General features: G+C 42.9%; 1 protein-coding gene across 2 annotated transcripts; it reads right to left on the bottom strand.

The window, feature by feature from the left end:
- Positions 1-22,696: 22,696 nt before the first annotated feature.
- Positions 22,697-141,186, bottom strand: USP42 (ubiquitin specific peptidase 42). Of its 2 annotated transcripts, XM_073591018.1 has the most exons (16): positions 141,034-141,186; positions 124,069-124,297; positions 103,842-104,051; positions 77,965-78,075; positions 77,695-77,797; positions 75,661-75,728; positions 71,243-71,313; positions 67,548-67,630; positions 60,707-60,818; positions 51,301-51,441; positions 39,214-39,314; positions 38,964-39,096; positions 35,172-35,858; positions 33,831-33,925; positions 29,050-29,720; positions 22,697-24,007 (listed from the first exon to the last, which is right to left on the bottom strand). In XM_073591018.1, the coding sequence occupies exons 2-16, from the start codon at positions 124,286-124,288 to the stop codon at positions 24,000-24,002; spliced, it is 2,814 nt and encodes a 937-aa protein (XP_073447119.1). In that variant the 5' UTR covers positions 124,289-124,297; positions 141,034-141,186; the 3' UTR covers positions 22,697-23,999. The 2 variants fall into 2 exon arrangements, with proteins under 2 accessions (XP_073447119.1, XP_073447120.1); XM_073591019.1 differs by lacking the exons at positions 103,842-104,051; positions 124,069-124,297; positions 141,034-141,186 and adding an exon at positions 102,460-102,706.
- Between the last annotated feature and the right edge of the window lie 2,993 nt (positions 141,187-144,179).

The raw sequence follows: 144,179 nt of genomic DNA, 5'->3' as shown, positions 1-144,179 counted from the left end.
TTCTCAAAAGATCTAAAGAAACCGGCCTACGTATATCAGGTGTAAAAGTCTTTTTTCTATATTCTTTTAGTGCTTGACGGACAGAGAAAAAACTCCTACAAACTGGTAAGTTATAAAATTTCTAGAAAAAAGAAATTCCTGCTAAATTCTTATTGATATGGTGAAAAGATAGATTTTGTTGTATTAATGAACAAAGAAAAGCCAAAACCGTTTGTTCTGTAGGATCATAACCACAAAAACCCAGTTCATCGTTAAACAAAAGCCACCTATTCCATGCAATCGAATATTCGGTCCATGTTTTTGGCGCCACAGAATTTTTAATAGCTGAAAAAACCGTGGCTAGATCAAATACCACAGATGATTCGGGCAAGATTGACCGACTCAATCTGCTTCCGGAAAAAACTGTCTGAAACGGGCCATCTGAAAACGAGATAATGCATCAGCTACTACATTCTGTTTACCAGGAACATATTTTGCTTTAACCCAGATATTGAATCGTAAGCATAATAGGGCAAAATAACGCAGAAGTTTTATTACACAGATCGATTTTGAAGAGAGACAATTTAATGTGAAAAGCACTCCTTTATTGTCTGAGTGAACTAAAATCCTTCTGTTAGCAAAAAATTCACCCCATAACGCAAAAGCGACCACGATGGGAAACAATTCCAACAAAACAATATTTCTTGTCTTGTTGGAAACCTAAATTGGAGGCCAAGAGCCACAACACCAGTGAGTACGCCAAATAGCTGCAAAACCACGCGATCCCGCAGCATCTGTGCACAACTCCATATCTGCAGAAAAAACAAATGTACTACTGCTCTGTGTCTGTGCGCTGGCTGCAGCAGCAGTAGCTCTTGATGTCTGAGGAGCCATTGCAATGTCCAGCTGAGACAGCCCAGACACTTGCAATGCTGTCGTCTTGGCCACCGACGATGCTGAACCTGGAGTAACCTGTAAAGAGAAAGGAACACTTCTCTCTGTAGGCGCTCGCTCCCTCCCCTCTCGTACTCGAACAGGAGAAGGAGAGAAAGCCCTCTTCTTTCTTCTAGCGCGCTGCCCACTGCGCAGCTGCGCCGAACCGACATCAGCTACAGCGTCACATTCCCCTTGTTCGCGCAAGGCTCCGGGAGATCTCGGACGCTCTTGAGGTAAGCTGCGCTGTATCTTCCGGGGGTGAGAGGTCTGGCTGGGAGCGGGTAGAATAGGCAGCGTAGCGACTGGCTCACCATCCTTTCTGGTATCCGAAGGACATGCCAATGGATCCTCCGCACCAGCATCCGGCGCCGACTCTGCTTCCCATTCGGCCAGACATTTCTTCATCCACTCTTCCCCTCCTTCCGACGCTGCTCTTTCCATAACCCGTCTTAATAGAGTCTTCATGACCTCACGCGATAGGCGAGACCCGTATTATAGCTAGCCCGTAGAGCTCGCCAAATCACTCTGGGTCACACTTCTGACAGGAGCCTTACTGCGGGGGTCTTATATAACCCTTACTCACATGTACTATTTTCAAAAAACCCGTGTTTTTCCCATCCAAAGTCACGTTGTTCCCGCCCGCAAAACCCGTGTCCTGTCATGTCCACCTTAAAGGGACAGTAACAAAAAATTTTTTTAATTTTTTTTTTCATTTTATTCGCCACAATCCCATGCTGTGGGCATCTAATAAAATGCCCACTTTTTCATTCTCTGAGACGCTGTCCGCTCCCTTGATTACTGCACTTAATTTAATTACAGAAGGGAAGCCCTTTCCCATAGACACCCTAAAAGCATATATCTCTCTTGTTCCAAAAGAGGGCAAGGACCCCTTGAGATGCAGGAATTACCGCCCAATTGCGCTACTGAATAACAGACTTGAAATTGTTTTCCAAGATTTTGGCAAATGGGCTGCTCTCCCATATTTCCAGTCTCATTCATAGAGATCAGACAAGATTTGTACCCCTTTGCGAACCTTGGGACAATATTACAATTCGAGTGCTGAATCTGATCCACGCAGCCTGGTCCTGAAACCGGCCCCTTCTCCTGCTGTCCACGGACGCAGAGAAGGCTTTTGACCGGGTGAGCTGGGCCTTCATGTGGGCCACCCTAGAGCATATCAGTCTTAGGTCATCTATCCTGAGCTGGATTCTGTAACTTTACTCCAATCCTTTCACCGCAGTCAAGGTCAATGCGACCAGACCTCCCTTTTTTAACATCCATAATGGTACGCGACAGGGCTGTTCCCTTTCTCTCTTGATTTTCATTCTTTCCCTAAAACCCTTTCTATGCACAGTTTGGGCAGACCCGGGTGTCGTAGGTTATTGGAAAGCGGCCGGGCTGCACAAAGTGGCCGCATTTGCGGATGACCTGATCTTTTTCCAACGGATCCGCTAGTTTCGCTTCAAAAGCTACTTCAGTCACTACAGGAGTATGGTTCCCTCTCCTATTTCCAAATTAACTTTTCCAAGTCCTCATTTCTGAACATCATGGTTGACAGAGTTCTATGTTTAGAGAATTTATTTGGTCCTATCGGAGGCCATGACTCAAGCTTCAACTTCATCTTAGGACGTCTCAGGGTAGAGTGGGACTCCCAGACATGCAGGACTACTACAGAGCAGTACACCTTACCAGGGTAGTGGACTGGTACTCCCATGGGGCTGAGGAACAGTGGGTTGCCATGGAACTTGAGGACTCCAATGACACGGCAAAGAGCTGGCCATGGATCACCTCCTCCTTACCAAAGGCTCTTAGCGACCATCCTACCTTCGACAGCACATTGTTGGTGGCCAGGGATGCATTTCGACGCTCCTCATTGTCACCTATTCCCTCCCCCATGGTTCCTGTACTGGGCAATCCAGAATTCACACCTGGCCTCCAGAACCTTCACTTTCAGCCTTTGGCTGTCAGTGTGCAGCTTCATTTCTGTAAATTTCTAGGGCCTGATAGACAGCTCTCCCCCTCTGCATGTGAGACAGCCGCAGACCCCCCCTCGGCTTCTGGTGTGGTATACAGATGCGTAACTTTCTCCATCGATGCTCACACTCCCCAGGTATATCTCGACAGCTTACGAAACTGGAACATATTTGCCACAGGAAGGAACCGATCCGGCGCGGTCTTTCGTTGATCTATGGGTCCCTAAACCGACCGGCTTGGGTACCTTTCAAGATGGGAATGGGACCTTGACACCAAATTCACTGACACACAGAGGGAGAAGATTCTTCACTTTGCACAGAAGTCTTCCATAGCCACTAAAATCCAAGAGACTGGTTACAAGAGGTGATCGGTATCATCAAGCAATTAACTAACTTAGACCTAGAGGGGAGCCCCACTGATTGTCTGCTGCTCTCTCAAACCGTACAATCAAGAAGTATAAGACTTCTCTCACGGTCCAGTTACTGAATGCGGCTAAAGCATACATCCCCTTATTTGGATATCCAAAAGCCTGCCTTCAAAATCCTTGTGGTTTTCCAAGGTTAATAAACTCCGGGAAATGAGGATCTCCCTGTTACCTTGCATAACTGAGAGGCGACCTACTGAGACACTTGGAGACCGTGGCAACACTTTATTTCCACTGATGTCTACTTTCAAGGGGCCTTGCTTTTGGGCTGAACCCCTGAGGTCAGCCACGTTCCCTGGGCGAGGGGCCCTACCCCCCCCCCTCTCTCTCTCCACCTGAGTTTCTTTTCTCTCGCACCTGAGATATTCAAATTTTCTTTCTCCTTTTCCCCTGTTATCTCCTAATGCCTTCCTCCCCCTGTTCCCCCCCTGTGATCCCTACCCTTCTTGTTCTCTGGGCCCAGTTCCCATGAACATCGGTCCCTCTCTGTCAATTACTTTACAACTCATTGAGCAATTTGGAAAATTTTCTGGCCTGAAAATAAACTGGGAAAAATCTCATTCTCCCCATTGACAGATTCCCACCTCCCAGAGACCAGGTGAAATCTTCCACTACAAAGGGTTAACAAAATTAAATACTTGGTTATCCACGTCACTAACTCACCAGCAGAATATATCTCCACTAATGTAGAACCCCTCTGATCTAGTTAAATCTAAAACCCAGATCTGGACTTGCTTACCACTGGGAGTGATGGGGCGGATAAATCTAATTAAAATGGTGCTTCTCCCTAAAATACTAAAATGTTCTATGGCACTCACTGATCTATCTCCTTCTCAAATACTTAAAATCCATAGAAACTCAAACCACTTGTGTGGGGGAACAATAGACATACACTGCCTTGGTGTACACTAAAGAATCCCATAGACTTAGGGGAAACAGTCCTTCCAGACTTTAATCTATAAAGTCTGGAAGGTATAGGTTAAAGGACTGTTCAATTATCACAGCTATATTAAGTGGATAAAACAGATAGCTTAAGGTTTAATATTCTTTAATGCCCGTCTTGGTCACATCTATCCTCTTACTGCTTGAGTGCTATCTCCAGTGGTCTTAAGGGAGCAGAGGTTATAGGGAGTAAAAAAAACCCTAGTATATCACTATAGACGAATATGGGATCTGGCCCTGGAAAAAACAGGATTTTTATAACAGCTTACCTGTAAAAATAATTTTCTTGGAGTACATCATGGGACACAGAGCACCATAGTAATCACTATGTGGGTATATAGGCACCTTCAGGTGATGGACACTGGTATACCCAATACAGGAAGTTCACTCCCTATATAACCCCTCCTCCTACCAGGAGTACCTCAGTTTTTGTAGCAAAGCAATATACCTAAACCCCAAAAAGAAGGGAGGGACCTCTGTGTCCCATGATGTACTCCAAGTAAAGGATTTTACAGGTAAGCTGTTATAAAAATCCTATTTTCTTTATCGTACATCATGGGACACAGACCACCATAGTAATTACTATGTGGGATGTCCCATAGCAATGCTATTTGAGGGGGGGGAGAGACAACCCGTAGGGCGCCCCCAGACTTGAGGACCAATACTGCTGTACACTGCACCTGAAGGCGATATCCTCATGCCTCCTCACATCCACCTGATAAAATTTGGTGAATGTATGTATTGAAGACCAAGTTGCGGCCTTGCAGATCTGAGCCATGGAGGCTTGGTGACGCACTGCCCAAGAAGCACTAACCGCCCTGCTAGAGTGCACTTTGACTTGGAAAGGTGGAATCTTACCCCTTAAGTCTGAATTATAATTTGCAGAATCCACTTAGCGACAGTGGATTTTGATGCTGCCTGTCCTTTCTTAGGACCTTCTGGCAGTATAAATAAGACATTAGTCTTCCAGGTCTGAGCAGTCGTCTTTAAATAGACTTTGACCGCTCTCACTACATCAAGACAATGTAGTGACGTCTCTTCCCAGGAACATGGTTTTGGAAAAAACGATGGCAGGACAAAATTTTGGTTCAGGTGGAAACCTGAAACCACTTTTGGCAAAAAACCTGGACGAGGGCGCAATACCACTCTGTCCTCATGAATAATCAAGTATGGCTCTTTACAAGAAAGAGCAGCCAATTCCGAAACCCTCCTTGCTGAGGATATAGCAACCAAGAACACCAACTTCCTTGTCAGAAAGAATATGCTGTATTGGTTCAAATGGCTGTTTTTGTAACACTGACAAAACTAAGTTCAAGTCCCAAGGGTTCAAAGATGATCTAACTGGCGGATTAATCCGCATTACACTTTGCATAAAACGCCGGACTAAAGAATGTGTAGCAAGCAGTCTTTGAAATAAGACCGATAAAGCTGAGCCTTGGCCCTTAATCGTACTCAAGGCCAACTTCATCTCTACCCCTAATTGTAGAAAGGCAAGAATTCTGCCTATGATATATCTCCGGGGGTGCCAACCCTTGGATTCACACCAGGAAGCATAAGCCCTCCAGACTCAATAATATATAGTTCTGGAAGCTGGCTTCCTTGCATTAATCAAGGTAGAGGTAACTGACCCGGAAAGGCCACGTTTCTTCAGAATGTGGGTTTCAATAGCCAAGCCATTAAATTTAGCGTTCGTAAGGTAGGATGGAATATCATCCCCTGTGAGAGTAGGTCTGGCCGTGGTGGAAGGGACCATGGATCCTCCACCGCCATCTTTACGATTTCTGCATACCAGGACCTTCTGGGTCATGCTGGGGCTACCAGAATTACTGGCTTTCTTTCCAGCTTGATCCTGCAAAGAAGTCGTGGCAGCAACTGAATAGGGGGGAATGCATAAATCAGTGAGAACTGATCCCACGGGGTCACCAACGCATCTGTTCCGCATGCGAGTGGATCCCTTGTCCTAGACACAAAGTTGACTAACTTCATGTTGAATCTGGACACCAGAATATCTACATCCGGCGTCCCCCATTTTAGGCAAATAGCTCAAAAAATGTTGGGGGTGAAGGGACCATTCCCCCGGGAATAACTGCTGGTGACTCAGGTAGTCCGCCTGCCAATTCTCTACTCCCGGAATGAAGACTGCCGAGAGGCACGGAACATTCCTTTCTGCCCAAGTTAGAATATGGTTCACCTCTGTCTGCGCTGCGAGATTCTTGGTGCCCCCTTGGTGATTGATATAGGCCACAGCTGTGGCATTGTCGGATTGAATCCTGACAGGAAAATCTCGTAACCTGAAAGTCCAGGCCTTCAGAGCCAGACGTACTGCCTGAATCTCTAGGATGTTGATGGACAAGGCTCTTTATCGGTTCTTCACCACTGTCCCTAGACAGTTGTCTTCTCTACCACTGCTCCCCAGCCTGAAAGGCTGGCATCTGTCGTTACCACTTTCCAGATGACTGGTCTGAAGGTCCTTTCAGCAGATTCTGGGTTAGTGACCACCAACTGAGGCTTTGGGACACCTATGGGGACAGCCGCATTGGCAAGTCTAAAGCTTGAATCGTTTTGTTCCATGCAGACAGGATACTGTTTTGCAACAGTCTCGAATGGAACTGGGCATAGGGAACTGCTTTGAATGAAGCCACCATCTTTCCTAACAACCTCATGCAAAGGCGAATGGAGGGATCTCCTTTCGACCCGACCATCCGCACCAGCTCTCTTATGGAGTTGATTTTTGCCTGAGGCAAGACCACCTTTTTCTGGGCTGTGTCTATGATCAGACCCAAGTACTCCAGCCTTTTTAGCGGTTTTAAGGAAGACTTCTCTAGGTTGAGAATCCAACCCAGATTTTTCAGGTAACTGGTTATAATACGCACGCTTTGCTCCAAATGAGCCACCGACCAGTCTATTAGCAATAGATTGTCTAGGTACGCCAACACTGTTATACCCTGTACCCTTAACTTCGCTAGAGGTGGGGCCAGCACTTTTGTGAATACTCGGGGTGCTATAGCTAGCCCGAAGGGCAAGGCTATAAACTGAAAATGCTGCTGTTCTACTTGGAACCCACAGAAACCTTTGGTGAGTGGGAAATATAGGGACATGCAGATATGCATCCCTGATGTCGATAGACGCCAGAAGTTCTTCTCCTTGCAGGATAGAAACTACTGACCTGCTCGACTCGACATGCGAAAGGAGCGGATCTTCAGGAACTGATTTTGATTCTTTAGATCTAGAATTGGTCTAACATCTCCATTTGGTTTTGGTACCGTAAAGAGGTTTGAATAAAACCCCAAACCTTGCTCTTTTGTGGGGATTTGTATGATCACCCCCTGAGCCAGTAATCGGCCTAATGCCTGAACCAGAGATTGCCTTTTCCCTGGATCTTCGGGAATGTTTGATCTCAGAAAACAAGATGGTGGAAACTCCCGAAATTCTAGTTTGTATCCTAGAGACACCGTGGAGATGACCCATCTGTCCTGAATTTCCTCTTGCCAGACTTCTGAGTATTGCAGAAGTCTTCCCCCCACTCTGCCGAGGAGGGGGGCTTTACAATTCTGCTTTGCAGGTTTCTGGCCCCAGGTCTTCTTCTGTGCCTGGGCCTGACCCTGTGGCTTTCCTCTAGAGTCTGACGGCGGTGGCCGTCGCCACTGCGTAGAGGCGGATGCCCCTGGCGCAGGGGAAAGAGTCAGTTTAAATGAAGGACATTTATACTTTCTTTTGACTGGGAAAAGAGTACCCTTACCACTAGAAATCATTTGGATGTATTTGTCCAAATCATCCCCAAATAGTCGATCTCCATGAAAAGGGAAACTAGTCAGGAGCCTTTTGCAAGGTGCTTCGGCTGACCAACTTTTTAACCACAGAATCCTACGCATGTGTACTAGCACAAGCGCAAGGCGGGACACGCCTGGTGAATAGACTCTTTCATGGTGTCTATGGCAAAACATAATGCCTTTGGTAGTTCGGCCAAATCGTGGGCCTGTTGTGCAGGAACCTCCTTAAGGGCCTGTCTAAATTAGTCCTTTAGGGACTGACAGATGCCTATTGCAGCTACTGCAAGCTGAGTAATGGCCCCTGCCAAGGAAAAAGAGGATTTTAACAGGAATTCCAACCTTTTATCTGTTGGATCTTTAAGCATTTGTGCATTGTCTACTGGACAACTTAGACTTTTATTCACACTGGAAATCGCAGCGTTAACTGCTGGTACATTCCATTTTTTGGTGAATTCTCCTCCATGGGATAGAGCTGAGAATCTCCTTGGAGGGAGAAAATGCTTATCTGGGTGATCCCATTCAGCAGAAATACGGTTTTCTAGTAATGCATGTACAGGAAACGCATGAAAAGGCTGTGAAGGTTTTAAGGAACCTAAAGAAGAGACAGAACTTTCAGCTGACTCCGTTAGGGGTAGTTTGAAAGAGGAACAAACCACCTCTGTAAGAGATTTACCAGCAATTTCTCAGATTGCGAGGCTGAAAAAGGTTCATCTACCGTTGTGCTCCTCTGCAGAGGCGTAATCGGTTTGCCTTACCTCCTGATTGCCTGAGGGTAACACCTCATCCTGTACCCACTGTTCCCTTGGTAAGGGATCTGAGGTTGGGGAGCTAACACGCTTCCTATCCCTTTGGATGGAGGATGCGATTAAAGTTGCTAATCTTCCTTTTAGGCCCTGCAGGAAAATGCATCTTCAGTCACGTATACAGAGGCTAAGATATGAGAAGCAGCTGCACCACCAATTGATTCCAATGACTCACCCTGTCTTGCCACAATTGGTATTTCAGGAGAGGATGACAGTGTGGAGGCACGACTGGAGCTCCCAGCACCTGGGGGTGGAATTTTTGGTACCTTTTTTGTGATGTCTTTTTTGCAAGTCATAGTGCTAAGCACAAAAGCAGAGGCACTAAGTAAATGCACTATTTGCTGAGCAATAGTCTAGCAATATAATGCCGCTATATAAAGTTCAGCTTGGTGCTGAGTAACAATGTATTTCCTGTACTGGAAATGCCTGCACGCATCCCTTATGTGCCCCAGTGCTCCTGTGTGTCAGACTTCATCTGATAGAGATCTTCTGCTAATGAGAAGCGTCTTTTTAAAAGCCTGAGGTGCGAGCTGCGTCCCTGGCGCCTGCGCCGTGTGCTCCACGTGGATGCTATGTCCCACACACGGCGTTGCGCCTAAGCCATGCCCCTTCGCCATTGACACGCCCCCTTGTTTCAAATGAACAGCAGTCTGCAGCGCGCGCGGACGGACAGACGGCATTCGGATCTGCCAGAGCAGACCCGTAGAAGGGGAGGCTCTGTGATAGCCTGAACGTCAAAGAAAAAAGCAAGTATGACTAAATAGCTTGCCACAATTGGGGGGACACTCTCTTATGGAGTTCTTTATGGCAGGACAAAATCTAACTGACATGGCTATGTGGGGAATACTCCGTTTAGGCATGCAAAGCCGTAAGGTAAATCGACAAACGGAGCCGCCACCCCCCCCCCGGGAAGGGGGAGGGAGAGCGTACAAATTGTTGCTGTACCCCCAGCTCCTTAGTTCCCCCGGGGGGAGAGGAACATGCCAAACTTTGTTCAATTAAGAATCCCCCCTGGCTGCTGAGACCACACACATGCTGTTTTTAGCTGGACACTGCGCTGCCGAGAGAACGTACCAAGGTATGTGCATTTACTCCCTCTAGTGGAGACTTTAAGGCATACATTTTACTCATGGAAGAAAAAAAACATAGGTGGACTTTTTACAGTTCCTAGGCTTCTTCACTTACCTTATCCTAGCTGCAGGATACTGCTGTAACAGACAAATCCAAACTTCACCCATCACGGTGGGCTGCGTTAGCAAACCTTCAAGGACCGGGTCCCTTTATAGGGGTTCCACTCCCTTGGACCTGTATTAGCACCCCGCCAAGAAAAACTTTAGGTAATGTAGACATGACCAAAAAGTCCTGGGTCCCGGGGTCCAGCCTGCAAAGAGAGGCGTTACAGGCAAAACCTCGTGCTTCATATACAAGACCCGGGTACCATCCACCTTTGCCTCAGTGGCACTTTTGATGGATCCGGTCTTGGAGCTCTTCAGAGAACATCTTCACTCGTGGTAGTAGGAGGGGTTATAAAAGGGGGCGAACTTCCTGTATTGGGTATACCAGTGTCCATCACCTGAAGGTGCCTATATACCCACATAGTGATTACTATGGTGCTCTGTGTCCCATGATGTACGATAAAGAAACTAAAATTTTCCCAATTTTCAGCTTTCAGCGCTGACATGCTTTGAATGACAATTGCGCAGTCATACAACACTGTACCCATATGACATTTTGATCATTTTTTTTTTCCCACACAACTACAGGTTTCTTTTGGTGGTATTTGATCACTTCTGCGGTTTTTATTTTTTGCGCTATAAACAAAAAAGACTGACAATTTTGAAAAAAAACAATATTTTTTACTCTCTGCTATATCCTAATATTATTAAAAAAAAACAAACATTTTTCCTCAGTTTAGGCCGATATGTATTCTTCTACATATTTTTGGTTAAAAAAAAAAAAAAAAAATCGTAATAAGTGTATATTGATTGGTTTGCGCAAAAGTTATAGCACCTACAAAATGGGGGATAGATTTATGGCATTTCTTTTTACTGGTAATGGCGGCGATCTGCGATTTTTGTCAGGACTGCGATATTGCGGTGGACAGATCAGACAGTTTTGACACGGATTTGGAACCACATTTATACAGCATGTGACAATCTAAAGTGTAGCTCTAAATACAATAATATGACAGTCATAAACTGAAATAATAAATTGTGCCAAAACATATAAATGTGTGTTGTACTGTAAAATATGTAATGCAAAAGTCCAATGTTCACAGGTGTGAACAAGAGAATGTGAAAGTTTGAATATAAAAGGAACTACTAAAAAAACGCATCCATCTAATACGTGACTTGTGAGTCCTCAATAAAAATGGTGATGGTATAAACAATGTGTAACTGGCTGTGAAACCATTGAAACAAGGAAATCCTCTGTCAAAAAAAAGTATGAATGGGTACTCTTACCAGATAAGGTGGACCCACTTACCAGTGGTAGTGGGTCAATCAGGATTGTGTATGCCATATGCCTCAGGGTTAAGAGTTGGCAAAAAGAAGGTTACACCACATGGGATGTTCCCACTCGTTGGCAGTAGTGCTCCAGCCGAAGTTCCTGGATGTAAATGGCTCTCAAAAAAGCATGGAAGGTCCACCCAATAGGGGAGCTGTCTGGAGGTCAATGGTGTATACAATTAATCAAACCGAGGTGGAGATAGAAAAAAAAAAAAAAAAAATGGAGAAGCTCCATATGGTGCAGGTCAAAAATGGAGGTTTTATTTAAAAGTACAATACATCATGGCAGATGAGTACAAAAATACTGGTGATCACGAGTTAAAAAAAAAATTGTAAAAAACAATGTGGGGAGCAAGCGAAACTTCGCTTGCTCCCCACATTGCTTTTTACAACATTCGTTTAGTCCATTCGTTTTCTAAACTAATGGAATGTAACAAATTATTAAAAATAAATAATAAAAAACGTATTATTGTTTATTGTTAATTTGTTCCGTTCCATTTGTTTAGATGCGGCAGTCGTTATTTCAGATCATTCATAACCTCGGAAAATTTGTATTTGTTACGTTCAATAACAGCCAAATTTGAAAGGAAATTCCAATACCTACAATTTAATAGATAGTTATTCTTTCTTATTTTCAGATTTTTGAATTTACGAATTGCGATCATAAGGAATGACCTGAAAAACAAAAAAAAAAAATCCCCCCAAAAAAACGAATACGAACAAATTTTTTGGCAGTGCACATGTCTAATTAAGACAAGATGGGAGACAGATCTAGGTGTTTTGGATGATGAGGAATGGGGCAAAGCCTTAGACAACTGCAAGGCAGTAGCGCCTAAATTATCAGATCGTATCACTCAATTATATATATATATATATATATATATATATATATATATATATATATCATCATGCATATCTTACTCCCCCTTAAGCTAGCTCAATACAAAACAGGAGCAGAACACCAACTGTCCCATGTGCTCAACAGAAGTGGGTACGTTTTATCACTTAATATGGCAATGTCAGGTGATTCAGGGTTTCTGGTCTCAAATAATTCACTTTCTACATAAACTTTGTTTTCTGCTAGAAAAATTATAGCTAGGCAATGGATGAGGGCCAACCCGCATATCTTAGCAAAATGGATGCTTGACAAACAATACCCTTCCATATAAGAAGTTCCTATATATACACAGGGTATGCCTCTCCAAATATAATAAAATATGTCAGGCAGCCGAGACGTGTAGCTAATTCAGTTTTAACATTATAAACTACCACTTACCATAGATGCATAGTTTGATTTAAAGTGGTATTGTGAAGTATGAGATTACTACTCACTTTGTTGTAATGTACCTTGTTTTTGCCTGATTTATATGAGGGATGGTTTCAACCCCAACTTTCACTGTTTATTTTGTGTGTATATTTGTTACCTTGTACAATGTGTGCTATCTGTAATTCTACAATTGTGACTACCTTAATAAAAGTTATGGTTTTCGAAAGAAAGTCTCACGCATGTGGTATAGCCATATTCAGGACAAGTAGCAGAATGCATTTTGGAGTGCGTTTGCAAGTATGCCTATGCCTTGTGTGAGAAATAGCCTGTTAATATGACATTTTTGTGAAAAAAAAATTTTTTAAGTTATTAATTTTTCAAAGAATTGTGGGAAAAAAATTACAACTTCAAAAAACTTGCCATAAATGCAAGAGGAGAGATCTAGCGCACTAAAAGCTACAAGTCCCAAAAGATGACTAAGCTGATGAATGATAAAAACAAAACAGTCAAATGGAGGTGAGAGTCCAAAGTGCTAGCTTAGTGGCAGCCACTGTGGAAGAGCTAGAAGGTAGTCGGCAAGGAAAAATAAGAGAAGAAGCAGCGCAATCTAAGTGTAGCAGATGTAAACTTTAATGACAGGCCATTGTCACAGGCGGTGGGGCGTGGCACGCATTTGGAGCATGCATGCTCCTTCTTCAGAAGACATTAAAAACACGAGTACAGAAACACATCCGGAAGGGATCTGAAGGACATTTTTGTGGTGTGAATGGGCACTTAGATTTTTGAGGTCCAATAAAGTGGTTGTGCCTAAATTAATTGTCATGCTTAGTTCTCTTGATGTAATGTTTATACAGATTTCCTTTCTGGTGCAGGTAACATCATGGAGGGGCATTCACAAATTATACTATGCAGATTTTAATACAGTATATTAACACTTACTGTAAGTTTTGGTCAAACACACCCTTTTCTGTTCTAATTGTGTTTCTCTCTGGACCTACGCTCTATTGTCCACAAAAATAAAAAAAAAAATTCAAAAATCTGTCTCCAAGAACCAGTTTTTCTCTGTAGTTGTCACCTTTTACTTCTGTCTCCAGGGCATCTAGTACTGCCCTACCTCTAAAACGCTATCCTAAATTCCATTCATTGCCAACCTTCAGTTTAGTTTATTAAAAGTAATACATGCATATAGCTGTTGAACCACGTCAGCCCCGGAGGATTTGGCTGCTCAATGACCAGGCCATTTTTTGTGATATGGCACTGCATCGCTTTAACTGACAATTGTCATGCGACGATGTACCCAAACAAAATTGACGTCTTTTTTTTCCCCACAAATAGAGCTTTCTTTTGGTGGTATTTGAGATCACCTCTGCGGTTTTTATTTTTTGCGCTATAAACAAAAGAGCAACCATTTTGAAAAAAAAAACAAACACAAAAAAACCACAATAAGCGTATATTGATTGGTTTGCGCAAAAGTTATAGCGTCTACAAAATAGGGGATAGATTTATGGCATTGTTATTTTTTTAACTAGTAATGGCAGTGACAATGAGGAGGTAGCAAGCACCAGACCAGCCTTACAGATTAAAGCAACCATACACCAAGTGAATTCTGTATGGTTCCTGAAGATTTCTCATTCTTTGACAGCGCAAGGCCAACTTAACCATTTGCCAACCGGGCGATAGCCGAATGATGGCTACAGCCAGGTCAGCTTATTCTGGGAGGGCATACAGGGACGTCTTCCCAGAATTGCGCTTCACGCCTGCCCCATTGGGTGCGCACCCAGGAATGTCCGTGATCGCTGGGTCCTCTGGACCCAGTGCGTCACAGATCGGGGTAAAGAGCCAATGACCGCGGCCCTTTACCACGTGATCATTCCGTCCAATGACGGAGCAATCACTTGTCAACAAACCAGCGCATGTCCGGTTTAGCGCTCACTCCCCACTTCATGGTAGAGCGTGTGAGGAGGGAAAGGAGCCACTGCAGCAGTGCTGTGGGCTTTTCAGATCTGCACTCATCCGTGCCACATCAGTGCTCATTCTGATGGTGCTCCCTGCATGTTGAACCTCTGTATGTGACCAGGCTGTATAAAAGTCTCACACGTAGGGTATTGCCATACTCAAAAGGTGTAGGTGTAGAATGTATTTTGGGGTGTATTTACATGCTATGTGTTGGAAATATCTTATAAATTGTAAATAAAAATGCATTTTCATTTTCTTTCCACATTTTCCAAAAACTTGTGGAAAAAAAAAAAAGACGTTTCAAAGACTCATTATGCCCCCTAGGTTATGTGTTGGGGTGTTTGCTTTCCAAAATGGGGTCATTTTGTGGGCATTTGTCCTGGTGCTCTAGGGCCTTCAAAAGGTGTAATAGTCAATAAATTAAATGTGTAATTTATGCTCCTGGAACACCTGACGGTGCTCCCTATATGTTGGGCCTCTGTATGTGGCCAGGCTGTGAAAAAAGTCTCACATGTGGTAACACCATACTCAGGAGGAGCAGCAGAATGTGTTTTGGGGTTTAGTTGCAAGAATGCCTATTCCTTGTCAAAAGAAGTTTATTGAGTATACAATGTTATAAAGATACATAAAGATACATAAAGTAAGTTTACAAGGATCTATAAAGTAAGCTCATTGTTTTACAGTAGGGTTTATATAGGTAAATATCATGAAATTTCAAATATTAAACATTGGGTTCACGTAAACCTAAATTAAAGATATATATAATTTCCTTAGTTACTTTTGTAGGTATTTAAATGATTTATACCTACTATACATATTGTTTACAAGTAGAGTGTATATAAGTCAAATAAATTCTGATAATGAGCTTTAATCGTAAGGTGGAGAAAAGGAAAGAGAAAGAAGAAAAAGGGTTGAAAGGTAGAGGTATGGTCCACAAGGTTGTCCCGCTCGTCAGTTTATTATTCTTTTTAGTTCTCTTTGAAGCCTTAGAATGGGTGTCTCTGTAAGTCATTTAATCTGTTACCATGGCAACAGGACAGAGTCATTGAAATTTGACAGGAACTGTTGTTTTATCCAAGGATGCCAAAGTTTTTCAAATTTTGGAATTTGATTTTGATCGATGGCTACCATCTTAGCATGGGACATTGTATTATTAATTCTGTGAATTGTTTCTGCTAGTACCAATGTAGGAGATTTCCATGCCTTGGCCACTGTTTGTTTTGCAGCCGTTATTAGTTGGATCATAAGTTTGAATTGAGAGAGTGTTAACCATTCCGGTTTTAGATTAAGTAAAGTTAAATATGGATCTGGTTGTATTATTTTTTTAAATATTTTAGATGCAATCACGAAGACTTCCTTCCAGAAGGTTTGGATTACTGGGCACGTCCACCATATGTGTAAATATGTGCCTATTTCTGGGCATCCTCGAAAACAAAGAGCTGAGGTATTAGGTGAATATTTTGCCACTCTAGCGGGTACAAGGTACCAGCGAGTTAGGACTTTATAATTTGTCTCCAGTGCCAAGATGTTGGGTGAAGATGACTTAGATGTGAGCCATATATTAGACCAGTCCGTGTCTTCTAAAGTTCGTCCCAGGTCCTCCTCCCACCTCTGAACGTAAGAGGGTCTATTAAGATTTGCTACTCCATATAATTGATTATAAAGTGATGAAATTGTACCTTTAGCAAATGGATCTTTTGTACAGATTGATTCAAAAATGGATAATTGGGATAATGGTGTATCCCCCTTTAGGAATGGTGTATAGAAATTTTGGATTTGGAGATATCTAAATACCTCAGAGTTTGGTAGATCATATTTTTCTCTAAGCGATGGGAATGAAAGGAATGATTTAGATGCTATGAAGTCATTTAGTGTCTGAATGCCTGATGTTGTCCAAGCTTTAAAAGAATTTGGGTAGATCCATGCCGGATAAAAGGCCGGATTTCTGATAAAAGAAAGGAGAGGATTGTGTGGAGATTGTAACTGATATTTGGTTTTTAGTTTATCCCAGAGAGATAAGAAGTGTTTAGTTATGGGATTATGAATTTTAAAGCGGTCTTTAGGATCAAGCCATAATAAATTTGATATTAATAGAGGGTCATTTTCCGAAGCCTCTATAAATACCCATAATGGGATTTCCTGTTTTGCATGGTATTTGGACAGACTGGCCAAATGTGCTGCTCTGTAGTAGTTAGTAAAATTAGGGTATCCCAGGCCTCCTTTATTTTTGGGAAGATGTAGTGTGTGTATAGGTATACGTGGTTTAGAAGATCCCCATATAAACGAAGTTGCTCTTTTTTGTACTATTCTCAAAAAATAGGAAGGAATTGGAATAGGGAGGACTCTGAATAGATAAAGCAATTTGGGTAGAATAGTCATTTTGATTGCATTAATCTTCCCTATCCAGGATAAAGGAAGTTGCGACCATTGTTTTATTAGATTTGTGATCTGTCTTAATACAGGAGGATAATTGGTTGAGAATAAGTCAGAATGAGATGCTGTTAAATGAATTCCAAGATATGGGATTGATTTTTCTGCCCATGTGAATGGGAGTGCAGCCCTAGCCGGGATCAATTCCATGTTTGTGAGTGAAATATTAAGCACTAGGCATTTCTTAGGATTAATCATAAGGCCGGATAGGGCTGCAAATCCATCAAGAGCTGGTATTAAGTTAGGACCAGAGACCTGTGGTGATGATAGAAAAAGTAATATATCGTCTGCAAATATACATAATTTGTGTGTAATACCTCCTACTTCAATGCCAGTTATAGTTTGGTTTGTTCTGATGTATTGGGCCATGGGTTCGAGTATAAGGGCAAATAATAAGGGAGATAATGGGCAACCCTGTCGGGTACCTCTTTCGATATTAAAGGCTTCAGATTTGTATCCAGCATATTTTATATAGGATTTGGGTTTATTATATAATGCTTTGATCCATGTTAAAAAGTGGGGTCCAAAACCCCATTTTTGTAATGAATATTGCATATATTGCCAGGATACTGTGTGTGTCAAATGCCCTCTTAATATCGAGAGATAGAAAACATAAAGGGATTTTCCGTTTTTTAGCAATATGTGCCAATAACACTGCGTATATTATCGCCTGCCTGTCTATTTGGCATGAAGCCTACTTGATCTCTATGTATTAATTTTCCTATAATGCTATTGAGGCGTTTTGCTATTATTTTTGCTAATAATTTAATATCGAGGTTTAACAGAGAGATAGGCCGATAATTCACACAGGAAGTATCATCAGAAAGGGGTTTTGGGATCATACAAACAATTGCCATTAGTGTTTCTTGCCGAAAAGAATGTCCATCTAGAAGTTTGTTAAAAGTTTCAGTGAGAATGGGAGAGAGTATTTCTGAGAATGTTTTATAGTATAAAGCCGAGTAGCCGTCTGGGCCTGGTCTTTTGTTAAGTTTTAGGTCTTTTATGGCGTTAGCAACTTCATCTATAGTTATAGGCTCATCCAAACTGCTTTTTTGATTCTGAGATAACTCAGGTAAGGTTATTTTTGAGAAGAAGGATTCAGCTTCTGTAGGATTAAATTCATTGTTTGTCTTGTATAAAGTTGCGAGATGTGAGTGAAATTTATGGACTATTTTAACTGGATTACAAGTGTAAACATTTTTTGATAATTTCAAACGTATTGGTTTGAAAGATTTGTTAGTTGAATTTAATGCCCGAGCCAAATATGTACCTGGTTTGTTTGTATTCATGTAGAAATTGTGTTTGGAGCGTTTGAGGGATTTATCAACTGACTCAGTGAGAAATAGATCGTATTCCAATCTAGATTTTTCCAGATGAGATTTTGTACTCTGAGATGGATTATCTTGAAATGATATGTAGGCTGCATTAAAATTGAGCTCTAGTTTTTTTGCTAGATTTTTGCGTTTAAATAGTGCCATTTGTCTTTGTATTGTACCACGCAAGACAGGCTTATGAGCTTCCCACAGTGTTATTGGGGAGATGTCTGTTGTATTATTAATTGATATGTATTCCTTTAAAGCTTGTTCAATGGCCATCTGATGTAGTGGGTGTTTGAGCATTATGTCCGGTAAGTACCACGTTGGGTCATGCGCTTTTGGTATGGCTGAGGCTATAGTAGTGTATACTGCATTATGGTCAGACCACGGAATCGGAATTATATCTGATGCAATAATTTCTGGTATCATTCCTATTGTTAGAAAAATATGATCTATTCTGGTGAAGGTTTGATGAGGGTGCGAGAAATAAGTGAATTTTTTTTTCATTGGGTTACTTTCTCTCCATGAATCTACCAGATTGTATTTGGAAAGAAGTTGAGAAAAAGGTAATCTAGAGGTTATTTTGGATGGTGTAAAAGGTGATTTATCTAGAAATGGGAGGAGGACCTGGTTCGAATCCCCACACATTATCACTGTTCCTATTTTGTGTGTATTAATCACTTGTAATATATGTGAGAGGAATGGTGTAGGTTGTTTGTTAGGAGCGTAATAGGAAATCACCGTGATTGCTGTATCCATTATATAACCCATGAGTATCAGGTATCTACCTTCTGGGTCTTTAATTTCTGATAAGGTGAATGGTGTGGATCGGTGAAATGCAATTAGAGTTCTCCTTTGCTTGGTACAGGCAGAAGCCGTGTAAATTTGTTGATAAAAAGGAGAAATATATTTTGGAGTAGAATCTTTGGTGAAGTGTGTTTCTTGGAGGCATACTATGTGAGCCTTCTTGTTATGGAAAGTACGGAAGGCTTTGGTCCTTTTTTGAGGGACATTTATTCCCTGAACATTCAGGGAAAGTATATTCAGTGGTGCCATGGCAATAGATCAAATAGTTTTGACTTACTTTTTGTTATGCAGAGCTGACTGCGCAGATCAACCTGTGTGGACTGAAGAGATGAATAGATAGAAAAGAAACCAGTGAATTCTGGAGTAAAGAGTAAACAAAAAACATATGAGATTAGATGATACATTGTATAAATTATTTTTTGCAAGTAATCACAATTTACCCGTGAAAGAGAATAAATATCTCTCTCAGGGGAATAAGTGCCTTCGTCACACTCCCACATAATATGGTTGGGAGAATGAGGAGGGCTAATGGGGGTACACGGATCTTCCGCTTACAGGAGAGAAGTGCTATGTCAAAAGACATCAAAATGATGATTCATTAATTGGAGTGCAGAATATAGTTTTTGTTGAAATTATTTATTCCAGGGTGGTTGTATATGTTTAGTCTTGCCCTAGGCTAAATAATTCAGTTAGAAAGGTACTGTTAATAACTTTGGTATTGATGATGATAGTTTGAATTATTTTGGGATTTTAACCCTTTTAGAGTAAACAATTACATATTTTATTCATATGTAACTGTTTAGATATGTTAACTCATAAAATTGAGGTTGTATTGCTTCAGATTAGAACAAAAACATAATTCTAGGAACTAGTTAGGTAATAATATATTTGTTTTAAGAAAAGAAAGAAAAAGCTTCCATTACTTCTGGATTATTGAACATATTTGTCCTAAAAAGTAATAAATCTATTGTTATTACCTGATAATATATAACTGAACAAGAATTTCCTTATTTCACTTATATATTCTAAGGCTATATGAATCAGAAGTAATAAGAAATATAACTGGAATGTAACATGATCCCACACAGTGTGTGACTATCAGAATGCAGTTACATTCAGTTATAAATATAGGTTTTTTATAGAGAACCATCTCTTAGTATAATATATGAAGAGATATCAGGAATTAGGATGTCAGTCCATTGAATCTTCTTGGTCCATGGATGATGTGGCATAACGGCCTCTTTTGTAAGAATGATGATTCCCATTTTGTTCTGAAATTTTCTGGGTGCTGCCTGAAGGTGAAGATGACGCTATTCTTCTGCGTGTGGGAGTGTTGCTGCTTGTGGGTTCTGTCAGATTTAATTTTAAAAGGGTTTGTTGTAGTTCATCTGCTGATCTGCTTCTGTAAATTGTACCTTGGTAGTTAAATCTGACTGAAAAGGGGAAGCCCCATTGATACATAATGTTGTGGCGTTGCAGTTCCATTAGTTGGGGTTTCATGGATCGTCTTTTAGTAATAGTAAGTTGGGATAGGTCAGCAAAAATTTGATAATTGTGTCCTTGAAAATTAAGTTCCTTTTTTTCTCTTGCAGCAATTAGTATTTGTTCTTTCGTTCTGTAATAATGAAATTTTGTGATTATATCACGTGGGGGTCCATCTTTCTTTTTGGCTGTGAGGGCTCTGTGTACTCTGTCCAGTTCTAAACGTTCAGTAGGCATATCTGGCTTTAGTTCTTGTAATAGAGCAGTAATAGTAGATTGCAGGTCTCTCACAGTTTCAGGTATTCCCCTTATGCGCAAGTTTGAACGTCTGGCTCTATTTTCGTAATCTTCGAGCTTAGTTTGAAGTAGTAAATTCTCTTTTTTTAATTGTTCCAATTCTGTTATATTTTCTTGGGTTGTAATTTCAATTTCATCCATTTTTATTTCTAAGGCTGCGGTGCGGTTTCCCAGCTCTCTTATTTCTTTGGTTAGGCTTTTTGTTATTTGGTCTGAGGTTTGTTTTAAAGCCTTATGAAGCATCTTTTCAAATTGTAATATTACTGGGGATACTGAGGAGGCTTGTGGAGAAGTTTGTGAGAGGATTTCTTCTGTATCTGACTCAAATGGAGAGTCTTGCTGTGACATTTTCTGTCTGTGAGAGCGCCCTGATGCTGTATCTTGTGAGGTGACTGGAGCTGCTTCAGCTGCAGTGAGTGCCTGTGAGCTCTTTGTGAGGTGATTTTTATTTCTGCCACGGTTTCCTCCCAGTACCATATTTCCTGCCCAAACTTTCACAGTTTGTTCCCTGGGGCAAAAAGGTTCAAATGGATACCTTTTGAGCCTGCAGGCTCCGCTTTGTCCTTCTCTTCTCTCCTCAGCGGTGTGGAGCTCTAACAATGCATGTCTGCTCTGCTAGGCTCCGCCTCCTGCCCCGCAAGAATGCCTATTCCATGTGAGAGAAATAACCTGTTAATATGACAATTTTATGGGGGATATTTGTACTGTCCTGGCTTGTTGTCTCAAGAAATGGAACAGGCCGTCAGTACATCAGGTGTGATCAATTTTCAGTGATTGGCACCATAGCTTGTAGACTCTAACATTCACAAAGACCAAATAATATATACTAATTTTGGTTAATTTTAACAAAGATATGTAGCAGTATAAATTTTGCCCAAAATTTATGAAGAAAAAATACTAATTTGCAAAATGTTATAACAGAAACAAAGAAAAATGTTTTTGTTTTTTTAACAAAATTTTCGGTCTTTTTTCATTTATAGCGCAAAAAATAAAGAAAACCCAGTGGTGATTAAATACCACCAAAAGAAAGCTTTATTTGTGTGAAAAAAAAAATAATATGGATATAGTGTTGCATGACTAATTGTCATTCAAAATGTGAGCACTGAAAGCTGAAAATTGGTCTGGTTAGGAAGGTGGTATAAGTGCTCAGTGGGCAAGTGGTTAAGCAAGAGATTGGGCCACACCTGAGTCTGCACAACAGCTTAGAACCTAGACAGCACTCCACAGCTAACACCATATGCAAAGGTCTGGAAAGCTCTACAATATAGAGCCCAATGTACACATTCCAGGCTAGCCCTCAATTGTCGAGTTGAGTCAAGAAATTACCCTAAAAGCTATTGAGGATGCCTCAAACCGGCTAGCAACTAGGTACAGACCAGCCCAAGCAGCAGTGTATAAAATTTAAGTCCCCTATGAAAAATATCAAAAAATTTGACTTTTAGCAGAGCTGAAAAGGCATCCAACCTCCTAGGACGCTAGCAAAAATTGAAACATGCTGGTTACGGAAGAGCTTATTCAAGGGCTGGCTTACAACTTTGTGTCCCAACCTCCAGTAAACGGCAGTAAAACATAACTTTCAGTATTCCTGTGTCCCTCAATGGACGATGGAGAAATTAGCACTCCTGATCTGCATACACAGGCTCAGCACTGACAACCAGGCAACTAGCATTTTCAAAGTGGGAGGACATCAGTAGCAGTCCACATATTTCTCTCCTGGCAGATTTACCTTAATGAGTCTCGTACACACATAGCTCAAGTCTGACTCGCCCATGCACACATTATAGCCACAAGAAAGACACAATACACTTTAGTTGTTTAAACAGTGTTTATATACTAAATCTGACATGCTACATCAGCTGTGGAGCTCTCCGCAGATGAAGCTTTTTCTTCTTGTTCATATATATATGAAACTGGACACATGTTCATCACGCATAAACAATAGATTATGCAGTTAACTAATGCAATACATTTTTCTGGCTCCTGATGCAGGAGTGAAAATTATAAACTTGTCTTTTTTAAACTTCTTTTCTGATGTAGTATTTAAATAAAATCACAGTATGAAGTATTGAGTTGCTGAGCATTAAAATAGAATAACCTGTAACCCATTTAAAACATCTCCAACAGAAAAAGGGTTTTTTAGGTCCATGAAATTAAATTAAAAAATAAAACTATCATGTTTAAAGACGACAAATCAACATTCACAAGTGACAATTTCCTGTTTTTTTGGAATTGTGTATGTGAAGCAAGTATAATTTTTACATACAAACACAGAAAAGGGGGAGCGAGAAGCTGGAGATAAAATTCTCCAAATATAAACCCCTGGCTTTTAATTGGAACGCTAGGTCATTTAGAAGTAGAAAATTTGATGGAAAATGCAATGATTCCTCAAGCTTCTGTGAAGGTGTAGCATGGGAAAAGAATACATGCTGTGTAGTACACAAATAATCCTGAGTCTTTTAGAAAGCAGCATTTGAGAGCACATGTTCCAGGATGTTTCCAATTTTACATGGGACTAGACTCCAAAAAAAAAAAAAAAAAAAAAAAAAAAAAAAGTTTTGCGCTTGAGTTTTAGATTCGATGACATGTCTAAAACATATGGAAACAATTTCAAAAATACTTGTAGTAAAGTTTTTCACATGGATTTGTGAAACACGAAGTCCAATAAATTTGTTCGCTTTTACACACCGAGAGGAATGGGTAGTTGCGTTGGTCTTTAGTCAATTGACCATGATGCACACTGTTGATAGTACGTTGACTACTACCTGGAAGACCAAATTACTAAGCCAATGAGATAATGTTGGGTTTTTGATTCTATCATAGCCACCACATCCAAGTATTAAGTATTAGAGGGATAACGGCAAAAGCTTTTAGTGGAAAATAAAAAAATTACGCCTGGTACTGAGAAAGGGGGAGCGAGTAACTGAAGGTTCATGATAGTTCATGATAGAGACTTAAGCTCGTTTGCGGCGAATGTGTTGACATGTTTGGGTAGATAACAGAGGGCATTATTAACTGTTTGAAAGAGTCCATCCTGGCTTTCTCCAAGATGTGCTGAAATAGTCTTCAATCCAGTGTTTCCAGGAGTCAACGTGTGCTATGTGCTTCATTCTCATCGTTCTAAAACAAAAACAGAAACAATCATCAGTCAAGTAAACAGTACAAATTCTGATAGCAAGCGCTCAATCTCCCTTAAAGCTGAACTTTAGGTAAGGTAATATATGCACTCTGCTTCCCTTTACCTACACTCTAATTCATACCTTTCTTCAAAGGAACCTGGTACTAAAATAGCACAGAAACAGTTGCTGCTGACACAGAAAATGCTAGTTTCTTCTTATGGCACAAATCATATTTACAATAAAGTAAAAAGAAAAAAAGAAACCTCTTTCTAAAAGCTGCAAGTTTATTTGAAAATCAAGGGAGCTAGGTAAAGAATTGTTGGCCAAACAGTAACTTTATTCAATCAGATGTTAGAATACAACCTTAGCCAGCAAGGGAGATTACTCCATCGACAGCCGATGCCGATAACGTTAGAGTACTGACCCTCCCTAAATCAATAAGCAACTGCTGCAGTGAACGGTGCTGTCAGTTAAAAAGTATTAACAGAGGGAGATATTACCAGTGGATAGCTGTTACTCAGGAAGTGGGAGTGTATTTACAACCAAGCAAAACTACTTAAAAAGGAGACCTGTACTGGGAGAAATACAAAGGCAGCCATTGCAAATCTTTTCCTGAAAATGCTTGTTGTCTGGGACTTGCGTAATTTCAGTCCGACTAAAAAAAAAGCCTATAGATCAGGAAAGTCAGAGTAAAATCTGAATTGGATATGCATATTTGATCAATTTAGTGACTCAAATACTGAAGTCAATTAATTAACATAACCAGAACATTGAACTTGAACATTGAACTAAAAAAAACTAAAAACAGTAAAGTTAGCCCAATTTTTTTTTACAATGTGGAAGATGATGTTACGCCAAGTAAATGGATACCTAACACGTCATGCTTTGAAATTGTGCACACTCGAGGAACGGCGACAAACTATAGTACCTGAAAATCTCCATAGGCGACGCTTTAGAAAAATTTAACAGTTAAAAGGTTGGCGTTACAGAGGTCTTTTGCTAGAATTATTGCTATAAAGATTGCGGCGATACCTCGCATGTGTGATTTGAACACCGCTTACATAAACGGGCGCCACGAACGAGCTTGCGGTGATGGGGGCGCTTTAAAAAATATATATAGATATAGATATATATATATATATATATATATATAGATATAGATATCTATATATATATCTATATCTATATATATATAGATATATATATATATATCTATATATATATATATATATATCTATATATATATATATATATATATATATCTATATATATATATATATATATATATATATATATATCTATATATATCTATATATATCTATATCTATATATCTATCTATATATATCTATATCTATATATCTATCTATATATATCTATATAGATATATATATATCTATATAGATATATATCTATTTAGATATATATATATATATATATATATATATATATATATATATATATATATATATATATATATCTTCCTCCTTTTTTTTTTTTACATTGTCACTTTAACCACTTGCGACCAGCCGTCATTATACTGCGGCAGGTCAGCACGATCCTGCGAACCGTCGTAGCTGTACGTCGGCTCCTTTAAACGGGATAGCAGGGGCGCGCGAGCCCACTGCACAGCAGGGGTGCCGATGCTCTTGGTCGGTAAATACACAAATCCCTGTTCTATGAGGAGAGGCAGAGCGCGAGTTCCTAATAGCTAGGAACCACGATCTGTCATCTCCTATAGGAAATCCCCTCCCCCCACAGTTAGCACACACCTAGGGAACACAGTTAACCCCTTGATCGCCCCTTAGTGTTAACCCCTTCCCTGCCAGTGACATTTACACAGTAATCAGTGCATTTTTATAGCACCGATCGCTGTATAATTGTCAATGGTTTAAAAAATGTGTCAAAAATGTCCGCCATAATGTCGCAGTCCCGATAAAAATTGCAGATTGCCACCATTACTAGTAAAAAAAATATATATAATAAAAATGCATTAATCCCCTATTTTGTAGACGCTATAGCTTTTGCGCAAACCAATCAATATACGCTTATTTTGATTTTTTATTACCAAAAATATGTAGAAGAATACATATCGGCCTAAACTGAGCAAAAAAATTTGCTTTAAAAAAAAAAATTGGGGCTAATATAGCAAAAAGTACAAATGATTGTGTTTTTTTTCAAAATTGTTTTTTTTTGTTTATAGCGCAAAAAACCCCCAAAAAACGCAGATCAAATACCATCGAAAGAAAGCTATGTGGGGGGGGACCCCATCAATTTTGTTTGGGTATAGCGTTGCACGACAGCACGATTGTCAGTTAAAGCTACGCAGTGCCGAATAAAAAAAAAAAAAAAAAAAATGGCCTGGTCATTGAGCAGCCAAATTTTTTGGGGCTGAAGTGGTTAAAAAAAATAAATAAAAATCCTGATCACTTTTATTGCTGTCACAAGGAATGTAAATGTCCCTTGTGACAGTAATAGGCGGTGACAGGTACTCCTTATGGAGGGATCGGGGGTCTAAAGGACCCCCGATCCCTCCTTTGCACTTCAAAGTATTCAGATGGCCAAAAACAGCGATTCTGAATACTTTTTTTTTTTTTTTTTTTTTTTTAAATCAGCGCCATTGGCAGCCAAGTAAATCGTAAGTGATGTCGCTTCCGTGTTTTCACATAGGAGACTGGAACAATGCAGTTTCCGGCTTTGTTCCAGTCTCAGTCTAGCGGGCGGAAGTGCCGGATCGTGGATCAGGACTCCCGGTGGGACAGGAGGCCTGGGAAGGGGGGGGGGACCAGACGTCCCCTCCCGCTCCTTTAGCCGCATCGGTTGTTATCCCTAAAGAGCCGACCGCCCGTTCTAAAAAAAAATGCACCGGGGTGATGCCAGCTGCAGGCATCACCCCGGTATAACCCCTTAAAGGCAAGCCCGCATATGTGTGTATGGCTGGCGCTAAGGGGTTAAAGACACTGGATTTCCAGGGCCTGGCTACGCTGTCTGGATCATGTTTTTTTTTTAGACTCATACTGACAGTGGGAGTGCTTACAGTGTAACTGTAAGGCCCCTTTCACACTGGGGCGGTTTGCAGGCGTTATTGCGCTAAAAACAGCGCCTGCAAACCGCCCCTAAACAGCCTCCACTGTTCGTTCAGTGTGAAAGCCCGAGGGCTTTCACACTGAAGCGGTGCGCTGGCAGGAGAAGAAAAAAATCTCCTGTCAGCCGCTTCTTTGGAGCGGTGAAGGAGCGGTGTATTGACCGCTCCTAAACCGCTCCTGCCCATTGAAATCAATGGGACAGCGCGGCTATATCGCGGTAATACCGCGGCTATAGCCGCGCTATACGAGGGGTTTTAACCCTTTTTCGGCCGCCAGCGGGGGGTTAAAACCGCACCGCTAGCGGCCGAATACCGTGGTAAAACAGCGCTAAAAATATTTCTGTTTTACCGCCGACGCCCCCTACCGCCCCAGTGTGAAAGGGGCCTTAAGTAGAAGTAAAAAGCACGACTGACCAACAGAAAAAAAATTGTACAGTATTCCCATCTTCAGTTGCATGAACTGGTGGTGACTGAAGCAGGAGATCGCTAAGATCAGACAGAAAAAACAAAAGGCAGAACATAAAGCTGCATTAAACTCAGAACCAAAAGTGCAATATATTGCAGCTTACCAATCATTAGATGTGATAGCTGCATTAGTTGTCTTTTTCCACCGTTTTCGCATTGTGATCTATCCAGCAATATACCTTTTGACCACTTTTGATGAAGGAGCACAGGGGGCACCTTTGGACAGCAGCATTGTCAGTCTGGTAGAAAGGGCGTGTTAGATTTACCAGCAAAAATTTCCAAAAAATTGTGACAAAGAACTTGTCATGCCTCTTACTAAATGCCTCATCCTGTCTACATTCCAAAAATAAGTAATTTGGGGGGGGGGGAATTGGACTGTCTTGGCATTTTACATGAAAGCCTGCGTGGAGTTTGCTTAAAAAAAACACCTGAAGGACTCCAAGATGGTGAAAAATAAGATTTTCTGGTCTGATGAGACGAAGATAGAACTTTTTGGCCTTAATTCTAAGCGGTATGTGTGGAGAAAACCAGGCACTGCTCATCACTTGTCCACTACAGTCCCAAAAGTGAAGCATGGTGGTGGCAGCATCATGCTGTGGGGGTGTTTTTCAGCTGCAGGGACAAGATGACTGGTTGCAATTGAGGGAAAGATGAATGCGGCCAATTACAGGGATATCCTGAACGAAAACCTTCTCCAGAGTGACAATGACAAGATAATGACCCTAAGCACACAGCTAAAATAACGAAAGAGTGGCTTCACAACAACTCTGACTGTTCTTGAATGGCCCAGCCAGAGCCCTGACTTAAACCCAATTGAGCATCTCTGGAGAGACCTAAAAATGGCTGTCCACCAACGTTTACCATCCAACCTGACAAAACTGGAGAGGATCTGCAAGGAGGAATGGCAGAGGATCCTCAAATCCAGGTGTGAAAAACTTGTTGCATCTTTCCCAAAAAGACTCATGGTCAGATCAAAAGGGTGCTTCTACTAAATACTGAGCAAAGGGTCTGAATACTTAGGACCATGTGATATATCAGTTTTTCTTTTTTAATAAATCTGCAAAATTCTGTGTTTTTCCTGTCAATATGGGGTGCTGTGTATACATTAATGAGGATAAAAATGAACTTAAATGATTTTAGAAAAAGATCATTTATAGCAACCATCAGTGTAAAATTGTCTCTTTCCTGTATCTGCTACATCTGCAGGAGAGCTTGTTCTTTTGAGAAAAAAAAAAAAAAAAAAGAAAAAAAAAGAAAAAAAAAAAAAAAACTTAACTGGAGTAAAACTCTCACACCTTGTAAAACAATCCTATCAGTTTAAAAACGAAATGAAAGGCAAAGTGCAAGTGTGTGTATATATATATATATATATATATATATATATATATATATATATATATATATACACGTAATCACATAACATTTTGGCTAGAAACCTACTTTGAGAAAACAATTAGTATGACACTGCAAAGCATTTTGTATCATTTATCCTTACCTCGTGGCCAGTCGGAAGGTGAGCGGTTGTGATTGGCCTGGCGTTTAAAGCCACGTTCATAGTCTTCCTCTCCTGAGCTGCCATCATGATGGTATTTTCTTTTTTTCGAGCTTCCATAATCTTGATGGTAGTTGGAGTAACTATTTCTGTGATGATAGGGCTCAAAATTACGTGAATAAAAGTGACTGCTGTATTTGAAGTTATAGCCATGATCACGCCCCCTGCTGTTGGCCCATCCTGATTTGTAGTCTTTGCAGGCCCAATAGTCCTTATCATAATGCCCTCGATCTCTATAAGGAGAATAATGTCTTCGGTGTTTCTCCCTGCTTCTTGATCGGTCCCTTTTAGAATGGTAATATGAATAGCGATCTCCAGTTCTCCCTCTGCTTCTTGAGCGCTGCCTGTAATAGTCTCTGTGTTTGTAGTGTCCACTACTGGAGTAATCCCTGTGTCTGTATTCCCTATCCGACAACCTATATCGGTCATATTTGGATCTGTCAAAGCTTTGTGACCGTCTATCACCATTACTTTTGTGGTCTTCTGAGGATCCAGAAGACTGTGGTAGTGACTTGTTCTCTGCAATGTTCTCAGTGACCATTAACCTGATGCTAGTATCCTCGTTTGGTGGTATTTCTGGTTTTATAACAGCCTTTTCTGTTTGCAGCTGGGGTCTAAAAAAAAAAAAAAAAAAAAAAAAAAAAAAAAAAAAAAGAATAGATAATTATTGTTCTGGATTATTTCAACGTAATATATCAGTCAATCCAAAAGCAGATTTGGGTATATGTCAACAGGCTCAGCCTCCAAGAATCCTATAATATTATGAGCTTTAATGATAAGAGTACCCAAACACCTAGGATAGATCACACGCAATCATCATGGAAGAGCGTCTCAAACCCCTTTCTGTCCTATTTGTATACTTTGGAACTACAGCAAAAGTGTATGTTGTGGGTGTAGAGTGGGAAAACAGGAGGTAATTAACATTCTTAGGTTCAATTCTGCCAGAAACCCATGATCCCCCTACCTTAACCACAAAACTGAGGCAATTCTGAAATCTCACATATATGTAAAATTCTGCATTTTTTTTTTTGCTAGAATATTAGTTTGAACCCTTCAATAATATATATTTTCTAAAAGCAAAGTCCCTTTAGAATAAAATGATGTGTTGCAATTTTTTATGTCACAAGATATTTGTGCAGCAGTTTATCAAACACAAATTTTCAGGTAAAAAGTGTGTTTATGTTCACAAATTCATTAAATACCAATTTTTAAATAAAATATAAAAGATGTGGTTATGCCGAGTAAATAGATACAAAACATGACACCTTAAAATTGTACACACCTGTGAAATAGTGACACACTTTGATGAACTAAGTTATCCACAGGTTGGGAGGCAGACACATGCGCGGATTATGGCACCATGGCAGATTGCTGCTGATGACGGCCACACACAGGGACCCACCACCTCCTACACATCCTGGGAGTTCCCGCATAACAAAGGGGAAGCAAAACAGTCTATGAGGCCACCGGAGGATTGCTTCCTAGAGCCAGCAGAAGAAAATATGGCCACCGCTAGTCTTCTTTGCACATCAGCCACACTGCAGGAGAAGGACCATGAGGCTGCACAGCTGGACCTCCCCCTCCTGAACCAGGTGAGCATGCTTTCATCCCTCACAGCCCAACTCCTGCATAGGGGTTGACACCCCAGGTGGTTCTCTCTTCAATCCACGGGATAGCCACAGATGAAATTATCAAAAGTCAGAGCAGCCATGTAGCCAGCACTGAGCCACTGGCCTTGTCCTTCCATAGGAGACACAATGCGGTCAGGAAAGAGACACTCAGGGCTATCATGTATAGGGACTGGGGTCACTCAACCTGTCGCAGGGAGAATTCTTAAATGAAAGCCCCCAGAACTACTAGGGGAGTGTGGGCTATCACCTGTAGTGAAGAGACTGCTCTCTATGCATCAAATAAGACATGTTGCACTGCACTATGGAAAGCAACTAGGCCCAATGTAAGGCAAGGCCTTGAGTTCTAGGCAGCGAAACGTGACCAAGTTACTGTAGGTGGACAATGGAATGAGACTGGAGATCAGCTGATTCAAATGATGGTCCAGAAGCAGCACTGGGATGGTGCTTCCTCTAAAAGCTGCAGAGAAGGGAGGAGAAGAAGCACCTGACAGATGTCGTCCATGCTCAGTCCCTCAGCCTTAACACCCAATGCATTAAAGCCAGTGGTGGCTGAATAGGCATGCAACAATATGGTAGTTCCTTGTGCTTCAGCCCTACCTGCCTTACTCACCAAATGAGTATTCAGAGACAGGGTCACAACTGTGGCTGGGCTACAGCTCTGGATGAGGAAAGTACTCTATGACCAACAGTACACAAAGGTCCCAATGCAGGGCCCAATGCCTGAAGGTCACATTGCAGGCTAGCCCTGCAAAGGTCAAAGTCCAGCAGGGTTCGAGTATGGCCTCCAAAACTATTGCCAAGGATACACCAATTCAGAGGGTTGCTATGTAGAAATCAGCTCAAACAGCAATGGAGGTACTTTTATTGAACTCAGAGAAATAGAAATTCCAGTGGTGTAACGGTTTATTGAAAACATTAAGGAGAAAAAAAAAAAAGTACTCCAAATTCCGAAAGGTTCCTTCACAATAAGAGCTGTAAAAATGTAGAATAGACTCCCTCCAGAGGTGGTTCTGGCTAGCCCAGTAGATTGCTTTAAAAAAGGCCTGGATTCTTTCCTAAATGTACAGAATATAACTGGGTACTGACATTTATAGGTAAACTTGATCCAGGGAAAATTCAATTGCCTCTCAGGGAGATCAGGAAGGAATTTTTTCCCCTGCTGTAGCAAATTGAATAATGCTTTGCTGGGGTTTTCTTGCCTTCCTCTGGATCAACTGTGGGTGAAGGATTGTGTATATGGGATTGTAGGTTTTTTTTTTTTTTTGTATAACTGGATGGACTTGTGTCTTTTTTCAACCTGACTAGCTATGTAACTATGAAGTTAGTAGTAGAGGTCGACCGATATATCGGCCGGCATTTGGCGTTTTTTAATTAATCGGCATCGGCCGATTGTGCCGATAAAAAAGGCTGATTATAACTTCAGCGTGTTTTGCAAATGACTTATGTAATAGAAGTCAATGCAAGTTGCCTAAAGTCTTCTGTGGAGCAACTTGTCTCCTCTCTGGGCAGCTTGCCAAGTCTGATAAAAGAAACTAAAAAGATACAATGTTTCTACTTCAATGAACTGAACTCCCTTGTGGAGTTGTTCTCAGTTTAACCATTTAAAGACTAAATCTTTTCTGACATTTGTTGCTTACAAGTAAAAATCCTATATTTTCTGCTAGAAATGTACTTAGAATATATTTTTTTTTTAGCAGAGACCCTAGGGAATAAAATAGCGGTTGCTGCAATAGTTTATGTCATGCGGCATTTGCGCAGCGGTCTTTCAAACACAATTTTTTTTGGAAAAAATACACTAATGATTTAACAAAAAAAAAAAAACAAACAAAAAAAAAAACTAAGCAGCAAAGTTAGCCCATTTTTTTTTCGTCCAAAAGTTTTGATTACCTGTTTAAAAAGTAAGAAATTTTCTGTATCACTTATTACTTAAGGCTGCTTTCACACTGGAGCAGGCAGGCGTTGACGGTAAAACACTGCTAGTTTTAGCGGCGCTTCACCGTCATTTTAGCGGTTCTATTCGGCTGCTAGCGGGGGCGCTTATAACCCAGCTAGCGCCTGAGGAAGGGGTTGAATGTGCCCGTGAAGCGCCGCTGCCGAAACGCTTTGCAGGTGCTTCGGCAGCAGTGCGCATTCATTTCAATGGGCAGGAGTGGTGGAGGAGCAGTATACACTGCTCCAAAGATGCTGCTTGCAAGACTTTAACATCCTGCCAGCGCATCGCCTCAGTGTGAAAGCACTCTGGCTTTCACACAGACTGCAGGGGAGCCACTTTACAGGCACTATTTTTAGCCCAAAAGCGCCTGAAAAACGCCCCATTGTGAAAGGGGTCTAACTGTTAGATTTTATGAGATGAAGGGGAAAAAAAAAAAAAAAAAAAAAAATCAGCATCATATATCGGCTGCTGCGATTTCTAAATATCAGCATTGGCCAGAGAAAAACCCATATCGGTCGACCTCTAGTTCGTAGTCTAACAGCGAAATTGCAAAAGCAAAAAAAAAAAAAAAAAAAAAAAACACAACACACCACACAACCTCCTAGGAGACAATAGCTGGGTATAGAAATGGTTATACAGGAGCTGGCTTAATTTTGGTTGCCAGAGACCCAGTCTCCTCTACGCAGCAGTATAAACTGAATGATTCAGAATTCCCGTATCCCTCAATGGATGGTGGAGAAACCTTAAAATGGTTCTAAAGCCTAAACATTTTTTATCTAAATGCATTCCTTGCATTAAGGTAAAAAAGGTTTAGAAGTATTTCTCCCCCTCCCCTTACCCCCACCGCACACTTACAGAGCCTTCATTTCATCAACCACTGTGCCCATCTGCAGCAGCTTTCTCTTCACTTCCTGGTGAGCCCTTTTGCTATCAAAGCCAGTGACAAGACGCAGACAGCGAGGCTTGGGCTCGAGCCTTAGTCTGCACGAGTGCCCCCCCCCCCCATAAGAAGTGGCTTCCTATGGGGCACTCACCAGAGTAGAGGAGCCAGAAGCATTGGCTGGGCACCCGGGAAGAGGAGGGTCAGGTAAGTATAACTCTGCTTGTAAATGCAACTAAAATGAAAAAAAGTTAATAACCAAAAAATATTTCTGTATTACCTCTGCTCTGATGCTGTGATTTCACATGCATAGCTTGGTGGAGAAGCTGCTGTTGTAGCTGTGTTCTCTGTGACCAGAACGGATGAAGATTCAGTCTAAAATAAAAAACAAACTGTATCTGAATTTGTTATACAAGCAGCAAATTCTTTTATAAAAACAAAAACATCTTCGAAGTGCTGTACCCTACAGCAAACAGTCTGATGTGCTTTAATGATCTGATAACCGTAAACTGAAATATGATTGGCTGCTGTGGACTACTGCACTGTAGACTCTCATAGCTCTCTGCACTCCCCTATGGAAGATACTTGATTCTGAAAACCAAATAAATCTAACAGAGGCTGAAATAGGAATAAGAAAAAAAATATAACAATGGCTAAAATACAAGACCTGATTCAAAAGAAGTGACTTGAAAATGTTCATCAATTCATTAATGCCATCATATTCTTTGAGTTGAATGCATGAGATAAAACAAATCTCCTTTGCAACCCTATTTTGTGTTCCAGGGAATTGCTCACAATGGCTTAGATGCAAAAGAGTAACCAAAATAGTGTATTTTCTAAGGTAACTTTCTGTTAGAGGCTGCTGAGCACTAGATTCCGCTTTTCTTCTTTTGCATATCCATTATATCTGGTGAGGTGACCTGAGTTTTTATCCCATGGGAATAAGCGATTTGAAGGAGGAAAGTGAATACCTGCACCACGCCAGCCCACTCTATTATGCCCAGAGGGGAACACAGCAGATTTTATTCAGATGTGAAGTGAGCAGCCTGTGAGACTGGTGGAGGAAAGGACAAGCACCTTGGATTTCTACACCGTTGATGTATTGATTTTTTTGAATTCACTCCAAATCAGTCACAGATACTATTATTAGTATCTGTAGATAGATCTGTAGAAGTAGATATTAGTGATTTTTTTTTTTATAGCGCAGCGCTGTCTACTGATTTTTTAAATAGATGGAAAGAGCAGAACATATTTTGCTGCCATAATCTGATGCCTACTCAACATTCACTCAACAGTTGTTTTACTTGCTTTCAAATCACTCATAGCTATAATGATACATGAAATTCTATGCCCTAAAACATGTTTTCAATTACTGCATCTGTTCATTTTTCATTGAGTATACATTCTTTAGACTAACCCTACAACCTGTGCTCAATTCCATACAGAACAGCAAATGAGTAAGTGTGTATATAAAAAGTGACAGGCAATTTAAAGTGAAGCGACCTCTAAAAGTGAGAGCAGCCAAAAGTTATGTTGTGCTCCCATTAGAGGGATTTCCTTCCGAATCTTGTCACAGTGATACAATCTGGGTAATCAGGACTATATAATGTAATATACTTACATCCTTAGACAATTCACAGACGCAAACAGATGTATTAGATCCTACATGATTTTCACCATTGTGGGAACTGGACATTGATGGTTCACAAATGTCATGAATAGTGAGCTCAATCTGATTAGTTGGACTGGATTCTAAAGGTGTTACCGATTCCTCTTTCAAACGTTCAGTCCTGTCTAGCATATCTGTGGAGGCACTAAGACTGTTTGCTGAAACTGCTCCATCTGTACACTTCCCACTCCATCTTCTTTTGCGTATCCCTTTCTGTTCTTCTTCAGATTCTTCAGAAGATTCTGTACCATAAGGAACTAACAAGTTGGACGTTACTTTAGACTTGCCATTGACTAAAGTTCCACGGTTCAACCTGATTGGTGCATGCTTTGATTCGGATTGTGTAGGGACACTTGAGGTAGACTGCATTGGACATGGTTTAGAAGTAGTAGATGTCAAGCTTGCACTAGTTGCAGACTCAGTATTGGGAGAATCATGAAAGGGTGGTCCTTGAAGTACAGGATGCGGCTTGTTGATCGTGATGGTAATTTTTTGTTTTTTGACTGTCGAGTTAATTGACACTTGACGGTTGACTGGAAGTCCACCCATTGGCCTTTTAACGTTAGCACAATTATTGTTTAGAACTGGACCATTTACTGAAGATTTTGGTGACCGATTCCCATTCATGTGTTTCACATTCTGAAGGAAATTAAAAAACATAATGAATAAAAAGTTGACATTTGTGATTTTTAACAGCAATTCAATCCCATACATATTGTCCCTAATTTAAGATTTGCATTGTGAAATCACATATGCTACAAGGTACACTAGCCAAGATTTCTGAGTACAAGCTTGCCAAATCCTGGAATACTGGATAGTTAACATTGGTGCCAACAAAAAAAATTTTTACCACTGCAGAAGTGCTGACAGGTCAGTTTTTTTTTATCTACAGCTGACACGGCACAGGTAGAAAAAAAAAAACAGAGCACCCTGGGACCAGTGGAAGAAGAAATAACACAAATTTAACATCAAGGCACAAACAAGTATTAAAGCATGCCATGTTATTAAGGCTACAAAAAACTAAAAGTGGACCTTAACTGTTAAAGTGAAAATAATGCATCGAAAGGATGATTATTAAAAGAAGGACTGAAATAAGAGGAATTCTGATTTTACTATACTCCAAGATATGGAGTTTATAGGTTAGGCACAGTATTCGTAGACCCAGGTTAGAGGCTCATACGTTCAGGTGATTGGCAAAGCTGGCCATAATTTACTATACTCCAAGATATGGATCTTACAGGCATATTAAAATCACTCATTTTAATCATACAGTACAGAACACAGGCAATGTACACAAACTGTGGGGCATCCCCAAGCAATGAATGAGAAGGGAGGGCAACAACTAAACAAAATGAACTGTACCAATACGCCCAACAATGGCCAAAAGACCCAACTTCAGAGTAGTGCCGTAAGAACTTTGCGGTGAAATACTGCAATGGCAGAAGAATGGATATCCACCTTGCAGGACCTAAAGAGGATGGTCTTGGGCGTAAGGAAATCTTGTCATTGTGAAGAATATGGAATAACTCCTTACAACTGGACGATGAACTCAGACACATCTGACAGATCTTATAGCAACCAAAAGGCTACTTTGCAAGAGAGGCCATCTGAGGTAACATCCCAGGTTAGATCAACAAGTGGTTTGTACAGGGCAGAGACACCCAAGTTGAGATCCTAAGGAAGCACAGGGAAATGCAAGCAGGGCTTGATGCAAGATAGACCTTGAAAAAGGCCAAAAACTGTCCTTTCACAGTGCTTTGGGCTAAGTTATGGTCAGAGCCCGATTGTACAAAGGCCAGAATGCAAGGCACAGAGTACACTCTGAAATGGAATTGCCTGTGCTCACACCAGGCAAAGAAGGATTACCAGGTACGACGACACTAGATGTTTTTGGAAGTGGCTTTTCTTGCTTTCAGCAAGGTAAGAATAGACCCCTCTTCTGTCTTAAGATCTGAACTTCAATGTGGGTCTCCCATTTCTGACATACCGGGTTAGAGATATCTGCATAAAAGGCCAATTCCCCTTGAGCAAGGTGGTAGCGGCTGAGGTAATCCACTCTCCAATTGTCCCCTGCTTGGATGTGGACAGCAGAGATCAGTGAACGATGTTTCTCCACCTATAAGATTATCTGGTTTGTTTCTTCAAAGCTGCATGACTCCCAGTGTCCCCTTAATGGTTGATGTATGCCACAGTCCTGGCACTGTCTGACTACACCCTAGATGGGTATCCTTCGCAAAAGGAGGGCCCAGTGTTAAAGAGCACTCCCCAATCTGAAAAATTGGCATCTGTTAGCACCTTCCAGTGACCAAGGAGGAAAGACTTCCCTATTGTTAATGTAGTTGTGAAAATAAAATATTACATACACTTTCTAATACAGTTATAATGGTGAAAGGTACCATAATTGCTTTTGTTTAGTTTCAAAAATTATGTTTCTGACTTTTTTGCAGTGTGGGGTGTCCCTGATCTCAAATCTTAAACTGTGGCTCAGAGAAAGATTTTTCTTTTCAGGAAGGAAAACCTTTGCTTGGGGGTGTGTCCAAGACCAGACCCAAGCATTCCAGCTGCAGAGAAGGGTAGAAAGCATTTGATCAATCGAACGCTGAGAGAATCTAAATCGTTCTATGGGCATTTGTAATCTGGGAAATAAAAATCTTTCGCAGCTTGCTACAACACTACCTCCATGTCGGGAACCAACTCCCGAATCAAGGATAGATGGGGAGAAGCCCTCTGCAAGGCAGAGGAACTGCCACTACCAAGGGAAGCATAAAGGATGTTCCAAAAGCATGACATCCTCCCCACTAATGAGAACTGGATAGCGCTTCTAACCAGACTGGTGACGTACCTGTAATGTGGAAGACTCTTACATCTATGAGTGGAAGAGTCCACCAATGTATATGCTCCCTCTCAAAGGGGGAAGAGCTTTGATGCACTGTCACAAGGGATCTGGATCCTTCAGGGTATTTCCAGTCCTCAAATAAGAATGACTTAAATAGCAGGTGTAGCAGAAAGGTCTTAATAGCTAAAGAGCTCTAAAAGACCCTAGGCCTAGGGTAGCAAAACCTCAATACTCAAAGATGGAAAAGTAGGTGCTGATGACAGGTTTAAATGGCCTAGGAGGTGACCAGGTCACTGTAGGCAGGCAGTGAAAATTGACCAGAGATCCATGTGAAGCTTTAAAAGCAGTAGTGGGATGCTTCCTTTAGGCTGAATGGTGGGAAAGAGCATGAATCACATGTATCACTCCACCCAGCAGAAGCCAGTTCCTAAGAGACTGGGGCCCACCTGTGGCTGTACTACTGTGTACACTCAGGTCAGGAAAGTGACAAATACAGAGCCCAGTGCCCCAAGATCACATTGGCTAGCAACACACATCCAGTTTAGTGAGGTCTGGGTAGGGCTTTCAAAGTTAGTTTTGAGGAGCTGTTAACCTAGATAGCTGCCATGTACAGACCAGCTCAATCAGCATTATAACAAGGAATCTTGCGGTCATCAAGAATAGAATACCAAAAAGAGAAGGACTTTTCAGGGGAGCTTCAGTGGAGGCATCCATTCCCCTAGGACACTAGCAAAATAACTTTTTCAGTTCGCAAGTGTACCATCCTCCTGTATGCAGAAGTATAACCTGAATTTTATAAAATTTCCAAGTCCCTCAAAGGATGATAAAGAAACCCATAGATTCATGGATCAAAACCAAGCAATACATTCTTGCAAATTAAATGTTCGTGCTCTAGAAAACGCTCTCACCTTAATGATCTGTTGAGGTCCTACAAACAAAAATTTGGAAACACTTGCCCTCTGGCTGCAGCTGGGTTGCGGGGAATTAGGGCTGGCTGACTGGAGAGCATATGATGCATCACCACTAGGAACATTTTGGGATCTGGGGGGGAAAAAAATGTAGAGAATTTAAATAATGCTAAAATTATTTGGCAAAACCCCTATCAAAGGCTTTACAGAAATGTATGTGAAAAAATGTATGCCATTAACAAGAAAATACCTGATGTAGAATAAAAGGTATGCCTGCTGATTGAGGACTGTCCTGATGTCTGCGCTAGACACAATAGAATCATTCATAAGGTACCACTGGTCATTACTAGCCTGAAATACAACAGACATCACACAATAAACGAGTGTTAGAGTCAAAACAATTAGAGGATGGTGAAAACTCATACTCGCATAGTAGTATGGTGGCACATAGCATGTTTTCCAACAGCACAAAAGTTTTAGAAATCGCATACCAAACTAAATGTTATAAACCAAATAAAGTTGTATGAAGTAAAAATTGCACCACATTGTTGATATCCACATTTTATTCCTGCCTTCTGCAGTGGCGCAAGCATATCAGTTGAAAGGCCGATGGGTCTCACACAACTATATATTTTACATAGGTTCTACCTGACCCCTTTGCGCTTAGCCAAGTTCAGAGATAACTATAGCCCACTTTGCCCCAGATGTGCGGGATCTAATGGAACTTTTTTTCATATATTATGGTCTTGTCCAGTGATACAGGACTACTGGTCCCACATAGTCAAGTTTATCCATGACAAGATGGGCTCCCCCCTAACATTAGGCCCCAAACAATGTTTACTAGGAGTATTCAGAAACCCTGACAAGTTTCATCACATGTTTCTACAGAAAACATTGTTTATAGCCAGAGTACTCATTGCAAGGAAATGGCTTAGGGCGATACCACCTACCGTTCAGGAATGGGTCGCTGCAATAAACGCTGTGCTACCCTACAAAAAAGAACTCTACTACGCCCATAGAGGTTGCCCTGCACAATACGGAAAGATTTGGGATGCCTGGTTGGGCGAGGCTTCCACCTGTGATGAGCTAGATGGGAGCTCCGCCTAAATCGGAATATCAATAGTATGGGCGCGTCTACTTTATGGCACTATAGTAAAATCTAAGGAGGCGTGCAATTACCGGTAATGGGTTCAAGTTGCTGCACCGAGATTAAAGTATAGTTTACACATGGGATTTTTAATACTTTATCTGCATTGCTCTGTACTTATATAACTTTTGCATCACAAATTTGATCCTGTAAATATGCATAATTTTCAAATAAAGAACGTTATTTGTAAAAAAAAAAAAAAAAAAAAAAAAATTGCACCACATTGAGAATATACACTCACCTACCACATTATTATTAGGTACACCTAATACCTGGCTCCTTCCAGCTGGAGAATGCACCATGTCACAAAGCTCAAATCATCTCACCACTGGTTTCTTGAACATTGAGTTTCTTGAAAAATTGGTTCATAGTACTCCAATGGCCTCCAGTCAACGGATCTCAATTCAATGGAGCACCTTTGGGATGTGGTGGAATGGGAGATTTGCATCATGGATGTGCAGCTGACAAATCTGCAGCAACTGTGTGATGCCATCATGTCAATATGGACCAAAATGTCTGAGGAATGTTTCGAACATCTTGAATCTATGCCATGAAGAATTAAGGCAGTTCTAAAAGCAAAAAGGTGTCCAACGCAGTACTAGCAAGGTGTACCTAATAAAGTGGTCGGTGAGTGTATGCATCCTAGGGACTGCCCTGGGCTGCTATCATCATCCATATCACATCGCCTCCATCTCGCAACAGACTGGGTTAAATCGGAGGTCTGCCCACGGCTGAAAAAAAATTAAAAGCCAACACAGCTACACATACTGCAGCTGCTGGCTTTTAATAGGACACTTACCTGCCCTGGAGTCTAGCGATGTCGGCACCGCAGCTGATGTTTCCATCAGCTGTCGGGTGCTGCTGCCATTGCGGGCAAGGAACCCGGCAGTGTAGCCTATGGCATCACACCAGGAACCTTTCTGCGCATGCGCGAGGCTCCGCTCCTCTCTCCTTCTGGCCAAGTGACAGGGGGGAAGAGGGAGCCAAGCCGCAGCGCCAATATCCACAGCTTTGGCTCTTGCAAGTGGGAATAGGATACCTGTCAAAGTCCCCCGTCCCCCCCTCCCAAGGTGCCAATTGTGGCACCAGAAGGGGGGAGGAGACAAATGAGCAGAAGTTCCACTTTTGGGTGAAACTCCGCTTTTAATTTTCTACAAGTCATCCTTGAATACTAGTCCGTGACAAGGATGATTACTTGTCTGTGGCAGCACACACAGTTATGAATTTCTGCTAATTATTAACTATGCAAGTAAGGGGAAGACAGGTCTCTTCATGGCCATTATTGACACAATTGACATACTGACAAATTAATTTGTTTCCACCCAAACTGGTCCTACAGTGTGTGCTTGGGCGTATGACTGAGGTAAAGATGTTAGACTATTAGCTACTGTAAAAGACCTAATTGAATGGTTCAACATCCTCCCTAAAAAGTATATCAGTGCAACATAAATGAGTAAAATAAAGATATGACATTGTACTTTCACAATGCAAGCCCACAACTGACAAAATAAACGAACAGGAGAGGGCCACAATTAAAACGTGTGAGAGGTCATGAAAGCCTAAATGCTGCAGGTATATACACTTTCACATTTCACTTTAACACGTTCCCACCTGGCCATCATTTTGCAATAGGCTGGGTAGGAAGGTGAGGCTTTATCATCCTGAGGACTTAATATGACATCTTCTCAAAAAGTGCCACACGCGGGGCCATGCAGCAGCATGATCGGTCACCGGCTGTGTCCACTGGACCCAGCCGATGAGTGATCAGCATACCGGCTCGCTGCTGGTACCATGTGACCGCTGTGACCAATCACAGCAGGATACATAACAGTTGTAAACAATGGATGGCTTCCGTTCATGCCATCCATTGTGTTGCTAGCTGTGATTGGTCAATATGATCACATAGTACAGACAGGACCCATCACAGCTAATCTCTCTAAAACAAACTGAATGAATGAATCAGTTTCATTCAGTAAAATGCTTGCTTCAAGCAATGTAATTAACTGATATAAGCAATCATAATGATAAAAAAAAATACTGATCACTTCCCCAGAGTAGTAGAATGCTACAATGGTAACATTATGTTGCTCTGGTCACAGTGTGTTTAAAAAAAAAAAAAAAAAAAAAAAAAAAAAAAAAAATCACCACCACACCAGTTATATGATGAAGCTGTACTGCACTGGTGACTATTGGGAAAAAAAAAAATATTATATATACAGACATACACACACACAGTTGTGCTAATAAGTTTACATACCCTGGCAGAATTTATGATTTCTTGGTCATTTTTCAGAGAATATAAATAACACAAACTTTTTTCACTCATGGTTAGCATTTGGCTGAAGCCATTTATCAATCAACTGTTTACTTTTTTAAAAAAATCATAACAGGGACTACCCAAATGACTGATCAAAAGTTTACATACCCCAGTTCTTAATACCGTGTATTTCCCCTTTAACATCAATGACAGCTTGAAGTCTTTTGTGGCATTTGTGGATGAGGCTCTTTATCTTCTCAGATGGTAAAGCTGCTCATTCCTCTTGGCAAAAAGCCTCCCGTTCCTGTAAATTATTGGGCTGTCTTGCATGAACTGCACGTTTGAGATCTCCCCAGAGTGGCTCAATGATATTGAGGTCAGGAGACTGGGATGGCCACTCCAGAACCTTCACTTTATTCTGCTGTAGTCAATGACAGGTCGACTTGGCCTTTTGTTTTGGATCATTCTCATGTTGGAATGTCCAAGTACGTCCCATGCGTCCTGGCTGATGAATGCAAATGTTCCTCCAGTATTTTTTTTTATAACACACTGCACTCATCTTGCCAACTGTTTTGACCAAATTTCCTGTGCCTTTGTAGCTCACACATCCAAAACATCAGCGATCCACCTCCGTGTTTCACAATAGGATTGGTGTACCTTTCATCATAGGCCTTGTTGACTCCTCTCTAAATGTAGCATTTATGGTTGTGGCCAAAAAGCTCAACTTGGGTCTCATCACTCCAAATGACTTTGTGCCAGAAGGTTTGAGGCTTGTCTCTGTACTGTTTGGCATATTTTAAGTGGGATACTTTGTGGCATTTGTAATGGCTTTTTTCTGGCGACTCAACCATGCAGCCCATCTTTCTTCAAGTTCCTCCTTATTGTGCATCTTGAAGCAGCCACGTCAGATGTTTTCAGAGAGTCCTGTATTTCACCTGAAGTTATTTGTGGGTTTTTCTTTGCATCCCGAACATTTTTTCTGGCAGTTGTGGCTGAAATTTTAGTTGGTCTACCTGACCGTGGTTTGGTTTCAACAGAACCCCTAATTTTCCACTTCTTGATTAGAGTTTGAACACTGCTGATTGGCTTTCTCAATTCCTTGGATATCTTTTTATATCCCTTTCCTGTTTTATACAGTTCAACTACCTTTTTCCACAGATCTTTTGACAATTATTTTGCTTTCCCCATGACTCAGAATCCAGAAACGTCAGTGCAGCCCAGGATGAAGGATGCAAGGGTCTGTCAGGAGTCCAGAAACTCATTGACCCTTTTATACACACACACTAATTACAAGCAAACAGATCACAGGTGAGGATGGTTACCTTTACTAGCCATTCAAACCCCTGTGTCAACTTGTGTGCATGTTATCAGGGCAAAATCACCAGGGTATGTAAACTTTTGATCAGGGTTATTCGGGTAGTTTCTGTTATTATGTTTTTAAAAGAGTAAACACAGTTGATTGATAATAAATGGCTTCAGTCAAACACTAACCATGAGTGAAAGAAAAGTTTTTGTGTTATTTAAACGCTCTGAAAAATGGCCAAGAAATCATAAATCCTGCCGGTATGTAAACTCATGAGTGTATGTATATATATATATATATATATATATATATATATATATATATATATATATATATATATATATATATATATATATACACATACATATACATACATACATACATACTCTAAGGCCTCGTTCACACCATGGTGCAGAGACGTCAGTTTTTCTGCACGTGTTCTGCAAGAACACAAAAAAATAGGATTTTTACAATATACTTACCTGTAAAATCCTTTTCTTTGAGTACATCATGGGACACAGAGTCAGGCTAATATTCATTACCTGCTGGGTTATACGCCATCGTTAGATGAATGGTCACTGGTAGAGCAAAGGTCTTAAGACAGGAAGTTATCCCCTATATAACCCTTCCCATACAGGAAGTACTTTAGTTTTGTAGCAAACACTAAATACTCAAAAAAGAGGGGAAGGATCTGTGTGTCCCATGATATACTCAAAGAAAAGGATTTTACAGGTAAGTATGACGTAAAAATCCTATTTTCTTTTTCATACATCATGGGACACAGAGTCGGGTTAATATTCATTACCTGCTGGGACATCCCAGAGCAATAGCCTTGAGGGGAGGCAGACACCCTGCCAAACAATAGCCACCAGAACTTATACGGCAGCCCACAGTACACTGTGGCGCCAAAAGCCAAATTCTTGGCTGCTCAAACATCCACTTGATAAAATTTTGTCAACGCATGCACTGAAAACCAGGTAGCAGCCTTACAAATCTGAGCTACAGATACCTGCTGGTGAAAAGCCCAGGAGGTTCCTACACCCCTGGTAGAATGAGCTCTCACCCTAAAGGGAGGAGCTTTATGTTTCAGACCATAGGCCTGAATGACCAATTGACAGACCCAATTGGCAATGGAAGCTTTGGAAGAGGCCTGCCCCTTCTTGGGTCCTTTTGGTAAAAAAAAAAAAAAAAAAAAAAAAAAAAAGTCTGATCCTCGGATCTCTGCAGATCTAGACAGATAAACTTCGACTGCCCATACAACATCCAAAGAATGCAGTCTTTTCCGCCGAACGAGGCTGAGAGAAAAAAAGGCAAAATAATGTCCCGATTTAAATAAAAGGCCGACACCACCTTTGGCAAAAAGGATGGGACAGGCCATAACACAACTCTGTCATAATGAAGGATCAATTACGGTTCCCTGCATGAAAGGGCCCCCAACTCAGACACCCTTCTAGCCATCAGGAAGGCTAGCTTGCTTGACAGCAAGTCTAATGGAATTTCCTTAATAGGTTCAAATGGTTGTTTCTGTAACACAGACGGCACCAAGTTCAAGTTCCAAGGACACATAGGTGACATAATGGGGGGGGGGAAGCAAGAGAGTTAGCCCTTGCATAAAGGTTTGGATCAGTGAATGGGAGGCTAAAGGCCTTTGGAAGAATACGGATAGGGCCGAAACCTGACCTCTGATTGTACTCAAAGCCAATTTGATTTCCACAGCTGACTGTAGAAAAGAGAATTCTCCCAATCACATATTTCCAAGGATGCCATTTTCTGGCTTCACACCAAGCAATATAAGTCTTCCAGATATTATGATAAATCTTCCTAGTGACAGCTTTTCTAGCATTCAGTAGAGTAGACACCACTGGTCCCAAGAGGCCACGGTCCTTTAACACCCTGGCTTCAATAGCCATGCCGTCAAATTTAGAGACTGTAAATTGGGGTGGAATATAGGACCTTGAGACAGTAGATCGGGGTGACGTGGAAGCATCCATGGCCCGTCTATCTCACAATCTTCGGGAACCAGGGCCTTCTGGGCCAGGCTGGTGCCACCAGAATGACTGGAACCTCCTCTCTGAATCCTGCGCAACAAATGTGGAAGGAGAGGGATCAGAGGGAAAGCATAAACCAGGGAGTACTGGCTCCAAGGAACTATCAGAGCATCTGCTCCAATTGCCAGAGGATCTCTTGTTCGAGACACAAACTGCTGTAGCTTGTTATTGAACCTGGATGCCAGTAGGTCGACCTCTGGCCATCCCCAACATTGGCAAATTTCCTGGAACACCTCTGGGTGTAGGGACCATTCCCCCGGGCAGATCTGCTGGCGGCTGAGATAATCTGCCTTCCAGTTCTCTACTCCCGGGATATGGAGTGCCGATATCATTGGCACATGACCCTCTGCCCAGGCTAGTATGTAGTTCACCTCCTTCAGAGCTGAATAACTCCTGGTACCGCCTTGGTGGTTTATATAGGCCACTGCCGTGGCATTGTCGGACTGAACTCTGATGGGGCAGTCCTGAAGCTCCACCATCCAGGACCGCAGGGCCAGACATACTGCCTGTAATTCTAGGACGTTGATGAGCAGGGTCTGCTCTGTCCCTGACCATTTCCTCTGAGCTGTGAGCCCAACTAGGGTCGCTCACCAGCCTGACAGACTGGCATCTGTAGTCAGTACTCTCCAAGTTACCAGGAGAAAGGATTTTCCCTTTCACAGGTTCTGATCCTGCAACCACCAGTTTAGGCTTAAGCATGCCTGAGGAGATAAGCACATTGGATAATCCAGGGCTTTTCTTCCTCTGTTCAAAGCCAACAAGATGTCTTGTTGTAAAGGCCTGGAATGGAACTGGGCATAGAGCACTGCCTTGAAGGAGGCTACCATCCTCCCTAGAAGACTCCTACAGAGTCGAATGGAGGGTTGTCTGTTGCCCCTTATCTGATGCACCTGATCCTTCAGGGCACAGATCCTTACAGGTGGCAAGAATAATCTTGCTTGGACAGTGTTTAGAATCAGACATAAATATCTTAGACTTTGAGCTGGTCTCAAGGCTGACTTTTCGGTATTTATGATCCAGCCTAAGCTTTTCAAATACCTCACTGTGTATATTATGCTCTGTTCTAGAGCCTGTACTGAGTGATCTCTGAGCAGGAGGTTGTCCAGAAACCCGAGCACCAGGATCCTCTGGGCCCTTAAAAGACCCAGTACTGGTGCTAGGACCTTTGTAAACACCCGTGGAGCTGTAGCAAGCCCGAAGGGTAGAGCCACAAACTAAAAATGACGTTCCTCTACTGCAAAACGTAGGAACCTCTGATAAGGCTGAAAGATAGGTACATGTAAGTACGCGTCCCTTATATCGATGTAGGCTAAAAAGTCTCCCCTCTGGAGTATGGTTACTACTGAGCGGACAGACTCAATAGATATTTGTTCAGGGACTCTAGGTCCAAAATGGCCCTTGTGTCCCCATTTGATTTCTGAACCGTAAACAGGTTTGAGTAAAACCCTGTGCCCCTTTCAAATACAGGAACCTCTACAATCACTCCTTGGGGCACTAGATGATGTAGTGCCTGAAGCAATAAGTTTCTTTTTTGGAGGATCCGAGGGAACGTAGGATCTTAGAAACCTCTGAAGTGGAACCTCCCCTAACTCCAGCTTGTAATCGCAAGATATAATTGGAGGTGAGCCACTCGTCCTAAATTGTTGTTTTCCAAATGTTCGCAAAGTGCAGGAGACTTCCCCCCACCCGATGGAGTGGGAGCATCCCTTCAAAAAGGAGGGCTTGGTGCTGGGTTTAGAAGAATTTTGGAACCAGGGCCTTTTTTGGGCCTGGCCCTGCGCCTTGCCCCTGGCCCTAGCGCACTGTTGGCGGCGGAACCGCCCTGACGCTGAGACATTTCAGCAAGCAGTCCCTCGGTTTTTAAACGAGGGACGTTTGGTGTTTTTCTTCACAGGAAGTAAAGAAATCTTCCCTCCGGAAATCTTTTGGATATGTCCAAGCAATCACCGAATAAATGTTCCCCATGGCCAAAGAAAAGGAAGCCTTTAATAATAACTCAAATTTCTTGTCAACAGGGTCTTTCAAGCCCTGTGCATTATCTACTGGACAAGTGAAGTTCTTGTTTAATGAAGAGACTGCTGCATATACTGCTGGCATGCTGCATTTTTTTTTAACAAACTTTATATACATGGTATATAAAAGTGACAACCTTTTAGGAGGCAAAAAAGTCTTGTCAGGATGTTCCCAATCAAAATACACCGCCAGTTCCAACAGGGTGTGTAGCGGGAAAGTCTGTGCGACCCGAAAAGGTCTCAGAGATCCCAAAGAGGACAAAAGCAGAAGGAACCATTTCAGTCAGAGTCAGGATCAAAAGTCTCTGCGACAGAGGCAGACATTGACTGGATATCTTCTTGTCCAGATTGCTCAGAAGCAGACATCTGCCGGGCACTCCACCTAATCCTGAGCTTTCAAGCTCTTCTCCATCCCCAACCCATTCCTGCTCCAGACTAGGAGACTCCAGGGAGGGGGATCTGTCACGCTTCCTGCCACCCTGCGGTATGGAGGCAATCATGCCGGCAATCCTGTGCTCTAATCCATCTAGGGCTGAGGACAGTTCTTTCTTCGTGATAAAGGGTGAAGCAGCAGCGTTGACTGTAGGCACAATACCAGATAGGCGCAGCAGCTCAAACTGCCCGGGAGCCTCTGGTCTTTTAGGGGATACAACACTAGGGATACGATTAGGTTCATCGGGAACTACTGATGATATAGGTGTGCCCTTCCCTATGGTGTTATTCCCACTCCTCTTTTTGGAAGACATTCAATGCTGCAAACAGAGTACACCTTAGAAGGGAGAGCCTTTAATAGGGCTCAACAAGCCCCTATGCAACAATCCTGCTAAGCACCTTTAGCCTGCCAAGCAACACCTGGTGACTCACGTGACCTGGGTAAGGAAAAATGAACCACTGCAAGTGTCTGTTCAGAGCCTGCTCTGTGTCCCACAGCTGCCTTCTGGAAGCACCACATGCCTGGCCTGCACAACTTAAATAAGCTGGGTATGCGCCGGAAAGTTCTATGCGAGTGTGTGCACGCATGTGCGAGGTCCCAGCGAGTGGGCGTGACTGTATTCGCGTACGACTTTGTGCGCCATCATACAGGTAAAAAACAGCCAGACACAAGCAAAAAGGGTACACTTTGCAAACACCCACAGCTAGCCCAGAACTCCCCCATATGGTCACCACACACAGATGTCCATCCTTTAGCTTGACCAATTGTAACAATCACTGGGACACTCCATAACAATAAAATAAAGGGGTTTCACTTACCCGTCCAGGCACAGGGCCACTTAGAAGCTAAGGGCCCAATCTTCACCCTTCACGGCGGGTTCCTGTCACTTGGACCTTCAAGGACTGGGTATCCTTTCATGTTTAGGGTCCACTCCCTTGGACCTGTACAGCACCCTGCAGGAAATGCCTTAGCTCTGTAGTGTCCAGGATTTCCACTCTGCAGGGTCCAGCGCCCAGAGGTCACATTACAGGCAAAACCCTGCAGGATCTTGAGCCTTCTTTGCGAGGCTCGGGTACCATTTATCCAAGCATAAAAGCCTGTGTTCAAATGGATCCTATCGGTCAATCCCTCGATTCATTTTTGGAACCGTTTGTGGGACTAGAGACCTGGAGCTCTGAGAGCTCAAACAAACCGTGCCATTCACCTTGCAGACACTGGTAAAAAACTTAAGTACTTCCTGTATGGGAGGGGTTATATAGGGGATCACTTCCTGTTTGAAGACCTTTGGTCTACCAGTGTCCATTTACCTAATGATGGAGTATAACCCAGCAAGTAATGAATATTAGCCTGATTCTGTCCCCCATTATGTATGAAAAAGAAATATTGTTCTCTATGTACCCTGCCCACACCACAACACTAGTATCACATCCGATATTCTTTATTATTATTTCTGCGCAGGAGTCTGCAATGTGTATGCAGTTTTCTGCACAGGAAAAAACTGACATGACATTAAAAAAATTGGTGTGAGCAGGGCATGGAAACTGAGGTCTCTGCAAGTGAAATCTGTGCAGTTTTCCCATCAGTTCTCATGCAAGTATGGTGTGAATGGTAATTTTAAGTACAGCAGAGGAAGGAGATTAACCACTTCCTGACCAGCCACCGAAGTTATACTACGGCAGGTTGGCACTGCTGCACGAGCTGCTGCAGCTGGCAGGCGCATGCGCCCGCAGCGTGTCCCCAGAGCCGATGCGCGTGCCCGGGGGGTACGATGACCCCCGGGAACCCGCGATCACTCGTGACAGAGCGAGAACTGGGATCTGTCAGGGGAGAGGAGAGAGATCATGTGTTCCTACCAAGTAGGAACAACGCGCTCTCTCTCCTCTAGCCAGCCACATTCTCTCCCCTCCCCCCCAGCTAGAACACACATAGGGAACATTTAACCCCTTCCTGACAGTGACAATTATACAGTAATAAGTGGCTATTTATAGCAATGATCGCTGTATAAATGTTAATGGCCCGTCCCCCCCCCCCCCCCCCAAAAAAAAAGTGTCAAAAGTGTCAAATTATAATAAAAATGCCTTAAATCTATCCCCTATTTTGTAGATGCTATAACTTTTGCGCAAACCAATCAATATTACCCCTATTGATCTTTTTTTTTTTTTTTTTAACAAAATATATAGAATACATATCTGTCTAAACTGATGATTTTTTTTTTTTAAATATTATAGCAAAAAGTACAAAATATTTTTTTTTTCAAAATTGTTGCTCTTTTTCTGTTTATAGCGCAAAAACTAAAAACCGCAGAGGTGATTAAATACCCCCAAAAGAAAGCTCTCTTCGTGGGGAAAAAAGGGTATATATTTTGTTTGGGTACAACGTCACATGACCGTGCAATTGTCAGTTAAAGCGACACAGTGCCGTATCGCAAAAAATGGCCTGGTCAGGAAGGGGGCAAATCCTTCCGGGGCTGAAGTGGTTAAGCACTTGTGAAGTATAGGAAAAAAATAGACAAAATTTCAAAAAGAGCAGAATGTCTGTGCTGTAAGAGAGACTAAGTGGAAAAATAAACAAATAAAACCAGTAAGCTCCACCTGGGGAGGACATAAACTCTATTTCCCTGCAAAAGTAAAGCATAATGGGCTACTATGCATCGCATAGTAGCCCATCACATTTCACTTACCTGAAACCGAAGCCAATGATGTCACCACTGTCCCCACTAGCAGCGAACGTCCATCTTCGCCCCCCTTCCTTCCAGGGCCACAAACCCTGGCTCTGTGACTGGCCAGAGTCACGTGACATCACTCCCGCGCATGCGGGGGAGCAGCCAGTCACGGCATGACACCTTTAGAAACGATCTGCCCTTTCTAAAGTGCGCATGCGCCATAGACATCAGTGCACGGCTTTATTGTAAATATCTCCTAAACCATGGAGGTTTAGGAGATACCGTATTTCCAGCACCTACAGGTAAGCCTTAATACAGGCTTACCTGTAGGTAAAAGTGGTTGTACAGAGTGTACAACCACTTTCAGTGGTGATATAAAAAGGTATTACACCTGTTTCTTCTCTCTTGCGGGTGTGTATTCATTGGGCTTTATGGGGGGGAAAAAAAACAAACATGCGTAAAATTATAAACTTACCTTTATATAGGAATAGTAATGTCCAGTATGACAACTGAAGCCACTATGTACAAGTACAGCATACAGTTTGTATATAAGTGCTTCTCCATTTGGATGAGAGGTGTACGGACGGATGTCAAGGTATTCTGGGTATTTAATTTCCTAAAATTGACAACAAAATGATGTCTATTAGTAATTAAACTAGATGGCTCAATTGAGAAAAAAAAAAAAAGTACATAGAATGCAAAAAAATAAAATAATTCTGTAAAAACATTACCATTTTCAAAAATCGTGCACAAATATTGAAATGCAAAAACTTTACAGAAAGTGTAGTAAACAGAAAACAAATAATTCGCCTTTAGGACAGCAATTCTATTTAATATAAATGCAGTAATCCTATACTAACTCATTGGTCAGTTTATTCATTGCAGATTGTTCTTAGTTTATTCGTTTGCATACGGCAAAATGAAGATGGAGCTGATCCGATGTCTCCCTGATACTAGATATGTAATCTGAATGTACTTCATATAATTTAAAGCATCGATTTCTACCAAGCCACTAAATCTGCAAAAATGCTCCAGAAAGCGCTCAGCTCCAGACCTGCAGGAAAACTCCACTACGCTCACAGTTACCTGCAGGAATTAATCCATGTACAGTTCTCCAGCCCCCTGGCATACAAACTACTTTGTTTCAAAATCTGAATCAGTCCAGAGAACCTACTGCCATTTTTCTGTCCCTAAATTTTGGGTTTTAGTACTTAAGTAATTCGTCTTTGTATCCATTTTGAAAGAAAGGCTTTTTTGGTCTTAACTCTTCCATGAAGACAAGTACTGATAAGTCCTCTATAGAAAGTAGGCAGGTGGAATGTGGGAGGGTGCAATACGCCAGTGGTCCCCCACTGGTCTCTGACTGGTGGAATTTTCTCTCTACTGCCAATGAACGGTTAGGCTGCTCTCCTTGTAAAGGTCGTTAACCACTTGCCATCCTTAGGCCTTAGCATATTACACACTAATATAAATAAATATATATATATATATATATATATATATATATATATATATACACACATATATATATATACATACATATACATATACACATACACATACACACACACACACACACATATACACACACTTAGTCTCGAAGCCCTATGGCCGATACGGATGAGAACATAAACTTGACATAAGTCTTGCAACATGAAATGGACCTGAAGTGTGCCATGGTCAGTATACCAAAATAAGGGGGCATACCAAAGATTAGTAATAAATATTTGTGTAGAGAAACGAATGGGGATGAAAAAGGGTATGGGAGGGTGGGTATCGTGCACAGGAACCAACAAAAACCACGGGCGAGCGGACTGTTTAAATACCCCCCGGGCTCCTAGACTTGACATAAGACTTACAACATGAAATGGACCTGAAGTGTGCCCTGGTCTGATGGTCGGTAGACCAAAATAAGGGGGAAAAAAAAAACAAACATTCAGGTAGGGGTGTAGCTCTTAATTGGTTTAGTGTATTCTGCTGAGCAAGTTTGGTGAATGGTTGAAGATGTTATTCGGGATTTACGGGATCTTGCAAAGCCAGAAAGTGTTCGATGCTGGCTTTGTATAGTTGGATGGTGTTGTGTGATAGGGCCAACTGATTGTGGCCGCACAAGATGAAAGCTAGTATGTGCTTAGTGTCTGTTGATGTTGCTGCGGAGCAGCACGCCAGGGATTTGCAGAATGTGTTCCAAGCTGTGTGGTAGGCCTTGAGTGTGTTACGGGATAAGGACTGATTGATAAGCAGGGTTGCGCTGTAAAGGTGCTGTTTAAATCCAACATCGGCTGAAACCGAGGTGGGGCAAGAGAAGATGTTGGGTTGGCTCTGGGAGTTCTGCTTGGAAATTAAACAAAGTTAACGGGACAGTGCGTCTGCTGTGGGTTGTACTTACCCGGAATGAATGTGCGGTGGACATGGAACTGACACTGTAGGGAAAGCTGTACCAGCCTGAGTAGGCAGGACAAAATAGGGAGTAACTTGAACCCGGCCTTATTAATGATACCGGCCGTAGCCTGGTTGTCGGGGGTGAAGGACACAGTTTGTCCAGTCTGAATACGAGCTCGGACTTGAGCGGCTGCCATGATTGGGTATAGTACGAACAAATGAGGGAGATCAAATAAACCTGGGAATTTAGGAGCATCTCTGGAGGCCATGGTCCTGCAAACCAATGGTTGCCAAAAATTGCAGCAAGGCCCGTGGAGGCTGCGGCATGTGTAACTATCTGAGGTAATAGAGGTGATACCGATAGTATGAACATGGACATTCCATTCCCACCAGTAAGGGACTCCTCCCACATAAGACAACCCCCTACTGCCGCAGTGTATAGGCTAAGGATTTGGTCGGGGTTCTGTGTCAGAGAGGAAGACCAGGAGGTGTGAAACGAAAGATCATCCCTGGGGAATGATTCTTATTGTGAAGTTGAGCATCCCCAAGATGGACAAGGAAGGTGGCTAATGAGGGAGTGGTGTGAGGCGAGGTAAAGCCCCAGCCATGGAACGTCTACTCGGGCTAGTCAACAAAATTCTCTTTTCTGCCAGGTCGCGGGCCAAAATGAGGAGGGAAGCAAGGTCGAGGTCCTTGCTATCCAAAATGTCTTTCCTGATGCTGGCTTGGACCAGGTGGGCTGGAAAAATAGTGGAACTCTTCCCTGTCGTACTTGCAGGGGGGAGGTGTCAGAACCCGGAGTGCGGTTGGGCAGGGATGGCCATTAGCTGTGTGCCACTCTGGCTTGGACGTTTAGCGACTGTGGTGGACAGCAATAACACCCTGGTGTGAGGCCGAAAGATGGCCGAAGACATGGATCGTGGAGACACCTGCTGGGCCCGTCTGTCACTGGTGGAGGGAAGAGGAGCCTGAAGATCTCGACCTACCTGGCCATAGTGAGAAGGGGCACACCCCTGCGCCTTAGATCCGCCGTACCTTCGAAATGTGTTTATGCGACTGCAATGGGAATTTTATCGCGAGGTGAAGATTTAACGAACAAATCGAGACCACGAGTGGACTTTCGAAGGAAAATGGTTTTGAGAACAGTTGGTCTGGAGCTACGTGGGTCATAGGGTGAGCAGAGCTGAGGGGTTTTCGTTAATAACGTGGCTGATCAGAGCGTGATCCGATGAAGAATTTAAATTGTTTTTTTAGAGAATTGTTGCGTCGCTAAGGCAACTGACATTGAACATCGGTGGAGTTACGGAAGATGCACAAATGACTCGATACGAAGCGACTGCCGAATCTGAGAATATGACAGACAATCATACAAAGTAATACCTGTAAGGACTGAAGTTATGGGTATGGGAAAATAAAGACTAACATGAGACGAGGTGGGTTTAGGGGTTTCTTTAACGAATGTATCGGGGTTTGGGCGACACCAGATGTCTAGCAAATGAAGATGCATGAAATGAAATGTTATACGAAACCCTACCTGCGACAGCCGAGCCAGACACGTCGTATGGAAAACTGCAAACGGGAACTGAAAGCCTCGAACACGCAACTCACGAACGTCGAGTCGGCCTAGTGGCGTAATGTATCGCGCACAGGAACCGACAAAGACCATTGGCGAGCAGACTGCTTAAATACCCCCCAGGCTCCTCCCATAAATTCAGGCCACCATATATATACACACACACACAAAAGTGAGTACACCCCTCACATTTTTGTAAATATTTTATTATATCTTTTTAAGTGTGAACACTGAAGAAATTACACTTTTCTACAGTGTAAAGTAGTTAGTGTACAGCTTGTACAACAGTGTAAATTTGCTGTCCCCTAAATAACTCACAGCCATAAGTGTCTAAACCACTTGCAAAAAAAGCAAATACACCGTAAGTGAAAATGTCCAAATTGGGCTCAAAGTGTCAATATTTTGTGTGGATATCATTATTTTCCAGTACTGCCTTAACCCTCTTGGACATGGAGTTCACCAGAGCTTCACAGGTTGCTAATGGAGTCGTCTGCCACTCCTTCATGACAACATCACAGAGCTGGTGAATGTTAGAGACCTTGCACCCCTCCACCTTCCATTTGAGGTTGCCCCACAGGTGCTCAATAGGGTTTAGGTCTGGGGACATGCTTGGCCAGTCCATCACCCTTACCCTCAACTTCTTTAACAAGGCAGTGGTTGTCTTGGAGGTGTGTTTGGGGTCATTATGTCGGAATATTACCCTGCAGCCCAGTCTCTGAAGGAAGGGGATCATACTCTGCTTCAGTATGCCACAGTACATGTTTGCATTCATGGTTCCCTCAATGAACTGTAGCTCCCCAGTGCCGGCAGCACTCATGCAGCCCCAGACCATGACACCCCCACCACAATGCTTGACTGTAGGCAAGACACACTTGTCTGTACACCTCACCTGGTTGCCGCCACACATGCTTGACACCATCCCAACCAAATAAGTTTATCTTGGTCTCATCAGACCACAGGACATGGTTCCAGTAATCCATGACCATAGTCTGCTTGTCTTCAGCAAACTGAAGGCTCTCTTCTGGGATCTGATGCAGCGTGCGGCATATGGTCTGAGCACTGGCAGGCTGACCCCCCACCACTTCAACCTTTGCAGCAATGCTGGCAGCACTCATATGTCTATTTCCCAAAGACAACCTCTGGATATGACGCCAAGTACGTGCACTCAGCTTCTTTGGTCGACCATGGTGAGACCTAAGTGGAAACTGTGCTGTGAAACAGCTGTATGGTCTTGGCCACCGTGCTGCAGCTCAGTTTCAGGGTCTTGGCAATCTTCTTATAGCCTAGGCAATCTTTATGTAGAGCAACAATTCTTTTTTTCAGAACCTCAGAGTTCTTTGCCATGAGGTGCCATGTTGAACTTCCAGTGACCAGTATGAGAGAGAGTGAGAGTGAGAGTGAGAGTGAGAGTGAGAGAACCAAATTTAACACACCTGAGACCTTGTAACACTACATCTTCCTAGCTAAATAAAAGACAGCCCCTCCCCACCTGAAGTTCTGTTTGGGTCATGCTGCAGGCCACCTGTTGATTGCATTAAGTATTTTCCCCCCTGCTGCACTTACCCCTCCAGGTTCTGCCTCTCCTGGTGTTGGAAGCCCAGAATATTGGAAGTAAACCTTCCTAAAAACTGTGTGCTGGGACACAGTCAATGATGCTTAAACAGCATTGATTTTGTACAGGCGTGGTATTCGTCTGCTCTGCAATGTTGCCATTAGCCTTTTCCTTGGGATTTTTCCTGTCAGAGGCAGCGAGCCGCACCACTTTCCTGGCTTTAATTTCAGCCTGGGAGCAGTTGTGGATGATCTCAGAGGGCGGCAAGATGGGCAGCACAGAATAGTGACCTCCAGTCACCAACCGGTGTAACGGTCTTAGAAGTCTGCAGAGGAACTGGCTTCTCTACCTCTTTGCAGTCCTGCCAGTTTTCTCATGTGAGATAAAGATGCATAGCTGTTGCTTCCCTGCTGTGCACCTGTAAGTTTGACAGTCTGACTGCTTTTTGTCTCAGATTCTAGGTCTGTCTGCCTCTGGCTGCCTCTGGAAGTACTGCCTGGGCTCACCTGCTGCTGCTTCTGAAGTAAATGCAAGAAGATGGGATATATAGAGATGAGATAAATATATCTACAGTATATATAGATATATCTCATCTATGAGCTTGCCACACCTGTTAGTGCCACAGAAAACTAGGCAAAGGTAGGAGGGGGCAACGTGGGACATGTTTTTAAAACAGTGCTCAAGGGCCGCAAGTTATGTTTTGCAGCATTTGGGAGCAGAAGCCCTAAATGCGAACCCTTGTAATCTTCTCCTGACCTTGACTATCCGCATCCCTCAGTCCTGCACAGGGTGCCCCCCCAGCAGCTCATATGGCACTGGCTCACATGCGTTTATGACGGCATGATAGAAAGTGCCACATCCAGCTCGGGGTGCATGTTGGGTCTCCATGCAGTGTGCAGTGGCAGAGAAATTAAATTGCAGATTGCCTCAGAGAATGTGGATGTGCAAAATTCAAAACCTCTATTTTTTAGGAGGCTGTAGCAGAAAGTATGCTGAAAACATCCATGCCACAGGCAACACAAGAGTATAAGAGTTGAATGGCAGATGAAGAAAGGTCAGGTGCGGATACTTTTCTTATTGGATCTCTTAGTACTGGAGGGCCAGAGGCTCTAGCGCCGCAAAAGCATGCAGACATTTCCAAACGTGAAGAAAGGGCCTTCTTTTCCCATGACAGAGCGTAAAGAGCTCATTGATGAAGAATGGGAGACACCTCATCAGAAGACCAATTTACAGTAACAGGTTCTCTAAGCTTTATCCAATGAAGCGTGTTTATGTGCTGCACTTCCAGGGGTGGATGCTGCCCTCTAGCATCTGGTGCATCAAGTGAATTTGCCTTTTGATAACTCAGTGACCTTTAGAGATCCTATGGATCAAAAAGTGGACTTAGGGCTAGTCCACACAAGATGCAGTCCAGTATGTTTAAGAACACATAGACAGTGTTTAACATGGATTCAAATGACCAAGCTTACACCAGTGCAGTCAAAAGTAGCATGTTAAATTTTCGTTATGAAACGCATCTGGAAAGTGGCAAAATGTATTGAGAATGCATCAAACACACTAATGCATAAACACACCTGGAACACAGAAATTTTGGTGAACTGGCCATCAGGCTTGTAGAGAATCTGACAAATGGCAGGTTTTGCCTGTCAACCATCAGAAGCATTGACCGATATATTAGTGTTTAGAAATGGCTTTGTATTCAACATGCGGTGAGCAAGTTCTGCTCACCGCATGAGACCTAGGGCTTCTCCTACCAGGACGGGAAACACATTAACCCCCACCAGATAAAAGGGTGATCCTCCAGGCCGCATGTCACCATTCTCGAGAACCGTTGGGACGTCCTTGTAAAAACGTATGCATAATACACATGACTTCAAGAAAAAAAAACCGGTGGGAATCCGGCTGTCCTGGAAGACTCACAGAAAAGGAGTTACCGGTAAGTCTAACTCAGCTTTTCTCTTAGCATCTTCCAGGACAGCCAGTGAGACAATGAGCCAGAACTTACCAGTCTAGGGAGGGACAACTACCTGAAGGACCTTACGAACAAACGCCTGCTCCTGAGCAGATAGGAGATCCAGGCGATAATGTTTAATGGAGGTGGAAAAACTGGACCATGTGGCAGCCCTGCAAGTTTGTTCCGGTGGGGCTCCAGCCCTATCAGCCCAAGACACAGACAAGGCTCTTGTCTGGTTTCAAAAATTTTTAAAACCACCAGCCTCCCAGCGTCCCTGTTCATGTCGTTCAGAGACCGGGAACTAGCGTCTCTGGTGCCCAATGATGACATCACACGCCCCGGAAGTGACCCTGCCGGGCACTTCCTGTAGGACAACTTGGAACGCAAGTTCCGCCACTCCACGTGCGCGGCTTCCTCTCTTCCACTGCACACTCCAGCAAGACTGGGAAGCAGGGAAAACAAGCCCACTGCCGCCATGTGGCTCGCGGGCAGGAGCTCAGACGAACACCGCATTGCTGGAATTACCCATGCACTGAGAAACAAGGACAGCAGCCACAAGCTTACTCCCCTAGTTGATGCGCCACTCTGGGTCCTAAGAAGGTGGTAGGAATAACACCTCATCGTCACAGGAGCCATGTTCATGAGACTTAGGGGAACCAGTTCTAGGAAACATGTTACCCCCCGTCCGGAGAAAACACTAATACTTACATGGGGCCTGGAAGACCGCCCTTTTATCTGGTGGGGGTTAACATGTTTCCTGTCCTGGTAGGAGGAGCCCTAGGTCTCATGGGCTGTCCTGGAAGATGCTTAGAGAAATTAGGTTTAACCTTAGATTGCAGCAAGGGTTCTTTACTGTTACAACAGTTAAAATGTGGAACGCTCTCCCATGGGATGTGGACGTAGCTCAGATTGTCAACTGCAACAAAAAACTTTTAAATTATAGTAAACCGCTAAAAAAAAAAAAAAAAAAAAAAAAAAAAAACCCTGCAAGACAATAGCATAATCTGCTAGTATGCATTGCATACTAGCATATTATAAAAAAACTTACCTTACAACGAAGTCCCCACAACAGCGCCCGGTTACCGCTGAGGGGGCTGACATAATCCCTCTGCATTTCTTCCGGGTTCGCGAGCTGCGATGCTTGAGTGGCCAAGCCGCAATGACGTCACCCCGATGCACGGGAGCGCTCCGTTCCAGCAAGGAGTTCTGAAGTTCCGGCATGATACGCCGGACCTTCAGAGCGTATGCGCCTCGGACTTCAGCGAGCGCATGCAGGATGGATATCTTCTAAACCATGCAGATTTAGGAGATATTCATTTTACCTACAGGTAAGCCTTATTATAGGCTTACCTGTAGGTAAAAATAGCCAAGCAGCTAATACAACTGCTTTAAGGGTATATGCACACCAGATACACTGGGGTGCATTTGTAAGTGCATTCCCAATGCACGACAACCAAAAAAATAGTGGTCTCTTTTGAACGCAGTTCACACCAATGCACTGCGTGTTGCTTGCATTTGCCTAGTGCTGAAAAAAGTGCACTTTTTTTCAGAGCATGTTCAAATGCACATAAACATGCACATAAACATACACAAACGCACTTAAATGCAACGCACTGCAAATCAAATCAAGGCAAACAAGGCCAAAGAAACACCCCACACGCAACCCATGTAAAATGCACACCCATGCATTACAAAAATGCAGCAATGCACTGCAACGTGCATGCGTTAGATGCGTTGTGGTGTGAATAAACCTTTAGGGGTCATATTCAAAAGATGCCCTGGGTTGGGTTTTTGAGCGCATTCCCAGCGTATGGCAACCAAAAATTATCTCCCCATGAATGTAGTTCACACTAGCGTGTTGTGTTGCATTTGCCCAGCGCTTAAAAAAAAAAAAAAAAAAAAAAAAAAGTAGGGCATGCCACTTTTTTCCCAGTGGAGCATAACATTTAAATGCATGCACACAAACGCAATGTAAGGCAAAATATAGCAACATGTAAAGTGCATGCCAATGCATTACAAAAATCGCAAAAAAGCATGTGTTTTTGTGAATGCCAATGCTGTACAAAAATCACAATAAGCATGGGTTTTTGTGAATAAGTCTTTTAGCGGTCTTCCTCAGCAAGCAGAATACACAGAGCTATAGGAACAGTTAAAGAATAAAAATCACACACACAGGCTAAACTGGATGGACTGGTGCCTTTTCTTAAACCTTACAAATTATTGCAACAAACTACGCAAGTTAAAAAAAAAAAAAAAAAAAAAAATGCAGATTTGCGTTTGTTCATGCATTGATGATTGAAACTAATGTATAAAAGCTTTACTGTAAGAATGTAGCTAGAAATGTGTTTTTTAATGCAGCTTTTAGAGATGGCAAACAAATAACTTCATACAATGGAGACCATAATCCATTTTGAACTCACCTTTGAAAGTTTTCCTCCACTGAAACTTGCAAATCTTTTCAAAGACAGAGTCAGGACATTAGATGTTCGATGAATTGTAAATTTCTTTGTCGCCGTAACTAACTGATTACACCTAAAGAAGCAAGGGGCCAACATAAGTACAACACAAGGAAAAACGTTACATTAAAATACACCTGTCCAGAATTATTGGAGATGTGGTTAAAGATTTATTTTCAAAGTTAAATATGCCAAAACTGCAATCACTATCCTTCCTGCGCTATCTAGGAGACTCGCTAACAGCTGAAATGCTTTTCCAGATCAATACTCTACCAACTAGAGTAGTAAAGAAGGATACCAGCCATACAGCTGTATTTCAAACTGATGTCAGCAGTGGCCGCTTCCATATTTCTGTGTGGACAGGTTTCTTTTACACAGAAAAAGAAGCTAAAAAAGGTGTTTCCCAACTCCATCCTTCATATACCCCTTTGCTTAAAAAGATTTGAAGAAGTCGCCCACCACAGAACAAGGAGAGCACACACATTTGGAAGATGAATGAGTTCCTAAAAACAGGAGAGTCAAACACATCTATTTTTTTTTTTTTTTTTTTTTAAACAAAACATAATCAAATTATATACATTTTCAAAGATGAGGTGGCATAGCAAGCAAAATTTTAGGGCCAGCCTACATTCTGCCAGCTCCCTTTCTGCTCATAAATCCCTTTCCCAGCTCCACATTCACCTAATTTAAAATTTCGTTTAAACACTTCAGCCTCAGAAAATTTGGCTGCTCAATGACCAGGCCATTTTCTCTTTCATTCACTGACAGACACAGCCTTCTTTATTCAGAACCATAGGGTTATATCACCCCCTACAGGAGTAGGACACTAGGCAGACAAAAGACTTAGCTACGCCCTTTGGCAGGCCTAGGTGATATACACCCCCCTCTCTGCTACAGGCCTTCAGTTTTTTCTGCCTAGTCAGGAGTAAGGACCTAGTTCCCTGTTGTGATCTCTTGTCCCGGAAATTTTTAATTTATTTCTTCTTCTGGATTTTTCCGGTGAGATCTACAATCAACTGCCGGGCTTGGTGACGGGCAGGACATTCGATCCAGTGGTCACCCCAGTCTGGCCAGCGAGCGCGTGCAGACTGCAGCTACGCGCTAGGGCGGCCGCGACATAGCCCCACCCTGCGAGTTAAATGTCTCGCGAGGTCGCATAAGACCAGGTCTCGGCTTGAGTCGCAGCATCCCACATGGCCGACAGCCCCCCCACTTCGGTGGCAAGTAGGTTCTGTCTGTAACGATGCCCGCTTGGTCCTGGTATGGTGAGTAAAGGTCCCCCTATCCCCTTAGGGTTTTTTTTTTGTGGCGGATGCAGGCCCCTCCCTGGGTTAGTCGGTCCTGCGGGTCCCCTCTATCCCTGCACCCTCTTTTCCTAGCCCTGGAGGTCCCTTGGTAAACCCCTCTTCCCCTCCCTATGAGGTAGTGTGCCTGTGGTGGGTCCTGGGGGACGGGGTTAAATACTGGTGGGCTGGGGGTGTGCACCGCCTAGGTGCTGTGCTTACTGGGAGGGGGAGAGGGGGGAAGGCACTGGGTCCGGTGCCCGGATCCCCCCTCTCTCATCCTAGGAGGCTACAGGGTTCTCCTGCATCTGTGGTAGACTCGTGTAGCATTGCTGGCGGCCATTTTGGCGTAGCCGGCGTCCTCTTCTCTAGTGCCTGAGAACTTCCTATGGACGGTGGCCATTTTGGCGTAGCCAGCATCCTTTTCCCTAGTGCCTGATGACTTCGTCCCTCAGGGTCCACTGACAAAGGCTCGAAGTCTTTCAAGCCCCCCTCAGGAGGTTCTAAGCGGCCCAGGTCGGGCAAACCGAGAGCGGGTTTCTCCGGACCCCCAGGAAAAGGCTCCTTCAGCATGAAGAGGCGCCCTCACCCGCAGTCCGGGTGGGGGGACATCTTCGCTGGTTTCTGGGCCCGTGGACCTCTCTGATAAACGACAAGTGGGTCCACGAAGTGATTCTGTCTGGTTACAAGATCGAGTTTCAGACTTATTCCCCAAGCAGATTTTTTCCGTCCAATCTGTCTCCAGACCGCTTGTTAGCCCTCCGGGATGCGGTACAAAGCCTGTCGCGCCAGGGGGTGAATGTCCCGGTTCCAGTGTCGGAATGTTTTCAGGGCTTTTATTCAAACCTATTTACGATCCCCAAAAAGAAGGGTACAGTACGTCAGAATCTGGACGTCAAGGCCCTGAACTGCTATGTGCGGGTGCGGAAGTTCAGAATGGAGTTTTTGGATTTTTTTTTGGTCTCGTTCGCTCTGTTTCATATGAGACCCCTGCAAAGGGAAATCTTGTTAAAATTGGACAAATGTGCCGAGTCTCCAGACAGTCAGATTCGGCTGAGTCAAAGAGCCAGAGGGTCCCTGATCTGGTGGCTTCGTTCCCTGGCTCTTCAGCAGGGGAAATCCTTTCTCCCGCTGTACTGGACAATGGTCACCACCGATGCCAGTCTCCTGGGTGGGGAGGAGTCCTGGGCCAGAGCTCGGCTCAGGGTCACTGGACGCTGGAGGAATCCAGGCTACCTATCAACATCTTGGAACTCCGGGCGATCAGACTCTGTCTGGATCATTGGATGGATCGGCTTCAGGGGCTCCCGATACGGATCCAGTCAGACAATGCCACGGCGGTGGCCTATGTCAACCACCAGGGAGGAACAAGGAGTGTGTTAGCCAGCCTGGAAGTAGACGGCATTCTACGGTGGCCAGAACATTTTGTCCCGGCCATCTCCGCCGTTCACATTCCGGGGGTGGACAACTGGCAGGCGGATTACCTCAGTCGTCAAGTATTGGACCAAGGGGAGTGGTCTCTCCATCAGGTGGTATTTCAACAGATCTGCCTACGCTGGGGGATCTCTAGAGGTAGATCTGATGGCATCTGGATTCAACAGGAAGGTGCAGAGGTTTGTGGCCAGGTCTCGGGACCCTCTGGCGGATGCCTCAGACGCTCTGGTCACTCCGTGTGGCCAGTATTGTCTGATCTACGCCTTTCCTCCTCAGACTGGCCTCGTCGGTCCTGGTACACCAACCTGGTGCGTCTGCCTCTCAGGGAGGATCTGCTATCCCAAGGGCTGATCTTCCACCCTGCCTTATCGTCGCTGGCTTTAACGGCCTGGCTATTGAAAGCCAGATTTTGAAGGATAGGGGTTATCTGCGTCAGTGATTCCGACGCTGCTCAGAGCTAGAAAGTCTTCTTCCAGGAAGGTATATTATAGGACGTGGAACGCGTATATTTCATGGTGTGAGTCAGTGGGGTTTCACCTACGTTCCTTTTCGGTGAATCGGATTGACTTTTCTTTAGAGGGGCATTGAAAAGAATTTGGCCTTGAGTACTGTCAAGGGCCAGGTGTCAGCCTTGGCAGTTTTCTTTCAAAGATCCCTGGCTTCGCATTCCCTGGTGCGTACCTTCATTCAGGGAGTGCGACATGTGGTTCCACCGATGCGATCTCCCTTGCCGCCGTGGGACTTGAATCTTGTACTTTTGGTTCTACAGAAGCCTATGAGGATATTTGAGAAATTCCCCTGCTCACGCTATCACAGAAGGTGGCCTTCTTGGTGGCTATTACTTCTGCTCGCAGGGTGTCAAGAGTTGGCAGCGCTATCCTGTCGCATGCCCTACCTGATGATTTACAAAGGACAAGGTGGTGCTTTTGTCCTTGTCTTTCATTCCTTCCATAGGCTGTCTCTGATTTCCATTTAAATGAAGACATCGTGTTGCCTTCTTTGTCCCCAGCCGCAACATCCGAGGGAATTTGCCTTGCACACCTTAGACGTGGCACGGGCAGTCAGGGTGTATTTGGCGGCTACTGAGTCTTTTCGAAGGTCAGACTCTCTGTTCATGATCATGGATGGGCCAAAGAAGGGGCTATCTGCTTCCTCAGTGACCATCTCTAGATGGATCAGGCAGACAGTGACTCAGGCCTAGTCTATCAAGGGTCAGGTTCCTCCCTTCCTGGTGATGGCACACTCGACTCGGGCGCTGAGTGACTCCTGGGCCTTCCGCCATCAGGCGTCAGTAACGCAAGTTTGCAAGGTGGCCACCTGGTCGTCGGTGCACACTCTTTCACAAAATTTTACAAAGTGGATGAGCTGGCATCTGCGGATGCTTCTTTTGGCCACAAGGTTCTGCAGGCTTCGGTCTAGAGGGTTTTTCCCTCATGGATTTTTTTGCTGGTCAGGTGGGCTCCAGATTGTTTCCACTGAGCTCCAGGTTGTCTGGTTGGCCTGGGGTTTTTTTGTTTTTGTTGGCTGCCCCACCCATCATGTTTGGCACTGCTTTGGTACTTCCCTATGGTTCTGAATAAAGAAGGCTGTGTCTGTCAATGAACGAAAGAAAACAGGATTTTTGACTTACCGTAAAATCCATTTCTCTGAGTTCATTGACAGACACAGCACCCGCCCGTCTATGGAGTTAATACTTCTGATACTGCTTCTTACATAACTGAAGGCCTGTAGCAGAGAAGGGGGTGTATATCACCTAGGACTGCCCATGGGCGTAGCCAAGTCTTTTGACTGCCTACTGTCCTACTCCTGTAGGAGGGTGAAATAACCCAGTGGTTCTGAATAAAGAAGGCTATGTCTGTCAATGAACTCAGAGAAATGGATTTTAAGGTAAGTCAAAAATCCTATAATATGCGATTCGGCACTGTGTTGCTTTAACTGACAATTGTGCAGTCGTGCGACGCTGTACCCTAACAAAATTGACGCCCTTTTTTCCCACTAATAGAGCTTTCTTTTGGTGGTATTTGATCACCTCTGTGGTTTTTATATTTTGCACTATAAACAAAAGAGCTACAATTTTGAAAAAAAAAAAAAAACTTTTACTTTTTGCTATATCACAATTTTTTTAAAAAAAGACTAATTTTTTTCTACAAATAAAAAAAATAAATAAATAAAAATAATAAATCGCAATAAGCGTATATTGATTGGTTTGTGCAAAAGTTATAGTGTGTACAAAATAGGGGATAGATTTATGGCATTTTTATTTTTTACTAGTAATGGCGGTGATCAGCAATTTTTATCGGGACTGTGATATTGTGGCGGACACTTTTGACACATTTTTGGGACCAGTGACAATACTCAGTATGAACACATGATCAGTCTCTTCTCCCCTGAGAGTAACGGGATCTGTGCGCTTACACACACAGATCCCAGTTCTCGCTCAGTCACGAACGGTTGCAGGTGCTCGGCGGTCATCTCGCCAGCCAGGCACTTGCATCGGCTCCGGTGTCGAACAGCGGGTGCGCCCCCTAGTGGCCAAAAGGCAAAGCGACGCAAGGCAACTTCGTTTTGCCCAGGGCAGCCAACCAAGCCTTGACAAAATCCTTATTTCCGTGAAAATACTGTCAGATTGGAAAGCAATGCTTACCAGTGAGGAAAGCAATGCTTACCAGTGAGCAAATCACGAAGATGACAAAAAGCATCCAGTCTAAATTCATGAAACCCCTGGTTTCTTGTATGACCTAAATACTCCAGCAGTCAGCAAATTCCCAATCCTGTTCCTGTCTATCTAGGGGTTTTGGGTGTACTAAACACATCCTACTGTGCTCTCCATAAGATACAATCAATTAAAAAAATTTCAACAAAGAGAGCTTATCAACATTCAAACACAAATTCATATGCAGTGGTCCCACCAAAAAGCCAGATGTCAATTGGTTTAAATACATTAAGTCATCACCACTGTGGACATCACGTTACATTTCTGTCAATAGGGCCCATTTATCAAGGTGAACACCACATAACTTATATGGGACATACAAGGTGTGCCAAAAAAGTTTGGTGAATGGCCTGATGGCTCAATGGCAACATAGGTCAGGTGCGCACATGGCTCTTCAGAGACACTTTGAGAAGTGCCACCTAGCATGGAATACACGTGACCGCCAGGGTAAACCTGCCGCGGGCAGTCTAACGTAGTCTGTGTGAGAGCTAGGGACACAGTGCAATGGAACAACAAATGAACATCAAGATCTGGTACAAATTGGGAAAAACAGCAACGGGGATGCATGAAATGTAGGTACAAGTCTACGGTATGGAAGCCGTAAGCAGAAAGTGTGTTAACGACTGCTTCAAATGCTTTTGCGATGGGAAGGAAATGACTGACGATTAGCTACATTTGGGTCAGCTGTCGACAAGCAGAACCCCAGCCACGATCGAGCGATTGCAACAAATGCTGGTATGAGATTAGTAACTGACGCTACGATCGATGGTGATGGTATTGGGCATTAGCAAGGATAATATAGTGCACACCAACGTCCGCAGAGATCTGGGTAAGCGGAAGATCTGTTGCCGGTTTGTGTCACACAAGCTGATGTAAGAACAGAAAAATGGAAAACACTGGAGATTTCAGTGCCATGTATGATAAGGGTCCATCACCATAGGGGATGAGACCTGTGCCCTAATTCTTGGCTCAGCGCGGCGTAACTGTACTCGATTACCCACCGTACTCCCCTGATCTGGTGCCTGAGGACTTCTGTTTGCCCGTCTGAAGAGCACTGTGAAAGGTGCACATTTTGTGGATGTGGCGGCAATCCAAGAATGTGCAATAGTGGTTCTGTGATCTAAAGAGGCCTTTACTAACAGTTTCCAGAAGCTTTATAAACGTTGCGAAATGTGTGTTGTAAAGAATGGGGATTTTTTTTAAAGGCCATTAAAAAGGTAATTTGTATCTTCCGTTTTGTTTGTTTTCTGATACCATTAACTGAACATTTTAGACAGACCTAGTAGACTACAATACAGATTTCATAAGCGTGCTTCAGAAAAATGTTTACTGTCATGTGTAGAATGCAGAGGAGTGAATATATTTAAAAGCTTACTTGCTGCATTTGTATGCATTGTCTCCTTCGAGTTGTTCGGCTTTTACAAACTCTTCCAGAGCTTGGTTTATACTATGTGAAGACTGAAACAAATGAAAACACATATTAGGGGGCATAAGAACAGTATTAAACTTGTAACATAGTCTATACCAGGGATATGCAATTAGCAGACCTCCAGCTCTTGCAAAACTACAAGACCTATCATGCCTCTGCCTCTGGGAGTCATGCTTGTGGCTATTAGTCTTGCTATGCCTCATGGGACTTGTAGTTCTGCAACAGCTGGTCCACTAATTGCGAAAATTTTGAAATAACTTAAAAATTACTTCAATGTGAACACTGCAATAACAGTTCAAAATATGCGCTCACCAGTGGAAGTACTGGGTGACACACATGAAGCAAATATTTCATAATGGTGAACTCTTGACATTCGCTGCTTTACAGACCAAGTTTAATTTACCACCTTCTATGTATTTTTATTATATACAGTGGGGACGGAAAGTATTCAGACCCCCTTAAATTTTTCACTCTTTGTTATATTGCAGCCATTTGCTAAAATCATTTAAGTTCATTTTTTTCCTCATTAATGTACACACAAGCACCCCATAGTGACAGAAAAACACAGAATTGTTGACATTTTTGCAGATTTTTAAAAAAAAGAAAAACTGAAATATCACATGGTCCTAAGTATTCAGACCCTTTGCTGTGACCTTCATTTGAGTCCAGCTGTGTTTGATTATACTGATTGGACTTGATTAGGAAAGCCACACACCTGTCTATATAAGACCTTACAGCTCACAGTGCATGTCAGAGCAAATGAGAATCATGAGGTCAAAGAAACTGCCTGAAGAGCTCAGACAGAATTGTGGCAAGGCACAGATCTGGCCAAGGTTACAAAAAAAAATTCTGCTGCACCTAAGAGCACAGTTGCCTCCATAATCCTTAAATGGAAGACATTTGGGATGACCAGAACCCTTCCTAGAGCTGGCCATCCAGCCAAACTGAGCTATTGGGGGAGAAGAGCCTTGGTGAGAGAGGTAAAGAAGAATCCAAAGATCACTGTGGCTGAGCTCCAGAGATGCAGTCGAGAGATGGGAAAACGTTGTAGAAAGTCAACCATCACTGCAGCCCTCCACCAGTCGTGGCTTTATGGCAGAGTGGCCCGACGGAAGCCTCTCCTCAGTGCAACACACATGAAAGCCTGCATGGAGTCTTCTAAAAAACACCTGAAGGACTCCAAGATGGTGAGAAATAAGAATCTTTGGTCTGATGAGACCAAGATAGAACATTTGGCCTTAATTCTAAGCGGTATGTGTGGAGAAAACCAGGCACTGCTCATCACCTGTCCAATACAGTCCCAACAGTGAAGCATGGTGGTGGCAGCATCATGCTGCGGGGGTTTTTCAGCTGCAGGGATAGGACGACTGGTTGCAATTGAGGGAAAGATGAATGCGGCCAAGTACAGGGATATCCTGGACGAAAACCTTCTCCAGAGTGCTCAGGACTTCAGACTGGGCCGAAGGTTTACCTTCCAACAAGACAATGACCTTAAGCACACAGCTAAAATAACGAAGGAGTGGCTTCACAACAACTCCGTGACTGTTCTTGAATGGCCCAGCCAGAGACCTGACTTAAACCAATTGAGCATCTCCGGAGAGACCTAAAAATGACTTTCCACCAACGTTTACCATCCAGCCTGACAGAACTGGAGAGGATCTGCAAGGAGGAATGGCAGAGGATCCCCAAATCCAGGTGTGAAAAACTTGTTGCATCTTTCCCAAAAAGACTCATGGCTGTATAAGAGCAAAAGGGTGCTTCTACTAAATACAGAGCAAAGGGTCTGAATACTTAGGGCCATGTGATATATCAGTTTTTCTTTTTTAATAAATCTGCAAAAATGTCAACAATTCTGTGTTTTTCTGTCAATACGGGGTGCTGTGTGTACATTAATGAAGGAAAAAAAATGATCTTAAATGATTTTAGCAAATGGCTGCAATATAACAGAGTGAAAAATTTAAGTGGGCCTGAATACTTTCCGTCCCCACTGTACAGTTGCATCACGCAGTTAAAGCACAGAGTAACTCCTCGGAATGGTATTTGTCCCTAACTCCAGTATTCAGTCTCATTAGGGATGCGGACTCATCTAAGGGCTTTATTTCACAATGTTACGCCATGCTTTTACAGTCCTATTTGAGGTAGCATCCCCTGAGAGCGATGGAACTCTGGGAACGAGACGTAGGCCAATTAGAGGGTGAGCAATGGGAGAAGGCTTTTCAGGCTATGGTTACATGCTCACTGAATGTGACGCAAAGGCTCAACTGTATATCTTGTTGAGGGTATATTTCACTCCCCATAGACTGCATCTGATGGGCTTGCAAACAGAGGCTACATGTACAAGGTGTAAGTGGGACCATGAAGACCTAATTTACCTTTACTGGAGGTGTTAAAAAAAAAATCAACTCCATGTTTCAGGAGTCCCTCCCACTAGACCCGAAAGTTTGAGTGTACTGGAAATCTATGGCTGGGAAATATATACAAAACAAAGAGGCCATACTTAGAGCCTTGTTTCATGCATGAAAGTTGATCATGGTACATTGGAAGTCAGAGGACCCCCCTACGGTGGGAGAATGGATCACAAACCTAGGCAAAAATCACTAACAATGGAAAAGATCATTTATCAACATAGAGGCAGTATGCTTAAATATGAGACACTATGGGGGCCGTGGGTGGATGTGCCGGGGCTAGCCCTGGGGGATCTGACCATGGACAGGTTACTTGGGATAAATGCTGGTTAATTATACTCCTCTTGGGGAAATAGAAAACTGTAGGTTACTGGTGGCAAAATGGTTTTTGGAAAATGTTGAAGTTATGTTGTTGCGATTACTGGGATATAGAAATGGACCTCTGAAGCGGGTGTACATCTTATGCGTTTTTCACGGACATGTAATGCTAGCAATGCAAGATGCTAAATCTTCAATAAAAAAAGCTTTGTTGGATAAAAAAAAAAAAAAAAATTGCTCACCGATATTAAACTTTACTTTCTCTTTAATATCATGCATTCTATATCTGCAGAACTGTATAATGTATATGGAATATACATCAGGTCAGTGAAAACACAGGATTGTAAAGGGTGTACAAGTCAGTCAATGAGAAATTATAAAATATTCCCAAAATAAGAAATCTAAAGTAAATATAGTCAAGGCAATCCTTAATTAGTACTGCCTACCAAAAAAACGTGATACAAAGAGAGAGTAGATGGTTTGCTGACCTTTGAAATGCAGCTTTGCAAACATTAACAGTATACTTAATGCTAGTTGTAAAACACAAATTCTGTCTTAAAGGTATGCATTTTTACTAAAACGTTTATTTTTATTGGGAAATCGGGTCACATTTTTGCCTCACATAAAAGTGGCCATGGTTTTCCTCTCTTCCCTAGCATGGAACTTTGGCGAGACATCCTATTACATCCTCCTGAGAGGTGTCCTGAGCAGAAGTGAAGAGAAAGTTCTCCAATGAGCATCACAGACAAAAAAAAAAAAAAAAAAAAAAAATCAAAAACAAAAAACAACCTTTATTCTCCACACTATTCATAATCAAAAAATAAAATCTGAAATTTGGCTTTAGTGAATAAAAAAGATAAAATGACAACCAATAGTGAAAACAAGTCAATGCTGTAACCAGTGCTCAATGACTGTTACCTTTATCTCCAGTGCAATGTCAAGGCAATCTTCATATGTATCGGACACAGATTTGCACTTCAGACATTTTACTGAAACAGAACGGTAGCAAATGAGAATCATTAAACTGCAATTTTATATACAAATCAATTTAAAATTTGTTGCCTTCCTCAGTTTTTTTTTTTAGTCTCCATTTAGAGCTGCAGATTTCATGGTGATGCATGTGATCAGCTATGTCCTCATTTATTTGAGGGCTTGAAAGGCATGCCCTGAACATACAGTATCTCAAAGTGAGTACACCCATCACATTTTTGTAAATGTTTTATTTTATCTTTTCATGTGACAACATTGATGAAATGACACTTTGCTACAATGTAAAGTAGTGAGTGTACAGCTTGCATAACTGTGTAAATTTGCTGCCCCCTCAAAATAACACAGCCATTAATGTCTAAACCGCTGGCAACAAAAGTGAGTACACCCCCCCCTAAGTGAAAATGTCCAAATTGGGCCCTATTAGCCATTTTCCCTTCCCGGTGTCATGTGACTCCTTAGGGTCTTGGTGTGAATGGGGAGCAGGTGTGTTAAATTTGGTGTTATCGCTTTCACTCTCATACTGGTCATGAAGTTCAACATGGCACCTCATGGCAAAGAACTCTGAGGATCTGGGAAAAAAAAAAAAAAAGAATGAATTGTTGCTCTACATAAAGTTGACTTGGGCTATAAGATGATTGCCAAGACCCTGAAACTGAGCTGCAGCACGGTGGCCAAACTATACAGCGGTTTAACCGCTTCAGCCCAGAAGAATTTACCCCCTTCCTGACCAGAGCACTTTTTGCGATTTGGCACTGCATCGCTTTAACTGACAATTGCGGAGTCGTACGACGTGGCTCACAAACAAAATTGATGTCCTTTTTTTCCCCACAAATAGAGCTTTCTTTTGGTGGTATTTGATCATCTCTGCGTTTTTATTTTTTGCGCTATAAACAAAAAAGGCAACAATTTTGAAAAAAAAAAAAGCATTATTTTTTACTTTTTGCTATAATAAATATCCCCAAAAAATAATTAAAAAAACATTTTTTTTCCTCAGTTTAGGCCGATACGTATTCTTCTACATATTTTTGGAAAAAAGTTATAGTGTTTACAAACTAGGGGATAGTTTTATTAATTTTTTTACTAGTAATGGCGGCGATCAGCGATTTTTATTGTGACTGCGACATGGCGGACACATCGGACATTTTTGGGAGCATTGTCATTTATACACCAATCAGTGCCATAAAAATGCACTGATTCCTGTGTAAATGACACAGGCAGTGAAGGGTTTAACCACTAGGGGGCGGGGAGGGGTTAAGTCACTACTAAGGAGTGATTTCTAACTGTAGGGGGGGATGGGCTAGCTGTGACAAGTCACTGATCTCTGCTCCCGATGACAGGGAGCAGAGATCAGTGAAACTGTCACTAGGCAGAACGGGGAGATACTGGTTTACATCAGCATCTCCCTGTTCGTCCTCTCCGTGAGGCGATCGCGGGTATCCCCACAGCGATCGAGTCCGCGGGACCCGCGACCTGACTCAAGGAGCTCCCGGCTGGCGCGCACGCAATGGCAAGGCGGGGAATAGGGCGTACTTACAGGTATGCCCTATTGCCCAGCCGTGCCATTCTGCCGACGTACATCGGTGTGTGCCAGTCGGGAAGTGGTTAACAGGACAGGTTCCACTCAGAGCAGGCCTCGCCATGGTTGACCTAAGAAGTTGAGTGCACGTGCTCAGTCATATCCAGAGGTTGTCTTTGGGAAATAGAGGTTTGAGTGCTGCCAGCATTGCTGCTGAGGTTGAAGGGTCAGCCTGTCAGTGCTCAGACCATACGCCACACATTTTATCAAAATGGTCTGCATGGCTGTTGTCCCAGAAGGAAGCCTCTTCTAAAGATTATGCACAAGAAAGCCTGTAAACAGTTTGCTGAAGACAAGCAGACTAAGGACATGGATTACTGGAACCATGTCCTGTGGTCTGACGAGACCAAGATAAAACGTATTTAGGTCAGATGGTGTCAAGCTTGTGTGGCGGCAACCAGGAGAGGAGTACAAAGACAAATGTGTCTTGCCTACAGTCAAGCATGGTGGTGGGAGTGTCATGGTCTGGGGCTGCAAGAGTGCTGCCGGCACTGGGGAGCAACAGTTCATTGAGGGAACCATGAATGCCAACACGTACTGACATGTACTGTGACATACTGAAGCATAGCATAAAAAATGTAAAATTAGGAGGAAGACTATGCTGCCCCTATGGAAATGGGAATTTTGAGTGAGACAATTAAATCTGTATAATAAGGTAAGCACACAATCATTAAGATTAATAAAGAATTAGATTTATTGATACAAAAATATAGTCATAATATATAATCACAGAAGCCACATAATACATAGTTGGTAAGTGATGCTTGGATGTATTATTTCATAAGATGCTTGAATATGCAGAAGGCCGACATGTTTCACAGTTTCCTGCTACTTCAAGGGCGTCGCAAGCATCTATACATTCATCCAATCAGAGATTGCAAATGCTTACGAGGGATGTGTATGGCGAGAGCATTATCAAATTCAGCCAACCAAGACCGAAACCCTGTGGAAGCCAGATCCCTAAAGGGCTGGATAGTGGGATGTTGGATCACGCAGTGGTCAAAGTATTATACGTGCCATTATTCTGTAAACAGTCTGGTAGATCACGACTCCACGAAGGAAGTACGCCCGCTATGTAGTGCACTCTCTGTCTCCGCTATGTGACGAAGCAGAGCATGATCCCCTCCTTTCGGAGACTGGTATTCCAACATAACGACCCCAAACACACCTCCAAGACAACCACTGCCTTGCTAAAGAAGTTGAGGGTAAAGGTGATGGACTGGCCCAAGCATGTCTCCAGACCTAAACCCTATTGAGCATCTGTGGGGCATGCTCAAATGGAAGGTAGAGGAGCGCAAAGGTCTCTAACATCCACCAGCTCTGTGATGTCATCATGGAGGCATGGAAAAGGACTCCAGTGGCAACCTGTGAAGCTCTGGTGAACTCCATGCCCAAGAGGGTTAAGGCAGTGCTGGAAAATAATGGTGGCCACACAAAATATTGACACTTTTGGACCAATTTGAACATTTTCACTTAGGGGTGTACTCACTTTTGTTGCCAGCAGTTTAGACATTAATGGCTGTGTGTTAAGTTATTTTGAGGGTACAGCAAATTTACACTGGTATACAAGCTGTACACTCACTACTTTACATTGTAGCAAAGTGTCATTTCTTCAGTGTTGTCACATAAAAAGATAAAATAAAACATTTACAAAAATGTGAGGGGTGTACTCACTTTTTTGAGATTCTGTAGCTAACTTGGGAAACCAATAAATCCGTGGATTTTGTTTGACTTTAATAATAAAAAACAGGCAAACCAGTTCCTTAATGTCATTACGTTGGGGGTGCCCACTAAAGTAAATCTGTTCTCTGTGAGAAAAAGTACAGTTTAAATACCTTCATTCAACACTCTCCTTAGCATGGAAAGAATGAGCTTAATATAACAGGCTGTTCTCCAATGCATTTACGCAATGTAAAAGCAGCCATAGTTTGTAGCTGACCATCAAATCAGACCATATAGGCTGAAATACTTGTCCACCTCCTGAAAATGCTAGTTGCTTCTGTATTTACCTAGAACAAGTGATGCAAGACTGAATTTAGAACACCTAAACTGCAAGATTTAGGCCAGTGACTCCAACTACAAATGGATCAACACACAAGAAAGTACATTTTTAAAAGAGAAGTTCACCTTTAACATGTTACTATCACATTTAAGATTTAACACGTTTAGCAGCACCCACCTCTCCTCCCCCAATCCCCACCTGTTACAGCGGACGGGGGACATTCTCCCTGCACCCGCTGTCACAATTTAAAAACAGCACAGTCGTGTGGGGCTCCGTCCACACAGCCGCCTCAATTACAGAGTTCTGTGAATGAATGAACTAAAACTACCATAAGCCATTTACGGGCGATGGTTTGTAGTTCTCAATGAACTGTCAGGGCACCGGTGAGCACTGTAGTAGTACATTGATCGTCCTGGACTTTAGTAACTGACTGCCCGTATCCAAGGTACAAGCAGACAGCTATACTTACAGTCTGTAGGATCCTGACATTGCAACCAGGATCTGCAGATCACAGGCACAATGTTCCACAGGCTCTTTAGAAGAAAAAAAAAGAAATAAAGCGATGCATTTTTTTTTTTACCTGCAAACTTAGCCTTTAAAGTGTTCCTAGCTGATTATATAGAGTGAAAGAAGCTGACTGGGTTTTCAACACCAACTTTTATTTATAAGACAGGGACGATGGCTGACTCCATTAATTCTGAAAATTATAGCTTCCTCGGGTCTTACAAGATTGAAAAAAACATAACTGACAAAACATAAGTTTCTTACCTCGAGATCGCAGACAACCACCAAATACTTGATGTATAAAAGTAGTTGCTTGTGTACTTCTGCCATAGCTAAAAAAAAAAACAACAAAAAGAAAAAAAAAAGAAAAAAGGAAAAACACATTATCACCATGGGTGAAAAAAAAAAAAAAAAAAAAAAGACTAAAGCTGGCCATACATGGATCAAAATTTGACTGGATCAGCAGGGACAGGCTGAATTTCGATTTATGTGTGGCCTCTGCAGTTAAAACAGATGTCAATCTACTGACCGACTTTTCAGATAAAGCCAATTGATCAGTGCTGCAGGCTATGATCTGTGTGTTCTGACGGCAGGGGATTCTCCCTGTGGTCAGAATACAATATCACAGTGGGCAGGATTCCCCCATCCACCTCAAGAACAGGGTTCAACTGCACTTATGTGGAGGGGGAGTAAATAAAAGGAAATATTGCATATACAATTAAGATTGTAATTGTTATTAAAAATTACCCTTTTTTAGTCAGCAGCACTGTAAATTTTCTGTAAAATGCAATGCAATTTGGTAACCTGAAGGTGTTCTGTACACAGACAGTGTACAGAACAGCCCCAGAAATGTAATTTCCTGCTTGTGCAATTGACTTAGCAATTTTCCCAGAAGTCTGCACTAAGATACAAGTCAGATTTTGGGCATCTCCTGCAACAAAAAAATTTTGGTGAGATACTGCCAAAGGGAAATTATGTCTAGTAGGAAGCAGACCCTGCCACTATTCTAAGAGCCCTGCAGCAGTTATAAAATCACTTCCATACAGATTGACTTTGTACATGAACACGGAAATTATCTTTTCAGAACAAAAAAGACAGGAATCTACAATAAAGTTGGTTAAAATCCCTGCAATGTACATTGATCATCCAGAGGGGATTTTTTTTTTTTTTTTCTCTCAACAAAAGCATTAAAAGCTTAATTCAAAACAAAAAGGTTATTACGTTATGCCAAGAGAACCTAAAATTTGAGACAAAATTCTGAATGGCACCCCCATGCATCCAAAAATGCAGTGAGTATGCGGGTACCGCTGGGAAATTGTACAAAAGCACCATGCGATTTCCCAGCTGGTGAAATTTTTGAATGGTGTAGGAATCTTTTCCTGCAGGAAACACAGGCACAGCAGTCCAATTCAAATGAGTGGGCTGCCATGCCCCCACAAATGTGGGCCCGCAAACCCACGTGGATGTGAACCAGGCCTCACACCAGCCCTCAGGACACAGATTTTCCTAAATAAATTCAATTAGACAAATGTGTGAATCTTCTGGTAAAGGGTGTGAAAACACTTAAATACACCATCAAGTATCCTTGCAGGCTCTTGAATCACATTTTACAACTTGCTATTGGTATTAGCAATCTGTAAGAAAAAGGATTGCAGAAAGAACCAACCCAGACTGGCTTGGGTAGGAAGGTAGGTCTGTGTTTCAACACTGCCTTGTCCTTGTGAAATGAAAAATAATCAAAAATAACCCTTTCCTTCAGGACGCGGGATTCAACAGCCATGCCATTAAAGGGCAAGTCCACCTTCTGCACAAAAAAAAAAAAAAAAAAAAAAAAAAAGAAGGAATATATTCCTGCAAACGAGCTGGCAATGCATTGTAACTGAGATAGGTAGATGAAAGAGCCAGGCTTCTGTCAGGGGGGTAATCCTAGACTCTCCTGTAAAAAAAAGTATAAACCGACTCTTAATTCCCGTGTTCCTCAACATGTGAGTAAGAAAGTAGGCTACAGCCCCTATTGATCATTTTTGCACATTAGCTAGAATTTATGTCAGGATCTATAGAATATATGAATCTACCTCATGCTGCTGAAACTGAAGTCTAAGTCAGCATAAACTGTCACGCTGTTTTCCCCCCATTTTCATAAGCAAGGCCAGATACATTCCATTGATGGAGGAAAAAAAAAAAATGAATCTTTATTCAATACAACCACATCACAGATTTTGATTTTTATCTTATTAAATACCAGGCTGTATCACTTTACTATGCATTTATATCTGTACCCCATATTGGTTAGCTTACCTGATGTAACCATTGAGACAAGATTTTTGCATTTCATCTACAGTATAACGAAGAAATTCATGAGCGTCCTCTTGACTCCCCAAACGGAAATGTTTTGCAATACCTACAAATTACAAGCACAAAGTCTTGCTTGGACACTGCTAAAACAGATCAACAGATTACTACCACTGTATCAACAATAGTGAAAGGCAGCTTATGACACCGAGGCATCCAAAGCTGCAATACAGTGTGTTTTATGGCTAACGGAGAAAGATATAATTGTGTACTTACGTCTTAAGTCATTAATAACACCTGTTGGCTTGATGACATTGCCTGTGTTAGACAAAGCCTGAACGATGTGAGACTGCATAACACACATCATACAGAAATCTTGCTCCCGACCTAAAAGTAAACGTATTAAAATGCCATTAAGAACAATATAATTACATTTTTAAAGTTGACAAACCTAAGTCACATAAAAAATAAAAAAAATATATACAGAAAAGGAAGTATTGGGACAAGATTGCTGATAAGCTGTCTTGGTAGGTATCCATTTGATAAAAACCCAAATGAATTACTGTGGGACAGGCAGAAGAAAAAACCTGTTTGGTTATTTAGTTCTTTACTTATCAAAGGAGAAAGCTATATGTACTTTATCCAGAATGCTTAAAACATTACAGACATTAGTCTATTAACTCAATAAATTGCATATTATTGAAAAAAAATTAAAAGGCAAAAGCAGAACCGTTTACCAGTGATCAATTAAAAACCAAGTTATAAAGTGACAATTTTATACTGCAATTTGTCCCATCTTTCACAATATCAAATGACATTAAGGTTCTGCTGCAAAGCAAATTTAAAATGTTTAAATTATTAGTACATGGAACAGCCAAAATGCTTTATTTCCATTTTTGGATAACCCTGTGGAATGAATTATTAGAACTTGTCTACTTTACAGTTATTCAAGACTTTATTAGATTTTCCCCACTTTCTACCCCTTCAGTTCCTGCCTGGTAAACACTGTCAACAGGAAATGTAGCCTATCGTAGCAGTAAAAACTGACAGGGATTTTAACCGTGCCCCACTGTTCAAACTTAGGGGAAAAGTTCTGGATAGATAGCATAAAAGTTTTTTTTTTTGTTAAAAACACACACACACACACACACACACACACACACACACACACACACACGCGCGCGCGAAGCAATGCTTTCAAAAATATATATTTAACTATTTTAATCAATTTACAAAATGCAAAGTGAGCAAAAAGGAGAAAAAATCTAAATAAAAAAATTAGTGCAATTACCCTTTGGCATAAAACCAGAATCAATTCCTACACTTGCACACCTACACAAAAGTCAGGGATTTTGTAGGATTAGGCTGGGTTCACACTGGTGCGACGCGACAGCCGTCCTACTTTGGATCCGACTTTGCCCTGCGACATGAAGCCGGCATGTGTCCGACTTTCAATGAACGGGGATCCGACTTGGATCCCCGCCAATGCCGGCACTGTGTTTGGTATGAATCTTTAGGGGGGAACTCCGCGCCAAATTTTAAATAAAAAACCGGCATGGGTTCCCCCTCCAGAGGCATACCAGGCCCTTGGGTCTGGTATGGACCTTGAGGGGAACCCCCTACACCGAAAAAACGGCGTGGGGGGTCGCCCCCAATCCATACCAGACCCTTATCCGAGCACGCAGCCCGGCCGGACAGGAATGGGGGTGGGGACGAGCGAGCGCCCCCCCCCCCCTCCTGAACCGTACCAGGCCGCATGCCCTCAACATGGGGGGTGGTGCCTTGGGGGAGGGGGGCGCGCTGCGGCCCCCCCACCCCAAAGCACCTTGTCCCCATGTCGACGAGGACAAGGGCCTCTTCCCGACAACCCTGGCCGTTGGTTGTCGGGGTCTGCGGGCGGGGGGCTTATCGGAATCCGGGAGCCCCCTTTAATAAGGGAGCCCCCAGATCCCGGCCCCCCACCCTATGTGAATGAGTATGGGGTACAGCGTACCCCTACCCATTCACCTAGGAAAAAAGTGTCAATTTAAAAAAAAACACTACACAGATTTTTAAAGCATTTTATTAGACAGCTCCGGGGGGTCTTCTTCCGACTTCGGGGGTCTCTCCGGTTCTTCTCCACGCTCTCCGGATCTTCTGCCGGGCTCCTCCACTCTCTTCTGCTCTTTTGCCGCTCTTTTGCTAAAGCGGAGGAGCCCGGTCTTCAATCTTCTGCCTTCTGCCTTCTGCCCTCTTCTCCTGATGTTGACACGACGCTCTCTGGGGCTAGAATGCTCTCTGTGCGCTCTGCTCTGACTTATATAGGCGGTGACCCCGCCCCCTTATGCCGTCACAGTCCCTGGGCATGCTGGGACTGTGACGTTTTAGGGGGCGTGGTCATCACCCGATGACCACGCCCCCTAAAACGTCACAGTCCCAGCATGCCCAGGGACTGTGACGGCATAAGGGGGCGGGGTCACCGCCTATATAAGTCAGAGCAGAGCGCACAGAGAGCATTCTAGCCCCAGAGAGCGTCGTGTCAACATCAGGAGAAGAGGGCAGAAGGCAGAAGATTGAAGACCGGGCTCCTCCGCTTTAGCAAAAGAGCGGCAAAAGAGCAGAAGAGAGCGGAGGAGCCCGGCAGAAGATCCGGAGAGCGTGGAGAAGAACCGGAGAGACCCCCGAAGTCGGAAGAAGACCCCCCGGAGCTGTCTAAAAAAAAACACTACACAGATTTTTAAAGCATTTTATTAAATTGACACTTTTTTCCTAGGTGAATGGGTAGGGGTACGCTGTACCCCATACTCATTCACATAGGGTGGGGGGCCGGGATCTGGGGGCTCCCTTATTAAAGGGGGCTCCCGGATTCCGATAAGCCCCCCGCCCGCAAACCCCGACAACCAACGGCCAGGGTTGTCGGGAAGAGGCCCTTGTCCTCATCGACATGGGGACAAGGTGCTTTGGGGTGGGGGGGGCCGCAGCGCGCCCCCCTCCCCCAAGGCAACAACCCCCCATGTTGAGGGCATGCGGCCTGGTACGGTTCAGGAGGGGGGGGGGCGCTCGCTCGTCCCCACCCCCATTCCTGTCCGGCCGGGCTGCGTGCTCGGATAAGGGTCTGGTATGGATTGGGGGGACCCCCCACGCCGCCTTTTCGGCGTAGGGGGTTCCCCTCAAGTTCCATACCAGACCCAAGGGCCTGGTATGCTCTTGGAGGGGGAACCCATGCCGGATTTTTATCTAAAATTTGGCGCGGAGTTCCCCCTCAAGATGATCTGAGCACAAGTCGCGTGCCGAAGTCGGATCATGCGAGACGGCAATCCGACTTTGATCCGACTTCAATGATAGTCAATAGGCTGAAGTAGGATCAAAGTCGGACCAAAGTAGTACAGGGAGCATTTCTAAAGTCGGAACGACTTGTGTCGGACCAGTTAGGACGGCTCCCATAGGGAAACATTAAATTTCACACGTCATGCGACATGAGCTCCCAATGTCGGAGCGTTTGTCGGACCAATGTGAACCCAGCCTTAGGCTGGGTTCACACTGGTGCGACACGACAGCCGTCCTACTTTGGATCCGACTTTGCCCTGCGACATGAAGCCGGCATGTGTCCGACTTTCAATGAACGGGGATCCGACTTGGATCCCCGCCAATGCCGGCACTGTGTTTGGTATGAATCTTTAGGGGGGAACTCCGCGCCAAATTTTAAATAAAAAACCGGCATGGGTTCCCCCTCCAAGAGCATACCAGGCCCTTGGGTCTGGTATGGACCTTGAGGGGAACCCCCTACGCCGAAAAAACGGCGTGGGGGGGTCGCCCCCAATCCATACCAGACCCTTATCCGAGCACGCAGCCCGGCCGGACAGGAATGGGGGTGGGGACGAGCGAGCGCCCCCCCCCCCCCTCCTGAACCGTACCAGGCCGCATGCCCTCAACATGGGGGGTGGTGCCTTGGGGGAGGGGGCGCGCTGCGGCCCCCCCACCCCAAAGCACCTTGTCCCCATGTTGATGAGGACAAGGGCCTCTTCCCGACAACCCTGGCCGTTGGTTGTCGGGGTCTGCGGGCGGGTGGCTTATCGGAATCCGGGAGCCCCCTTTAATAAGGGAGCCCCCAGATCCCGGCCCCCCACCCTATGTGAATGAGTATGGGGTACAGCGTACCCCTACCCATTCACCTAGGAAAAAAGTGTCAATTTAAAAAAAAACACTACACAGATTTTTAAAGCATTTTATTAGACAGCTCCGGGGGTCTTCTTCCGACTTCGGGGGTCTCTCCGGTTCTTCTCCACGCTCTCCGGATCTTCTGCCAGGCTCCTCCGCTCTCTTCTGCTCTTTTGCCGCTCTTTTGCTAAAGCGGAGGAGCCTGGTCTTCAATCTTCTGCCTTCTGCCTTCTGCCCTCTTCTCCTGATGTTGACACGACGCTCTCTGGGGCTAGAATGCTCTCTGTGCGCTCTGCTCTGACTTATATAGGCGGTGACCCCGCCCCCTTATGCCGTCACAGTCCCTGGGCATGCTGGGACTGTGACGGCATAAGGGGGCGTGGTCATCGGGTGATGACCATGCCCCCTAAAACGTCACAGTCCCAGCATGCCCAGGGACTGTGACGGCATAAGGGGGCGGGGTCACCGCCTATATAAGTCAGAGCAGAGCGCACAGAGAGCATTCTAGCCCCAGAGAGCGTCGTGTCAACATCAGGAGAAGAGGGCAGAAGGCAGAAGGCAGAAGATTGAAGACCAGGCTCCTCCGCTTTAGCAAAAGAGCGGCAAAAGAGCAGAAGAGAGCGGAGGAGCCTGGCAGAAGATCCGGAGAGCGTGGAGAAGAACCGGAGAGACCCCCGAAGTCGGAAGAAGACCCCCGGAGCTGTCTAATAAAATGCTTTAAAAATCTGTGTAGTGTTTTTTTTTTTAAATTGACACTTTTTTCCTAGGTGAATGGGTAGGGGTACGCTGTACCCCATACTCATTCACATAGGGTGGGGGGCCGGGATCTGGGGGCTCCCTTATTAAAGGGGGCTCCCGGATTCCGATAAGCCCCCCGCCCGCAGACCCCGACAACCAACGGCCAGGGTTGTCGGGAAGAGGCCCTTGTCCTCATCAACATGGGGACAAGGTGCTTTGGGGTGGGGGGGCCGCAGCGCGCCCCCTCCCCCAAAGCACCAACCCCCCATGTTGAGGGCATGCGGCCTGGTACGGTTCAGGAGGGGGGGGGGGCGCTCGCTCGTCCCCACCCCCATTCCTGTCCGGCCGGGCTGCGTGCTCGGATAAGGGTCTGGTATGGATTGGGGGGGACCCCCACGCAGTTTTTATCGGCGTAGGGGGTTCCCCTCAAGGTCCATACCAGACCCAAGGGCCTGGTATGCTCTTGGAGGGGGAACCCATGCCGGTTTTTTATTTAAAATTTGGCGCGGAGTTCCCCCTCAAGAACATCTGAGCACAAGTCGCGTGCCAAAGTCGGATCATGCAAGACGGCAATCCGACTTTGATCCGACTTCAATGATAGTCAATAGGCTGAAGTAGGATCAAAGTCGGACCAAAGTAGTACAGGGAGCATTTCTAAAGTCGGAACGACTTGTGTCGGACCAGTTAGGACGGCTCCCATAGGGAAACATTAAATTTCACACGTCATGCGACATGAGCTCCCAATGTCGGAGCGTTTGTCGGACCAGTGTGAACCCAGCCTTAGAGTCAGATGTATGATTAACCAATTATATCAAGCAGGTGCTAATGATCACCAATTTCATATGCAAGTTGAAACAGTCAATAACTGAAACAGCTGTGTAGAAAGCTTAAAGGCCAGGTTCACCCTTTTTTTTTCTAAATTCCAGCTCCCTTATGTACAGATATACCATTAATGTACTTATTCTGCAAAAAGAAAACAGCTTTCCATAAATTCTACACAAGCTTACTTCACTGTCTCCATAGCTGTGTAACCCTTTCACGCAGACCGTACGCAAATACGAAGCCTTCAGCTTGAAGGGGTTGTACTGTGGTGATGCCTGCAGCTGCACGCATCACCCCGGTACCGTTTTTTTTTTTTTGTTTTTTTTTTAGAGCAGGCAGTTGGCTTTCTTGGAACAACCGATGCGGCCAAGAAATCGACTTAGATCGGGTCTTGATTCTAGCAACTCAGAAGCGATGTCATGACATCACTTCCAGTTTACAAAAGACTTAAATGGCACCAAATTAAAAAAAAAGAAAAAAATTATATATATATATATATATATATATATATATATATATATATATATATATATATATATATATATATATATATATATATATATATATATATATATATATATATATATATATATATATATATATATGAATGATAGTATTCAAAACAGCCAAACTTGGCATTTTGAATACTTTTAAAGTGTAAAAGGAGGGATTTGGGGTCTTCTAGATCCCAGATCCCTCCATAAAGAGTACCTGAAACTGCCTATTACTGTCACAATGGATGTTTACATTCCTTCTGACAGCAATAAAAGTGATCAGAATGTTTTTTCCCTGAAAGGGACAGTGTAAAAAGAATAAAAAAAAAAAAAAAAGTTTAAAGTGCCCTATCCCTCCATGCTCACACGCAGAAGCGAACGCATACGCAAGTCGTGACCGCAAATGTAAACCGCATTCAAACCACACATCGTTCCAGCGAGAGCAATAATTCTAGCACAAGACCTCCTCTACCACCAAACTGGTAACCTGTAGAAATGTTTATAGTGTCACCTATGGAGATTTTTAAGTACCATAGTTTGTAGCCACTGCACGATAGTGCGCAATAAAGCATGACATGTTAGGTATCCATTTACTCGGCGTAACATCTTTCATATTATACAAAAACAATTGGGCTAACTTTACAGTTAGCCCAATGTATTTTTTACCAAAAAACTGCAGTTGAAAGACCGCTGCGCAAATACAGTGTGACATAAAATATTGCAACTATTGCCATTTTATTCTCTAGGGCAGTGATTGCGAACCTTGGCACCCCAGATGTTTTGTAACTACATTTCCCATGGTGCTCAACTACACTGCAGAGTGCAAGAGCATTATGGAAAATGTAGTTCCAAAACATCTGGGGTGCCAAGGTTCGCCATCACTGCTCTAGGGTCTCTGCCTAAAAAAAAAAGAAATATAATGTTTGAGGGTTCCAAGTAATTTTCTAGCAAAGAATACGGATTTTAACTTGTAAGCAACAAATGTCAGCAAAAGGCTTAGGCAGGAAGGGGTTAAAAACCCTGCTTGATTACTTCTGCCTTACTTCCTGGTTAGACTTTAGGTCTTGAAACAGAAAGGAGCTGACACAAGTCCTTCCTGTGTCATGACCTAAAGTCTGACCAGGAAGTAAGGCAGAAGTAATCGAGCATTATGTTTAAACAGCTAAGAAGAGTGAGGCTGCATTCACACCTGAGCGTATCGTTTTCAGGCAAAAAGGCGCACGTTTTTACTATGATTTTTGCCGCAACTTTGTACATGTCAAATCGTCACTAATATAAAAAGAAGAAACGCGCCTGTAATCTGCCTAAAAAGAAGCTCCAGAACTTGTTTGAGCTTCAGGCGTTTGAGTGGAGATGTGAACCATCTCCATAGAGAACAATTGATTCCCCCCCCCCCCCCTTCAGCGTTCTGTAGCTTGAGGCTTCAAGCTAAAAAATGCTCAAGTGTGTGACTGGGGCCTGAGGTAACCCTGTGTATTATTGATGGAAAGTGGTTTTATTTTTGCAAAATAAGTACATTAATGCTATATTGGTACATAGATGGAATTTAGAGAAGAAAAAAAAAGGTGAACTTGGCGCCTTTAAAATTGGGGAGGAACAGTCAAACTCTGCTGCCAAGGTGAGGTTGTGAGAGAGCACAGCAAGGTCTCTCCAAGGCAAAGATTCCAAAGCAGATTGGGGAGTCAAGATGTGCTGTTCGAGCTCTTTACAAGAAGCACAAAGAAACAGGCAACAATGAGGACCATAGATGTAGTGGTCGACCAAGGAAACTTAACGCAGCAGATAAAAGACACATCATGATTACTTCCCTTCAACATCACATGTCCAGCAGTGCCGTCAGCACAGAACTGGCAGAAAACAGTGGGACCCAGGTACACCCATCTACTGTCCTGAGAAGTCTGGCCATACCTTTGATGTGGCTACAAGGCTAAGTGACTCAACTATGCACAAAAACATAGGAACTGGGGTGCAAAAAAATGACAGCAGGTGCTCTGGACTGATGAGTCAAAATGTAAAATATGTGGCTGTAGCAAGAGGCAGTTTGTTCACCAAAAGGCTCTAAAGTGGTACAATAACGATGAAGCATGGTGGAGCTTCCTTCCAAGTTTAGGGCTGCTTTTCTGCAAATGGAGTTGGAGATATGGTCAGGATTAATGGTGTCCTCAATGTTAAGAAATACAGGCAGATACTTATCCATCATGCCATACCATCAGGGAGTCATGTAATTGGCCCCAAATGTGTTCTGCTGCAGGACAACAACCCCAAACATAAAGCCAATGTCATTGAGAACTATCTTCAGCGTAAAGAACATGGGAGTCTTGGAAGTGATGGTCTTGCCCCCACAGAGCCCTGATCTCAGTATCGAGGAACGATTTGAGGCAGCCTACATTCACAGAAAATCTGTTTAGCGTGCCAAGAATGGTGTGCAAGTGTACCTAGAATTGATGATGTTTTGAAGGCAAAAGGGTGGTCACACCAAATATCGATTTGGATTTCTCTTCTGTTCATTTACTTTCAATTTTGTCAATTGATAAAAATATACACATCTTTCTCAAACACTCCTAACTTACAGCATTTTTCACACCTTTAAACTTCTGCACAGTAGTTTTTATATACAGTGGGGCAAAAAAGTATTTAGTCAGCCACCAACTGTGCAAGTTCTCCCACTTAAAAAGATGAGAGAGGTCTGTAATTGTCATCATATGTATACCTCAACTATGAGAGACAAAATGTGGAAACAAATCCAGACAATCACATTGTCTGATTTTTGAAAGAATTTATTTGCAAATTATGGTGGAAAATAAGCATTTGGTCACCTACAAACAAGCAAGATTACTGGCACTCACAGACGTGTATCTTTTTCTTTAAGAGGCTCCTCTGTCCTCCACTCATTACCTGTATTAATGGCACCTGTTTGAACTTGTTATCAGTATAAAAGACACCTGTCCACAACCTCTAACAGTCACACTCCAAACTCCACTATGGTGAAGACCAAAGAGCTGTCGAAGGACACCAGAAACAAAAATTGTAGACCTGCACCAGGCTGGGAAGACTGAATCTGCAATAGGCAAGCAGCTTGATGTGAAGAATTCAACTGTGGGAGCAATAATTAGAAAATGGAAGACATACAAGGCCACTGATAATCTCCCTGATCTGGGGCTCCACGCAAGATCTCACCCCATGGGGTCAAAATGATCACAAGAACGGTGAGCAAAAATCCCAGAACCACACGGGGGGACCTAGTGAATGACCCGCAGAGAGCTGGGACCAACATAACAAAGGCTACCATCAGTAACACACTACGCCGCCAGGGACTCAGATCCTGCAGTGCCAGACGTGTCCCCCTGCTTAAGCCAGTACATGTCCGGGCCCGTCTGAGGTTTGCTAGAGAGCATTTGGATGATCCAGAAGAGGATTGGGAGAATCTCATATGGTCAGATGAAACCAAAGTAGAACCGTTTGGTAGAAACACAACAAGAGAGGTTACCGAGTTGCAACCAAAGAACACCATACCTACTGTGAAGCATGGGGGTGCCAACATCATGCTTTGGGGCTGTTTCTCTGCAAAGGGAACAGGACCACTGATCCGTGTACATGAGAATGAATGGGGCCATGTATTGTGAGATTTTTAGTGCAAACCTCCTCCCATCAGCAAGGGCACTGAAGATGAAACGTGGCTGGGTCTTTCAGCATGACAATGAGCCCAAACACACTGCCCGGGCAACGAAGCAGTGGCTTCGTAAGAGGCATTTCAAGGTCCTGGAGTGGCCTATCCAGTCTCCAGATCTCAACCCCATAGAAAACCTTTGGAGGGAGTTGAAAGTCTGTGTTGCCCAGCGACAGCCCCAAAACATCACTGCTCTAGAGGAGAGCTGCATGGAGGAATGGGCCAACATACCAGCAACAGTGTGTGACAACCTTGTGACAGTGTTGCCAACCGTCCGTTAATTTATGGGCCGCCCGTAAATGTCTGTTACGGGCAACTGTGCCCATAAAAAAAGATGGCTGCTGGCCGACACCGCACGCACCATTCTGAAGCCACCCGAGCTCGGGAAATCTTGTACATGCTCAGCAGGGCGGGCGCATGCGCAGTGAAGTGATGGCGTCGCCTGGCGCACTTTTTGAATGTCAGGCGCCGCACTCCGTTCATCTCGCCAGTCGCCACAGTGACAGCGGAGGTCGGTCCTCTGTCGGTCTGTCTCTGCCTAGAAATGGAGCCTGTGAGGAGTCAGGGATTCCCACCACCACAGCACTGTGCCCCTACCTGCACCATCAGCCGAGTGGGTAGAGCGGAGGGGACTTCATGGTGGAGACAGTAAGTGGCTAGCAGACTATTATGCTGTCTGAGGGATGGAGACTGTCGGACCATAAACAGCAATGAACAGACCATTCACACAAGCAAGCCTGCAGACTCAAAGCTCTCAGGTGGAGATACAGCTCAAATCAAAGCCCTGGGCCGAGGTGGAGAGAGACTGTCACTGTAGGAGTTATTTATCATCTGTGGATAAAAGAAAAGGCAAAACACCGCGCTATACCATAAAAATTAATACATAAGGTGTACTGAAAAAAGCAATCAAAAAGTGACAAATTGTTCAAAAAACAACATAAAAGCAGCCGCTACAAAGTGTGATACGCACATACACAGTAAATAAAAATATAAAAAAGCAGCGCTGTGACAAAATTTGGTTATATATGATATAACAAACAAACAAGTGGGATATTAGGCCCAAATTAGGGGTAGACTCCAAGTTCATAAATTGGCATAAATATATGGGATGAACAATCCTATTCAGTATCGATCATAGATGGTGAATAAAAAAGATGAGGTAGGTGGAAATATTGAGTCCTTCACCGCACCACTGTGGTATAGTAAAATTATGCGCTTACCAAACGGCAAGCTTGGAAGAGCTTGCGACCTTAACCCGGTCGGGGCCTTTCAAGATGGACCATCAGAGAGGACCACACCACCTTAGCTTGGATTAAGCCCGCTGTTCCTCCAGTTACCACTCTAGGTGGAGATGTACCACTGGCTAGGGATAAACCTCAAGGGAGGTGTACCAAGAAAGAAGGAAAGGCAACATAGCGTAATCCTGCTTTACTTTTATTAAAAACAAAAGAGTTGCACTTACATTCGGAAAAGTATCAACAAACATATAAGCCGGCCGGCTAGAGAGCGATCGCCCGTCCTGTAGACTGTAAACAGTGGATGCAGCACGTCAGACGTACGTTTCGTCACACTCTGACGTCGTCTGGGGCACGCATACGTGCCCCAGACGACGTCAGAGTGTGACGAAACGTACGTCGGGCGTGCTGACGTGCTGCATCCACTGTTTACAGTCTACAGGACGGGCGATCGCTCTCTAGCCGGCCGGCTTATATGTTTGTTGATACTTTTCCGAATGTAAGTGCAACTCTTTTGTTTTTAATAAAAGTAAAGCAGGATTACGCTATGTTGCCTTTCCTTCTTTCTTGGTACACCTCCCTTGAGGTTTATCCCTAGCCAGTGGTACATCTCCACCTAGAGTGGTAACTGGAGGAACAGCGGGCTTAATCCAAGCTAAGGTGGTGTGGTCCTCTCTGATGGTCCATCTTGAAAGGCCCCGACCGGGTTAAGGTCGCAAGCTCTTCCAAGCTTGCCGTTTGGTAAGCGCATAATTTTACTATACCACAGTGGTGCGGTGAAGGACTCAATATTTCCACCTACCTCATCTTTTTTATTCACCATCTATGATCGATACTGAATAGGATTGTTCATCCCATATATTTATGCCAATTTATGAACTTGGAGTCTACCCCTAATTTGGGCCTAATATCCCACTTGTTTGTTTGTTATATCATATATAACCAAATTTTGTCACAGCGCTGCTTTTTTATATTTTTATTTATCATCTGTGCTACCTGCTGCAAGTCAAATTCAGCTTCATTGTGTGCTCATTCTTTCCCTCTTGTCCCTGAGCCAGGAAGAGTGGGCTGCTGGGGACCAGGCCTGCCTGGTGACTGTCACTTTCATGGAAGTCATCTGTGTTGCACTGCTGAAGTGCTGTCAGAGTCAGCCGTTTTCATATGTGCCCACATCTTGTCTTCCCTGAGCCGGGAGGGGGTAGCAGTCCGTTTGCTGGACACTGCAGCCTGAAGCTCTTTTGCTGTCGGGGGCAAAGGCTGTGTCCATCAGTGGGGGCAAAGGCTGTGTCTGTGTGTGCGTGCGCATGTGTCTCTGTGTGGACTTGGCTGACAAAAAACTGATGGATTACAATAACCTGCCTTGCTATATAAAACAATGTTTTTTTTGCTTTCAGATCTACTTGAAATCACATTACTAACTGTATATTGTAGTTTGTAGATTAAATACCGAAATTTGCACTTAAAACTGCAATTCAGGAACTTTTTGAAATGTCAGTAAAAACGTGGCTGTGCCAGTAAATTTTGGGTGTTGCACCAGTAAATTTCAGCTTGGTAGGTTGGCAGCACTGCCTTGTGAAGACTTACAGAAAAAGTTTGATCTCTGTCATTGCCAACAAAGGATATATAACAAAGTATGAAGATGAACTTTTGACAAAAAACTTATTTTCCACCATAATTTGCAAATAAATTATTTCAGAAATCAGACCATGTGATTGGATTTGTTTCCACATTTTGTCTCTCATAGTTGAGGTATACCTATGATGACAATTACAGGCCTCTCTCATCTTTTTAAGTGGGAGAACTTGCACAATTGGTGGCTGACTAAATACTTTTTTGCCCCATGGTACACACACACACACACACACTTTATGGTTTGATTCATGTGTAAAATAGTGGAATTTTTATACCTACCGTAAAACACATTTCTTGGAGTTAATTAAGGGACAATTCAGACACAGTCGAGTTTTACAACTAGAGGATTAGACGATAGCAAGCATAAAAAGCACTAGCCAGCCCCCAGTATTTCCACTCCTCTACCCAGCATCCCTCAGTTTTGTAGTAAGCAGAACTCAAGGCACAAACAAAAAACCCAGAAGGTGGGACCAGTGTCACTCCACTGCAAAAATCCCATGTTCTCATTCATTGAGGGGCATAGGAATTCAGATACAGTCAGGTTATCTAAAAGCAGTACATCTGAGGGACTGGACAACACAGCAAACAAACACTATAGGCCTCACTAGGAGGAAAGTCGATCGCCTGCAATCCAGGAGCTTACTGAGGAACCAATGGCCAAATCTGAAGGGATGAGGTAAACCAGACACAGGAACCTGACAACACAACCAAGAGGAAAGTAGAGGATCAACCTGCTGCTCCAAAACATAACTGCATCTCTGCCAGAGGGAAATGATAGCACATGGAACAAACATCGAACCTAAACCAGCAAAAGGCTGAATAACTAGAACCCAAAAAAAAAAAAAAAAAAAACCACACACGGTGGACCAATAACCAAACCAAAATAGAGGGGGCCAACAACATGATGTGGTCAACCCCTACGAGGGAAACAGGTTTGTAAAGAACCCAACACAAGACATGCCCAGGTAAAAGCACTAGTCAGTCTACATGGAGAGGCCAAAAGTCTGTCATCCCTAGCCCTTCTGGTCAAAGGGATAAAACTCTGATTAAGGAAGGCTGCCCAACCAGACAACCAGGCTCACTAAGCAAAGTAAACTAGAGAATATAAGATTAGTGCATCCTAATAACCCACAAAGGAGTAAGGAGACCCCTGAGTCCACTAGTGAACCCAAGGATGCGATTCCGCAAAGACAACATGACAAAAAGGAAGAGACCATTCACAAATGGTACCTGCAGCACAATGATAGGGTGCTTCATCTACTGACAATCCAGGGGGAGACACAGGGTTTCCAAGACAAACTCTCCATTCACAGGAAATATCAGAGGTGAAGCTGTTACTGGTTGAGGAGGCACAGAATCAAAAAACGAGAGTCTTCTCAAGGCACCAACTGAACAGGGCTAATATGACCAGCATCACCCAGTACAGGGGTCAACCAACTTACTCTGTCGCAGAGGGGACTTCCAGAGATGGCATGCAAAAAACCTATATGGGACTCAGACGTGAAGAGAACCAGACAGGCCTGTGGGGAAGGGTTACTGAAGCAAGTAAAATGCCCCAGGAACTGTAAAGCAGGGTACATACCATTCATATTTTTTTGTGCAACCCATGCAAGGTTAGTTCAGCAATCTCTCCGGCTGAGCTGTTGTGTTCTGACAAGGGGACAGCCCCCCACCAGAACACTCCGACTGGGAGTCGGTCGGATGCTGGTTTTCCAGCATGCACGACAGACCAACATACACACGGGCTGAATGTCGGGAGTTTATTTTTTTTAACCACTTCAATACCAGGCACTTAGACACCTTCCTGCCCAGGCCAATTTTCAGCTTTCAGCGCTGTCGCAATTTGAATGACAATTGCGCGGTCATACAACACTGTACCCAAATGAATTTTTTATCATTTTGTTCCCACAAATAGAGCTTTCTTTTGCTGGTATTTGATCACCGCTGTGGTTTTTATTTTTTGCACAACAAATAAAAAAAAGACCGAAAATTTTGAACCAAATGAGAAAGAGCAACTGAAGCACCAGAGCTGTATACAGAAGAGGGAGGCCACCAAAGAATTCTCCAGGATGCAGAGTCAGCCTCGCCTTTGAAGAAGTGGGGGTGTACCTTAAAGTGTTACTAAACCCAGCAATATGAAAATAGTTCATCTGCCCCCACCACAGCTTATAAATCTTTTTTACATTAAAATATTGCCACTATATACCTTTTTGGCTGATCTGTGTACCACAGTCAGTGATAAACTGCACAGTTTCTTCAGTGCTGAGAGTTCAGGAAGGAGATTTCCACTGCAGCTTGTATACACGCCTCATATGTGTGATGTCAATATCATGTGACCTGGCTAGTTAAGCACAACAAAATATTCTCTACAGCATAAAAGAGACAACTGAGCATGTGCAGGTCAGCTACTCTGCCTGTGTTAGCTGGCCTTCCCCAGATAGACAGTGCAGGGAGGGAAGGATCTATGCATACAAGATAAAAATAGCCTTTTTACACAATGCAGAGTTCTGGGGGCACCTGCTGCATAAGTAGAGGGGAAGAATTTAGCCAATTTCTTCCTAGACCATCTACATTCTATGAGCCAGAGCAGAGAGCCCTGCATATCAGTAAAGCTTGTCACAATCAATCGCATCTGGAGCATATTCCTCCTGAGTTCACCCCAGCAAAGGAGATCCCGATCGAGAGAACCCAGACATGGTTTAATTAAAATCAATGCCAACAGTGGACAAAGGGCAGAACCAAGAAGTTCAAGCGAGATTTGAGAAGGGATTCTGTCAGCTGAATTTAAAAAGCAAATCACACCTACCTCACTGCTGGTCCTCCCATTTAGGTGGCACATTGGCTGAACAGTGGAAATAGTCAACCTTGCAATGAATTCCCTTTCAAAAAAGGGAACATTTCCTGCACAAACTCAGACTGGATAACTCAGGGTGCTTCCACAGTTCATATAGGTGATGCAATGGAAAGGTCTTTGTGCAGCTGCAAGAGCTCTAAAATACCCAATGGTGGAGAAAGCTAGCTAATCCTACAAATGCAGGAGTAGAATGTACTGCTTCAAAAGGATTGGACACAACCCCCTGTAAATATGGGGAGACAGCAGGCAACTGCAGTGCATCAAACACACTCTTCAGAAATTGACTAATGAAACTGAATCTGAGCCAGTGATGGTCCCAGTGACCAATGGTCCAGCCTGATCTAAAGGCTCTGGAGGGTCAGAGACTCTGCAGGGGATGGTGTTGCAGCAGATTTAGGCCCTTTGCCATTAATGTATTGTGTGCGCGAAAAGTACACGTGGTCGAAAGCCTTAAGTAAAAAGGAGGAGGTCCCTGAAAACACGACCAGGAACTTTGTCCCACTTGACAAAGCTGAGAAAGATGCCAATGAAGATGACCTAACAATGGTTCCTTCAGATGATTTAGAGTAGACACCACCAAAACTGCTAGCAGAGTATGGGCTGGGGTCACCATCAGCAGCAGTACTGTCCCCTGTCTCTATGCAGACACATTGTGGCCACTTAGCAGTATGCAACTAAGTCCAAAGCATTAGGAAAGGCGTCAATTACTTGGGAACCCAAGGCAGACAGATGAAGGTGACCCAGTCACAAAGCGGTGGTAAATCCTGCTTGGTCATTTTTACCTACAGGTAAGCCTATAATAAGGCTTAAAAAACAGAAATAAAATTGCGCTAGTCAATATATGACATATACTAATAGTGCTTTGACACACTAAAAGAAAATCATAAAGTACATAGTGCAAAAATTGTAATAAAACAGTGAGATCACTAAATTAATAAGTCAGTCGTTCATATGATGAGAAAAGTCCAAAAAAGATGTATATATTCCACCAAGTGATTAGTATAGAGTCTTCTGTGGCACACCACATGTAGTAATCAGGGACTCTTACCAGATAATAGGGGCTACCTATCACTAGGATGGTCAAGTGAGCAAGCAGAATAACCTCTGCAGGGTATTGGAGCTTGATGCCTAAGGGCGATGGAACAGCAGATGGATCCTTCACTATAATCTCCCCTCGCACCAGGATATCCCAATCATCCAGGAAGAAGGGGTTCATAGCAGGAAAAGAAGCTCCAAATTGTGTGATATCATTTAACATATAATTTTATTGAGAGAGAGAGTCAAATGGCTACTTACATGACACAGTGGGGATGGAAAGTATTCAGACCCCCTTATATTTTTCACTCTGTTATATTGCAGCCATTTGCTAAAATAATTTAAGTTCATTTTTTTTCCTCATTAATGTACACACAGCACCCCATATAGACAGAAAAACACAGAATTGTTGACATTTTTTGCAGATTTATTAAAAAAGAAAAACTGAAATATCACATGGTCCTAAGTATTCAGACCCTTTGCTGTGACACTCATATTTAACTCAGGTGCTGTCCATTTCTTCTGATCATCCTTGAGATGGTTCTACACTTTCAATTGAGTCCAGCTGTGTTTGATTATACTGATTGGACTTGATTAGGAAAGCCACACACCTGTCTATATAAGACCTTACAGCTCACAGTGCATGTCAGAGCAAATAAGAATCATGAGGTCAAAGGAACTGCCTGAAGAGCTCAGAGACAGAACTGTGGCAAGGCACAGATCTGGCCAAGGTTACAAAAAAATTTCTGCTGCACTTAAGGTTCCTAAGAGCACAGTGGTCTCCATAATCCTTAAATGGAAGACGTTTGGGATGACCAGAACCCTTCCTAGAGCTGGCCGTCCGGCCAAACTGAGCTATTGGGGGAGAAGAGCCTTGGTGAGAGAGGTAAAGAGGAACCCAAAAGATCACTGTGGCTGAGCTCCAGAGATGCAGTCGGGAGATGGGAGAAAGTTGTAGAAAGTCAACCATCAATGCAGCCCTCCACCAGTTGGGGCTTTATGACAGAGCCTCTCCTCAGTGCAAGACACATGAAAGCCTGCATGGAGTTTGCTAAAAAAAAAAAAAAAAAAAACACCTGAAGGACTCCAAGATGGTGAGAAATCAGATTTTCTGGTCTGATGAGACCAAGATAGAACTTTTTGGTCTTAATTCTAAGCGGTATGTGTGGAGAAAACCAGGCACTGCTCATCATCTGTCCAATACAGTCCCAACAGTGAAGCATGGTGGTGGCAGCATCATGCTCTGGGGGTGCTTTTCAGCTGCAGGGACAGGACGACTGGTTACAATCGAGGGAAAGATGAATGCGGCCAAGTACAGGGATTATCCTGGACGAAAACCTTCTCCAGAGTGCTCAGGGCCTCAGACTGGGCCAAAGGTTTAACTTCCAACAAGACAGTGACCCTAAGCACACAGCTAAAATAACGAAGGAGTGGCTTCACAACAACTCCGTGACTGTTCTTGAATGGCCCAGCCAGAGCCCTGACTTAAACCCAATTGAGCATCTCCAGAGAGACCTAAAAATGGCTGTCCACCAACGTTTACCATCCAACCTGACAGAACTGGACAGGATCTGCAAGGAGAAATGGCAGAGGATCCCCAAATCCAGGTGTGAAAAACTTGTTGCATCTTTCCCAAAAAGACTCATGGCTGTATTAGATCAAAAGGGTGCTTCTACTAAAATACTGAGCAAAGGGTCTGAATACTAAGGACCATGTGATATTTCAGTTTTTCTTTTTTAACAAATCTGCAAAAATGTCAACAATTCTGTGTTTTTCTGTCAATATGTCATGCTGTGTGTACATTAATGAGGAAAAAAAAATGAACTTAAATGATTTTAGCAAATGGCTGCAATATAACAGAGTGAAAAATTTAAGGGGGTCTGAATACTTTCTGTCCCCACTGTATAAAATTTGTATGCGCATATATAAAATCCTTTGCCGGCAAACAAAGCAAACACCCGCATTTCTGGGGGTCACGTGGGGCGTGACGACATCAGCGTATAATAAGGCTTACCTGTAGGTAAAACAAATATCTCCTAAACGTGCACCATTTAGGAGATATTCACCCTGAATGCAACCAGTGACATTACTGGCGCATGCGCTTTGAAGGTCAGACATACTTTTCTGGAACCGAAGGCTCCCGCGAACCCGGAATACAGACAGGGGGAACATGTCAGCCCTCTCAGTGGTAACATTACAGCGCTGGCAGGCTTTGTTCCAAGGTGAGCATTTCATAATGTGCTAGTATGCGATGCATACTAGCACATTATGCCATGGCCTGGCAGGGTTTTTTTTTTTTTTGCAACATCCGTGGTTTGCAATCGCTTTAAGCTGGGTAGTGGTGTCAAGGAAGTGACATCAGATGCACACACAACATAAATCGAAAGTACAGTAACTTATCTTTGTTACTCTGCTGTTAGGGCCATTACTTCTGAGATAATGTGAGGCTTTTAACATCAAATAGTGTTTTTTAGATAATACTGCACTACAAAGTTTTCGGCTTTCTTTTATACAATTTGAGCATTTTCAAGGAGCTTTGATGAGTTTTGCATGCTGTAAGGAGGGGGGTTTAGCGAGCCATCTGAGTTTGTGCAAAATTAACCAGTACACCTGGGTCCCAATGCAGAGGCCAGTACCTGAAGTTCACTTTCTAGGCTAGCATTGAATCACCAGTCAGCCTCCAAAGCTAGTCTCAGGCAGGGCCGTCTTTAAGGCCGGGAAAAAGGGGCAGCTGCCCTGGGCCCTGTCATTGTTGTGGGGCCCAAAGCAGCTGTCTCATACTTGCCCACTATCCCAGTTTAAATTTGCTTCTCCCTTGAGGTTTTAGTCCTGATATCTCAGTATGAAGTTGTTACTTTTGCTGCCCACCTCTGCCCTATTGTGTACAGATGACTCACCTGCAGACCCTGTGTTTACATGGAAATACTGGCATTCATATGTAAATAGTGGCGGACCAGCAGCATTCATATGTAAATAGAGGTGGTATTCATATGTATATCATGCCCCCCTGAGGTCAAATCCACCATCACCTATACTGAATGCTGCCCACTGGGGAGATAAAGGGGCATGCTTGAAAGTCCTGCCTACAACTGTGGTCATTAACCACTTTAAGACCAGCCTCGTTTTGGATTTTAGGTGTTTACATGTTTAAAACAGGTTTTTCTGCTAGAAAATTACTTAGAACCCCCAAACATTATATATGGTTTTTCTTCTAACACCCTAGAGAATACAATGGCGGTCATTGCAATACTTTTTTTTTGCACCGTATTTGTGCAGCGGTCTTATAAGCGCACTTTTTTTGGAAAAAATTCACTTTTTTGAATAAAAAAATAAAACAGTAAAGTTATCCCAATTTTTTTTATATTGTGAAATATAATGTTACGCCGAGTAAATTGATACCCAACATGTCATGCTTGAAAATTGCGCCCGCTCGTGGAATGGCGTCAAACTTTTACCCTCAAAAATCTCCATAGGCGACGTTTAAAAAATTCTACAGGTTGCATATTTTGCGCTACAGAGGAGGTCTAGGGCTAGAATTATTGCTCTCGCTCTACCGGTCGCGGCGATACCTCACATGTGTGGTTTGACCACCGTTTTCATATGCGGGCGCTACTCGCGTATGCGTTCGCTTCTGCGCGCGAGCTCGTCGGGACAGGGGGGTTTTTTAATTTTTTTTTTTTATTTTTATTATTTATTTTACAATATTTTATTTATTTTTACACTTTTAAAAAAAAAAAAAAAAAGTGTCACTTTTATTTCTATTACAAGGAATGTAAACATCACTTGTAATAGAAAAAAGCATGGCAGGACCTCTTAAATATGAGATCTGGGGTCAAAAAGACCTCAGATCTCATATTTACACTAAAATGCAATAAAAAAAAAAAGTCATTTAGAAAAATGACATTTGAAAAAATATGCCTTTAAGAGGCATGGACGGAAGTGACGTTTTGACGTTGCTTCCGCCCAGCAGTGTCATGGAGACGAGTGAGCGCCATCTTGGCCTCACTCATCTCTATACACACCACGGCAGAGGACGTGATCGCCTCCGCCGCTACCGACGGCTCCGGTAAGCGGCAGGGGGGCACCGGATCGTGGTGGGAGGGGGGGGGCCCCTCTCCCGCCACCGATAAAAGTGATCTCGCGGCGAATACGCCGCAGGGACCACTTTTATCTGAAAGCCGGCCGCCGCACGAAAACGGGGATACCGGGGTTATGGCAGCTAGCTGCTGCCATAACAACGATATCCCCGTTTAAACTTAGGACGTATATAGTCATGCGGCGGTCGGGAAGTGGTTAAGCCTAACATCAGCCTGTTCTGCAAAGGTAAGCAAATTAGTGAATTGGAGGGTCGTGTGGGGTGTGCAGAGGTAGGCAGAGAAGGAATTACAGTTTGGGGTGCACAGGTGAGCAAGGAGGGGATGTATGGAGGTAAGGCAGGTGGGTGGAAAGATGAGCAGAGGAGGCAGAGTTAAATGGGAGGGGGATTGGAGCAGAGAGGATAGGGAGATTTGGGGTGCAGAGGTTAGCATGGGTTTAATGCAAATGTGTACTGACAGGGTGGATAAAGATGTAGGTCATGTGTAAGGCAGCCCATCCATTTCAATGGGCTGCTCTATGCACTACAAAATGCGGAAGAAAGTCCCAAACCCTTTTTCAAAATCACACAAAAAACAATTAATGGCACTGCTGTGTATCTGCTAAAGGACAGCACATTTCTGTGGTGTCAGGAAAGCGATTTTGCATGCTTTACCAACACACAAATGTGAACGCAGGCTAAATGTCTCAGTTACATTGGTGGTCAGTGTAAATTGTCTCATTACATTGGTGCTCGGTGTAGAATCCTTTCATTCACACTAGTGGGCAGTGTGAAGGTCCCCCTTCATTGGTGGTCAGTGTAAATCCCTCCTTACATTGGTGGGTACTGTGAATGCTTCTATTGCATTAGTGGTCAGTGTTAACCCCTATTACATTTGTGGCCAGTGTTGAAACTCCTCTTTATATTGGTAGTCAGAAAAAAAAAAAAAAATCAGCATTGCCATTGATCACACCCTCCCCTCCCCCCAGCACTGCCGCTGATCCCAAGAGTTCTAGGATCCCGAGGAGTTTTCTGTCTAATAATGAGTCCCCACACCTCCCCAGTCCATGGTGTGCAGAGTGAGGAGATGTGCTGTAACCTCTAGCAACCAATAAGTAAGCAGAAATCATATGCTGTAACCTCTAGCAACCAGTCAGTGAGCGGTAATGATACACTGTAACCTCTGGCAACCAATCGCTGCCTGATCTGATCCAGTAAACTGATTTTTAGTCTAGCTGCTATTTATTGTATGTCTCAGAGCAGGTGGAGAGCGAAACTGCATGGGAGGGGGCAAGAAAATTTTTGCCCAGGGTCCAATCAGTATTAAAGATGGCCCTGGTCTCAGGTAATGCCAATCCAGATAGAAGCTTCATGGAGACCAGCTCAAATAGGAACGTAGTGAGGAATCTCAACTGATGTTGATGAAAGAGGAATACAAAGATACAAATAAAAAAAAAAAAAAAAAAAAAACACCTTGGTCATACTTTTCTCAGGAACTCTGGGAAAGACTTCCATCCTACGACACTAGCAAAAAACTGAGGTTTGCCAAGAAAGGGTTATACTGGAGCCTTTGAGAAAGCCTGGAGGGGCGCAACACGCCAGCAAGGCGGGACCTGAGTGAATATTATCACGCTGGGAGGAGCCAGGCGCCATCTTGCCGAGTATGGAGATCGCCTTCTCTGTACATACATGCTGTAATATGACACACTGATGTGTCTTTACATTGTGCAAGTGCTATATTTTTCTCTTGAATACAAATTGCTGGCAGTATTACACTACTGGATTTTCTTCTGCATATATAAAAGCCATTTTTGCATGAACGGTGGAGCATTGAAAATAAGACCAGGGTGCTGCTGACCTGTTGCTTATTGAATGAAAGCACAGCTGACCTCCTTCAGAAATGAAGGAGTCCACTGCATTAGGTGAGGAGACAACTGACTGGGTACCGGGCTCTTTTGGTGACTCTGTGGTGGAAGATTTCAGATGGTGTTGAAGATTTATCCATATACAGGTTTTTTTTTTTTTTTTTTTTTTATAATTTATGGACAATCATTATGATTGGACTACATGTGGGGTTGTCTTCACGAGATAATCTGTTATTTCATGACATTAAAAAGTATGGATTACATAAATGCTGATCAAAAGATTTGAATTCCAAGTAGTAGAGGGCATTTTTTTTGCCAGGGATATACACACACACATATATATACACACATATACTGGAGGCTGGCTTGTGATGTATTTATCAGTGTCCAATCCTTCTGCAAGCAGCAATATAGCCCAACTATCTGAATTCTTGTGCCCCTCAATGAATGACAAAGAAAATTGATCAACTGCAATTAGAGTCTTTGAGAGGCACAGCTAGCTACAATATTTACACTTATGCTAACAAGCACTGCTCTTCTACAAGGGTTGGGTACAGGTCAGCTCGTGTGCTCAGAGGGATTCTAATATGTACAAGGCATATCCTAGATCCTTAATGGATTAAGGACCTCAAAGAATATATGCCTTTCATGCTGAAGAATGGATCATGCAAATTAAAAAAAAATAGTGACCAGGTAAAAGAAAAAAAAAATGCCACTTGGTAAGTGGGAACATTTTATAATATATACAGTATGTTTAAATATTCATTCATTACTGCAGTCTGCTGTAGGAAGAACACAAAGACCCTATATTACAGCTTCATTATACTTCATTTGTAAACGGACCATAAAACACATAATAAACGGATAGGGGTCTGTGCGCACAAACTGCTTTACAAGCACCTAGGCAACTCTAGTTGAACTACCCTTATCCTGTCTTATGGACGCATAGAGTAGCAGCTCGGGAACGAGCACACAACTGTGCCCCCGGGGCAAGCAGCTTTCTCTGGGGGCACTGCTCGAGGGGGAGGAGCCAGGAGCACCAGCAGGGGATCCAAAAGAAGAGGATCGGAGCTGCTCTGTGCAAAACCACTGCACAGAGCAGGTAAGCACAACACCTTTGCTATTTTAAAAAAAGTAAAAAAACTAAGTTTTAATATCACTTTAAGGCAGAGAAAATACAAGGCTGACAAACCACAGTAAAATTAGTAAAGCCATTTGTTGCTCAGTGATCAAGATTAATCAACGCCTTGGCTTAGAGACAAAATTGCTAGCAACAATCGATCTTCGTGCTTTTCAATGAAATACTGCAGCAATTGGTATGTTTAGCTACATATTGTTGGATTTGGAGAGAGTGGCAGAGTCTGTAGCAGATCACAACCTAATGCTGTAGAAAATCAATGACTTTTGCCATCAAATTGCTGCTATTGACTGCCATTTGTGTTTTCAATTAGCGATTAATGCCTGAAGAAAAAAAAAAAAAAAATTGCCCATGAGTCTTCAGCCATACCATTTTTTTTAGAACTTTATTTTGGAAATATTTTGAACAATGTGCATTAATGACAATTTTGACAGAACAGAATTGTGTTTTTTTTTCAGGCCTGAGAACTTGACAGCTCCCTACACAGCAGGTAGAGTGGGAATGACAACTGACTTATGGCCACAGAAAGCCATAGCCTTAGTCTCACCCGGTAAGACTTCCAAAACCTGAGGAATCAAGCATGGCAAGATCATACTGCTCAAATTGGCTGATCTATAGCATCACCACCACAGTCTGGCATAACACTGGAGGTTATATAATGAAACAATGCAGACGCATGCACATTGCACTCAAATCCCAAGTTAAGGTGAGTGCTTATGATTACACAGGAGGCTTAACCAGCCTAAATGGAATTTTAACACTTAAAAGCTGAGTGTAGCATTCCTGTATAATTTTAAGATAATATCTGCTACCTTTACAATACAGAAGGAAACAATCTCATTTATTTCCCAGAAAGAGTATATCTTTCTATTACAATTACTAATTCTTGGTATTTAGAATTATTAAAAGAATTTGGAGTATTCCACCAACATAATATTCAAATTCTAATCAATGTAATAAAATGTGGCAGTCACAGTTGGACATTTGGAGTATTCCACCAAAATATTATTCAAATTAAAATCAATGTGATAACATTTTGGTGGTCACAGTTGGACATTGTGTGTAGAAGGTATATATACCTGCCCAAAATGGTGGCTGTATCATCCAATTCCTGGGCTGCTCCATGAGTCCAGGGCCAAAAAACTCCAAAACAGCTTGTAGGTGTTGAAGAGCAAGATAATGTGACTGTGTGCTCTCCAGAGCCTTGGCTCACGCTCCCCAATTAAGGAAGGACATAAGTATCGCAGCACAGCCGGGCAAATTTGCTGGCACTGGCAAGGATTATACTGGACAAGTTTAGCAATAGGTTGCAATCTTGCTTGAAGCCAGTGCTGCATAGCATCAAGAACTTACAGCTAGAAACATTAAAGGAAACGGGAGATCAGATATGAAATTCAATTGAAAGAAAAAATGAAAATCACTTTCCTCCAAGTTCCCTTACTTGCTTTTTACCAATAAAAGTAATCTGCTTCCCATTAAAGTAAAGACAGATCATTTATGTGTTATCAGGGTGTTAAGATGTATGGTCAAAATTTTTAATTCTAAAAAATATACAGCATCATGCATCCGTAGGATGCCATGTCTAAAATATCCATATTCAAAATCAATAACTAGGGCATACAGCCTCCTGCTCTATAGTTAAAGAGACTGTAAAGGTTTGCTTTTTGATTTTTTTTAAACAAGCATGTCATACTTACCTCCACTGTGCAGCTCGTTTTGCACAGAGTGGCCCCGTACATCCTCTTCTGGAGTCCTCCGGCGGCTCTCGTGGCTCCTCCCCACATCAGATAACCCCCTAGAAGCGCTCTCCCGAGGGGGTTGCCTAGCGGGCGCACACCCGAGTCCAGCATTTGCGTCCACAAACACGAATGCAGGACTCGCCCCCCCCCCCAGGCGCCCGCGTCATTGGATTTGATTGACAGCAGCGTGAGCCAATGGCTGCGCTGCTATCAATCTATCCAATCAAGAGCCGGGACCCCGTGGAGAGAGGGACAGCGCGTTCCCGCCGAAGAGATGAAGGGGCTCAGGTAAGTAAAACGGGGGGTGGGGGGGTTGGGGGGGCTGGTGACTGCCAAGTGTTTTTTCACCTTAATGCATAGGATGCATTAAGGTGAAAAAAACACGAGGGTTTACAACCCCTTTAAATTTTACAAAATTACACCAATAAATTACAGAGCATGAAGGTCATAATAAATAGGACCCATAACCCAAAAATTAGTGAAAACTGGTGCATTAAAGATGTCTCGATTTGTACAGACAAATCAAGATACCCCAAACTGTTTCTCCCAAGTCATGATTTCAATAAAAATAAATAGTTAACTTATTGCTCAAAATTTCTGAAGCAATTGGCTCATATCTGATCATAAATGGGCACCAGCTGAATAGCAACATATTGTTGGCACCTGAAAGCTACACTTGACCAACTGCTTAAAAGGAAGAGTATATAAAAAGCCATACTTACATGTCTTTGAGTGCTCGCGGCTCAGCATGTGGTTTGCAAGAGGTGCAGTGTAAGTTAAGCACTGCAGCACAGAGTTGACAAAGCATGTATTGCCAAGATTTTGGAGACCAGCTCCAACCTTCTGCATTCGCTGCCATTTCAGCCTTATTTTCTCTGCAGGAAAAATAATCTTTTCTGGTGCGCCAACGCCATCCCCTGGTACTGCCAATGCTGAAAAACACAAAGAAATAGAAACATTAATGTTATAACGGAAAACTTTATCTCAATAAGATAGATTTCATAAAGCGTAAAAAAAACAAAAAAAATACAAAAAAGCATGTCTTGTGTAGCCTAATACTGCGGTATATTGACATACGCTGGGTATCCAGTTGGCCTTAGCCATGGCTCAGTACACATTTCTGATGTACCATAACCATTAATACCTCCATTTCCTGCCAGTCATTTTACAAAAGTAAGTTTATTGGAAAACATCAGGGCCAAATGTAGTATGAAGGTAGACAGCCGCTAAACAAAACAGTCAGGCATAATATAATATTGGTTGGGGTAATTGTGGTAGGGGTACAACAATGGTGTATAACAGGAAGCAGGGTGGGGTTTAAAAAAATCCAACTCAGGCAGCCAATAACTGTCTACAGGAAGGAGAAGACACACCATGTCTCACCACAACCATTTACTTTTTGAGCAGAGAGAACAAAAAGGCTGATCGTTTTTTTCAATAGATGGTTATTCCAGTGTTTTCTCAACTCCAGTCCTCAAGGAGCACCATCAGGTCATGTTTTCAGGATTTCCCTCAGATGAAACGGCTGTGAAACTGATCAAATCACCCGTGTAAAAGAATGGTAAACCTGAAAACATGCCCTGTTGGGGCACCTTGAGGACTGGAGTTGAGAAACACTGGGTTATTCCACAAACATATTTACAGTGAGGGGAAAAAAGTATTTGATCCCCTGCTAATTTTGTACATTTGCCATCTGACAAAGAAATGATCAGTCTATAAATTTTAAACAGAACAAAAATATCCAGAAAAACGCATTTAAAAAAGCTATAAATTGATTTGTATTTTAATTAGTGAAATAAGTATTTGACCCCTACGCAAAACATGACTTGGTACTTGGTGGCAGAACCCTTGTTGGCAATTACAGAGGTCAGACGTTTCTTGTATTTGCCCACCAGGTTTGCACACATCTCAGGAGGGATTTTGTCCCACTCTTTACAGATCCTGTCCAAGTCATGAAGGTTTTGAGGCGGACGTTTGGTAACTCGAACCTTCAGCTCCCTCCACATATTTTCTTTAAGATAGAGGTCTGGAGACTGGCTAGGCCACTCCAGGACCTTAATGTTGCCATGGCCATGTTTTTTGGGTCATGCTGAAATACCCATCCACGAACCATTTTCAATGCCCTGGCTGAGGGAAGGAGGTTCTCACCCAAGATTTAACAGTACATGGCCCCGTCCATCGTCCCTTTGATGCAGTGAAGTTGTCCTGTCCCCTTAGCAGAAAAACACCCCCAGAGCATAATGTTTCCACCTCCATGTTGGACAGTGGGGATGGTGTTCTTGGGGGTCAAAGGCAGCATTCCCTCTCCAAACACAGCGAGTGTTGAGTTATTGCCAAAGAGCTCAATTTTGGTCTCATCTGCCCTCAACACTTTCACCCAATTCTCCTCTGAAGCGCGCTAATGAACATGTAATGATTTAGACGGGCCTGTACATGATCTTTCTTGAACAGAGGGACCTTGCGTGTATTGCAGGATTTCAGTCCTTCATGGCGTAGTGTGTTACCAATTGTTTTCTTGGCGACTATGGACCCAGCTGCCTTTAGAGATCGACAAGATTCTCTTGTGTAGTTCTGGGCTGATTCCGCACGGTTCTCATGATCATTGAAACTCCAGGAGGTGAGATCCTGCATGGAGCCCTGGACCGAGGGAGATTGACAGTTATTTTGCGTTTTTCCATTTGCGAATAATCGCACCAACTGTGGCCACCCTGTCACCAAGCCGCTTGGCGATGGTCTTGTAGCCCATTCCAGTCTTGTGTAGGTCTACAATCTAGTCCCTGATATCCGTGAACAGCTCTTTGTCTTGGCCATGGTGGAGAGATTGGAATGATTGCTTCTGTGGACAGGCATCTTTAATACAGGTAAAAAGCTGAGATTTGGAGCACTCCCTTTAAGAGTGTGCTCCTAATCTCAGCTATTTACCTGTAGAGAAGACACCTGGGAGCCAGAAATCTTGCCGATAGGGGATCAAATACTTATTTCACTCATTAAAATGCAAATCAATTTATAACTTTTGAAATGCATCTTTCTGGATTTTTTGGTTATTCTGTCTCTCACTGTAAAAAAAAAACCTACCATTAAAATTATAGACTGATATTTTGTTTGTGAGTGGGCAAACGTACAAAATCAGCAGGGGGGGGGGGGGGGGGGGGGGGGTTGGGCAAATATTTTTTTCCCTCATTGTACATATAGGCAAAAAGCCTGTGTCCCAAATTTACTAATAAGGGTCAGGTCCCTGCCCTCGGTAATTGTTTCAGAGACCAATGGCTTTACTTAACCACTTCAGCCCCGGAAGAATTTACCCCCTTCCTGACCAGAGCACTTTTTGCGATTCGCCACTCCGTCTCTTTAACTGACAATTGCGCGGTCATGCGACATGGCTGCCAAACAAAATTGACATCCTTTTTTTTCCCTACAAATAGAGCTTTCTTTTGGTGGTATGGGCTGTGTGTGGCATGTCACTGATCTCTGCTCCCGATCACAGGGAGCAGAGATCAGCGACACCGTCACTATGCAGAACGGGGAGATGATCGTTTACATTAGCATCTCCACATTCTTCCTCTCCGTGAGACGATTGCAGGTATCCCCGAGGACATAGAGTCCGCGGGAACCGCGACCCGACTCACGGAGCTTCTTAAAAGGGGAGAGTACAGGTATGTGATTCTGCCTGTACGTGTACGGATGTAATATTTGTAGGGTGTTCACCCACTTACAAATTTCTCCTAAAGAACAGAGTACCAGAGTCTTGGTTGCCTTGGACCTTGAAAAAACATTTGATTCTGTTGCCTGGCCCTAACATGAAGGTACTCAAGATATATGGATTTGGCCCCACTTTTAGAAAATGGATCCAGCTTTTATACCAGAAACCGACAGCTCAGATTAAGCTTAGAGGGGAGTTATCCTCTTCATTCCCTGTGGAGCGAGGCACCAGATAAGGGTGTCCTCTTATCCCCTGCCCCTTTCTCCCTGATGGTTGAGCCCATAGCTGTTGCACTACGGTCCTCGGATGCTGTCGGAGGGGGTGCGGGTCGGATCCCTGGAGAAAAAGATAGCACTTTATGCTGATATTATCCTTTTCCTCCAGGATCCGGGGTCCTCCCTTCGGGCAGCGTTAGAGCTCCTTTCACGCTTTAATGACACGTCAGGACTAAGAGTCAACTGGGACAAGTCTCAGATAATGCCAGTGGACCTGGGTGCTACACAGTTAGCGGATACGTCACTTCCACTTCAATGGGCTGAGTGTATAAAATATCTTGGCATCCATATTTCCCCAAGAATACAGGACTTCTGCAAGCTTAACCTTCTCCCTTTCCTACAAAATTTTCAAAATAGGTTGAAAGCGTGGGCCAACCTCCCCCTCACATTGATTGGAAGGATCAATTTGATTAAAATGAAATTACCACCCCCTCTTCTGTATGTAGTATGCCATTCTCCAATGTGGATACCCAAGGCACTTTTTAAGTGGCTAAAATCTTACATATCCAGTTTTTTGTGGGGCTCTGTCTTTCCGATTGCCCATTCTCCAAAGATCCTGGACCCAGGGGGGCCGTCCTGTCCTGATTTTTTCCTTTAGTCTATTGTGGCGATGCTTACACATGCTCACAACTGGCTAATTTCAGATGCCACCAATGCAGCAGTTGCTTTGGAGGCTGCTGTTGTGGGGTCATTCGAAGCACTGCGGAATATTTTATTTCGAGGTACTAGGGCTCCATATCCCCTCACACTCTCATTGAAAATGGTGCTTAGAGCATGGTCTTGGGCGGCCAGGCCTCGGGTGGCCGATCCCCAGGTGTGTTCCCCAAATACTCTATGGATTAATCCCTCTTTACCTGAATTCTATTCCATCCCGGACCCGGTCATATGGGCGTCACGGGGTATTCGATACTTACATCAAAATTTGAGAGAATGGCGCACTGCTAACATTTGACCAACTTAAAACTAGATTCGACCTACCCAATGTGCATTTCTTCCAGTTCCTGCAGCTCCGCCACACCTATAGGGTACAGTTTGGGGGCTCTCCCCTGACCCTTTACCAGTCAAAGATGGAGTCGCTTCTACGTCAAGAGGCATGACCTAAACCATTATGCACAATTTACAAGGCTTTGCAGCCTACCGTACATCACGGTTTGGAGAGACTTTGTGACTTCTGTGTGTCGGAGCTGCCAGAGTTGGATGGGGAGGACTGGGAGGATATCTGGGACTCCCCCTTTGGACACCTGGTTTCGTCTAGAGATCAGTTGATCCAGTTTAAAATATTACACAAGTTTTATTATACATGTCATTAATTACAACCTTCATCACTGAACTGACCACAATTCCTATACCCCAAAAGATAGAGATCTGCCTGCTTGGCGGATGCTCTTGCTCCTTCGAGGGCAGTCCGTACACTACTAGGATTGCTTCTCTTCCATGCTAGGAAACTCATCATACTCAAGTGGAGGGCTCTCACGTCTGCACTTACCCTGAATGCATGGAAATCATTAGTCAACCTTGCAGTACCCTTATATAAAGGAACTTACTCTAGTAGAGGATGTCCCCTAAAGTTTCAAAAGGTTTGGAACATATGGCTAGAGTCTGAAACGACAACGGTAGAACAAGAAGACCCTGTGGGACAATCGGTCTGATTTGATTTACATGTGAGATGATGGTTCCTATGATGCAATGATGCCTGTCGTATACCACATATCTATGTAAATTGCTGAGCATTTTACTCATCCTGTTATTTTTTAGCTATGGGGTTTGTTTTGTTGTTTTAATTTAACTAGTTTTAGGCCAGTAGTTAAGGTATGCTATGCCTAGCCTAAATGTTTTATACACCTTGAGCCGGGGAATGCCCAGAGGCTCTGTTACGTAACTTATCTTTTTCCTTCAGGTGCCTTCAAACTCCAGGCAGACTGTCATGTGCCTTTTACTGAGTGGTGGCTTCTGTCTGGCCACTCTACTATACAGGCCTGATTGGTGGAGTGCTGCAAGAGATGGTTGTTCTTCTGGAAAGTTCTCCTCTTTCCACAGAGAAATGCTGGAGCTCTGTCAGAGTGACCAATGGGTTTGTGTCTGTGTCTTCAGTCTCTTTCCTTGTCTCAAAGGGGAGATGTCGGCGATCTGTTTAGACCCCTGACATCCCACCAAAGCCTCCCCAACAGGGCTGATAAAGAATTGTAATAAATATTTAAAAGGTTAACTTGTAAAAAAAAAAAAAACAAAAAAAAAAAAACAAAAAAAAACAAAAAAAAAAAACCTGACAGTCCACGCCTCATTAAGCATTATAGGCTTACCTGTATTAAAAAGTGGTCTGCAAGGGTTTACAACCACTTTAAAACATGCAGTTCATGCAAGACAACCAAAGACTTTGCATGACCTGGAGGCATTTTGCCAAGACAAATGGGCAGCTATACCACCTGCAAGAATTCAGGGCCTCAGACCACTCTTACAAAAAAGACTACGCATGGTCATTGGGTGCACTACAAAGAACTAAGGGTATGCAGACTTGAACAGGGTTAATTTCCTTTATTTACTTGTTGCCATGTTGTGCGTTAGGATTGTGCCATTCTATCATGACCTACAGTTGAATGTCAATCCCATAAGAAATGCATTTTGCCTGCTCACTAATGTATTCTTTAAAAATGGTACACACTGCAGATTACCAATTCTCCAAGGGTATGCAAACTTTTGAGCACAACTGTATATGGGGTGGGGGGGCAATAATGGTATCCAAACATGTTTTACCCTAATGCAAGGAATGCATTAAGGTAAAAAAATATTTAGGCTTTGGGAGAGCTCCATCTCTGCATCCAGGGCAGGTTAAGTAATGTGAATGCTTCTAAACCATGTACAGTGGGTATAAAAAGTCTATACACCCCTTCTAAAATGTCAGGTTTCTGTGATGTAAAAAAAAAATGAGACAAAGATAAATCATTTCATAACTGTTTCCACCTTTAATGTGACCTAAAATCTTGAAGAGGAACTTCATCTTTCAACTTGACAACGACCCAAAACATACATCCAAATCAACAAAGGAATGGCCACCAGAAGATTAAAGTTTTGGAATGGCCCAGCCAGAGCCAAGACCTGAATACAATTGAAAATCTGTTGGGTAATCTGAAGAGAGCTGCGCACAGGAGATGCCCTCGCAATCTGACAGATTTGTAGTGTTTTTGCAAAGAAGAGTGGCCAAATATTGCCAAGTCAAGATGTGCCATGCTGATAAGACTCCCACCCAAAAAGACTGAGTGCTGTAATAAAATCAAAAGGTGCTCAAACAAAGTATTAGTTTAAAGCCTCATACACACTATCAGATTTTCTGATGATTTTTGTCTTCAGATTTACCAAAACCATGTAGTGCAAGGGCCTGCCTGATTTCATACAAATTGAAACTCCTAAGGTATGACCTCACATTATATTGTTTTCGTAAATCTGAAGGAAAAAAAAAAAATCAGCAGAAAATCTGATAGTGTGTATGGGGCTTAAGGGTGTGTACACTTATGCAACCATATTTTTTAATTTTTTTTATTTTTACTTCTCTCCACCTAAAAGATTTCAGTTTGTTGTTCAACCGAGTTGTACAGTTTATAGGTCACATTAAAAAGTTAGAAAAAGTTCTGAAATGATTTATCTTTTTCTCATTTTTTTTTACATCACAGAAACCTGACATTTTAACAGGGGTGTGTGTGTGTGTGTGTAGACTTTTTATATCCACTATACATTTAAATGCAGTAAAAAACTGACCTGGTTTTGCTTATTTTCTCCTACATTCAAACAAAACAAGCACAGGAGGCTGAATGTGGGATCAGAAAGACTGTTCTCATTCCATAATCTCTAGGTGGCTCAGACAAACCATTACTAAGCTTATGGTCTCAAGGAAAGCGTTTCACCCTTTCCTATAAAGGCACACATTACTAAATCCACAAGCACCCGTTGGGCTTTTAGGCTACTAAGGCAAAAACCAAAAAGTGCAAAAGATGTTGTTGACAGAACTCTGTCCCCAATATAACAAAATAGCAAGAGGAAGACTATGCCCATGGGACTTAAGAGTTACGCCAAAAAAGTTAATGCCATATAAACAGGTAGGTACATGTTGGACTATATCTCAACGAGTTTCGTAAAGCAATGTTCACTTCTTCAGGAGATGGTTTCTCCATAGATATATTGGATTTGACTATGTCAAAAAAATAACTGAACATTATTGCATATAAACCCACCTAACGACTAAATGTGGGTTAATAAAACATTCTCCACTCCCTATAGTAGATTTAAATTCTTAAATTGATGTGCAAGTATATTCAAAGCATAACAAGATCCAGAGGACTGTTCAAAAAATAGGGCAAAGACAAAAAGGGACACCCAAGGACATATTCCAGTAGCTGAAGGTAGAGCAGGCCAACCAGCCGGGGCATACGAGAGACCCAAGAAGACAAGACAAAGGTGGATAAAAGGCTGTGTAAAAACCAAAAGTACATACTTATAAAATATAGGAAAAGCCAGTAGTATGTCCATCACCATAAAGTGACCACCATATAGAGTAAACAAGATGTGTGTACGTTTCTGGATAAACAGGAGGAAGGAAGAAAAAAGAAAAGAACACAAAAAAGGAAATTAAAAAAAAAAAAAAAAAAAAAAAAAAAAACAAGCCAAAGACTAATGAGTCTATTAGGATAGTGATAAAACATCAATAGAAACCAAATCAGTAAAAAAACCCCAAAGAGTCTACACAGTATCTGTCATGCAAGCAGCAGTAGAAAAGTCACATCAAAATGGTATGTCAGCAGCCCAAGATGGATAAATGAAAATCCTGTCAAAATAGGACCCCCTTAAGTAGCCCCAAACCTGAAACGTGCCCGCTCCCCTAGCGTCATGCGAAAATGAGGCAGAACACCTCAACCAACCCCCACCATGCAAAAAATAGCGACGGGACGCCACCAACAGCTTTGAGAGTGGTGTGACGACCGCAAATAAGTCAGGTGTCATCACGCCACAAGATGACCAGAGCAGGCAGGCAAACCCAAAATGGAGACAGACATGATGTGGATGCTACTCAACATCGGTGGGGAAATAACAGCCGAGAGCGTAATGTTACCACTCAGGCTACAAAAAAAAAAAAAAAAAAAATTTATATATATATATTATGAAACAAGACATGAAAAAAATAGAAACAGAAAAACAAAAAGAATACAATGAAACAAAACAAAACCCAAAACAAAAGCAGACCCGCAAGAGTGCCAAAATGGCATTGCAGCTCCCAAAACAGAAACACATTTTTTTTTCTCTTGCAGGAGCTGCAACGCCATTTTGCCACTTTTGCTGGTCTGCTTTGGTCTTTTGTTTTTGTCTGTTTCATTGCATTTTTTTTTTCATTTTTTGGTTTCTATTTTTTCATGTCTTGTTTCATTTTTTTTTTTCTTTATTTTGTCTTTTCGCAGCTGAAGGGCCATGGGTCCGGTCGGTGGTGGGTGGCATCACATCTGTTTCCCCTTTGGGAAATTACCTGTGCCAGCCGTCTGACGAAGTGCAGTTGCCACACTGCACGCCATGCTGTCGGCACCCCGCCGCTATTCCTTGTACGGTGTGGGATTGTTGAGGTGTCCTGCCTAATTTCCACATACGATGTTTGGGGGGGCCTTTGTCGTGTTTCCGGCTTGGGGCTACTTAACAGGGGTCCTATTTGGAAAGGATTTGCACGTATCCTTTTGGGCTGCTGACATAACATTTTGGAGGTCATTTTCCTACTGCTGCTGCCACCACAAGTACTGTGTAGACTCTTTGGGCTTTTTTTTACTATAAGTTTGTATTGAGGTCTTAGTACTGCCTTTTAAACTATCCCGATAGAAGACTTTTTAGTCTTTGGCATGGTGTATTTTTTTTTTTTCTTTTTTCTTCTTCCTCTTGTTTATCTAGACATGTGCACACATCTTGTTGACTCTAGATGTTGGTCACACTGTTTTTTTCTATATTAGTATGTCCTTCCTTTTTGGTTTCCACACAGCCTTTTATCCACCTTTGTCTTGTCTTCCTGGGTCCACGGTATGCCCTGGCTGGATGACCTGCTTTACCTATAGCTCCTGGACTGGGCATGTCCTTGGGTGCCCCTCTGTCTTTGCCCTATTTTTTGCACAATCCTCTGGATTTTGTTATCCTTAAAGGGGTTGTAAAGTCAGATTTTTTTATCTTAATGCATTCTATAAAATAAAAAAGCCTTCTGTTTGCAGCAGCCCCCCTAACACTTACCTGAGGTCCCTCTCTGTCCAGCGATGTGCATGAGTGTCTCAGCTGTCCGAGACTCTCCCTCCTGATTGGCTGAGACACAGCAGCAGGCCATTGGCTGCAACCGCTGTCAAAGTCAGCTAGCGAATCAAGAGAGGGTGGAGCGGGGCGGGGGGTCCTTGTCTGAATGGACACATGAAGCCGTGACTCGGCTCGGATGCCCCCATCGCAAGCTGCTTGCTGTGGGGGCACTGAACCGGAGGGAGGGGCCAGGATGACAGAAGAGGGAATCAGGCTGCTCTGTGCAAATCCACTGCAACAGAGTAGGTAAGTATAAAAATTTTTTTCCCTATAAAAACAAAGACTTTACAATCATTTTAAGTTGATGTGAAAGTATATCTAATGTAGAGAGTGGAGTCTGCTTTCTTAAACCACATTTGGTCATTATGTGGGTTTATACGAAGTTTATTCAATTCTTATTTTTATGACATGGTCTCTCCACAGATCTACTGGATTTGACTATCTCCTGAAGAAGTAAACATTGCTTCATGTAAAAAAAGTCTAGATATAGTCCAATATGTACCTATCTTTCCATATCCGCAATGTTTTTTAAATCTAGGGCCGCAACTAACGATTATTTTCATAATTGATTAGTTGGCCGATTATTGTTTTGATTAACCGATTCATCGCATAATAACCTTAACAAAAGTGTGGTGTATAATATAGTTAAATATGTAAAGCTTAAGGAAAAAAAAAAAAAAAGGCAATTTATTCTAAATTGTCTATGCAGTGGTAAATATAAATATCCAACTATATGGTTAGGGAGCAAAATCTCCAATCGACTCTGAGAACAACAGACAGAAGAGATATACTGTATATATATTATTAGAGGTTGAATCTGGTAAATATTATCAGACTCGGAGATCAAGTTTGTTTTTTTAAAAGAAAATAAAAAAACTTAAAGACCATTTTGCCGATTTACAGACAGAACTGTAATATATTTTGTATGACTGACCCCCTTGATAAAAGCTACCTGCTGTCACTTATGCTGGCCAGAAAAAAACGTCTTCCTTCCAAAAAAAAAAAATTAAAAAAAATTTTCATTTTAAGAACATTCCTTCAATTTTCTCATTGTTAGTGGGGTTAAATCAACGGTTGTGTTGGACCACAGTGACAGGAAAACTTGAATGAGCAGAATAGAACACTTCTTGGTAAAAGGAATTTTCAGACAGACAGTGTATGTGGTTTTCGTTCAGAAGTTACATTCATTAACCACTTCACCTCCAGGCCAATTCTGACATTTCTCTCCTACATGTGAAATTCATCTGTTTTTGCTAGAAAATTACATAGAACCCCAAACATTATATATTTTTTAGCAAAGACCCTAGAGAATACAATGGCGGTCGTAGCAACTTTTTTATCTTGCACGGTACTTGCGCAGCAATTTTTCGAACACTTTTTTTGGAAAAGAAAAACATGCTTAAAAAAAATTTAAAAAATTAAAGTTAGCCCAATTTTTATTGCATAATGTGAAAGATGAAGTTATGCCGAGTAAATAGATACCTAACATGTCGTGCTTCAAAATTGCACATGCTCGTGGAATGGCGTCAAACTTCGGTACTTAAAAATCCCCATAGGCGAAGCGTTAAAATTTTTTACTGGTTACATGTTTTAAGTTACAGAGGAGGTCTAGGGCTAGAATTATTGCTCTTGCTCTGACGTTTGCGGCAATACCTCACATGTGATTTGAACACCGTTTTCATAAGTGGGCGGGACTTACGTATGCGTTAGGTTCTGAGTGCGAGCACACAGGGACAGGGGCGCTTTAATTTTATTTTTTTATTGTTAATTTGACTTATTTTTTTAGTTTGACACTTTAAAATAAATAATTGATCACTTTTATTCCTATTACAAGGAATGTAAACATCCCTTGTAATGATAATATGGCATGATCGGTCCTTTTTACAGTGAGATGTGGGGTCAAGAAGACCCCACATCTCACCTCTAGGCTGGGAAGCCCGAAATAAAAAATATAAAATAAAAATAAAAAAATGATCTCAGCTTCCCAGCAGGCATCCCCTGCTGCCGCCCGTAAGAGCAATCAAGCAGCAGAACAGCCGCTATGATCGTTCTTATGGTGTAAGGAATCGCCGGCTGAAAGCGCCGATATCTGAACGATGCCCGTTGCTGCAGGCTGCAGAGCTCCCTGTACTAAAGCCCGGGAGGGAAAGCAAATCACTGAGCCAAGGGGGCAAAGTATTGTTAGCAAAGGAAGACGCCGCCGTTCGGATCCATTGTGATGTTTGTGTTTGATCGTGCTCATTCAGCAACCTATCTGTAAGTGCAATTCTTTTGAGCTCAATAAAATTTACTCAAATGCTACACTATGGGAGCCCTCTCTGCTTTTATGTTTTGAGTGACACCAATTGATACAGATCTAGCAGTCTCGGATGTCCTATAGGTTTTTGGGAGACCTAATTCCCTGGGCTCAGTGAGACCAACGTATTGGTCTTTTCAGTCGGTAAGCAGAATACATACTCACCTTGGGTGTTCCGTCTCACTGGATGAGGGATTCTTTTTCACCATTTGTTTGCTGCATCATTTACTGGCTAATCTTTTTGCAAGATTTATGGGACTCATTTATACTTTCATCACCAAAGTTTAATTTCTTTTGTTTTCACTTATGACTATAAGATACGATTATTCAGATCTAGAGATATTAATATCTGGAGTGCTTTTTCCTACGTTTGAGAAATATTTTTCACTTGTTTATGTGAATATTTTTAATGTATATTTTATACTCTTACTTTGATTGTTCTCAGTAATTGATGATTCAACATTCACAATTTTTATTCATTAGCACACTAGAACATAAAAATATAAAAATATTTTTGGAGTTAGTACTCCACTTTAGTTTTCTTTTTTCAGTTTGTTTTCACCATTACATTATGTCAATATTCACTTCAGATGAAATCTCTTTTGGAAATATTAACTTAGTGATTTTAGCGCTGCACTAATTTTTATTACATCATTCAGATATACCCGCACAAAATCAAGGACGTCCTGGGACATACCTTGGGTGGGAAGTGGTTAAAAAACGAATGTTAAAAGCAAGTGAAATTTTCAAACAACATTCTTTCATTCAGCGAATGTACAAAGATTATTTGTATGAATATTCTCATACGAAAATCAGTGTGTATAGCCAGCATAAGGCTCGGTCCACACCTATGCAGTTTGCTTTTGATATGTTTCTGCTGTGCGTCTTTGCACACGCGATTTGCATTAGGTTTTTTTGGCCAATTTGTTGTTGGGCAGATTAAAAAAAAACACAAATTGCAGCAAAAACACACTACATGCTTTTCTGCACCTTCTCCATTGAACTAAACAAGCACAAAAAAGCACAGTGTTGCGTTGGAATAATTACTTGACCCTTTACAAATACGCAGTGGCTGAAAAAAGCATAGATGTGAACGTGTGTCATGGGAAACCATATAAAATGAACTGTAGTGCGTTTCTGCAAAAAGTACCAAAAATGCATAGATGTGAACTAAGACATTTAGTAGCAGCAGCATGCTTTTTTTTTTGCTAATAGTCTGTCGTCATGGGGTTAAAAAAAAACTAAAATTAGCCCTTTATGGTACAAAAAAGAGCAGATAATCACTACTATAAGGGGTTCTTTTATACTGTGAAACAGTGAAAGTAATATATATTACTTATATAATGATAAATACACCCAGAAGATATATGGGCATTATAATTAGGTAGGGCTGAAACAACTAATCGATTAATCGACAACTAATCGATTATGAAATTAATCGATTACTATTTTCATAATCGATTAATCGGCCAGTAACATATTGGGGTTAAAAAAAAACTAAAAGGAGCCCTTTATAGTACAAAAAGAGCAAAAGAGCAAATAATCGCTGCTGTAGATGTTACTTTCACAGTTCTACAGTAAAAAAATGAACCCCTTACAGTAGTGATTATCTGCTTTTTTTTTTGTACTATATTAGTTTTTTTAACTCCATTATGTTACTAAACATCTTAGACCTGGTTCACATCTATGTGTTTTTTGGTGCTTTTTTTCAGAAGCGCACTGCAGTTCATTAACATGGTTTCCCATTGGACACGTTCACATCTATGCTTTTTTCAGCCACTGCGTATTTGGAAAGGGTCAGGAACTTTTTTTTTAACGCAAAAACGGTGCTTTTTTGGTTCAATGTACTTCAATGGAGAAGCTGCAGAAAAACATTTAATGCGTTTTTGCAGCAATTTGCGTTTTTTATCTGCCCAACAACAAATTGGCCAAAAAAAAAAAAAAAAAAATCGCCACAAAATCACGTGTGCAAAAATCAAAATGCACAGCAAAAAGCACTGCAGAAACAGATCAAAAGCAAACTGCATAGGTGTGTACCGAGCCTTATGCTGGCCACACGGATCAATTTTCAGACGAGAATATTCAGACGAAAAATCTTTGTACATTCGCTGAATGAAAGAATGTTGTTTGAAATTTTCACTTGTTTTAAAATGAGTGTAATTTCTGAACGAAAACCACATACATTGTCTGAAAATTCCTTTGACCGAGAAGTTTTCTATTTCCAAATTTTCCCTTCACTGTGGTTGAAAATGAACGTCGATTTGACCCTACTAACGATTAGAAAATCGAACGAACGTTCTTAAAATTACATTTTTTTGAAGGAAGACATTTGATCTCTGAGTCTGATGATATTTATCAGATTCACCCTTTAATAGTATGTACTGTATATCTCTTCTCTAACAGTTTATACAGTATATCTCCTCTAATAGTATATACAGTATATCTCTTCTGTCTGTTATTCTCAGAGTGGATTAGAGATTTTGCTCCCTAACCATATAGTTGGTTATTTATATTTACCACTGCATAGAGATATTTAAGAATAAATTGTCTTTTTTTAAAACTTTACATATTAACTAAATTATACACCACACTTTTTTTTTTTTAAGGTTATTAACCGATTAATCGAATAATCGAAACAATAATCGGCCAACTAATCGATTATGAAAATAATCGTTAGTTGCAGCCCTATAATTAGGAGTCAGACATTAAGTTTTATGAATGGTGGAAGGGGAGATATAAATCTTTTATATTAAAGCAGTACCAAAAGCTAAGACTTTATCATGGATATGATCATTTTAAATAGAATGCACAATACTGGTAAAAGCCTACTTTAAATATAATTGTAATGCCTTCTATTACCTCCTATCTATCAGCCTCCACCTTCTGTGGGTTCAGATGCTGATCTTCCCTATACAGTGTCTTTAACCACTAGCCGACCAGCACACAACGATGTATGTTGGCACAATGGCATGGCTGGGCAAATGGGCGCACAGGTACATCCTCTTTAAATCACGGCATTGTGGGTGCACACCAGCCACGTACTCCATGACCGTGCCTGCAGACTCGCGATCGTGTCACGGAGCAGAAGAACGGGGAGATGCCTTTGTAAACAAGGCATTTCCCTGTTCTGCCTAGTGACATGACAGATCACTGTTCCCTTTCATCAGGACCAGTGATCGCTGTCATGTCAGTGGTAGCCCACCCTCCCCAATTAGAATCACTCCCTAGGACACACTTAACACCTTGATCGCCCCCTCGTGTTTAACCCCTTCCCTGCCACTGTCATTTACACAGTATTCAGTGCATTTTTATAGCACTGATCGCTGTATAAATGACAATGGTCTCAAAATAGTGTCAAGTGTCCGATGTGTCCCCCATAATGTCGCAGTCACGATAAAAAAAAAAAAAAACCCAGCTGATTGCCATTACTAATCAAAAAAATAAATAAATAAAAATGCCATAAATCTAGCCCCTATTTTGTGGACGCTATAACTTTTGCACAAACCAATCAATATACACTTATTGCGATTTATTTTACCAAAAATATGTAGAAGAATACATATCGGCTTAAACTGAGAAAATTGCTTTTTTCCCCCAAAATTATCGCTTTTTTTTTTTTTGTTTATAGCGCAAAAAATAAAAGGCGATCAAATACCACCAAAAGAAAGCTATTTGTGGGGAAAAAAAAAAAAAAGGACGTCAATTTTGTTCGGGTGCAAAGTCGCACGACTGTGCAATTGTCAGTTAAAGCGGCAGTGCCGTATCGCAAAAAGTGCTCTGGTCAGGAAGGGGGTAAATCCTTCCAGAGCTGAAGTGGTTAAAGTGATTTTTTTTTTTTTTTTTTTTTAAACAAACATGTTATACTTACCTGCTCTGTGTAATGGTTTTGCACAGAGCAGCCCCGATTCTCCTCTGGGTCCCCCTCCGACACTTCTGGCTCCTCCTGCCGTCAGAGTGCCCCAATAGCAAGCCGCAAAGTATAGTATAGAGTGCACCAATAACAAGGTAAAAAAAAAAAATCTGCCTTTAGAACCACTCACTTTCTGCCCAGGACTACATGTCCCATCAGGCATTGCTCCTCACACATTCAGGCACTTACTGACATGTATGGATGGTGCACTGAGCTGTATGTGTGCTGCACTGTATTTCTGGATATGTAAACAAATAATGCATTCTGTATGCAGTCCAACTAATCGGCTGACCGATTATTCGATTATGAAAGTAGTTGACAACTATTTCCATAATCGATTAGTTGTTTCGGCCCCATTTATATCTATAATATACACATCAGTGTTTACATGTACTTCTCTCTCTTAATAGTATATGTATTCATTGTATCAATTTTAAACTTGAATATGAAATAAGAGGCAGAATTTTATGTAAAATGGTATTAACTTTTTTGGTGCAACTCTTAAAAGTCCCATGGGCATAGTCTTATTGCCATTTTGAAGAATCAGGCTACAGTCTTTCATTATTGCAAGGCTGCCACCTGGTCTTTTGTAGGGTCTCATCTGATGCCAGCTTTGGGAATAAGGACCTTCAGATGCCTCTGTGTTGCAGGCAGTCCCCAGTTCTATATTTTTGTGGGCCTGTCAAGAGTTTGCCATGTTTCCTACCCCTCAGTTTGACTGCTTTTGGAAGTCTGTAAGGTGAAGGACTACGTGTGAGCTTCAATTTAAGAGAAATAAAATAGGATCTTTGTGCTCACCATAAAAGCTTTTTCTTGGAGTTTTCCCTGGGCAGACCTACAGTTTGCCAGTGTCCAATAACCCAAATGAAAATGGCTGCCCATCCCTCAATGGACTCCAAAAAGTGATTTTACAGGGATTACAAAAATCCCATTTTCATAGTTAATCTAGAATTTTTTTTTTTTTTTTCTAAAAACATAACGTGCCCAAAATAGATAAAGTGTTACTGCTACAAATTTGCATAGTACATACTGAAAAACAGTAAATCATTAAACATTTTAGCAGTGTTAAGTTATCCTTGAATCTAAGAAAAGGTTACAGGCAGGGCACACTTCCCTGTCACCTAGGATTCAAGAACTGCAGCTAACAGTAAATATCACAGTGTTGCTCTCTATGTGAAAATCCAGTGCTGTTTCTCAGCAAGAACAATTGTCTTGCTGCGTTTCTTTTTGCAGTAAATTAAATGCACTGTACTGTCCACTTATAAAAAGAGCAGTACGAGATGGGAACTCAGAGGAGATAAGGGCGCTCCAGTGGAGGTGGGTAGCTGGTCAGAGGGATGATAGTGATGAGATGGCACTTCTGGCAGCACTTTGGTTAGAGGCTACTTTCTTTTCCTTTTTTGAGATGGGAACTCAGATTACGATCTGGGCTGCAAACACTTAACACATCATTTGTACATTGTGTCCTGGTCACATTTGGCTAAAGCTATGTGTATTGGGTTAAATCATTCTTGCTAAACATCCATCACATGATGCGTGGATATTACTGCAGTGATGTGCTGGCTACAACAGCTTCCCCCACAGACCAGTGTACAGCAAGAGGAGCACTAAATAATGTCACGCAACCTTTTTTTCCTATCGATTTTAAGGGGAAAAAAAAAAAAAAACCAACCACCTTCAGATGAATGTTTAAATAAGGAAAGAAAGCTGAACAGTAGCCAATGCAACAAGTATAAAATGTATAGCTGAAGACTGAAGTTCTACTTTATGACACTGACCTAAAACAAAGTATGCAGAGAAGGGCTTCTGAATTTTACCTAACTTTCCAGAACAGCATAATAGCAAACAATGAAAGGTCAAAAATAGCAATGAGAATATTTTTCTGATAACACATTTGCTTTCAATATTTCTTTATGCACAAGACATTTGTGTGACAATAAGGTAAGCAGAAATCATGTGAAGTAAAAAGACAGAAAGGGGTTTGTGCATGAAAAGCATGTTCACAATTTATTGTTTCCTACTGCATGTTGCAAACTTTCATCTGTGTCTTTAGCAGCAATAGTTGAAAATTAAACAAGAATTCCGATTCACTGCTGTTAGCATTTTTCATACATAAGCACCAAAACAAAAGGAAAAAAAAAAAAAAAAGACATGGTACCTGATAACCTGCAGAATTTAGAAAGGAGATTGAATAGCATCACTGGCAAATATGAAAGCAAAGTATACCTGAATTTGTAATAGTTTAAGGGAAATGCATGTGTTGTCACCATAGTTCTGAAAATTGGTCCAGGATGTAATAACATTTGAAAAAGGCCTCTTAATTCTTCCTATTACTTTAAAAATAACCTTTTTAGCCATTAACAGGTTTCCCAAAGTCAGCCTACTAGCTGCAATTTTAGAAAAATGGGATAGGTGGCCACCTATAATTACTTGTTCCAGATGTAGTACTAAAAAAGATCCCATGTAGGTCAGAAGTATAGCAAGTAACTTTGAGCAGTAGGCTATAAATTCACGCCAGAATGCCTGGATAACTGGTCTCGGCCACCATAAATGAGGAGACTTCCAAGTCGCATCAACATAACTTGGAGAAATCAGAAAAAAAAACGTGTAAATAAGCTCATATCCTGTATTACCTAAAGAGCAAACTTGCATTTTATAACAGAGAAAATTAAAATAATTTTTGTTGCAGAGCTCACGACAAATACATTTTCTTCCATTCATGTAGAATCTAGGCACTATATACAACCAGGACTTTTTTGCATATCAATTCAAAGCTAGTATAGTCCACAATAAAAAGTATGGATTAATGGCCCAATTGCCACAGTGTACGACACGAATGGAGAAGCTATAGAAAACTTTGATAATATACAGCCGATTCTACTAAGAATTATTACCAGTATGGTGAGAAGTTGAACCTTGAGTAGCAGGAGATTCTTTTCATATGAATTACATACACAGAAATATATTTATATATCTTCACTATGCATTTCCTTTAAATTAGACATTTTCCTACAACATAGGAATCACTGGCTGTTGCAAAGGGAACATACACAGCCTCAGCCATGTCACAGCCCCACAGCATCAAGTGACCTTTCACTTTTATGAATGAATTACCACCACTGCAGAGCTGTGTGAGCTATGGCCAGTTGTAAATGCCAAGAGGGGAGACCTGCACACAGATTTTACTATTATGAACTGACATATCAGTGTCAGGACACATCAGTGTCAGGACACATCAGTGTCAGGACACATCAGTGTCAGGACACATCAGTGTCAGGACACATCAGTGTCAGGACACATCAGTGTCAGGACACATCAGTGTCAGGACACATCAGTGTCAGGACACATCAGTGTCAGGACACATCAGTGTCAGGACACATCAGTGTCAGGACACATCAGTGTTGTCAGGGCATTTTTTATTTTTTTTGATTGGGGGGGGGGGTTGCAGGCTGTACCTTCCCCCACAGAAACTTCCATGAATTTGGCTTCAGCCTGGGGCAGACCTACAGCCAGCATACACATCAGGAGGTGCCTTTACTCTGCAACGGGGCCGCCAATCAGAATGGGATCAAGTGCATATAGCACTTGCTCCCCTGAAGGATTAAATAGAATTTAGTTTATTGTGAGAGCGAACAATGAACTGAAAGTGCTCAATAAATGGTTAGTGAACAGTGCTCAGAAGTGTTAAGAAATGTTTAGTGACTGTGGTGGTTTCAGAAAGGGGTAATGAACACTAAATAGAAGTTGCACAGCAAAAGACTAAATTACACTGCCTTTTTATTTTTTAACCTAATGCAAAAGAATTAGGAACCAAGGCATTTTTTTAAAGTCTTAAAGTGATTGTAAAGTCTTATTTTTTTTTTTTTAAATAACAAACGTTATACGCACCTGCTCTGTGCAGTTGGTTTTGCACAGAGCAGTCTGGATAATCCTCTTCGCTGCTCCTGGCCCCTCCCTATCAAGTGCCCCCTCAGCCAGCAGCTCTCTATTGGGGCACCCGAGCCGAGACAGAGCTCCGTGTAGCCAGACACGGAGCTCCATCCCCTCTCACCCGATTGGCTGACCGACTGATTGACACCCACGGGAGCCAATGGCAACGCTGCTGTGTCTCAGCCAATCAGGAGGCGTGTCCTAGACAGATGCGACATCTGTGGACATATCTGGAGAGAGATGGGGCTCAGGTAAGTAATTAGGGGGGTGCTGGTGAGGCAGCTACACACAGGAGGTTTTTTTTATCTTAATGCAAAGAATGCATTAAGATAAAAAAAACCTTCTGCTTTTACAACTCCTTTAAACAAGAGTAACTTGTCCTATAGCCGTCATAGCCAACTTCTTAGTGAACATGTGGAAGCCTTGATGTATATACGGAAATTCAATAACAGCCACAAGAAATCTTTGTATACCACAATAAAACAAAGAAAGAGGCAGAAAAAAAAAAAAAAATGGAACGAGAACCAGTTCTTACGTGGATCATTCTGCTCTGAAGGCACAGGCTTTTCAGGAACAGATGAGCTTGAATAGACGGCAGCACCAGGTACTGGTCCAAGAGACGTTTTAGCTAAGGCTGATACTACGCCCAAAGTTGTCGAACCTGTTTCTATTTCTCCAGAAGATGGTGAAATGGACTTGCAAAGCTGGTTCTGGCATGTTGCACTCACTGGAGAAACTTTATCAATTATAGTCATGGTTTGACACTGCAAAAGAAAATACAAGATATTCATTGTTTGATTTCATATTTGTCAAATTATTAATTGCCTGCATTGATAATGCACATCAGTATATTGCATATTTAGCAAATGCTGTTCTATAATCACCGACAGAAGAACAAGAAGGAAAGAAGGAAGAACAAAGTACCAACCTCTTTGGTCTCTGCCACAAGGGAGCTTATGGCAGACACACCAAATGCTTTTCTTGTAGAAAACGCAAAAAAAAAGTGAAACTGCTGGCACTAAGAAAAAAAAATTACCTTAAAAGTAATACTATAGGCTTTGTTATTTTAAAACAAAAAACCTAACATGTTACACTTACCTGCTCTGTGCAATGGTTTTGCACAGAGCAACTCCGATCCTGCCCCTTCTCGGGACCCCAAACAGTGCTCCTGGCACCCCCAGCCCCCCCCCACCGCACCCAGCCACTTGCTATGGAGGCACTCACATGTTCTCGATTCCTGCTCTGTGTATCCAAAAGACAGAACAAGGCTCGGTCCCATCCCATGCCTCACTGACTGATTGGCAGAATGGCTCCTGCATCTGAGCCAATGAGGAGCAAGAGACTCGAGGGAGCCTTGGCTCTCGTGCACATCACTGGATCAAGATCGAGCTCTGGCATGCATTTAGGGGGTGCTGTCGCTAAAGCAGAATTTTTTTACCTTACTGCACAGGATGCAGTAAGATAGAAAACCTTCGGCCTTTAGAACCACTTTAAAAAGGCATTTTAAACTTTCAAATGGTTTTGTTGTTTTCACTAGGTATCAATGTTTGTCTTACCTTGTAATGATGGGCTCACATCTTGTGGCTGCAGTTTTTAGCATCATGGCTGATCGATTTCCCTATATCCAAGTATTCACTTACCTAGCTTGTCCCCTTTGTTGCCATTTTTTGCACAGTAGGAATTACTAAATCAGACTACCATGTCCCTTAAGTCCCTGGCTTCAACAGCCCAGCTCTAAAAGCTAGCAACTTAAAGAAGGATGGAAGAATGAACCTGCGACAGAAGGCCGGGTCAATCCAGTAGTATCCAAAGGTCATCCACTGACATGTTTACAACATTGGAGTACCAAGCTCTCAGGGGGCCATACCAGGGCAATCAGAAACACTTGAATTCTTTCACTCGAATACAGCAAAGTAGACTAGAAGCGGAGACTGTCGAAAGACATCATTTAGAAAGAAACTTGTCCCCAAGGTGTCACCAGAGCATCCATCACAACGTTTGTGAATCCCTGGCCCTGGAAACAAACCCGTTCAGCTTTACTTTAATCCACATCCAGGTTCCACAACATTGGCAGAGCTCCTCCAACAGCTCTGGGTGAAGAGCCCATTTTTCCAGAGATGTTTGTTCATGGCTGAGAAAAACTGCTTGGCAATTTTCCACACCTGACCAGACATGGAGGAGTTCTGCCCAAACTAGAATGAGAGCCACTTTCTAGTGAGCAGTCCGACGCCTGGTGCCACCTTGATGATTTATATACGCCAATACTTTGGGGTTGTCCGATTTGACCTTTTTTCGGGAAGGCCCTTCAGCTGCACCAACCAATGCAGTAAGCCACGGTGTCCAATCTTTCTAAAGAAAGGGCCAGTTTACGGTCTTTCAGACTTTAGGGGGGCAGAACACTGGTGTCAATGGGTGGAATAATGCCCAGTTGGTATCAGTGGGGAGGAATAGTGTCCCGTCAATAGGGAGAATAATGCCCTATCCTTGGGTGTCAGTGGTTGTAATATTGTCTTGCATCAGTGAGAGGAACACTGCCCCAAGGGACAGATAAAGGCACGCAAAGGGCTGCATCTGGCCCCCAGGCCGCATTTTGGAGACCACTGCAGTAACCTAAAGCATATAGTCATTAATTCTAGAATGCTGATGGGCAACGACCATCCTCCAGGATTCTACTTTATTTGATACCTCCACTAGTAAAATCCCTCCCGCTCATCATGAAACTAATCAACACCGTAAAGTATTTGTGAACACATTGATACAACACATATTGTAGAACAGCAAATAATGCATTGGTACTACAATTGTATCGCAATAGATTAAAAACCTACAGATCATTCATTTTTTTTGTTTGAAGTTCCATTGTGCGATCATGTGCTCAGTGTCACAATCAGCTCCTCTTCCCCTATCTGGGGTCATGTCCTATTATGGAGCAGGCATGCAGGTTACTAGGTAAAGGGGAAAGGGGTTCAACCAGAGAAGCAGGCTACCCTGGGGCACTAAACAGTGCTGCCACACTGAATCCATTCTTCTGCCAAAAGTGCCTTCAGGGACTCAATTCCCCAGCTGGGGATCACTGCTCTGAACTGTACCTTACTGGTCTGCAAAGAAAAATACGATTGTGCAGGGTCCTGTTTTGTCAGGTCCAACTGGCAATGTTACAGGCAGTACACCCATGTCCAGTGTGGGGTCTGGGTACCATTCCACTAAGTATTGAAAAACCATAGGGAAATTGATTCAGAAAGAGCCAGTATCCTAATCCCAGGTGAAACCACTGAAAAGCTATCTATGCTTTCATGCAGAGACTGCACAGACATGACCATCACCTAAGACACTGGGCAAAAAAAAAAAAAACTTAGTCTCGTTTTTCCACCAGTGTACAATTGCCTAAAGGTGACAGCAAAACCTTATCGTAATGGATATGCAGATGGTCTCATGCTGTATGAGAATGAAACAAAAAAACAAAAAATAAACATTGAGCACAAGGGGCATTACTCGCTATTATTCTGATGTGTTCCTTGTGCCATTGGCTCCTGCTTTCCTTGAAATATTCATCCTTCAGCCTTCAGTCTGCAGTGAAATCAGAGTAAACATTTTCAGCACAGGAAGAGCCTATACAACTGTGCAAGATGGAACAAAAGACTAATGGGCAATTGTACCCATAGTACAGTCAACTTTTAATTAATGGTCCCACATATCTAAGTGCCTTGCAAAAAAAAAAACAAAAACAAAAAAAAAAAAAAAACAAAACTTACCTTCCGCTCTGTTTTAGTGATGTTCACTGTGTGGCCTTGCCGAACATTGTAAAGCCTTTAAAAAAAAAAAAATCCCTTCTGGGTCCTATTCCTACTCCCTGTTGCAGATTTCTCTTAGCAGCTCTGTAACATCACTATTACAAGCTGACAAGTTAAAAATAACTCCTTCAGTCCACTAACGTGTTACAAATCCCGCTCGAGCATCCCTTGCTTAAAAGTAATATGGCCAAAGCTTTTTTGGGTCATACTCTTCATGTGTCACAGGAATGCACTTTTACTCTCCTGTGACCCACAGTCAGCTTGTAGCCACTCCAGGCTCTGGAAGGACCCCAACAAAATTATCTGGATCCACCCAGGTGCCCGATTGACAGCCTGCTCCAGCTCACGGCTGAGAGCTGAAGCCAGAAGCATCTGCAGAAACCACAAGAGGAGCACAGTGGAGAGCAGTGACTGACAGTATTAAGTTTGATGTAAAATTTTGATACAGTTTTAGTCTTGACTAAAATGCCATTTTAGTTTTAGTTGTAAATTAGTCTACTATAATCTCCAGTACATTTTAGTCGACTAAAATCAAATGGGTTTAGTTAAATTGTAATGCATTATTTAAGCATTTCTCTAGATTTTCAAACTCCTTCTATACTCCTGTAGGAAAAAATAAATAAAAATTTGGTCTGAGGGGGCCCGTAATGCTGTCAGTGCTCTGGACGGTCTAAGAAGGCCCGTAATCCTGTCAGTACCCTGGATGGTCTGAGGAGGCGGTGTGTAGTGCTGCATAATGCTTTGGATGGTGGTCTGAGCAGGCCTGTAAATTTTGCAGTGTTGAACACGCTACGGTCGCTACCTTGCTTGCTGGGAGGCAAAAACACTCACAGGCTTTACAGGCGGAGCTCCAAGGCAACCAGAAGTTCATGTGGGTAAATGTCCCTCCCTCAGATTTTCATTCCGCTTTCATTCCTTGAGGAAAATGGGAATGGATTCTTGTCACAGTTTTTGTCAACTGTCAGAGACGTGGGGTAATTTTCGTTTAGTTTTCTTCACCGGAAACATTCCGCTGACGAAAATATTTTCATTAATGAAATTAACACTGGTGACTGAAGCACTGCTACCCACTCTGAGCAATCAGTAGTCATGTGATAACAAGAGAGAGATAGAGATGAGAGAGATAGAGATGAGAGAGATAGAGATGAGAGAGATAGAGATGAGAGAGATAGAGATGAGAGAGATAGAGATGAGAGAGATAGAGATGAGAGAGATAGAGATGAGAGAGATAGAGATGAGAGAGATAGAGATGAGAGAGATAGAGATGAGAGAGATAGAGATGAGAGAGATAGAGATGAGAGAGATAGAGATGAGAGAGATAGAGATGAGAGAGATAGAGATGAGAGAGATAGAGATGAGAGAGATAGAGATGAGAGAGATAGAGATGAGAGAGATAGAGATGAGAGAGATAGAGATGAGAGAGATAGAGATGAGAGAGATAGAGATGAGAGAGATAGAGATGAGAGAGATAGAGATGAGAGAGATAGAGATGAGAGAGATAGAGATGAGAGAGATAGAGATGAGAGAGATAGAGATGAGAGAGATAGAGATGAGAGAGATAGAGATGAGAGAGATAGAGATGAGAGAGATAGAGATGAGAGAGATAGAGATGAGAGAGATAGAGATGAGAGAGATAGAGATGAGAGAGATAGAGATGAGAGAGATAGAGATGAGAGAGATAGAGATGAGAGAGATAGAGATGAGAGAGATAGAGATGAGAGAGATAGAGATGAGAGAGATAGAGATGAGAGAGATAGAGATGAGAGAGATAGAGATGAGAGAGATAGAGATGAGAGAGATAGAGATGAGAGAGATAGAGATGAGAGAGATAGAGATGAGAGAGATAGAGATGAGAGAGATAGAGATGAGAGAGATAGAGATGAGAGAGATAGAGATGAGAGAGATAGAGATGAGAGAGATAGAGATGAGAGAGATAGAGATGAGAGAGATAGAGATGAGAGAGATAGAGATGAGAGAGATAGAGATGAGAGAGATAGAGATGAGAGAGATAGAGATGAGAGAGATAGAGATGAGAGAGATAGAGATAGAGATGAGAGAGATAGAGATAGAGATGAGAGAGATAGAGATAGAGATGAGAGAGATAGAGATAGAGATGAGAGAGATAGAGATAGAGATGAGAGAGATAGAGATAGAGATGAGAGAGATAGAGATAGAGATGAGAGAGATAGAGATAGAGATGAGAGAGATGAGAGAGATAGAGATGAGAGAGATAGAGATAGAGATGAGAGAGATGAGAGAGATAGAGATGAGAGAGATGATAGAGATAGAGATGAGAGAGATAGAGATAGAGATGATAGAGATAGAGATGAGAGAGATGATAGAGATAGAGATGAGAGAGATGATAGAGATAGAGATGAGAGAGATGATAGGAGATAGAGATGATAGAGATGATAGAGATGATAGAGATGATAGAGATGATAGAGATGATAGAGATGATAGAGATGATAGAGATGATAGAGATGATAGAGATGATAGAGATAGAGATGATAGAGATAGAGATGATAGAGATAGAGATGATAGAGATAGAGATGATAGAGATAGAGATGATAGAGATGATAGAGATAGAGATAGAGATAGAGATGATAGAGATAGAGATAGAGATGATAGAGATAGAGATAGAGATAGAGATGATAGAGATAGAGATAGAGATAGAGATGATAGAGATAGAGATAGAGATAGAGATGATAGAGATAGAGATAGAGATAGAGATGATAGAGATAGAGATAGAGATAGAGATGATAGAGATGATAGAGATGATAGAGATGATAGAGATGATAGAGATAGAGATGATAGAGATAGAGATGATAGAGATAGAGATGATAGAGATAGAGATGATAGAGATAGAGATGATAGAGATAGAGATGATAGAGATAGAGATGATAGAGATAGAGATGATAGAGATAGAGATGATAGAGATAGAGATGATAGAGATAGAGATGATAGAGATAGAGATGATAGAGATAGAGATGATAGAGATAGAGATGATAGAGATAGAGATGATAGAGATAGAGATGATAGAGATAGAGATGATAGAGATAGAGATGATAGAGATAGAGATGATAGAGATAGAGATGATAGAGATAGAGATGATAGAGATAGAGATGATAGAGATAGAGATAGAGATGATAGAGATAGAGATGATAGAGATAGAGATAGAGATGATAGAGATAGAGATAGAGATGGAGATAGAGATGATAGAGATAGAGATAGAGATGATAGAGATAGAGATAGAGATAGAGATGATAGAGATAGAGATAGAGATGATAGAGATAGAGATAGAGATGATAGAGATAGAGATAGAGATGATAGAGATAGAGATAGAGATGATAGAGATAGAGATAGAGATGATAGAGATAGAGATAGAGATGATAGAGATAGAGATAGAGATGATAGAGATAGAGATAGAGATGATAGAGATAGAGATGATAGAGATAGAGATGATAGAGATAGAGATAGAGATGATAGAGATAGAGATGATAGAGATAGAGATAGAGATGATAGAGATAGAGATAGAGATGATAGAGATAGAGATAGAGATGATAGAGATAGAGATAGAGATGATAGAGATGATAGAGATAGAGATGATAGAGACAGAGATGACACGAGACAGATGACACGAGACAGAGATGACACGAGACAGAGATGACACGAGACAGAGATGACACGAGACAGAGATGACACGAGACAGAGATGACACGAGACAGAGATGACACGAGACAGAGATGACACGAGACAGAGATGACACGAGACAGAGATGACACGAGACAGAGATGACACGAGACAGAGATGACACGAGACAGAGATGACACGAGACAGAGATGACACGAGACAGAGATGACACGAGACAGAGATGACACGAGACAGAGATGACACGAGACAGAGATGACACGAGACAGAGATGACACGAGACAGAGATGACACGAGACAGAGATGACACGAGACAGAGATGACACGAGACAGAGATGACACGAGACAGAGATGACACGAGACAGAGATGACACGAGACAGAGATGACACGAGACAGAGATGACACGAGACAGAGATGACACGAGACAGAGATGACACGAGACAGAGATGACACGAGACAGAGATGACACGAGACAGAGATGACACGAGACAGAGATGACACGAGACAGAGATGACACGAGACAGAGATGACACGAGACAGAGATGACACGAGACAGAGATGACACGAGACAGAGATGACACGAGACAGAGATGACACGAGACAGAGATGACACGAGACAGAGATGACACGAGACAGAGATGACACGAGACAGAGATGACACGAGACAGAGATGACACGAGACAGAGATGACACGAGACAGAGATGACACGAGACAGAGATGACACGAGACAGAGATGACACGAGACAGAGATGACACGAGACAGAGATGACACGAGACAGAGATGACACGAGACAGAGATGACACGAGACAGAGATGACACGAGACAGAGATGACACGAGACAGAGATGACACGAGACAGAGATGACACGAGACAGAGATGACACGAGACAGAGACGACAGAGACAGAGACGACAGAGACAGAGACGACAGAGACAGAGACGACAGAGACAGAGACAGAGATGACAGAGATAGAGATAGAGATGATAGAGATAATAGAGATAGAGATGATAGAGATGATAGAGATAGATCTCGACTATGCTTCTGTCCCATGTTGACTCTGAGACCATACGTGCACCTGGTCCTTTTAATACTTTAAAGATATGTTACTTCCTTATAGCACAGAGACCATAACACACCCCTCGGAGAGAGATGAGGCACAGGGAGGGTGATCAATGTGACAGTGGGGGGAGGGAATTGGGTAATTACTAGAACCGATCCACCTGCAGCAGCTGAAAGCTGGCTTCTCTTCCTCCCTTCAGCCGGCTTAAAGAAGCTACGGGTAGATTGGGTCCAGTAACTGTTTCCTATGGTTTAGTTTGAGAATGAATCGGAAGCCTCTTATTTAATCAATCTGTAGTGCAGTTAATGATGCAGAGGTAGGGATTGAGTCATTTAGATCCTCAGTCTCAAAAGTGACATTAGGAGACTGTTTAGGCCCCTGATATTTCATAAAAGCCCCCCATACCCCAAACAGGGTTGTGGAAATATTAAAACTTGCAAAATTATTAAGGGCTCATTCTCTGGCCTATACAGTGAATGAGTGATTTATGTGGCTGGAGCTGCCCATTAACCTATGGGGATACAGCAGCTGTATGAACACAGCCACAGGTCCTAATCTGAGAGGCGTGCAGGTAAGTGGCCCCGAATGCACACTGGAGCTGTACACCTGTAACCACATGCCTATCAAATTAGGACCTGCAGCTGTGATTTTACAGTCAATGCATCCACATATCGTAACAAAAATAGCGCAAAAAACAAAAAAACAAAAAAAAAAAAGCCGATTCACACTGCACATGTGAAAGAGTCTCAAGACCTCATTCACACACACAGAGCTTTATTTATTAACTAAATACCTGTTTTAATGTTTAGATTTAGCAGGAATTTTGAATGTTATTTTGCGTGAGCTAATGATTTTAGTAAAAATATTGTTTTGATATTTTTTTTTGGGGGGGGGGGGGGGGGGGGGGCAGTCAGTTAGGCTGTACAGGCCCCCTGATTTCTAAAAGTAACCCTGCCAGTTATGATTGGCGGTCCTCAGTGATAGCTTCCTGACAGGAAAGCTCGAGTGGGTTTGGATTAGTATCTGAACACGCTTGAGCTCATCCCTACAAGAGAAACCTTACATGAAAATGCTAGAGATCACCGGTAGCCTTTTGGCATAATCCATGCTTGCATATTCATGCTCCCTACAGCCCACCTGAAATACCTGTACCACAGCAAGATGTATTGTAAAAGGTCAGAGGAAAAAAAAAAAAAAAAGGTAATAAATAGAAAATGGATGGACAACAGAAAAAAAGCTGAGTTAGACTTACCGGTAACTCCTTTTCTGAGAGTCTTCCAGGACAGCCCATGAGACCCTAGGGCTCCTCCCACCAGGAGAGGAAACACGTTAACCCTCACCAGATAAAAGGGCGGTCCTCCAGGCCCCATGTCAGTATTTGAGAACCGTAGGACGTCCCTGTAAAACATATGCATAATACACATGACTTCAAGAAAAAACCGGGTGGGAATCCAGCTGTCCTGGAAGACTCTGATAAAAGGAGTTACCAGTAAGTCTAACTCAGCTTTTCTCCAAGCGTCTTCCAGGACAGCCCATGAGACAATGAACCAGAACTTACCAGTCTAGGGAGGGATAACTGCCTGAAGGACCTTACGACCAAACGCCTGCTCCTGAGCAGATAGGAGATCCAGGCGACAATGTTTAACCACTTGACAACTGAGCACTTAAACCCCCTTCCTAACCAGACCAATTTTCAGTTTTTGGTGCTCTCACATTCTGAATGAAAATTACTCAGTCATGCAACACTGTACCCATATGAAATTTTTGTCCTTTTTTCATACAAATAGAGCTTTCTTTTGGTGGTATTTAATAACCGCTGGGTTTTGTATTTTTTGCGCTATAAAATCAAAAAAGACTGAAAATTCAGTAAAAAAGAAAAAGAAAAATCTTTGTTTCTGTTAAAATTTATTGCAGAGTATTAGACATTATTGCAGAGTACTGCACAGTATGGGCACAGAGCAGCGCTGTGGACACTACAGATCCAGCCCACAGCACTGCTAAAAACGATCTCTCCTCACTGTACAGATCGGTACAGAGAGGGGGAAGGAAGAACCGGCATCATAATATGACACAGGTTTGTTTACAAGTGATCGCTCCGTTATTTGACGGAGCGATCACGTGGTAAACGGTCGATACAAGTGGTCATTTACCGCGATCCGTGATGTGTCAGGTCTTCCGGACCCGGCGGTCACGGATGTTTGCGGGAGTGCGCCCCAGGGTGCACGCGAGAGCAACATTCTGGGAGCACGTCCCACGGACGCCCACCCAGAATAAGCCAACCGCGCTGTAGCCATCTTTCAGCTATGGCCCGGTCGGCAAGTGGTTAATGAAGGTCGAAAAACTGGACAATGTGGCAGCCCTGCAAATTTGTTCCGGTAAAGCTCCAACCCTCTCTGCCCAAGACACAGACAGACAAGGCTCTTCTTGAGTGCACAGTGACAAAAGGAGGACAAACTTCCCTAATTTTATACATTTCAGAAATGGATAAAGCAAGCTATCTAGCCAAGGTGGCTTTAGATGTACGCTTTGTGGTCCTAAAAAGGAGGACAAACAAGGCATCTGTTTTTCTAAAGGTATTGGTGACCTCAAGGTAGACGAGAAGAATTCTTCTCACGTCTAAAAAACAAAATTTTCTTTCATGGTCACCCTTTGGCGAACTACAAAAGCTTGGCAGTACATTGTCCTGGGATCTGTGGAATGTACTGCCCACTTTAGGCAGAAATCCTGGATCAGTTTTCAAAACAACCCAATCATCAAAAATTGAGAGGAAAGGCTCCCTCACTGATAGGGCCTGTAACTCACTTGCCTTACGAGCTGAGGTAATTGCCACAATAAAAAAAATTGTTTTTAAGGTAAGTAACTTAACGGAAACAACCTCTAGGGGCTCAAAGGGGAATTCTACCAGAGTTTGAAGCACCAGGGAAAGGTCCCAGGTTGGACAACTTCTAACCACTAGCCGTAGATTGTAAGCTCCTTGAGGGTAGGGACTGATGTGAATGTACAATGTATATGTAAAAGCGCTGCGTAAATTGACAGCGCTATATAAGTACCTGAAATAAATAAAATAAATAAACCACTACTGGCCTGGACCTAGAAATTGAGTTGAAGAATCTAGCTATAGTGGGATTTTCCAAGAGAGAAAAATTGGAGAAAAACACTGATAGTTGCCGCCTGTACCTTTAAGGTACTAACTGAAAGACCTTTGTCGACACCCTCTTGAAAAAAATTCCAAAATTGAAGGAACATCATGAGTTAATCTTTGATTTTCAGATAACCATGAGTTAAATTTCTTCCAAACCTTGGAATATATGGCTCTAGTGACTGGTTTTCTACAATTTACCAGGGTCTTGACTACTTTGTCAGAGAACCCCTGGGTGCTTGGTATCTTTTCTTCAGATACCAGGCCGTCAAGCTTAAGGAAACCACCTGTGGATGTGACACTAGACCCTGTGATAAGTCTTCTCTCTTCTGAAGACTCAGTGGAGGCTCCGAGACCAGAGTCTGTAACAGGGAAAACCATGGCCTCTTAGGATAAGATTTGTTTCTTCTAGAAGAAACTTCTGGAGGACCTCCAGAATTAGCCTGATCGGCAGGAAGGTGTAACAGAGGTCGAATGACCACAGATTCGCCAGAGCATCAATACCCAATGATCAATCCGCTGGGTTCAGAGAAAAGAACTTCTCTGTCTTGCGGAAAGCAAGAGGTCATCAGACCCACTGCTCTTGAAACCTCTCTCAGTGATTGTTTGCATCATTCTTGAGACATTCTCCTTCGGAAGAAAAACTTTTTGGTCTACTGAGCAAAATTCGTACCCCAGATATGACACTTTCTGGGCCGGAATTAAGGAAGACTTCTTTGTTTATTAACCAGCCTACAGACTGAAGGAAGTCCTGTACAGTCTAGAGATCTGCTAATAACTTTTGGTATGACTGCCACTACTAGGTCGTCCAGGTAAGGTATAATAGTTATCGCCTTTAACCTTAGCGGAGCCTCCAACACCTTTGTAAGAATGCGTGGGGCTGAGGACAGGCCGAAGGGGAGGGCTTGAAATTGAAAGTGCCGAATCTCTGTTCCCATCTTGACCGCTAGTCTCAAGAATCTTTGGAAGGCTGGACGAATAGGGATGTACAGATAGGCATCCCTCAAAACCAAAGTGGCCATGAAGCAGTTTGGGTAAAGCAGGTTTTTGATTGAGAACACCATAAGAATGTGCTTGTACCTAAACGAAAGGTTTAGAGACCGGAGGTTCAGGATAAGCTGATGGTTTCATGACGGCTTTCTGATGACAAATATATGGGAATAAAATCCCTTGCCCTGATCCGACCGGGGAACCGGGATCAGGACCTTTTGATCTAACAAGTCTCCAATTTGGAGACCCAGGGCCCTCACTTTTACCCAATCCTGGGGAGGGAAGGGGACCAATAACCGCTCTGGTGTCTGGCAAGAAAATTCCAGCCTGTACCCATTGGTCACTAGGTCCGGGATGAATGGACTTGAGGTGACTGCTACCCACTGTGGGAGAAAGGTCCTCAATCTTCCTCCCACTGGGAGACACGAGTCAGAGTCACTGTGGCATGGCAGGTTGTTGAGGAGAGTTAAACAAGACGCCCCATCTACCCTTGTGCCCTGTCCAATGTTATTTGGGCCTATTGTCCCTTTCTCTAGGACCTAGATGCCTACTTTGGCTGTCGGTTATACATTAACTAGGCCATCTATACAGGTGCGGCAAACTGTTTTGCTTCATGAGGAGCTCAATTTGTTTCCGCAAACCGCATGTTTCCTTTTTGGTGGCTGCGCTTGGGCCTTGTCCTGAGTCTTGGCCTGCAAGAGAACAAATGACCCCAATAAATTTTACACCACATACACTCCATAACACCCCGTGCAGGAGAAAAGGAAAATGTGCCCCCTTCACCTAGTCCCTACTGGTTACAAGGGGAAGAACACTCACAGGATGTGCAAGCAAGTAAAATACACTTCAGGCTTACCTGTGAGGTTCTGGTGTTCGGGCCTGCTTCCGCTATTGTAGAGGAGTCCATCCAGCCCCTGTAGTGGTCTGCAGCCTCTGCTGGGTTTCACCGTTTTTAAAAACCACCAGCATCCCTGTTTGCACCGTTTAGAGACCGGAACTAGCGTCTCCTGATGTCACACTCCCCGGAAGTACCCCAGCCGGGTACTTCCCGTGGGTCAGCTTGGAACGCAAGTTCCGCACCCCAACGCGCACAGCTTCCTCCCTTCCACTGCACACTCCAGCCAGGCTGTTTAGCAGGGAAAACAAACCGACTGCCGCCATGCGGCTCGCGGGCAGGAGCTCAGACGAACACCGCGGTGCTGGCATTTCCCATGCACTGAGAAACAGGGACAGCAGCCACAAACCTACTCCCCCGGTGGATGTTCCGCTCTGGGACCTAAGAAGAAGGTAGAAATACCACCCCATCGCCACTGGAGCCACGCTCATGAGACTTAGGGGAACCAGTTCCAGGAAACATGTTACCCCCATCAGGAGGAAACACCAATACTGTCATGGGGCCTGGAAGACCTCCCTTTTATCTGGAGGGGGTTGTGTTTCCTGTTCTGGTAGGAGGAGCCCTAGGTCTCATGGGCTGTCCTGGAAGACGCTTAAGAGAAATATAGTGTGAAAAAAACAAAACCATTTAACTACCAGAATCCAGTCTAAGGATTATGTTACTTCAGTGGTTCTCAACCCTGTCCTTAAGTACCCCCAACAGGCCATGTTTGCAGATTCTCCTTTATCTTGCAAAGGTGCTTTAAATCAGAGTCAATGGCTTGGTATTTTGGACAGCTAATTTTATCCAAGAGAAATTCCCAAAACATGGCCTGTTGGGAGCACTTGAGGACAGGGTTGAGAACCACTGTGTTACTTCACTTGCTGAATTAGCATCTAGGTAGGGGAAACACTGACTCCAAGAGCTGCACAATAAGTGCCAAAGGGCCGTAGGTTAGGCAACAGTGCTATAAAGTGAACTAGGTGTCCATTACTTGGAAATAGAGCCAAAAAAAATATGCTTCCAAGGGCTTTTAGGCAGCAGAAAAGTTCAAACTAAATCATAATTGAAAATATTAATGACACTATAAAAAAAATGTCCTTATATACTGGCAAATAACATATAGAGATATCACACTTAAAGATATCGCTAAGCAAGGGCCCCAACACGCTTCAATTATACAAGTTGTAATCTTCCTCAGGGGGATGAGGACATCTAAATGATGAAATTATATCAATTTCTAGAGGGTAGTACCCCCCCCACCTAGCAAGTGTGACCTCTTGTAGGCCGTTCTGGGGTTCCCGCTCCCCCTTGGAGGGGCGACCCTCTGGAAATTACCCAATTTTGGTGTTTTTTTTTTTAGCCTTCTCTGGCCACACACACACCTTCATTTACAAGTTATGATCCACCAATGGCCACAAATGTTTGAAGAAAAAAAAATAAAAAATAATTATTATTATAATAAATTATTCTATTTGCAAATGCTCTAACTTGATATTTCATCATTTTTATCCCCCTGAGGAAGATGGCAACTTGTATAATTGAAACGTGTTTGGGTCCTTGCTGATAAAATTAAGTGTGATATCTCTATATATGGTAATTTGCCAGTAAACAAGGACATCTTTATTGGTCATATATTGAGGTCATGCACACCAGAGCATATGTTTTTAAAGTGTCGTTGAAATTTTATGTCATTTTGTACCAATAAAAATTCTTTTTAAATCCATTTATGATTTAGTTTGAACTTTCCTGCTGCCTAAAAAGCCCTTGGGAGCATGTTTTTTTTTTTTTTTTTGGGTTCTATTTCCATAAAGTTTGGGGAGAGTAGCAATCTTTTCACCCAAGTGGATGGGTTCCTCTTTTTCCTAGTAGGTGTACATTACTTGGCCAATGTAGGAGTAATAGTATACCCTTTCACGTATGCGAACTAAATCTCCATGCTGGTATTAAATGCAAACAAATCCTTACAGAAAACAATTTTTTTTTTTTTTTTTTAAATACACACAGGTCACGTTTGATTCATAATGAAAAAATCTGCCAGGTACATCTGAACTCAGTGCACTAGCCTCCACTAGAGCTGCACGATTAATCGTTAAGATTAGTTATCGCGATTTTCTCCCTGTTGCGATCTTGACAAAGTATGAATGGAGCCCAACTGACGATTACCCAATCACGCACAAAGAAAAAAAAAAAAAAAACCATCAGCAATTTTGCTTGCACATGATTGGATTAGAGAGAAGCTTCACCTTATTCACCAAGTTCTTTTCCCTTGCAAAGTGAACAGTATTTGTATTTAGTAAATCAATCCCAATGTCAGCCTAGGCAAAGTCCTGGGCTTTTAAAAAGAGAAGATCACCCCCCCCCCCCCCCTTTAAATCATACTTACCCTAGGTGGATGCAATATCTACTGTAAACCCTCATACACACTACTGCTTTTTCCATTCAATCCAGAGTTGTAAACAAAACAGTTTTTTGACAGGTCAGGTCGGAGCCACTGTACTAACAATCTGATCTTAGCACAGCAATCTCCCCTGCTGTGCTATTATGATCTGACAGGGCCACCCCCCAACCAGAACACTCCGGTCAGCGCTCTCAGCCATTGGCAGACCTTTTTCGGTCACGCACCTTTGACAGAAGCCGGCTGTCACACCGACACCCAGTACACATAAGCTGAATGTCAGCCGGTTTCTATTGAAACGGCCGAAGCTGCTCAATATTGTGCCTGTGTGTACTAGGCTTAAGACAGAGAACTGAGCGATCAAAGACCGCTGATCACTCAGTTCTCAGTGAGCGTGTCAGTCACCAGCTCTCTGCTCTGGCCCTTCCTCCACACTCACTGGAGCCCTGGGCTATGGAAGCGGCAGGAATGGCTGGCTGAGAAGGGTACTGATCTGGGTGAATCTGGACCATATGGTCATGATCTTTCCCCAGCTTAAACCGGTTCTGTGATGTCAGCAGGCTTCAGCCCGCTGTCTGCTGAAAACGGGTAACAGGAGTGCAAAACAGACTGCACACCTGTGATCCACAGAAGCACAAACAAGCTTTGCCTGTACTTCTCCTTTATTGATAAAAAGAAGAGCTTCAATTAAAAAAAAAATGCTGCTGCTATAAATTGTGATGTGCCAGGAATTCAATGAGATATGTAAAGATGCTGAAAGGTCCACTTTTAGGCTAGGTTGACATCAATGTTAATGGGGAACATACACAAAATCATGAGCATTCCTGACCCACAGAGAAAGGCGCTCCACCTTAGCATTATTTCTGAATGGTACCCCAAAGCATCAATCGCAGTGTCGTTTCAAGTTTGCTATATCGCATGCTGCGATGGCACAATGCGATTCAGTGTGGCACAATTTCAAAAAAGGGAAGAGGATGCCAATGACTGCAACGCTTTACAGGGTCCAATGCAATTTTTTTTTTTTTTTATAAATGTGCATTATTTTATTTTGCACATTTATATGCATGCATGCATCTTATTTATTTTGCAAGCTGTTAAAGGAGTCTTTTACGCGGCACACAGAACAATGTGAACAGACAGCCTGATCCAAACGATGAAGAAAAAAAATCCCTTGGTGTATTAGAGGTCTAACAATGAGCACACTTCCATTGATCTCTGTGGGCAGATGAGCGATGAATGGAGCCAGGCCGGCATTCCCCAGCACAGTAAAGGGGGGCCGGCCTCCTGTGCCATTAATGAATAATGGATGTGCCTGCTAGATGAAGAGAATACAGTCCGGGCGGGCCTGCCAACAATCACATCCCCGTGTATGGAGGAGGAACGCGGCCAGCATGTGTACAGTACACCGCTATCGGCCGCACCCCTCTGCAGGTCGGACGCTTCCCCGCTGACTGAGGAGGGCTGCACCTGCCTCGTATCGGCGTGCATGGCCTGACAAGCTCTCGGGCCTAAAAAGCCGGCACAGGCCTCAGCACAGTGCCGGCCTCCCGGGGCTCCGCTCCCCAGCGCCGGCCTTCCCTCCCTTACACCCCGCCTACCTGAGCGAGCGGACCCGAATTATAGCCACGAGGAGCCCCCGGCTGCTTCCATTTCTCTCCGCTCTCTGCCGGGTAGTGTGTGTGAACAATGACGTTCTCCGCTCACCTCCTACATCCGGGTAACCGCAGAGACTGGGAGGACAACCCTAGGGGGCGGAGCTTCAGGGTGGACGTCACGGGGGGTGGGGGATCGAGCTAACCCGCCAGAATCCTGAAAGGAAAGGGAAAGTGTGGGCTGGTCACAGCAAGCATCCAGCACAGCTGCTCTATTAGGAACCTGTGTGTGAAACTATCTGTCGGATAGTGCCCGCTAGCGGGACGAACGGCGCATGTGCCGTACGGAACAGAACAACAGCTGATTTTACGATCAGCTGTTGAGACAGCGCCTGCGCACAATAGTCGACAGAATAAATGTTGCTGTCAGATTGTGCATTCGGCTGCTTTGTTGGGAAGTGCTTATGGCACAGCACTGTATATACTATTCTTCTGCTTTGACAGAAAGCGTTGGGAACTTGTCTGTGTTATCCACAGCAACCAGTGTTCTGTCAGATACTGCCCGCTATTGAGAAGTGCCCGGGACGAACGGCGCAAGCGCAGCACAACAGCTGATTTTACGATCAGCTGTTGTGACGGCGCCTGCGCACAATAGCCGACTGAAAAGATTTTTCTGTCAGATTGTGCCTTGCGCTGCCGAGGTGTGTTCATGTCGGTGAGGGGCGGATTAGTACATAATGGGGGCAGTGTTGCCAACCGTCAGTATTTTTACTGGCAGTCAGTAAAAAACAGTCAATTTTCTCCTGCCAGTAAATGCCAGTATAAAGAAAAGGTTGCCAGTAAAAAAAATATGGCTGTGACACTCGGCCCAGGGCCAGCCGAGACCATAGGAGTGCCTGCTACAGTGTGTTGGGGCGGCTCTGGTGGAGGCGGTGTCTGAGCATGTCTGTCCTGTGATGTCATGGTGCAGGGGAGCCAAGCAGAGCGGCCAGAGCCTTGTGTGTGGATCTGCGGGATGGGAGAAAGGAAGGCCAAGAGCGGGACCATCAGTGCTGTTTGGACTGGAAGGACCACCTGGCTTGGAGAGAGACTGTCACTGTGACTCAGGAGGGGACGTGTCGTGTTGGTAATCTGTACTGCTGCACACTGCTGTCAGTATCACTGTGAGAGTCAATTTCATGTGTGTGCCACCCATTCTAATTTCTTGCCCTCCTGAGTCCTGTCCCTGAGCTACTTACTATATCGAAAATAAAATAAGAAATATGTTTTTTGCCTAATATCTACCTTAAATCACATTGCTAATTACACATTGTACTTGTTTGTAGCCTAAATAGTGAAATTTGTACTTAAAATTGTAATTTTGTAACTTTTGGAAATGCCAGTAAAAACTTGGTGGTGCCAGTAATTTTGGGTGTTGTGTCAGTAAATTTCAGTCTGTTAGGTTGGCAACACTGGATGGGGGCGGATTATTAAATGATGGCCAGTGCTGCAAAACATATTTTTTTGCTATTCTTTCTGGACGCTTGTGGGGCGTTTTTAGTCAACAGAAGGGCGTGTTTTTCTATCTGAAAAATATGTGTTTTGCAGCACTGGCCATCATTTATAAATCCACCCACAACATGTAGAAATCCGCCCCTTACCACCATGAACTCACCACGGGAGCGCGGGGCACAATTTGACAGAAAAATGGATTCTGTCGGCTATTGTGCACAGGCGCTGTCTCGCTGTCACAACAGCTGATCATAAAATCAGCTGTTGTGCTGTTCCGTATGGCGTATGCGCAGTACAACCCGGGCACTTCTCGACAGAACACCGGGACGAACAGCGCATGCGCCATAGGGAACAGCACAGCAGCTGATTTTACGATCAGCTGTTGAGACGGCACCTGCGCACAATAGGCGACAGAAGAAATGTTTCTGTCAGATTGTGCCTCAAGCTAGCGAGGCGTATTCATATCAGTGAGGGGCGGATTTGTACACGATGGGGGCGGATTATTAAATGATGGCCAGTGCTGCAAAACACATATTTTTCAGATAGCGAAACATGCCCTTCTGTTGACTAAACACGCCCCACAAGCATCCAGGAAGAATAGCAGAAAAATATGTGTTTTGCAGCACAGGCCATCATTTAATAATCCGCCCCCATCATGTACTAAATCGCCCCTCACCAACATAAATACGCCTCGGTAGTGCGAGGCACAATCTGACAGAAACATTTCTTCAGTCTCCTATTGTGCGCAGGCGCCAACTCAACAGCTGATCGTAAAATCAGCTGTTGTGCTGTTCCTTACGGCGCATTCGCCGTTCAATGCGGTGTTCTGTTGAGAAGTGCCCGGGTTGTACTGCGCATGCGCCATACAGAACAGCACAACAGCTGATTTTACAATCAGCTGTCATGACGGCACCTGCGCACAACAGCCGACAGAATACATTTTTCTGTCAGATTGTGCCCCACGCTCCCGTGACAAAAAAATGTTTTCATCGGCTATTGTGAACAGCTGTTCGTTCTGGGCACTTCTTGATAGCGGGCACTGTCCGACAACACTGGTTGCTGTGGATAACACAGACAAGTTCCAAACGCTTCCTGTCAAAGCAGAAGAATGCCATATAGTATATACAGTACTGTGCCATAAGCACTTCCCACCAAAGCAGCAGAATGCCATATACAGTAAAACCTTGGTTTGAGAGTGTTTTGCAAGACAAGCAAAATTTTTTAATACATTTTGATTTGATATACAAGCGATGTCTTGATATACAAGTAGCGTCATTTCACAACTGAGTATAAAAGAGAAAAGAGGCGCCTCTAAGTGTAGCAATACAGTTACATTTAAAGAACGTACAACATTTAGCAACTCACATGGATCATACCTCCCAACAGTCCCGGATTGCCCGAGACAGTCCCACAATTAGCAGCTCTGCATGCAGCTCATCCCAGAACTCTGCACTCTGTAAATAGATCATCCCAGAACCCTGCACTCTGTACATAGCTCATCCCACAACCCAGCACTCTGTACACAGCTCATCCCAGAACCCTGCACTCTATACATAGCTCATCCCTGAACCCTACACTCTGTACGTAGCTCATCCCAGAACCCTGCACTCAGTACGTAGTTCATCCCAGAACAATGCACTCTGTACATAACTCATCCCAGA

Source organism: Aquarana catesbeiana, linkage group LG06 (genome assembly GCF_042186555.1).
Source record: "Aquarana catesbeiana isolate 2022-GZ linkage group LG06, ASM4218655v1, whole genome shotgun sequence".
NCBI lineage: Eukaryota > Metazoa > Chordata > Amphibia > Anura > Ranidae > Aquarana > Aquarana catesbeiana.
The sequence above is the reverse complement of the archived record's forward strand: the minus strand, read 5'-3'. Positions and strand labels throughout refer to the sequence as shown.

Excerpts from the sequence above, each read along its gene's own strand:
- USP42 (XM_073591018.1), bottom strand. The coding sequence starts at position 124,288 with ATGACTATAATTGATAAAGTTTCTCCAGTGAGTGCAACATGCCAGAAC. Across the intron at positions 67,631-71,242 it reads ACATTGCACTGGAGATAAAG|TCTTCACATAGTATAAACCA; the intron begins GTAACAGTCATT and ends CATTTGTTTCAG. Across the intron at positions 33,926-35,171 it reads TCTGTGAATTGTCTAAGGAT|ACTGAATCTTCATCCGTTCT; the intron begins GTAAGTATATTA and ends TTTTTATTTTAG.